Source organism: Bombina bombina, chromosome 1 (assembly GCF_027579735.1).
Source record: "Bombina bombina isolate aBomBom1 chromosome 1, aBomBom1.pri, whole genome shotgun sequence".
Lineage (NCBI taxonomy): Eukaryota > Metazoa > Chordata > Amphibia > Anura > Bombinatoridae > Bombina > Bombina bombina.
In genome coordinates, this window is record NC_069499.1 from 319,106,323 (window position 1) to 319,250,501 (window position 144,179).

The window sequence follows — 144,179 nt, forward strand, 5'->3', positions numbered from 1 at the left end:
TGGATGATGACCACCACAGAGCAGGAAGGGCAGGAGCAGGAGTGGCGGCAGCAGCAGGCAGCACAGTTACTGAACTAGGTAGGTAGGTAGGCAGGCCTGACAATACATAAACCTCAAAAATATACCTCCAGGGGAGGAGGAGGACAAGCACATGTCTAGAGCTCCTTGGACACAGTGGCCATCAGTTCCCTGAATATTTGGCATTGATGGATGATGATCACCACACAACAGGAAGGGCAGGAGTGGTTATAGAAGGGTAACCTAGCTTTGGAATGTTAATTTTGAGAAATGCCATTTGCTCATAAGTTGCAAAGACTTTTGTGAGTGCTGAGAATTCATTATATTACACGTTAATGAAAACACTTGCTCACTTTGCACAATGGTAGGGGGCAAGAGAGGAGCTCCTGAGATACTGTAACTAGAGAAGGCGCCACACACTCCACTTGTCATCCCAAAAGCTCAGAGGGTCTACTGTAGGGGGAAAAGGTTTACAAAGATAAGACTTTACCATGTTTGAGTCACTTGTACTACTACTGCTTCTTGAGGGGCCTTCAGTGGGTCCCACCAAGCATTCTACTGCATCTAATCAAAACACAGCTGCTCCACACTGCTCTGTTGTGCTACTGCAGCTGCTGGTAGAAGATAACAAAATTATAATAATTTGCCTCCTGCTGCTGCACTTCTCCTTCACAAAGCATGCCCTCCTTTTCTTCAACTGCAACCACTCTGTGAATAAGTTTGTTCATCCAAGTTGGCAGACTATCAGTTCTGACTTCCATTTTCCACTTAATTCTGGAATCACAGAAGGTGGCCAGCATCAGTTTCATGGCTATTCCTACACATGCAACCTTTTAGCTGTTCTTTCAGCCTCATGACAAGTGCTGCTACCTTATTGCTTAGTACTCCACCAGGAACCATTTCATGATTTTCCAGGAAGGAATCAAACTTGATCAATAGGTGAATGAACAAGAGTAGGACTTGACCAATACTGGAAGTGTTTTAGCTCAAGTTCTTGGTCACACCCCTAAAAGGCTTTAGGACTGCCAATCAATCATGGTTTACTTATCCCTGCCTAATGGACTCCCAATGCCAATGTATTGATCAAAAGCTCTTATATGGATAGCCCTCTGCTGCTCCAAGATATGTTACAGCATATCCAAAGTCAAGTTCCACCTAGTAGTTATATCTTGCTTATGACGGTGCTGGGGAAGCCCTGTCTGTTACTGCCTTTGGTGAAAATGAACCTTCTGTACTAATTAAATACACACAGAGCAGGGGGGGGGAAGGAGAATGAGTGGTTGTAGCAGCAGACAACAGAGTTACTGAACTAGGTAGGTAGGCCAGATAATAGATAAACCTCAAATATACACCTCTAGTGGAGGAGGAGGGCAAACACATGTCTAAAGCAATTTGGACACAACAGCCAGCAGTTCCATAGGTATTTAGCATTGACAGATGATGACCACCACAGAGCAGGGAGGGCAGGAGTGGTGCAGACAGAAGGCAGCAGAGTTACTAAACTAGGTAAATAGGCTTGACAGTACATAAACCTTAAAAATACACCTCCAGAAGAGGAGATGGGCACACATATGTCTAGAGACCATTTGAAACACTGAGGATTTGGCAATGATGGATGATGACACCACACATCAGGTAGATAAAGAGTTGCAGTGGAAAACATTGCAAAATCCATCAGTGTCAAGCAAAAAGGCAGGTTAACCTAGATTTGGAATGATACATTTGAGAAATGCCATTTGCTCATAAGACTATTTTAAACACTGAGGGTTCAGTATATTACAAGTTAATGAAACACCCGCTCACTTCGCACAGTGGTTGGGGGACAAGAAAGGAGCTCCCGAGCTGCTGTAGCCAGGGCAGGTGAAACACTTCTCTTTTCATCCAAAGAGTCTGCTGTGGGGGAAAAAGGAGGTTCACAAAGATAAGCCTTTACCATGTCTGATGCACTTGCACTAGTCCCTTGGGGGGGGGGGGGGGGCTTTGGTTGGTCCCACCAAAATGTCTACTGTCTCTAGCCAAACTGCAGCTGCTCCATTCAGCTGTGTTGTGGTTATGCTACTGCAGCAGCTGGTAGGACATGATAAAATAATATCTGCCTACTGCTGCTGCACTTTTCCTTTACATAGCATCCTCTCCTTTTGTTGGACCGCACACACCCTGCAATGCAATTTTCTCCTTAAAGTTGGCAGGCTATCAGCTGAGTACCATTTTTTCCTTAATTCTGAAATCACACAAGGTGGCCAACATCAGTTTAGGGTCTTTCTCCAGATGCTCCCGCATTGCCGGTTGTGATAAGGAAGTTTATTCTACTGTTTTGCTCCTGCTGCTTGCCATGCCTTCTTCTCTCAATAACACAGCTTTGTGGTGCATACAGAGAAGATAGTTCATCCCAGAGCTGGTGAGATGACTCAACACTCTATATTAACTTCTTTGCCACACGATTCATACTTAGAAAAGCAGTCATTTCTGATGCTAACAAAGTGGTACCACAGCTTTGAGCAACGTGAAGCAGTTGCTGCCTCTGCCTGGCCTTTTACCTCTGTTGAGGTTTCCTTGCCGGTGCTTTGAGATGTTGCACTGCTAATTCTCTTTGACCTTGCTGGATCTCTTTTTCCTCTCCTAGCCACAAATCCAATGCAGTCACGTTATAGTCTGTCCAAAAAATGCTATAAAAAAACACTAACCATAAGAGTGATGTCTTCAGAGTACTCATTTGCATGTCCACTCTTAATTTTGTTATCCTTAATAAAAGACCAGACTAGACCAAACCAGACAGACCAAATCACTACGTATTCTATACAGAGCCATTAGAAAGCAGCCATTCACTGCAAGGAAAGAGGGCAGTGATACAGACACTCCTTAATGCTGCAAGAAAACATGAATTGAAAACAAAATGCAGTAATGTGCACTTATTTCAAGAAAAATTCATTTCTGCAGCCAAAGGATTAAACTTTAATTAAAACTTTGTTTTACCCCCCCCCCCCCAATAAAGGCTTCAGGCCTACCTATCAGTCATAGGCTATGCCCTCACTGCATTATAATTAATGTGCAGCTTTACTTACTGCAATAAAATAGAAATGTTTATGCACACAGAGTTAAACTTTAAATAAAAGTTTTTTTAACCTCCCAAAAAAGGCAGCAGGCATACCTATCAGTCACAGGTTATGCCCCACAGCAATATAAAAACTAAACATGCCATTATACTAACTGCAATAAAATAGAAATGCTTCTGCACACAAAGGGTTAAACTTTTTATTTTTTTTTATTTGAGGAAGATAAAATGAAAATATAACACAATTGCTGCATAAAACAAATGGTAACATTACAAAATGTCATTGTGATATATAACATTGTAAGATATCCTGACTGCAATAGAGCACATATAACAGGGTAACATGGAATCAACCTCAGTTTTTATAACTCTAGGAAATAAATTAACCATCCATAAGTTTAAAAGAAAAAAAAATATGAAATATAATATAAAATGTAGGATGCAATATATGCTGTATAATATAATGTAATCTCCCCTAGTAATAAATAGAATCCCCAATAGAGCCATCAAACTACTATTTGAGCAGACCTGCTGGTCTGAGTAAGATAGATGGATTCCATATTATGGAGTTATGTGAAATATGAAGAAAAAAAAAGAAATACTAAGGGAGTAATGGGAAGTGTGGTATAGGCAAGAGAAACCACTCATTTAGTTCTCCTAAATCTAAGAGACTTATTATGGGGGGAGGAAGGGGAGGTGGTAGGTTAAATACGATGAATAAAATATATAGTGTGGGAGGCTTTTAAAGTATAGGGCAACAACTATATGTAAATAAGGCAAGCCTCAAACATAAAAATATATAGTATAATGGCCAGTGAACTATATGTGTAACGCTAATAGATATGACAAGCATATTCCATATGTTGGTATCTAAAATTGTACTGAGTACTATGTGAACACCAATTGAAAGCTAGGATTATACATAGACTGCAAACCTTCTCAAAACTCTTAATAAGACAAGTAGGATAGAGAATTAATAACTGTAGCTAGTAGCTACTGACTTAGTGAAGCTATACAACGTGGCGAAAGATGGCAAATTCACAACCCATTTTAGGCATATCAAGGTTTATAGAAACGTATAGGCACAGCACACACTGTAGATAAATATCAGGACTAATAGATTGGAGTCAGGTAAGAAGGTTCCAACAATACAATTGGGATATCATGTGTATCAGATCACCCATTCCTTAAGTGAACATTTAATACCTTTTGGGTTTAATTATTTGTTAACCAGACAAACATCAAGTGCAAGAGGTAGGGAAACCATAGATGAGAATGACTGTATGTATGGGTCCAGCCCAACTTAGTAACATAACATATATTACGCTGCACTGCACTACTACGCGTCACTCTGTATCAGTAGTAGCCATAACCACAGGTACCTCTATAATATAGGTGTCATAATAAGATCTGTGCTGCAGTGGAGCTAATTATACATGTCTTCTGTCTGCAATAGAGGTGTCACAGTTCTCTTACTAACATAGCTAAATCCAGTTGGCTAGGTATGGGCCCTATACCCAGCACATGATAATACAGTAGTAAGCCAACGACTAGTAGAGAAAAACATACAGCACACATTATAGGCTTAAGTAGAATAAAACACACAAAACATTATGGCACAAGCGGCTACTATATATACACCCTAGGGGCAGTGAAATGAATACAATCACAGTTGCAGCACAGCGGCCGCAAATGCGGCCTTGTGACAAATCCACATCTCAAGCTCCTATGCATCTCTGTCATCAGTATTACCCTGATATTAAAAAAACATCCTCAGTGCATGCAGTGTAAACATTTCTGTCATTGCCATAGTAACATATAAGCAGAAACAGCAGCATAATTATGAAATTAAAATGGGTAACAAAATACAGGGGATGTAGATAAAATGGAAGTCCATAGCAAATGAACAATAAGGTGCATTCTTTCTAAACCTCACTTATAACAGAAAAGCTGTATTATAAAATAAAAACAGTTGGGGATAAAGTAGAAGAATGATATGTGCTTTTGCTTTAAAACACGCTGTGGTATATACACAGTCGTATATTACATTATCTATGTGGGATAACACTTCATGAATGTTCAATATCTACCATTATGTAGTTATTTGTACTATAGGAGGTACTCTCCACATATTTGACAGGTTATGACTGAAATTTAATTTAGTGGAAGAAAGAGGTTAAGGTCTTTATAGATTAAAATTATGACAAATAACAAAAGCCATCTGACCAACACAGAGGACAGAATTAAACTCTAAACTGAACAGGCATATGCGGTAAACAATAATTAGGATTGTGCTACGGGGCATGTTAAATAGATACCAGGAGCATAAAAGGAGCCCTATGAAGTTCATCCCATAGTTACCCCACACCAGTCTCTAGTAAAGGGCAGCAGATTCCTGCCATGACGAATGTATCATCAGAGTCCCAGCGGAGTATAAGCAAGTTCCAGAAACAATAAGCGTTAGGTGATAGAGGTGTTGTTACCGACAAGCATTCTCCCCTCAATTGTGCCTCCTCTTGTTTTTCCCAATTAGAAAGATTTATGTCACATAGATCACCAATGTCCCAGCTAAGCAGCAAATGCTCCAAGCAGTGACGCGTACTCAGAAGTGAATACAGCACAGGAGTATCCTCACGTGGCGGCCATATTGCTTCTTCTTGTAGGGCTAGATTGTTGTCCAGAAGTCTGTCGTGGAGATAGCATGCAGCCGTATAGGCTACTGTAGTGTGCGGCTGGATCTCATCTCTATCCCAATCAGGTTCCAGCTGAATAGATAGCTGAGATTCTTTGGGGTCATTTGGATGAAGCGCCATTTGTAAGGTCATATCGAATGCAGCATGGTGTTCAGCCAGCATGCGGCACATCTCCGCTAAAATGATACCGGCACTTTCCATTTCACTGCACACTATAGTATGGTGTAGTGAAACAATGAAGCCGATCTCTATGGGCTTATGTTGTTTGATTGCTTCAGTATCTCACCAAGCTCCGGTCTGAAAGCCATTCTAAAGATACCAAAGTTTGCACGCTTGTGTTCCGCTGTACCCGATTGTCTAACAAGTTTTCATCTATTTAGCAGTTGTTGCATAGACTCAGGCATCCTCAATAGTAGAGTGTTTAGGTTCTTATAATTAGGTATTATGCTTTAGATTATGTATTTTTATAAACCATTACAGGAGCTCCTCAATTAAGCGACAGCTCCTGATCATGGCTGGCTCCGCCCTCCCCAAAGGGTTAAACTTTAATTAAAGCTTTCTTACCCACTCCTGAAAAGGCAGCAGGCCTACCTATCAATCACAGGCAATGACCCAAAGAAATAAAATAAAGTAAATGTGCAATTTCAATCTAACTGCAAGAAAATGTTTCTATACACAAAGGGTTAAGCTTTAATTAAAATGTTTCCCCAAAATAAAGGAAGGATTGTCTACCTTGCCCCCACTGAAATAATAATCATGCTGTTTAAAGGGTCATGAAACCCAAAATGTTTATTTTGTGATTTAAATAGAGCCTACAGTTTTAACGAAATTTCTAATTAACTTCTATTATATATTTTGCTTTATTCCTTTAGTATCCTTTGTTAAATGAGCAGCAACGCACTACTGGGAACTATCTGTACACATCAGTAAGCCAGTGATAGATGGTATATATGTGCAGCCACCAATAAGCAGCTAGCTCCCTTCTCCTGATCCTACCTAGGTATTGTTTTCAACAAAAGATATTAAGAGAACAAATAAAATTAGTTAATAGATGTAAACTGGAAAGTTGTTTGAAATTGTATGCTCTATCTGAAAAGTTAAATCATTTTTTGGGGTTTCATGCACCTTAACTAACAAAAAAAATTCTTAAAGGGACAGCATACACCAATTTTCATATAACTTCATGTAATATACACTACTTTAAAGAAGAATATACACAGATACTGATCTAAAAATCAAGTATAAAACCTTTTATAAACTTACATAGCAGCTCCATATTTAGCACTGTTAATGAGGTTAGCTGGAACACCCAGTGAAAGGGGCTGGGAGCAGACACTCCCCCTTCCCTGCATATAAAAAAGGCATATTAGACAAACAGCAGCTAGCAGGAGTCTTTAAACACATGTATACACTTGACACTTTGGGGCTTGGTTAGGAGTCTGAAAATCTGCACAATGTTATTAAAAAATAAGCCAAACTATACATTGTTACAAAAACACTCCCAGATGGGCTATATAAATGGAAATTATACAAAACATTTATGCAAAGACAAATCTAGTGTACAATGTCACTTTAACAAATTTGTTTTTTACATTAAGTTAATATTTTTCCCCAAATAAAGGCAGAATGCTTATTGCCTATCTATTAGTCACAGCTATGCAACAAATGCAATATATTAAATAATTGTGCAGTTCAAGCAACTTCAAAAAAATGATTCTGCACAATTTTTTTAAATTAAATTCAATTAAAACTTTTCCCCCCCAAACAGCAGGAGACCTGCCTACCAGTACCATCCATGCTCCCACTGCAATATTAAAGGGCCCCTTAATCAAAATTAAACTTTCATTATTCAGATAGAGCATGCCATTTTAAACAACTTTCCAATTTACTTCCATTAACAAAATGTGCAGTCTTTTTATATTTAAACTTTTTTAGTCACCAGCTCCTACTGAGCATGTGCAAGAATAAATGTGTATGCATTTGTGAATGGCTGATGGCTGTCACATGGTATCTGTATGCATTTGTGATTGGCTGATGGCTGTCACATGGTACAGGGGGAGTGGAAAAAGACATAACTTTTAAATTTGTCAGAAAAAAAATCTACTACTCATTTGAAGTTCAGACTAAGTGCTATTGCATTATCTTGTTATCTTGCATTTGTTGATTATGCAAATCTACTGTGTTGACTGGTCCTTTAAGCTACAACTCTTTAACACTTAAATAAAGAAAAAAATATGTATCCCTGGTCTCCACAGTGAAAAACAAAAAATGCAGTATGTGTGAAGTTACACTGCACTGCAAGAAAAAATCTCCTTCTGTACAATTTTACAAGAAAAAAACAGCACAGCAAGCTCACACAGGCACACTGCACTGCGCTGGATTCAAAATGACTACAAGTTGTCTGATGTTAAGTAAGACTCCCACCTACCTATGCTAGGTTAACAGTGGATTGTGGTTTTTAAAGTATTAATTCATTAATAACTTGATATTTTTGAAGTTTAAAGAGTAATGCACAATGAGGGCTTTTTAAAAACTAATATTATGCATATAAAAGAACACTAGTCTAGTTAAGGTATGTTAAAATATTTTTGGCTTAAGAAATGATCAGTTATAGCTGTGTATTTTAATATTAATGGCAACAATAACTACATCTGGTCTTTAATGAGACAGCGAACACATTGAGAGTGTAATATGTGTGTGTTTGTGTAGTATAGAAAAACCTTTGAAATATACCGTAATCATTTATGCCCCCCCCCCCCCCCCCCCCCCCCGATTTTCCTGAATTTTAATTCTGAAAAGTGTGGAATTAACACTGCTAAATTTCACTCAGTTGGTTGATAGCCACTGAATCGACCTATTTGTAACTATACTTAAATTTACTCTGGAGAAAATTAAACCTAGGTTACAACATGGCAACTCCCATTGCTTTATGGGAACTAAAACTTTACACTTATTTTTTCAATATTTAAGCAGCTAAAATAACTTTTGAAAATACATCTGCATATTATTCTCAGGATAATATTTCGTTTGAATATCTCATTCTATTTAAAATGTATTTAGTGCCCATTTAAGGTATGATTGCTCACTGTCTTGTAACAAATGTCTCACCAGTAATCAGTGACAAGCTTCACGAGCATAAATACAAAATAAAATAAATCCCTTTTGCAATAAAAACTAAAATACAATTAAAATTGAAGGATAAAACAAACAAAAAACTTTTGTGTTCCATTAATTTCATTTAATTTTAGCTTTCGTTCTCTCATTCTTTGTAGCCATCATGTGCAGCATCCATTTTATTTCATAATTTATAATAATGTTTATAAAGATAGATAAACAATAAACCAACATCAATAAAAGACATAGGGTAAAACAAGTTGTTCATTCAAATTCAGGTACATGCTTTTTAACTGTACCAGATGGGTCAAACAGCAGGAAAAACCTCGGGGACGTCCTTGTGTGAGCACTTTTTCAGCTTTTTTATATGGTTTATCAATTGCCCCATGCAGTTACATTATGTGCATCACAATATGTAATGATCTAATGTTCAGATACCTATTTAGAAAGATGGCATCTTGTAGCACACAGATTAAGTTCGGAAATCAGTCTGCTATTTCATTTAAAATGTGCTGTGTAGAACATGGCAGCTAATTTATTTATTTTACGGAAAATATGTAAGCATTCAGAATGGGATTACAAATTGCTTTAATTTTTAACTGTTTGCTAAATAAGCTTCTAGAATACAACACTTGTCTGTGCAAATTAAAAATACACGTTCTTGTAAGCTGAAGGTTGACATATTAAAAAAAAATGCAGGAATTTATACCCAAGACAAAATAGGCAGGTATGTTATCATTACATAAACCTTTCTATTCACAGAGATATAGGGCCCTTTATTAGTGATGTCGCAAACCTAAAATTTTCGGTTCGCGAACAGCGGACTCAAACTTCCGGTATTGTTCGCGAACCCGCGAACCGCGCGAACCGCCATTGAATTCAATAGGCAGGCGAACTTTAAAACCTACAAGGACTCTTTCTGGCCACAATAGTGATGGAAAAGTTGTTTCAAGGGTACTAACACCTGGACTGTCGCATGCTGGAGGGGGATCCCTGGCAAAACTCCCATGGAAAATTACATAGTTTATGCAGAGTCTGCTTTTAAGCCATAATGGGCCTAAATCAACTAACATTCCCAAAGTGGCTGTCTCAAAACATCCCGGACAAAAGATAGATTGATAGATAGGATAGATAGATATACATAGATTGATAGTTAGATAGAATCGATAGAAGAGAAATAGATAGATTTTTTAGATATATAATTACCCTAATAAAGTCTAATAATTAAACATGCGTTCTTGGACCCAACTAGCTTGTGTTAATTAGTACTTTTCTTAGCACTTTAATCCCTGTTCCCCCCCCCCCCCTATCGGGGGTTGTTCTATATGGCCTGCCTGATTACCCTGAAAAAATATAATAATAAGACATGCGGTCTGGTACCCATTTTAACTAGGTTGTGTTTTAAGTACTACCATTCTTAGCACTTTAATCTCTGTAACTCCCCCTATTTGGTGAGGTCTATACGGCCTGGATGATTACCCATACAAAATATAATAATAAGACATCTGCTCTTGGTCTGCGACCCATGGTAACTATGTTGTGTTAATTAGTAATGTCCTTCGCATTTTAATAGCTGTTACTCATACTCACCCTATCGGTGGAGGTCTATATGGCCTGCATGATTACCCTTACAAAATATAATAACCAAACATATGCTCTGGGACCCATGGTAAGTAGGTTGTGTTAATTAGTACTGTTCTTTGCAGTTTAATACCTGTTACAACAACAAATGGTGGCAGGTCTATCTGGCCTTCATGATTAGCTGCACCCAAACCCAAAAAAAAGCTGAGTGGTCTTAGACTAACGCCCATGGCTAACTCGGTTGTTTCAATTAGTACTATTCTTAGCACTTTCATCCCTGTTACGGGTGGTCTACATGGCCATCATGATTAGCCGAACAAAATACTGCAATCCAACCTTTGCTCAGTCTTCATAGGCCCTTCATTGGCTGTATTTTGATAGTACAGTTCTTATTATTTTTATAGCTGATACAACACTGAATGGTGGCAGCTCTATATGGCCTGCATGATTAGCCGCACCCAATACAAAAATAAATCCAAGCGGTCTTGGATTAACACCCATGGCTAACTCTGTTGTTTCAAGTAGTACTATTCTTAGCACTTTCATCTCATCATCCCTGTTACTTCCAGGACTCTCGGTGGTGGTCTACATGGCCATCATGATTAGCCTAACCAAATACTATAATCCAACCTTGGCTCAGTCTTCCTAAGGCCCTTCATTGGCTGTATTTTGGTAGTACTGTTCTTATTAGTTTAATAGCTGATACGACACCGAATGGTGGCAGCTCTATATGGCCTGCATGAATAGCCGCACCCAAAGCCAAAAAAAAGCCAAGCGGTTTTGCACTAACACCCATGGCTAACTCTGTTGTTTCAAGTTCTACTATTCTTAGCTCTTTCATCTCATCCCTGTTACTTCCAGGACTCTCAGTGGTGGTGGTCTACATGGCTATCATGATTACCCTCACCAAAAATATAACAACAATAAGTGCGTGCAGGGAACCATGGTAAGGTTACTTCCTTTCGCAAAATCGAGTATAACAGTTGCAGGCAGAGGTTCTGACCCTGCATTATGGCTGAACCTCTCCCTAAAAGAGGCATGCGTTACAGAGTCTGTGGGCATGTATGCAAAGAGCTGGCCTGCCTAAAAAGAGGAGCAAGTCTGTACAGGTTGTTCTCCTTCAGCCGTTTTATACGCTGTCCCACGGCCACAACCCTTAACAACCACAACAGAATGAAACACCACATATGCCATCCTTTTGAACAACAGAGTACAGGTATAGCATTGATTTTAGTTACACGGCGATATTTATTATGAACCGTGAAATTGAAAACAAAAACATGATTGGACACCAAGTACAGTACAGGTCGTTATCCTTCGGCCTTTTTAGAATAGTGTTCCGGACCCCCAACAAAAACAACAGCAGGAAAGAGGACATATGGCATCCTTTTGAACAATAGATGACAGGTAAGGCATAGATTTTACAAAGCCATAGATAATTTTTTGGCAACTGTGAAATAAAAAAAAACATTGATTGGACACCCAGAACACTTCTTTATCCTTCGGCCTTTTTATGAGAGGCTCACGGAGCCTCAACTGAAACAACAGCATGAAAGAGGACATATGGCATCCTTGTGAACAATTGATTAGAGTTAAGGCATTTATTTTATAATCCCAGAGATCATTTATATGACCCGGGAAATAGAAAAAAACATTGATTAGACACCCAGTACACTTATTTATCCTCAGGCCTTTTTAATAAGAGGGTCCCGGAGCCTCAACCGAAACAACAGCATGAAAGAGGAGATATGTCATCCTTTTGAATAATAGATTACAGGAAAGGCATTGATTTTAGAATCCCAGAGATCATTTATATGACCCGGGAAATAGAAAAAAACATTGATTAGACACCCAGTACACTCATTTATTCTTAGGCCTTTTTAATAAGAGGGTCCCGGAGCCTCAACTGAAACAACAGCATGAAAGAGGAGATATGTCATCCTTTTGAATAATAGATTACAGGAAAGGCATTGTTTTTAGAATCCCAGAGATTATTTATATGACCCGGGAAATAGAAAAAAACATTGATTAGACACTCAGTACACTTATTTTTCCTCTGGCCTTTTTAATAAGAGGGTCCCGGAGCCTCAACCGAAACAACAGCATGAAAGAGGAGATATGTCATCCTTTTGAATAATAGATTACAGGAAAGGCATTGATTTTAGAATCCCAGAGATAATTTATATGACCCGGGAAATAGAAAAAAACATTGATTAGACACCCAGTACACTTATTTTTCCTCAGGCCTTTTTAATAAGAGGGTCCCGGAGCCTCAACCGAAACAACAGCATGAAAGAGGAGATATGTCATCCTTTTGAATAATAGATTACAGGAAAGGCATTGATTTTAGAATCCCAGAGATCATTTATATGACCCGGGAAATAGAAAAAAACATTGATTAGACACCCAGTACACTCATTTATTCTTAGGCCTTTTTAATAAGAGGGTCCGGAGCCTCAACTGAAACAACAGCATGAAAGAGGAGATATGTCATCCTTTTGAATAATAGATTACAGGAAAGGCATTGTTTTTAGAATCCCAGAGATTATTTATATGACCCGGGAAATAGAAAAAAACATTGATTAGACACTCAGTAAACTTATTTTTCCTCTGGCCTTTTTAATAAGAGGGTCCCGGAGCCTCAACCGAAACAACAGCATGAAAGAGGAGATATGTCATCCTTTTGAATAATAGATTACAGGAAAGGCATTGATTTTAGAATCCCAGAGATCATTTATATGACCCGGGAAATAGAAAAAAACATTGATTAGACACCCAGTACACTTATTTTTCCTCAGGCCTTTTTAATAAGAGGGTCCCGGAGCCTCAACCGAAACAACAGCATGAAAGAGGAGATATGTCATCCTTTTAAATAATAGATTACAGGAAAGGCATTGATTTTAGAATCCCAGAGATCATTTATATGACCCGGGAAATAGAAAAAAACATTGATTAGACACTTAGTACACTTATTTATTCTTAGGCCTTTTTAATAAGAGGGTCCCGGAGCCTCAACCGAAACAACAGCATGAAAGAGGAGATATGTCATCCTTTTGAATAATAGATTACAGGAAAGGCATTGATTTTAGAATCCCAGAGATCATTTATATGACCCGTGAAATAGAAAAAAACATTGATTAGACACCCAGTACACTTATTTATCCTCAGGCCTTTTTAATAAGAGGGTCCCGGAGCCTCAACCGAAACAACAGCATGAAAGAGGAGATATGTCATCCTTTTGAATAATAGATTACAGGAAAGGCATTGATTTTAGAATCCCAGAGATCATTTATATGACCCGGGAAATAGAAAAAAACTTTGATTAGACACCCAGTAAACTCATTTATTCTTAGGCCTTTTTAATTAGAGGGTCCCGGAGCCTCAACCGAAACAACAGCATGAAAGAGGAGATATGTCATCCTTTTGAATAATAGATTACAGGAAAGGCATTGTTTTTAGAATCCCAGAGATTATTTATATGACCCAGGAAATAGAAAAAAACATTGATTAGACACTCAGTACACTTATTTTTCCTCAGGCCTTTTTAATAAGAGGGTCCCGGAGCCTCAACCGAAACAACAGCATGAAAGAGGAGATATGTCATCCTTTTGAATAATAGATTACAGGAAAGGCATTGATTTTAGAATCCCAGAGATCATTTATATGACCCGGGCAATAGAAAAAAAACATTGATTAGACACCCAGTCACTTATTTTTCCTCAGGCCTTTTTAATAAGAGGGTCCCGGAGCCTCAACCGAAACAACAGCATGAAAGAGGAGATATGTCATCCTTTTGAATAATAGATTACAGGAAAGGCATTGAATTTAGAATCCCAGAGATCATTTATATGACCCGTGAAATAGAAAAAAACATTGATTAGACACCCAGTACACTTATTTATCCTCAGGCCTTTTTAATAAGAGGGTCCCGGAGCCTCAACCGAAACAACAGCATGAAAGAGGAGATATGTCATCCTTTTGAATAATAGATTACAGGAAAGGCATTGTTTTTAGAATCCCAGAGATTATTTATATGACCCGGGAAATAGAAAAAAACATTGATTAGACACTCAGTACACTTATTTTTCCTCAGGCCTTTTTAATAAGAGGGTCCCGGAGCCTCAACCGAAACAACAGCATGAAAGAGGAGATATGTCATCCTTTTGAATAATAGATTACAGGAAAGGCATTGTTTTTAGAATCCCAGAGATTATTTATATGACCCGGGAAATAGAAAAAAACATTGATTAGACACTCAGTACATTTATTTTTCCTCAGGCCTTTTTAATAAGAGGGTCCTGGAGCCTCAACTGAAACAACAGCATGAAAGAGGAGATATGTCATCCTTTTGAATAATAGATTACAGGAAAGGCATTGTTTTTAGAATCCCAGAGATTATTTATATGACCCGGGAAATAGAAAAAAACATTGATTAGACACTTAGTACACTTATTTATTCTTAGGCCATTTATATGACCCGTGAAATACTGTGACAACAATTATGATTGGTGTAAATAGTTGGCAAGACAGCCTGGCACAAAAGGCTGGCAGGCAGGAGGTAAATGCAATTCAAGGACACTAGGAGACTGATTACTGACAGTCAAAACAGTGATGATTGACAATTTTTGCAATACTGTTAAAAGAAATATGATTGCTGGCAATAATTGGCTAGGTGGGCCGGGCACACAGCAGGCTGCAAGGCAGGAGGAAAGTGCTATTCACTGGCACCAGCAAACTGAGGATTCACAACAACTATTAACAAAAATTTAAATTTTTAATTACTAAGAATACTGTCACAACAAATATGATTGGTGTAAATATTTTTCAAGTAGGCCTGGCACACAGGCTTGGAAGGCAGTAGAAAAGTGCAATTCTAGGGCACGAGCAAACTGAGGATTAAGATCATCAACAATCAAGATTTTTTTAATTTTAATTAGTAACTATACTGTGACAAAAAATTAGGATTGGTGTAAATAGTTGGCAAGACGGCCTGGCACAAAAGGCTGGCAGGCAGGAGGTAGATGCAATTCAAGGACACTAGGAGACTGATTACTGACAGTCAAAACAGTGATGATTGACAATTTTTGCAATACTGTTAAAAGAAATATGATTGCTGGCAACAATTGGCTAGGTGGGCCTGGCTCACAGCAGGCTGCAAGGCAGCAGGAAAGTGCTATTCAATGGCACCAGCAAACTGAGGATTCTCAACAACTATTACCAACAATTTTAATTTTTAATTATTAAGAATACTGTCACAACAAATATGATTGGTGTAAATATTTTTCAAGTAGGCCTGGCACACAGGCTTGGAAGGCAGTAGAAAAGTGCAATTCTAGGGCACGAGCAAACTGAGGATTAAGATCAACAATAAAAAAAAAATTTAATTTTAATTACTATCTATACTGTCTGTGACAACAATTATGATTGGTGTAAATAGTTGGCTAGACGGCCTGGCACAAAAGGCTGGCAGTGGCAGGCAGGAGGTAAATGCAATTCAATGGCACTAGGAGACTGAATATTTGCAGTCCAAAAAATTATGATTTTTTTTTTAATTACTGTTACAAGAATTGTGATTGGTGCCACTAATTGGCTAGTTGGTCCTGGCACACAGGCTGGCAGATATGAGTCGTGGATGGTAGGTAGGGCAGCAATTTAACACAGTATGCTGTGTAAGTGACAAAAACACAGGCCTGATAGAAAATTAAGTTAGATTACACTAGAAAAATATTTTAAAATTTTAGATTTTTATATTAAAATTATGTTAAGAAGTGCAATGCACATATGACTCTATGAGTGGTCGCACTGGCTGGCTGCTACGTAGGGCAGCAATTAACAACAGTATGCTGTGTAAGTCAGATAGACAGTTAGACACAGGCCTGATAGAAAATACAATTAGATTACACTAGCATAATGATTTAAAGACTTTTTTTTGGAAATTTTAAGAAAAAGGTTAAGCACATACATATGAGTCGTGGCTGATAGCCTTGGAAGGGCAGCTATTAAAAACAGTAGGCTCTGTAAGTCGGATACACACACGCCTGATAGAAAATACTATTAGATTACACTAGAAAAATGATTGAAATTATTTTTTTGGGGGGGAAATTAAAAAAAGGTTAAACACATATGAGTCGTGGCTCATAGACTAGGGAGGGCAGCAAGTAAACACAGTAGGCTCTGTATGTCAGCAAAACACACAGGCCGGATAGAAAATTATATTAGATTACACTAGCAAACAAATTTAAACTTTTTTTTTTTTATATTAAAATTAAGGTGAAGAAGAATAGATATGAGTGCTGGGTGGCTGCCTGGCACAGACCAATTAACCAAAAGACTGAAAAAAAATGAGGTATATTAATGCTGAGTGAGCCTGACAGACACAGGCCTGATAGTAAATGTAATTAGATTACACTAGCAAAATATTTTTTTTATTTTTTTTTTAAATTTAAAATAATGTTATAATTGGATATTAACACTGATGATGCTGGCTGGCACAGAGCAATGAACCAGAGTATATGCTGTGTGACACTGGCCTGATAGAAAATGAAAAAAAATTACACTAGAAAAATAATTAAATTTTTTGGTTAGTTAAATTTAAACTAATGTTGTTAGGGAGATATCAGTGGTGGCATATGCTGTGAGCCTTAAACACACAGCTGAAAGCCAGGCAAATGCTAATAAAAAAAAAACGAAAAAAAAAAACAAAAAAAAACGGCACGAAATATAGCCCTAAAAAGGGCTTTTTGGGGTGCTGTGCTTGCAGCAGAGATGAGTGGAGTCCTTCTGGACTGTAAATACACTAGCCTAGCTATGTTTTTCCTATTAATGTCAGGAGCAAAAACACAACACGTCCTCTCATTAAGAAAGCAAGGTCGTTTTGAGTCTAAAATGGTGGATTCCGAGTAGCTGGGAGGGTCTGTGAGGGAGTGTCTGATGTTGATTGGCTCTAATGTGTCAGGCGGCTGTGACATAAAGGGTCAAAGTTTCCACAATGATGACACATAGGGGCGGATCGCCATATGTTCGCCCACAAACGCGAACGCGAACAAGCTATGTTCGCTGTGAACCGTTCGCGGGCGAACAGTTCGGGACATCACTACCCTTTATAGGGCCAAATTACAAGTATAGCAAAAACGTTTGCACACAAGCGACATTCAACGATCATTTGCTTTCACAGGTTAAAAGCTAGAATGATTAGCGTGACTTAACAGCTGAGGTTAACTATTCTGCGAAACAAAAAAGTGTCACAAAACATATAAAACATGCATTGCAAAGTACAGTTACAATCATAATAACAGCATTTAATAAAAAATATTGGATACAAATATTGCACACAAAAGTTATAAGGGCTCAAAGATATGAGGTCTAAGGTGTTAGAAAAAATAAATAAATAAATATATATATATATATGTATATGTATGTGTGGGTGTATATGTCTATATATGTATACATATGTATTTATATGTGTATATGTATTTACAGACATATATTCGCATATAAATACATGCACACATACAGTATATACACATATATATATATATATATATATATAGTAGGAAAATGATTCAAAGCACTCTCTGGACTTTTGATAATAAAGGCAAATTTAATTGTGATAGTGACGTTTCGGGACCAAACCTGTCCCTTCTTCTGACAGTCAAACAATGCAAAAACCAAACTTAAATAGGCCATTCAGACCCTCCCCTGTATTGCTACCAATCACAGGTAAGCGTGTGCAAAAGTGAAGACCACACCAAAATAAGGTGTGGAAAAGTGGTTGTGTACAATGTGTAATTATAAAGGTGTCAAAACTTATATAAAACTGAAATCTCATATTAGTGTGATAATCATATATGTTTCTAAGTGAGCTTTGATCAAAATAGTTAAGTTATAAGAGCAATTACTGCAATTTTTCAAAATACATATCAAGGATTCACCCCTCCTTTAGAGTGCACCAAATGGATACTACCACTATTCAAAGGAACCACCCCTATTCATTGATAGGTTCTAGTCCATAGTCATAACATTACTACATAATATAACTATCGTGGTCATCTAGCCACTGAACACAGCTATTTTCTATTGTTATAACTTCACAGCACCCCATATATGTGGTATTATTAAACCACAACACAAAAACGATTATACAGACCCTGCGATCAACTAACCATTAGATGCTATTGATATCGTCGCATTTGCTGACACACCCCTCCTGCTCTCATAGGTTACGCCTAAACAGCACCTCTCAATTTTCATATGTGTAAAAAAATAAAATAAAATAAGCGTTAGCAACCAGATCCTTATAAGATTAAATGTCAGAGACTTTGGGTACACATCTGTCTTGAGGTGTTTGCCACTCGGATGTTCTGATTATAACAGTATATATCGTGCGATCAGACCGCAACTGAGATCTGTTGTCATCTGTAAACACACCCCTCCTACTCTCATAGGTTAAGTCTAGACAACACCTCTAAAATTCCCTATGTATTGGAAAATAAAATTAGCGTTAACACCAGGATCCTGCTCTCATAGGTTAAGTCTAACCATCACCTCTCAATTTCCATATATGTTAGAAAATAAGTTAACGTAAGCAACAAAGTCCTTATTTGATTAAATGTCAGAAATTCTTTGGTGCGCATCTGCCTTGAGGTGTTTCACACTTGCATACTATAATTACAACAATGTAAGCCGTGCGATCAGATCGCAACTGTAATCAGCTGTCATCTGGAAACACACCCCCTCCTGCCCTAATAGGTCAGGAGTAAACCGTGCCTCTCCACTTTCATACCTACACAAAAAGCAACAACATGTATACATAGTTTAGTTGTTGACACCTTAATAGTGCATCTCCCATAGGCTTATAGCAGAATAGGTAGTGTGATCAGATCACCGCTGAAGGTAACAGTCATCCTGAAATCTGTCCCTCATGTTGTTATTGATCACAAATAACAACCGCTTCTCGCCCCAAGCGTAAGCTAGAAAGTAAATAGGCAAAAAACAAACCTATCTAAATCAACCCCTAGGGAATTACTTAAACCAAAATGCTACGTGTTAACAGTATATATGCTAAGATCCCACTGTCCAATCACAACCATACTGGAAGTCTCAGACGTGACGTCCTATATCGCTAATACCCTTCAGTATACATTTCATCAAAGCAGTCAAAAACGTGAAGGCACAGAGCCCTTGTTAATAATCAGGTAGGTGATGCCTCAGCATCACAGTAATCACTATTTCAGTATAAAGTAATATCAAACACAATAAGCAACAATCAAAACAACACAAAAAGGCATAACACCTAAGAGCTAATATAATACAGAATGTAAACATACGAAAAGTAGTTACAACCTCTACGTCTGCTATATAGATCCATTATCGAATGTATGTTCCCAGCATCGAAATAATTAAAAAGCAAATTAAATACCAAAACATATACATGAATAACAGAACCTCTATGAAGGCTATGAACAGGAGGGGTCAAAACGATAAAATTTAGGTGTATAGGGCCAAAAAGTTACCTAAAGACAAAAAATCCCAATTGGGCACTCAAGGGGTGTGAATCTTACCAATAGAGTTGATCAGGCTCTAATGAAAATAAGTGAACATATAACGGTGTATTACAAAACTCTATGTGATGCATAGTGAAATGTGAAAATAGTTAAAATCATATATTACACATACTAGACATAAAATTAAAATAAAAGCACTGGTATCTATTGTATGAAGACATAACTATAATGGGAAGGACCCATATGTACTGGGCCCCATATATAATACTAAATAAATGGAAAAGGCTAGGAGTAAAATACTGTTACATAAGAGGCAAAAGCATGACTAGGCCATCATATTCTTTCCTTTATATATAATGAATCAGGACTCTCATTTGATCATAATGTCCTTGAGTTAACCCAAGAAGGCTTGCCATCCGGATTGTATGTTGAGGCCTCTGGGCACCAATGTACCCAATTCATGGATCCAGCGAGCCTCCTTTTGGAGCAGAATCTTTGCTCTGTTGCCTCCCCGTCTTAATGGTGGCACGTGATCAATCAGGCGAAACCTGAGATCAGTGACTGAGTGGTTATTGTCAAGAAAATGTCGAGCAACAGGCTGTCCCGATTTTCCACTATCTAGTGCAGCTCTAATGCTTGAGCGGTGGTTAGCCATTCGAGTTCTGGCATCATCTGTCGATTTTCCAATGTAAAATTTCCCACATGGGCAGTTGAGGAGGTATATAATATGTGTGGTAGTACACGTTAGGAACCAGTTGATCTTATACTTCTTCTTTTTTTCGGGGTGTTGGAACACATTACCAGTGTGCATACTATTACATGTAACGCAGCTTAAACACTTAAAGCACCCCTTTTTCTTTTTGAGCCATGATTGTTTTTCACTCAGTGGGGAAATATCAGTTTTCATAAGACGGTCTCGTAGACTTCGCCCTCTTCTGTATGATAGTCTTGGTGCCTTCCAATGTTTAAACGGTAAGTTACTGTCTGTTTCAATAATCTTCCACTCATCTTTGATTGCTCTCATGATACGATACTGATCTGGTGAATACGTTGTGACAAATGTCATTTGTTTTTCAGCCACATTACTAGTGGTCTTAGCCTCCGTCTGGTTGGTCCGATCACAAGTGGCTAGTAATTCTTTCTTCTTATACCCTCATTGTGTGAATCTTTCTGTCAACTCAGTCAGCTGAGTGAGGCATAAATCATCATCTGTGTTGTTTCTCCTGACCCTCTGGTATTGGGCTTTGGGTATATTCCTGATCAGTGATGGTTGATGACAGCTTCTGGCATGTAATACCGTATTCCGATCTGTGCTTTTCCTGTAAAGTGTAGTGCCAAGTACGCCATTCTTCTTAAATACTCTTACGTCCAAATAATCAACAGTGTCTTTACTGGCCACATATTGGAACCTAACAGTACTCTCCATGGTATTCAGTGTATGTATCCATTGGTTCAAGGATTCTTCGTCACCTCTCCAAACGAGGAATAGATCGTCTATATACCTGCAATAAAAATTGATTGATGAATTTTCATAGACGCTCATCAGAGTGGTTTCATACTCCTCCATAAACAGATTCGCCAGTGATGGGGCCACATTCGACCCCATCGCTGTTCCAGCAATTTGTAGGTAAAAGATGTTGTTGAATTTAAAGTAGTTCTTCTCAAGGCACATAGAGAGGAGGTCAATCAGGACATATTCTGGTGGGCCAACATAAGGCATTCGTCTTAGTGCTTTTACTACCGCTGTTATTCCTGCAGAATGAGGAATGATCGTATAAAGACTTGAGACATCCATGGTGACAAGTAGATCAGTTTCCCTAATATCTTTCAAAGAGATAATTTTCTGTATAAATGTTGTTGAATCCTGGGTGAAAGATTTCATTCTTCTCACTAGGGGTTGTAAGAAGTGATCCACAAATATGGCCAAAGATTGTAGAAGTGACCCCCTTGCCGAAACAATCGGTCTCCCTGGGGGGTGTGTAGGATCTTTATGGATCTTGGGGAGTATATACATGATTGGTATAATAGGGAAGTCCTTACGTAAGAATCTTGCTTCGTGTTCTGTAATAGACCCCTCTTGTTTCCATATCGCAATTTTATTATCAATCTCACGTTTTAGAGCCAATGTCGGATCTTTATCAAGCATCTTGTATGTTGTTTGATCAGAGAGTTGGCGAATGACTTCGTCCTTATAATCCGTTGTGTTCATTATTACGACCGCCCCACCTTTATCAGCCGGGCGGATCATAATGGTAGAATCATCACCAAGGGTCTTCAAAGCCGCTCTCTCCTCCTTGGAAAGATTATCAAAATGTCTGGATGTACTCCTCGTCTCTTCCGTCAAATTCATAAGAAATTTTGTATAGGTGGTAATAGATGCGTTATTGGAGTTTGGATCAAAAGAACCCGCAGTTCTAAAATGCTGGTTGTCCTCACTTGTAGTGCCGAAAAGCTCCTTTAAGCGTAACTGTCTGCCGAATTTTTGAATATCCACCAGTGTATCAAATGTGTTCATCTTGGTATATGGCACAAAAGAGAGTCCTTTATTTAGTAGTGATAATTCTCCTGGGGTTAATCTTCTGGAGCTAATATTAACGACATTGTTTATTGTCTTCTCCGAGTGGATGGCCGGCGGGATATGCCCCCCCCTTCTCGTGTGCGGCCGGGGCCTCTTCCTAAAAAACGAGATGATGTCTGAGAGTATGGGGCTAGTGGGGGCCTAGTCGATATTTCTTCACGGGGATGTTCCCACTGTTGTTGTCCACGAGATCTGGTGGTAATGCCGGTAGAGATAGGTGTTTCAGTGTCGGTTCCACTTTCTAAATCAGCACTGTCACCCGAGCTTGTATCAACTGTATTAAGAGTTCTTTTAGTATGGCGTTTTTCCCGCCTGGGTCTAAACAGCTTTCTCTCCTCAGGTGCCAGCATCCAACGGTAGACACTCTTATGTGTATAATCTAAATTTACAGTTTGTAGTTTACGGTTTTTAAAGGCAATGAGTTCTTGCTTATAAAGTTTCACTTGTGTTGTGAGCTTATTCAGCCAATCGCAGGTATTATCAGTTCTTAATCTCACTGCTTGATCATTCTCAAATGTCCTTATTTCAACTCTTACTTCGGCTAGTAGTTTCCCAGCCTCCCGGATCACCAACAGCATCAGGTCGAATGAGCATTTATTAAGTATTTTGCTCCAGTTAATACAGAACTCTGTATTCGATCTACCGATTGTGGGCACATTCCTAATTCTGAAGCCTCTGGGTATCATTCTTTTTTTATGATACTCAGATAGATAGGTCCCATGCAAGTTAAGGTCTATCTCTCTCTGTTTAAGTTTGGCCCATGTGTTGTATAGTGACTGATTAGACTCCTCCACTTGTTGTTCTTCAATTGAGCCAAACCTGATGAGATCAGCGTCCTCATCTGTAAACATAAATATGTCTTCATCTTTCTCCCCTCCACTAGCACTCAGTGTGGCTGTAGTGTCCTCAGTCTGTGTTAATGCCTCATTCGCCTCCATTATGATCAATACAATAGATACAAAAAGAATAAGGGAAGCTGCTAAATAGGCTAAAACCAGCCTTAATGTGGGTGCATTATACCATGGGGTATATAATGTAGAAAAGTTCAGTATCTGCACTCTCACCAACTTTCCACAACTGCCAGGGTGCTCTCAGGAGTATATAGTAGGAAAATGATTCAAAGCACTCTCTGGACTTTTGATAATAAAGGCAAATTTAATTGTGATAGTGACGTTTCGGGACCAAACCTGTCCCTTCTTCTGACAGTCAAACAATGCAAAAACCAAACTTAAATAGGCCATTCAGACCCTCCCCTGTATTGCTACCAATCACAGGTAAGCGTGTGCAAAAGTGAAGACCACACCAAAATAAGGTGTGGAAAAGTGGTTGTGTACAATGTGTAATTATAAAGGTGTCAAAACTTATATAAAACTGAAATCTCATATTAGTGTGATAATCATATATGTTTCTAAGTGAGCTTTGATCAAAATAGTTAAGTTATAAGAGCAATTACTGCAATTTTTCAAAATACATATCAAGGATTCACCCCTCCTTTAGAGTGCACCAAATGGATACTACCACTATTCAAAGGAACCACCCCTATTCATTGATAGGTTCTAGTCCATAGTCATAACATTACTACATAATATAACTATCGTGGTCATCTAGCCACTGAACACAGCTATTTTCTATTGTTATAACTTCACAGCACCCCATATATGTGGTATTATTAAACCACAACACAAAAACGATTATACAGACCCTGCGATCAACTAACCATTAGATGCTATTGATATCGTCGCATTTGCTGACACACCCCTCCTGCTCTCATAGGTTACGCCTAAACAGCACCTCTCAATTTTCATATGTGTAAAAAAATAAAATAAAATAAGCGTTAGCAACCAGATCCTTATAAGATTAAATGTCAGAGACTTTGGGTACACATCTGTCTTGAGGTGTTTGCCACTCGGATGTTCTGATTATAACAGTATATATCGTGACCGTCTTATGAAAACTGATATTTCCCCACTGAGTGAAAAACAATCATGGCTCAAAAAGAAAAAGGGGTGCTTTAAGTGTTTAAGCTGCGTTACATGTAATAGTATGCACACTGGTAATGTGTTCCAACACCCCGAAAAAAAGAAGAAGTATAAGATCAACTGGTTCCTAACGTGTACTACCACACATATTATATACCTCCTCAACTGCCCATGTGGGAAATTTTACATTGGAAAATCGACAGATGATGCCAGAACTCGAATGGCTAACCACCGCTCAAGCATTAGAGCTGCACTAGATAGTGGAAAATCGGGACAGCCTGTTGCTCGACATTTTCTTGACAATAACCACTCAGTCACTGATCTCAGGTTTCGCCTGATTGATCACGTGCCACCATTAAGACGGGGAGGCAACAGAGCAAAGATTCTGCTCCAAAAGGAGGCTCGCTGGATCCATGAATTGGGTACATTGGTGCCCAGAGGCCTCAACATACAATCCGGATGGCAAGCCTTCTTGGGTTAACTCAAGGACATTATGATCAAATGAGAGTCCTGATTCATTATATATAAAGGAAAGAATATGATGGCCTAGTCATGCTTTTGCCTCTTATGTAACAGTATTTTACTCCTAGCCTTTTCCATTTATTTAGTATTATATATGGGGCCCAGTACATATGGGTCCTTCCCATTATAGTTATGTCTTCATACAATAGATACCAGTGCTTTTATTTTAATTTTATGTCTAGTATGTGTAATATATGATTTTAACTATTTTCACATTTCACTATGCATCACATAGAGTTTTGTAATACACCGTTATATGTTCACTTATTTTCATTAGAGCCTGATCAACTCTATTGGTAAGATTCACACCCCTTGAGTGCCCAATTGGGATTTTTTGTCTTTAGGTAACTTTTTGGCCCTATACACCTAAATTTTATCGTTTTGACCCCTCCTGTTCATAGCCTTCATAGAGGTTCTGTTATTCATGTATATGTTTTGGTATTTAATTTGCTTTTTAATTATTTCGATGCTGGGAACATACATTCGATAATGGATCTATATAGCAGACGTAGAGGTTGTAACTACTGTTCGTATGTTTACATTCTGTATTATATTAGCTCTTAGGTGTTATGCCTTTTTGTGTTGTTTTGATTGTTGCTTATTGTGTTTGATATTACTTTATACTGAAATAGTGATTACTGTGATGCTGAGGCATCACCTACCTGATTATTAACAAGGGCTCTGTGCCTTCACGTTTTTGACTGCTTTGATGAAATGTATACTGAAGGGTATTAGCGATATAGGACGTCACGTCTGAGACTTCCAGTATGGTTGTGATTGGACAGTGGGATCTTAGCATATATACTGTTAACACGTAGCATTTTGGTTTAAGTAATTCCCTAGGGGTTGATTTAGATAGGTTTGTTTTTTGCCTATTTACTTTCTAGCTTACGCTTGGGGCGAGAAGCGGTTGTTATTTGTGATCAATAACAACATGAGGGACAGATTTCAGGATGACTGTTACCTTCAGCGGTGATCTGATCACACTACCTATTCTGCTATAAGCCTATGGGAGATGCACTATTAAGGTGTCAACAACTAAACTATGTATACATGTTGTTGCTTTTTGTGTAGGTATGAAAGTGGAGAGGCACGGTTTACTCCTGACCTATTAGGGCAGGAGGGGGTGTGTTTCCAGATGACAGCTGATTACAGTTGCGATCTGATCGCACGGCTTACATTGTTGTAATTATAGTATGCAAGTGTGAAACACCTCAAGGCAGATGCGCACCAAAGAATTTCTGACATTTAATCAAATAAGGACTTTGTTGCTTACGTTAACTTATTTTCTAACATATATGGAAATTGAGAGGTGATGGTTAGACTTAACCTATGAGAGCAGGATCCTGGTGTTAACGCTAATTTTATTTTCCAATACATAGGGAATTTTAGAGGTGTTGTCTAGACTTAACCTATGAGAGTAGGAGGGGTGTGTTTACAGATGACAACAGATCTCAGTTGCGGTCTGATCGCACGATATATACTGTTATAATCAGAACATCCGAGTGGCAAACACCTCAAGACAGATGTGTACCCAAAGTCTCTGACATTTAATCTTATAAGGATCTGGTTGCTAACGCTTATTTTATTTTATTTTTTTACACATATGAAAATTGAGAGGTGCTGTTTAGGCGTAACCTATGAGAGCAGGAGGGGTGTGTCAGCAAATGCGACGATATCAATAGCATCTAATGGTTAGTTGATCGCAGGGTCTGTATAATCGTTTTTGTGTTGTGGTTTAATAATACCACATATATGGGGTGCTGTGAAGTTATAACAATAGAAAATAGCTGTGTTCAGTGGCTAGATGACCACGATAGTTATATTATGTAGTAATGTTATGACTATGGACTAGAACCTATCAATGAATAGGGGTGGTTCCTTTGAATAGTGGTAGTATCCATTTGGTGCACTCTAAAGGAGGGGTGAATCCTTGATATGTATTTTGAAAAATTGCAGTAATTGCTCTTATAACTTAACTATTTTGATCAAAGCTCACTTAGAAACATATATGATTATCACACTAATATGAGATTTCAGTTTTATATAAGTTTTGACACCTTTATAATTACACATTGTACACAACCACTTTTCCACACCTTATTTTGGTGTGGTCTTCACTTTTGCACACGCTTACCTGTGATTGGTAGCAATACAGGGGAGGGTCTGAATGGCCTATTTAAGTTTGGTTTTTGCATTGTTTGACTGTCAGAAGAAGGGACAGGTTTGGTCCCGAAACGTCACTATCACAATTAAATTTGCCTTTATTATCAAAAGTCCAGAGAGTGCTTTGAATCATTTTCCTACTATATACTCCTGAGAGCACCCTGGCAGTTGTGGAAAGTTGGTGAGAGTGCAGATACTGAACTTTTCTACATTATATATATATATATATATATATATATATATATATATATATATATATATATATATATATATATATATATATATATATATATATATATATATATATATATATATATATATAAGCATTGGAGCCTTTTGCAGTTAAGTAGATGAAAACATTTAAAAGCATATTTATGCAATATTCATATTTTTGCACATATGATAATATGCGATCAGGTTTGCGCATAATGGAATATGCGATAGGGTTAGCGCATTTGAGACATTTTTAACTTCGGATTTTGCACTTGATCAGAATGATTTAAAACCATCACCCTTGAGGTGGAGGAAAAGTTAAAGGGATAGTAAACACCAACAATCTTATTGTTTAACTCCTTAAGGACCGGGCATTTCAGACAAAAACTTCCCTAAAAGACCAGAGCATTTTTAACATTTTTGCCATCACTACATTTAAACAGAAATAGAGCCTTTTTTTATATTTACCTATCAAAACTATTTTTTTTTAGCAGACAACCCAAAGTATTGATCTAGGCCCACTTTGGTATATTTCATGCCACCATTTCACCGCCAAATGCGATCAAATAAAAAAATGTTAACTTTTTCAAAATTTTAGGTTTCTCACTGAAATTATTTACAAACAGCTTGTGCAATTATGGCACAAATAGTTGCAAATGCTTCTCTGGGATCCCCTTTGTTCAGAAATAGCAGGCATATATGCTTTGGCATTGCTTTTTGGTAATTAGAAGGCCTCTCAAATGCTGCTGCACACCACAATTATATTATGCCCAGCAGTGAAGGGGTTATTTAGGTAGCTAGAAGGGTTATTTTTAGCTTTGGTGTAGAGAATAGCCTCCCACCTGACACATCCCACAACCTGATCCCTCCCTGACCACCCTCAAACAGCTCTATTCCCTCCCTCACCTTACAATTGTCACCGCCATCTTAAGTACTAGCAGAAAGTCTGCAAGTATTAAAATAAAAGCCTTTTTTTTTTTAAATATATTTTTTTTAAATATATTTGCTGCAGTGTATGTTCCCCCTAACCCCCCAACTCCCACCTTAACCTCCCTGATTCCCCCCCCCCCCAAAAAAAAAAACTCTCTAACCCTTCAACCCTCTACCTATTTGCCACCATCTTGCTATTTTCAGCGAGATCGCGGCAGGGGTTAAAATATAGATAATCCCATTATTACCCATTCCCCAGTTTTGCATAACCAACACTGTTATATTAATATACTTTTTACCTCTGTAATTACCTTGTATCCAAGCTTCTGCTGACCGCCTCCTTATCTCAGATCTTTTGACAGACTTGCATTTCAGGCAATTAGTTCTGACTCACGTGCATGAGCACAATGCTATCTATATGAAGCACATGAACTACATTAACTAACGCCCTCTAGCTGTGAAAAACTGTAAATTGCATTCAGAAAAGAGGCGGCCTTCAAGGGCTTAGAAATTAGCATATAAACTTACCTAGGTTTATCTTTCAACTAAGAATAACAAGAGAACCAAGCAATTTTGAAAATAATAGTAAATTAGAAAGTTGTTTAAAATTACATGCCCTATCTAAATCATGAAAGTTTAATTTGGACTTTACTATCCCTTTAAGTAGCAGCAGTCTTAAGATCAAAGCTATTTAGCTAGTGTTTCAGGTCAGTTCATGCAAAAATGCTTGGGCTCCGAAGATGCGTCTACAACTTCCATAAATGGAGACCATAGACAATTATTTATTGCTAAATGGAGACATATGTGCTTATTGAAGTATGCCAGTATGTAGAATAACAGAAACATCTGCAAGGTAAAATAAAAACATGAAGATTTCTAAGGAAAACATATTTGTACATTTTTTATTCTCTTTCCCCCATTCAGTGTAACAGCAGAAGGCTAATCTTAACAATGGAATTATTCATATATCAATTTCTATTACAAACAATTCAACATTTATGTGAAAAGAACAAAGCCATTAGATTGTTTGTCCCTTACATTATGTTTTCCTTTTTAATCAATATATTCAGTGATTCACAAAATGCTGCATTGATGAAATTCATGCAAAAATGTGATTCCAAAACTTTATGAAAAACTATAGACTAGTGGAAAAGATTCTGAAAGAAACAATCCTATGCTACTTCAGGATACAGAACAGAACTATTTTTACATTCCAAACTATACTAAACATTCGGCCAGATTACGAGTTTTGCATTATGAGGGGTGCAGTGTTAACTTGCACGTTATTGTCACTGCTCACTTAGCTACAGGGCTGGTATTATAGGTCTTCAGAAACCCGGCGTTAAAAGACAAGAAGTGAGCGTAGAGGAAAATTGTGCTCCATACCGCACTCCAATACCAGCGCTGCTTAAGTCAGCGGTGAGCTGGTTGTACGTGCTCGTGCACGATTTCCCCATAGACATCAATGGGGAGAGCCGGCTGAGAAAAAGTCTAACACCTGCCAAAAAGCAGCGTAAAGCTCAGTAACGCAGCCCCATTGATTCCTATGGGGAAACACATTTTATGTTTACACCTAACACCCTAACATGAACCCCGAGTCTAAACATCCCTAATCTTACATTTATTAACCCCTAATCTGCCGCCCCCAAAATCGTCGACACCTGCATTATACTTATCAACCCCTAATCTGCCGCTCCGGACATTGCCGCCACCTACATTATACTTATGAACCCCTAATCTGCTGCCCCCAATGTCGCCGACACCTACATTATATTTATTAAGCCCTAATCTGCTGCCCACAATATCGCCGACACCTACATAATGTTAGTAACCCCTAATCTTCCACCCCCAACGTCGTCACCACTATAATAAACATAATAACCCCCCCAACAGTAAAACCCACCACCCACACAACCAACCCCCCAAATAAAAACCTAACTAAAGAAACCTAAGCTCCCCATTGCCCTGAAAAGAGCATTTGGATGGGCATTGCCCTTAAAAGGGCATTTAGCTCTATTGCGGTCCAAAGCCCTAACCTAAAAATAAAACCCACCAATACACCCTTGAAAAATCCTAATACTAACCCCCGAAGATCCAATTACTGGGAGAAGTCTTCATCCAAGCGGCAAGATGTCCTCAACGAAGCCGTCAGAAGTGGTCCTCCAGACGGGCAGAAGTGGTCCTCCAGATGGGCAGAAGTCTTCATCCAGAAGGCACCTTCTATCTTCATCCATCCAGCATGGAGCAGGTCCATCTTCAAGACATCTGGCACAGAGCATTCTCATCCAACGATGACTACACGACGAATGAAGGCACCTTTAAGTGACGTCATCCAAGATGGCGTCCCTTAGATTCCGATTGGCTGATAGAATTCTATCAGCCAATCGGAATTAAGGTAGAAAAAATTCTATTGGCTAATGCAATCAGCCAATAGGATTGAAATTCAATCCTATTCGCTGATCCAAGCAGCCAGTAGGATTGAGCTCGCATTCTATTGGCTGATTGGATCAGCCAATAGAATTGAAGTTCAATCCTATTGGCTGATTGCATCAGCCAATAGGATTTTTTCTGCCTTAATTCCGATTGGCTGATAGAATTCTATCAGCCAATCGGAATCTAAGGGACGCCATCTTGGATGAAATCACTTAAAGGTACCTTCATTCATCGTGTAGTCATCGTTGGAAGAGGTAAAAGCTGATTTCTTTGGGGCAATGCCCCGCAAAAGGCCCTTTTAAGGGCTATTGATAGTTTATTTTAGGCTAGTTTTTTTTTTATTTTGGGTGTTTTATTTTTTATTTTGATACGGGCTATTAGATTAGGTGTAATTAGTTTAAAGATCTTGTAATTTGTTTTTTATTTTCTGTAATTTAGCTAATTGTATTTAATTTAGGTAATTGTATTTAATTTAGGTAATTTATTTAATTGTAGTGTAAGGTTAGGTGTTAGTGTAACTTAGGTTAGGTTTTATTTTACAGCTAAATTTGTATTTATTTTAGCTAGGTAATAACTATTTAGTAACTATTCTACCTAGTTAAAGTAAATACAAACTTGCCTGTAAAATAAAAATAAACCCTAAGCTAGATACAATGTAACTATTAGTTATATTGTAGCTAGCTTAGGGTTTATTTTACAGGTAAGTATTTAGTTTTAAATAGGAATAATTTAGGTAATGATAGTAATTTTTCTTAAAATGTATTTTAATTATATTTAAGTTAGGGGTGTTAGGGTTAGACTTAGATTTAGGGGTTAATAAATGTAATATAGTGGCGGCGACGTTGGGAGCAGCAGTTTAGGGATTAATAATATTTAACTAGTGTTTGCGATGCAGGAGTGCGGCGGTTTAGGGGTTAATATGTGTATTCTAGTGGCGGCGATGTCCAGAGTGGCAGATTAGAGGTTAATAATTTTCTTTTAGTGTTTGCAATGCGGGAGGGCCTTGGTTTAGGGGTTAATAGGTAGTTTATGGGTGTTAGTGTACTTTTTAGCACTTTAGTTATGAGTTTTTTGCTACAGCGTTGTAGCGTAAAACTCATTACTACTGACTTCAAAATGCGGTACAAATCTTGACAGGGTAGGGTGTACCGCTAACTTTTTGGCCTCCCAGGAAAATCTCGTAATACTGGCGCTATGGAAGTCCCATAAAAAAAGACTAAACGAAATTTGCGTCAGTTGATTTGCGGTAAGGCCAAAAAAGTGTGCGGTGCCCCTAAATCTGCAAGACTCGTAATACCAGCGGGTGTAAAAAAGCAGCGTTAAGACCTGTTAACGCTTCTTTTTCACCTTACCGCAAAACTCGTAATCTAGCCGATTGTCATTTATACTACTAAAATATAATATTTGTATCCACTAGTGGCCTAAAAGACAAGCCAGAGTGAAGTAATCTTTTTTTTTTTTACCCTAATAAACATGGGCATCCCCAGGACTTCAGACTCCAGTGCAACAACATAGGCACTAAATAAGAAGTGTAGCCCTTTTACACTGTGATTTCACCCGATAATCCACACAAACAGACACTCTAAAAAATGTGTCTGTTTGTTTTGTTACAAATGCAAATGAGTTACAAAACTTTCATGAAACAAATACACCACAAAATTTAAAGGGACACTCAAGTCAAAATAAACTTTTAAGATTCAGATAGAGCATGCAGTTTTAAGACACTTTTCAATTTACTTCCATTAATAAAATTTGTACAGTTTTTTTATTTTCACACTTTCTGGGGAACAAGATCCTACTGAGCATGTGCACAAGCTCACATGGTATACGTATACTAGTCTGTGATTAGATGATGTCTGTCACATGATATAGGGGGCCTGAAAATAGGAGAATAAATAATTTTACAGAAAAAAATATAGTGCTTATATTAAATTAAGAGTAAGTGCTATTGTGTTGTCTTTTGATTATACACTTGTTTATTATGTAATTCTACTGCACTGACAAACTTTTGTATTTATTTGTTTCCTTTAAATGACCTTAGTGGTTAAAAATACCTCTAGCAGAAATCAGAAAATATATTGATTTACTAAATTAAATATTAAATATTGCAGGATACATCATATTTTTTATGTTTCTCAAGAAAATGCACTGTTTCATCAATCTGTATTTCAGGTGGTCTTTCTCTGTAAAATTTGCCTGGGCTTGGGCCTATGTCCAAGCTTAGGGTAAACAATGAAAGTTTTTTTGTGTGTGTTACTCTAAACAAAAACATGTTGTATTTAAACAGGGCACAAGATACCAAATGTGTTAAAAGGTTATAGTTTGTAGTCAGAAAAGTTGTACACAAATAATGCTAATTGTTACTAATCAGTTTACTTATTATGGTGTTTTGTTTTTTAAATGTCGATACTACTCTACTGAGTGGGACAGTTTACTTTAGGAATTGCCCCTGGTAGCCTATGAGGCCTGTTGTGTTTTTTTTTTCCCCTTCAAATAATCACCTAAATTACAAGTTGTGCGGTAAACCCGGTGCGTAAATAACGCAAAAAATTTAGCGCTACCGCACTTTCCATAGTGCTGCCATTACAAGTTACAGAAAACCCTATTTTTGTTGAGTGGTATGGTGCTTTAAGCTCCATACCGCACAAAAGCCAAGGCCTAACTTGACGTGCTCGTGTACGTTTCCCCCCATAATCATAATTGGAGAGAAAGTGTTAGAAAAAAAAATAACACCTGCGATTGCTGAATGGTGATCGATATATCGCAATCCCCATTGATGTCTATGGGGACAAGAAGGTTATGTAAAAACCTAACACCCTAACATAAACCCAAGTCTAGATACCCCTAATCCACCGCCCCCGACATCGCAGACACTAAATAAAGTGATTAACCCCTAAACCGCTGCCCCCGCATCGCTAACACCTAAATAAACATATTAACCCCTAAACCACCAGCCCCCCACATCACAACTACTATAATAAAGCTATTAACCCTAAACCGCTGGCCCCCCACATCACGACACACTAAATTAAACTATTAACCGCTAAACCTAATACCTCCCTAACTTTAAATTAAAGTTACAATATAACTATCTTAAAATAAATTAAAACTTACCTGTGAAATAAAAATAAAATAAAGTTAAACTATAAATAAACCTAATATAACTATTTTAAAAAAATAAATAAAAAAATTAAGTTACAAAATTAAAAAATCCTAACACTACGAAAAAAATAAAAAAACGTACTTTACAAAAAAACAAAACACTAAAATTACGAAAAATTTAAAAAAATCTAACGGCTAGATTTAGAGTTGGGCGGTAGCCGTCAAAACCAGCATTAGAGGCTCCTAACGCTGGTTTTGGGCTACCGCCGGTATTTAGAGTCAGTCATTTAAGGGTCTAACGCTCACTTTCCAGCCGCGACTTTTCCATACCGCAGATCCCCTTACGTCAATTGCGTATCCTATCTTTTCAATGGGATCTTTCTAACGCCGGTATTTAGAGTCTTGGTTGGAGTGAGAGTTAGAACTCTAACGACAAAACTCCAGCCGCAGAAAAAAGTCAGTAGTTAAGAGCTTTCTGGGCTAACGCTGGTTCATAAAGCTCTTAACTACTGTGCTCTAAAGTACACTAACACCCATAAACTACCTATGTACCTCTAAACCAAGGTCCCCCCACATCGCCGCCACTCTATTACATTTTTTAACCCCTAATCTGCCGACCGCCACCTACGTTATCCTTATGTACCCCTAATCTGCTGCCCCTAACAGCGCCGACCCCTATATTATATTTATTAACCTCTAATCTGCCCCCCACAACGTCGCCACCAGCTACCTACAATAATTAACCCCTAATCTGCCGAGCGGACCGCACCGCTACTATAATAAAGTTACTAACCCCTAATCCGCCTCACTCCCGCCTCAATAACCCTATAATAAATAGTATTAACCCCTAATCTGCCCTCCCTAACATCGCCGACACCTAACTTCAAGTATTAACCCCTAATCTGTCGATCGGAGCTCACCTCTACTCTAATAAATTTTTTAACCCCTAAAGCTAATTCTAACCCTAACCCTAACACCCCCCTAAGTTAAATATAATTTTATTCTAACGAAATAAATTAACTCTTATTAAATAAATTATTCCTATTTAAAGCTAAACACTTACCTGTAAAATGAATCCTAATATAGCTACAATATAAATTATAATTATATTGTAGCTATTTTAGGATTAATATTTATTTTACAGGTAACTTTGTAATTATTTTAACTAGGTACAATAGCTATTAAATAGTTAATAACTATTTAATAGTTACCTAGTTAAAATAATTACAAAATTACCTGTAAAATAAATCCTAACCTAAGTTACAATTAAACCTAACACTACACTATCAATAAATAAATTAAATAAACTATCTACAATTATCTACAATTAAACCTAACACTACACTATCAATAAATAAATTAAATACAATTCCTACAAATAAATACAATTAAATTAACTAACTAAAGTACAAAAAATAAAAAAGAACTAAGTTACAAAAAATAAAAAAATATTTACAAACATTAGAAAAAAATTACAACAATTTTAAACTAATTACACCTACTCTAAGCCCCCTAATAAAATAACAAAGCCCCACAAAATAAATAAATGCCCTACCCTATTCTAAATTAAAAAAGTTCAAAGCTCTTTTACCTTACCAGCCCTTAAAAGGACCTTTTGTGGGGCATGCCCCAAAGAATTCAGCTCTTTTGCCTGTAAAAAAAAACATACAATACCCCACCCCCAACATTACAACCCACCACCCACATACCCCTAATCTAACCCAAACCCCCCTTAAATAAACCTAACACTAAGCCCCTGAAGATCTTCCTACCTTATCTTCACCTCGCCGGGTATCACCGATCGGTCCTGGCTCCGAAATCTTCATCCAACCCAAGCGGGGGCTGGCGATCCATAATCCTGCGGCTGAAGAGGTCCAGAAGAGGCTCCAAAGTCTTCATCCTATTCGGGAAGAAGAGGCGATCCAGACCGGCAACCATCTTGATCCAAGCGGCATCTTCTATCTTCATCCGATGAGGAACGGCTCCATCGTGAAGACCTCCAGCGCGGATAAATCTTCTTCCTCCGACGTCCAACTGAAGAATGACGGTTCCTTTAAGGGACGTCATCCAAGATGGCGTCCTTCGAATTCTGATTGGCTGATAGGATTCTATCAGCCAATCGGAATTAAGGTAGGAAAATTCTGATTGGCTGATGGAATCAGCCAATCAGAATCAAGTTCAATCCGATTGGCTGATCCGATCAGACAATCAGATTGAGCTTGCATTCTATTGGCTGTTCCGATCAGCCAATAGAATGCAAGCTCAATCTGATTGGCTGTTGGACGTCGGAGGAAGAAGATTGATCCGTGCTGGAGGTCTTCACGATGGAGCCGTTCCTCATCGGATGAAGATAGAAGATGCCGCTTGGATCAAGATGGTTGCCGGTCTGGATCGCCTCTTCTTCCCGGATAGGATGAAGACTTTAGAGCCTCTTCTGGACCTCTTCAGCCGCAGGATTATGGATCGCCAGCCCCCGCTTGGGTTGGATGAAGATTTCGGAGCCAGGACCGATCGGTGATACCCGGCGAGGTGAAGATAAGGTAGGAAGATCTTCAGGGGCTTAGTGTTAGGTTTATTTAAGGGGGGTTTGGGTTAGATTAGGCGTATGTGGGTGGTGGGTTGTAATGTTGGGGGGGGTGGTATTGTATGTTTTTTTTTACAGGCAAAAGAGCTGAATTCTTTGGGGAATGCCCCACAAAAGGTCCTTTTAAGGGCTGGTAAGGTAAAAGAGCTTTGAACTTTTTTAATTTAGTATAGGGTAGGGCATTTTTTTATTTTGGGGGGCTTTGTTATTTTATTAGGGGCTTAGAGTAGGTGTAATTAGTTTAAAATTGTTGTAATATTTTTCTGATGTTTGTAAATATTTTTTTATTTTTTGTAACTTAGTTCTTTTTTATTTTTTGTACTTTAGTTAGTTTATTTCATTGTATTTATTTGTAGATATTGTATTTAATTAATTTATTGATAGTGTAGTGTTAGGTTTAATCGTAGGTAATTGTAGGTATTTTATTTAATTAATTTATTGATAGTGTAGTGTTAGGTTTAATTGTAACTTAGGTTAGGATTTATTTTACAGGTAATTTTGTAATTATTTTAACTATTTTAGCTATTAAATAGTTAACTATTTAATAGCTATGGTACCTGGTTAAAATAAATACAAAGTTACCTGTAAAATAAATATAAATCCTAAAATAGCTATAATATAATTATAATTTATATTGTAGCTATATTAGGGTTTATTTTACAGGTAAGTATTTAGCTTTAAATAGGAATAATTTATTTAATAAGAGTTAATTTATTTCGTTAGATTTAAATTATATTTAACTTAGGGGGGGTGTTAGTGTTAGGGTTAGACTTAGCTTTAGGGGTTAATCCATTTATTACAGTAGCGGCGAGATTCGGTAGGCAGATTAGGGGTTAATAATTGAAGTTAGGTGTCGGTGATGTTAGGGAGGGCAGATTAGGGGTTAATACTATTTATTATAGGGTTATTGAGGCGGGAGTGAGGCGGATTAGGGGTTAATAACTTTATTATAGTAGCGGTGCGGTCCGCTCGGCAGATTATGGGTTAATAAGTGTAGGCAGGTGGAGGCGATGTTGAGGGGGGCAGATTAGGGGTTAATAAATAAAATATAGGGGTCGGCGGTGTTAGGGGCAGCAGATTAGGGGTACATAGCTATAATGTAGGTGACGTGGTGTACGGAGCGGCAGATTAGGGGTTAATAATAATATGCAGGGGTCAGCGATAGCGGGGGCGGCAGAATAGGGGTTAATAAGTGTAAGGTTAGGGGTGTTTAGACTCGGGGTACATGTTAGAGTGTTAGGTGCAGACGTAGGAAGTGTTTCCCCATAGAAAACAATGGGGCTGCGTTAGGTGTTAGGTTTTTTTTCAGCTCAAATGGCCCCATTGTTTTCTATGGGGGAATCATGCACGAGCACGTTTTTGAAGCTGGCCGTGTCCGTAAGCACCGCTGGTATCTAGAGTTGCAGTGGCGTTAAATTATGCTCTACGCTCCCTTTTTGGAGCCTAACGCACTGAAAACCCAGCAAGTTCTGTTAACTCTAAATACCAGCGGTATTTAAAAGGTGTGTGGGAAAAAAAGCACGTGTAGCTAACGCACCCCTTTGGCCGCAGAACTCTAAATCTAGGCATAAGATTGCAAAAAATAATAAACAAAATTATCCAAAATAATAAAAATTAAACCTAATCTAATACCCCTATAAAAAACAAAAAAGCCACCCCAAAATAAATAAAAACACCCCTTAACCTAACAATAAACTAACAATAGCCCTTAAAAGGACCCTTTGTAGGGCATTGCCCTGAAGCAATCAGCTCTTTTATCTAAAAATATTAAAAAGTACCTCCTAACAGTAACAGCCCCCCCCCCCCAGTAAAGTTAGAATATTTTTATTTTTTTCAAAGTGATTTTTACATTTTGTAATTTAGGTTTTTATTTTTTATTTATTTAATTTTTAACATAGTAATGTTTGTTTAATTTATAGTTTAAGCTTTTTTTATTTCACAGGTAAGTTTATATTTATTTTAAGGTAGTTAGTATATTGTAACTTTAATTTAATGTTAAAGGGTATTAGGTTTAGGGGTTAATAGTTTAATTTAGTGTGTCGCGATGTAAGATGCTGGTGGTTTAGGGGTTAATAGTTTAGCATTTGCGATGTGGGGGCGGTTCGGTTTAGGGGTTAAAACTTTATTTTAGTGCTGGCTATGTGGGTGGGCGGCAGATTAGGGGTTAATAGGTTTATTATAGTATTTGTGATGCGGGGATGGCGGTTTAGGGGTTAATAGGTAGTTCATGAGTGTTAGTGTACTTTGTAACATTTTTGTTATGAGTTTTGTGAAACATTTTTGTTTTGCAAACTCCATAACTACTGGTCTCTGATCGCGGAATGGATCACGATGGTATAAGCTATAACGCCAGCATAATAGCTGGACCGCACAACCTGTAACAAAGGTGAAATGAAAATTCCACACTCAAAAGCCATTTTTTTAGTGTGAAATGAAGAGTTGCGGTACAGGCTAAAATGCTTGCGGTATAGTCATACCGCCGCAACTTGTAATACGGGAGACCTGCCATTCCGCACTCAAAGGCCAATTTTCAGCGGTATAGCCGTACCGCAAAACTTGTAATTTAGCCGAATGTTAGCGGTTTCTGCAGAAACTGGTACATATTTTTAAGTTGGTGCAGTTCAGTTTGGCCTTTATTTTAGGGCTCAGATGTTTGCTTAGTATAGACCTACATTTTGAGAGTAAAATAATTTAAGGTTTGTTTTTATTTCTTTTAAATGTATTGCAGTGCTTTGTTTTGTTTTTGATACTTTTAAAAAGTCATTGTTCTTGTGCTGAGTAGACCATCTTTTTCTGTGTGAGTTGTCCCAGTCAGGCAATGAGTCACTTTGGTTTCATTTTAAATTTGAACAATTTTGTTTGTTTTTTAAATAATTATGTTTGTCCCAGCTAAGGACCAGATTATGAGTGGACCGGTAATTATCGCTCACACTTGTGCGCAACCGATACTGAGCGTATTACAAGACGCAAAAGGCCAAAGTTACAATAATGTGATCGCGTTATCTTCTACTCCCATAAACGTCAATTTAAAGCGAAAAGTAGAAAAAAAAAACAATCCTCTACTTATGCGTAAACCTGATTGCGTTTAACCAAGTATGTCAACCAGACAGAAAATATTAATATTTCACATTCCAATGTGCTCCACATAGCGGAATATGTTCTATTTATTCATATATAAATATTTCTATATAGAGATATACCTCACTTTACAGAGCTTCACTTTACAGCGCTTCGCTAATACAGCGTTTTGCTAATACAGCGCTTTGCGGAGCTGAAGTTCAACATCCAATGATTTTAAAACAGTGCTGGCACGAAAAGTGACTGGCACCATCTTGCTATGCTTAGTTCACTCTGTTTACAGCATTACAGTGCAATCTGTGTATCAGTGTTGTCTGGCAAATTTTACTACAGTAATTGTCCATATTTTACAGGTACAGTTTAATTGAATACTGTGCTGTGCTAGTGTCAAACTAAACTTATTATTGCACCCCAATACAGTATCTCACAAAAGTGAGTACACCCCTCACATTTTTGTAAATATTTTATTATAACTTTTCATGTGACAACACTGAAGAAATGACACTTTGCTTTAATGTAAAGTAATGAGTGTACAGCCTAGATAAGAGTGTAGATTTGCTGTCCCCTCAAAATAGCTCAACACACAGCCATTAAGGTCTAATCTATTGGCAACAAAATTGAGTACACCCCTAAGTGGAAATGTCCAAATTTGGCCAAATTAGACATTTTTCCTCCCCGGTGTCATGTGACTCGTTAGTGTTACAAGGTCTCAGGTGTTAATGGGGAGCAGGTGTGTTACATTTGGTGTTGTCGCTCTCACACTCTCTCATACTGATTACTGGAAGTTCAACATGGCACCTCATGGCACCTCATGGCAAATAACTCTGACGAACTGAAAAAATTGTTGTTCTACATAAAGATGGCCTAGGCTATAAGTAGATTGCCAAGACCCTGAAACTAGCATGGTGGGCAAGACCATACAGCATTTTCACAGGACAGGTTTCACTCAGAACAGGCCTCGCCATGGTCAACCAAAGAAGATGAGTGCACGTGCTCAGCTTTATATCGAGAGGTTGTCTTTGGAAAATAGACGTATGAGTGCTGCCAGCATTACTGCAGAGATTGAAGGGGTGGGGGTCAGGCTGTCAGTGCTCAGACCATATGCGGCACACTGCATCAAATTAGACTGCATTGGTCTTCTAAAGATGATGCACAAGAAAGCCCACAGTTTGCTGAAGACAAGAAGGCTAAGGATATGGATTACTGGAACCATGTCCAGTGGTCCAATGAGACCAAGATGAACTTATTTGGTTCAGATGGTGTCAAGCATGTGTAGCAGTAACCAGGTGAGGAGTACAAAGATGAGTGAGGTATACCTGTATATGATTTTTTGGTAAAAAATATATCTAAACCAATCAGCAAGCACTACCCAGGTGCTGAACCAAAACATTGACCGGCTTCTAAGCTTACATTACTGCTTTTTCAAATAAAGATACCAATAGAACAAAGACACATTGATAATAGGAGTAAAATAGAAAGTTGCTTAAAATTGCATGCTCTATCTGAATCATGAAAGTTTAATTTTGACTAGGCTATCCCTCAGGTGGTCAGGTTCATTTTGACTTTACTGTTCCTTTAACCAGAGCTCTGTGATCATGATAACCCGACACGCGTTAATTTCAATTGTGCTCAAGCAAAAAAGTTTACTTTTAAATTGTAATATGCATGCTACTTCCGATGCACGCAAACACTCCGTGATACATCAGTTATCACTCGTGCATGGGTCCCATGTATTAAAACGCAAACAGCTTCTCAACTTGAGTATGTAATGCCCGTCCCTTCACTAATGGCAGGTGCTTCTTACATTGATAGAAGTAGACTCACATGTGCAAACCTGCCACGCAAGTGGTCCAGGGCAGCTTACGCTGCTTCGTACATGGAGCCGGCATAGCGAGGCGGATCCCAGGGCCTGCACTAATGGCAAATTAATGTAAATGTTCCCAGAATATTAAGTATCCAAGTTAGTTTAAAATTAAATGAATACCGAATAGCATTGCAGACAAATATTCAGAAAATTACATTTTCTGAATATTCGGTTCAAAAGTTTTGCCTAAACAAATATTTCACCCTTGCATGTCAATAAAATTATACTTCCAATACAATTCTTTCCCTCTTTTAAAACCCCTACGATGTGAATCAAATTATGTTATTCCCAACCATTAAAACACTAATTCAACTCAAGAAATCCGAATGTTCAACTAAACAATGTTCTTTAAGTCACTCAGCTACTTCATCTTTGTCACATTAATAGATGATGAGTTCCTATTTGGATCCTCTATTTTTGTAACTTAAGCATGACAGATTTTATATGTCGATGGCAGGCAGTTACTTTTCTACATTTATAGTATTATGGACAGAATATATTTTTTATAATTTTTTTTGTAGCTTCACTGGCAAAATACTGAGCTAATAACCCTGATTTTGTAATAAAAATATATATTTTTCACATATGTCATATATTTGAACATGTGGAAATGCAATTCAAAATCCTGAGAATATGAAACAACATGGCGATATATTTTATCAAGTTCATTACAAATGTGTTTGGAAAAAAAGGAAAGACTAGAACCTCAGTACCTAGCAATATCATTCAGATGTATTTTCTGAGTTTGATACATGACCTATAAGTTTTTAAAGTCCCCTCCCTATAAATTATATATATATTTTCTAGTCCTCAGGATTGATGTAAAATACATTCGAAGGAAAGGAGATTGAAGGTTAGGTGATTGAAGAACAATACCCACGCATAAACACTATGGCCTAGATTTGGAGTTCGGCGGTAGCCGTGAAAACCAGCGTTAGAGGCTCCTAACGCTGGTTTTAGGCTACCGCCGGTATTTGGAGTCAGTGATTAAAGGGTCTAACGCTCACTTTTCAGCCGCGACTTTTCCATACCGCAGATCCCCCTACGCCATTTGCGTATCCTATCTTTTCAATGGGATCTTTCTAACGCCGGTATTTAGAGTCGTTTCTGAAGTGAGCGTTAGAGCTCTAACGAAAAAATTCCAGCCGCCTGAAAATAGCAGGAGTTAAGAGCTTTCTGGCTAACGCCGGTTCATAAAGCTCTTAACTACTGTACCCTAAAGTACACTAACACCCATAAACTACCTATGTACCCCTAAACCGAGGTCCCCCCACATCGCCGCCACTCGATTAAAATTTTTAACCCCTAATCTGCCGACCGCCACCTACGTTATACTTATGTACCCCTAATCAGCTGCCCCTAACCCCGCCGACCCCTGTATTACATTTATTAACCCCTAACCTGCCCCCCACAACGTCGCCGCCAGCTACTTAAAATAATTAACCCCTAATCTTCCGACCGCAAAGCGCCGCCACCTACGTTATCCCTATGTACCCCTAATCTGCTGCCCCTAACACCGCCGACCCCTATATTATATTTATTAACCCCTAATCTGCCCCCCTCAACGTCGCCGACACCTGCCTACACTTATTAACCCCTAATCTGCCGAGCGGACCTGAGCGCTACTATAATAAAGTTATTAACCCCTAACCCGCCTCACTAACCCTATATTAAATAGTATTAACCCCTAATCTGCCCTCCCTAACATCGCCGACACCTACCTTCAATTATTAACCCCTAATCTGACGACCGGAGCTCACCGCTATTCTAATAAATGTATTAACCCCTAAAGCTAAGTCTAACCCTAACACTAACACCCCCATAACTTAAATATAATTTACATCTAACGAAATTAATTAACTCTTATTAAATAAATGATTCCTATTTAAAGCTAAATACTTACCTGTAAAATAAATCCTAATATAGCTACAATATAAATTATAATTACATTGTAGCTATTTTAGGATTAATATTTATTTTACAGGCAACTTGGTATTTATTTTAACTAGGTACAATAGCTATTAAATAGTTAAGAACTATTTAATAGCTACCTAGTTAAAATAATAACAAATTTACCTGTAAAATAAATCCTAACCTAAGATATAATTAAACCTAACACTACCCTATCAATAAAATAATTAAATAAACTACCTACAATTACCTACAATTAACCTAACACTACACTATCAATAAATTAATTAAACACAATTGCTACAAATAAATGCAATTAAATAAACTAGCTAAAGTACAAAAAATAAAAAAGAACTAAGTTACAAAAAATAAAAAAATATTTACAAACATAAGAAAAATATTACAACAATTTTAAACTAATTACACCTACTCTAAGCCCCCTAATAAAATAACAAAGCCCCCCAAAATAAAAAATTCCCTACCCTATTCTAAATTAAAAAAGTTACAAGCTCTTTTACCTTACCAGCCCTGAACAGGGCCCTTTGCGGGGCATGCCCCAAGAATTTCAGTTCTTTTGCCTGTAAAAGAATAAATACAATACCCCCCCCCCAACATTACAACCCACCACCCACATACCCCTAATCTAACCCAAACCCCCCTTAAATAAACCTAACACTAAGCCCCTGAAGATCTTCCTACCTTGTCTTCACCATCCAGGTATCACCGATCCGTCCTGGCTCCAACATATTCATCCAACCCAAGCGGGGGTTGGCGATCCATCATCCGGTGCTGAAGAGGTCCAGAAGAGGCTCCAAAGTCTTCCTCCTATCCGGCAAGAAGAGGACATCCGGACCGGCAAACATCTTCTCCAAGCGGCATCTTCGATCTTCTTCCATCCGGTGCGGAGCGGGTCCATCTTGAAGCAGGCGACGCGGATCCATCCTCTTCTTCCGTTGTCTCCCGACTAATGACGGTTCCTTTAAGGGACGTCATCCAAGATGGCGTCCCTCGAATTCCGATTGGCTGATAGGATTCTGTTCCGATCAGCCAATAGAATGCGAGCTCAATCTGATTGGCTGATTGGATCAGCCAATCGGATTGAACTTGATTCTGATTGGCTGATTCCATCAGCCAATCAGAAAATTCCTACCTTAATTCCGATTGGCTGATAGAATCCTATCAGCCAATTGGAATTCGAGGGACGCCATCTTGGATGACGTCCCTTAAAGGAACAGTCATTCGTCGTTCAGTCGTAGGACCGGATGGATGTTCCGCGCTGGAGGTCTTCAGGATCCTGCCGCTTCGCTCCGGATGGAAGACCATAGAAGATGCCGCCTGGATGATGACTTCAATCGGATGGAAGATCCTCTTCTGCCCCGCTTGGATGAAGACTTTGACCGGATCATGGACCTCTTCAGCCCCCCGCTTGGGCTTGGATCAGGACATCGGAGGAACTCTTCTGGACCGATCGGTGAACCTGGTATGGTGAAGATAAGGTAGGAAGATCTTCAGGGGCTTAGTGTTAGGTTTATTTAAGGGGAGTTTGGGTTAGATTAGGGGTATGTGGGTGGTGGGTTGTAATGTTGGGGGGCTTGGGTATTGTATTTTTTCTTTTACAGGCAAAAGAGCTGAAATTCTTGGGGCATGCCCCGCAAAGGGCCCTGTTCAGGGCTGGTAAGGTAAAAGAGCTTGTAACTTTTTTAATTTAGAATAGGGTAGGGAATTTTTTATTTTGGGGGGCTTTGTTATTTTATTAGGGGGCTTAGAGTAGGTGTAATTAGTTTAAAATTGTTGTAATATTTTTCTTATGTTTGTAAATATTTTTTTATTTTTTGTAACTTAGTTCTTTTTTATTTTTTGTACTTTAGCTAGTTTATTTAATTGTATTTATTTGTAGCAATTGTGTTTAATTAATTTATTGATAGTGTAGTGTTAGGTTAATTGTAGGTAATTGTAGGTAGTTTATTTAATTATTTTATTGATAGGGTAGTGTTAGGTTTAATTATATCTTAGGTTAGGATTTATTTTACAGGTAAATTTGTTATTATTTTAACTAGGTAACTATTAAATAGTTCTTAACTATTTAATAGCTATTGTACCTAGTTAAAATAAATACCAAGTTGCCTGTAAAATAAATATTAATCCTAAAATAGCTATAATATAATTTTAATTTATATTGTAGCTATATTAGGATTTATTTTACAGGTAAGTATTTAGCTTTAAATAGGAATAATTTATTTAATAAGAGTTAATTAATTTCGTTAGATTAAAATTATATTTAATTTAGGGGGTGTTAGTGTTAGGGTTAGACTTAGCTTTAGGGGTTAATACATTTATTAGAATAGCGGTGAGCTCCGGTCGGCAGATTAGGGGTTAATAATTGAAGTTAGGTGTCGGCGATGTTAGGGAGGGCAGATTAGGGGGTTAATACTATTTATGATAGGGTTAGTGAGGCGGGTTAGGGGTTAATAACTTTATTATAGTAGCGCTCAGGTCCGCTCGGCAGATTAGGGGTTAATAAGTGTAGGCAGGTGTCGGCGACGTTGTGGGGGGCAGATTAGGGGTTAATAAATATAATATAGGGGTCGGCGATGTTAGGGCAGCAGATTAGGGGTACATAGGGATAACGTAGGTTGCGGCGGTTTACGGAGCGGCAGATTAGGGGTTAAAAAAAATATGCAGGGGTCAGCGATAGCGGGGGCGGCAGATTAGGGGTTAATAAGTGTAAGGGTAGGGGTGTTTAGACTCGGGGTACATGTTAGGGTGTTAGGTGCAGACGTAGGAAGTGTTTCCCCATAGGAAACAATGGGGCTGCGTTAGGAGCTGAACGCTGCTTTTTTGCAGGTGTTAGGTTTTTTTTCAGCTCAAACAGCCCCATTGTTTCCTATGGGAGAATCGTGCACGAGCACGTTTTTGAGGCCGGCCGCGTCCGTAAGCAACTCTGGTATCGAGAGTTGCATTTGCGGTAAAAATGCTCTACGCTCCTTTTTTGGAGCCTAACGCAGCATTTGTTTAAACTCTCGATACCAGAGTTAAATTTATGGTGCGGCCAGAAAAAAGCCTGCGGAGCGTTAACAGCCCTTTTACCGCCAAACTCCAAATCTAGGCCTATGAAACCACTTCTCTTCCCCAGAGTATGCTGTTTTATTTTTACAAAATTTAAACAAAGAAATAAAAATCAAAAAAGCCCAAAAAGTCTGTCCATATTTCTTATAAAGTATAAGCTTAATTAATTCATGGGGTAGCCTGATGCTTATCCTAGGCAAACTATACCTATTGGCCTTTCTGAGTTTTTTTGATCATGTCATTAACTCATTTCCTATAAATGTATCTCTTGTATGGGGTAGCATTCAGTGATTAACATTGAAAGGCAGCTAGCATTATTGTAATATCAAATGTTCACATTTCTTAAAGGGACAGTCAAGTCCAAAAAAAAACTTTCATGATGCAAATAGGGCATGCAATTTTAAACAACTTTCCAATTAACTTTTATCACCAATTTTGCTTTGTTGTCTTAGTGTTCTTAGTTGAAAGCTAAACATAGGAGGTTCATATGCTAATTTCTTAGACCATGAAGGCCGCCTCTAATCTAAATGCATTTTGACAGTTTTTCACCACTAGAGGGTGTTAGTTTATGTGTTTTATATAGATAACATTGAGCTCATGCACGTGAATTTACAGAGGAGTGAGCACTGATTGGCTAAAATGCAAGTCTGTCAAAAGAACTGAAATAAGGGGGCAGTCTGCAGAGGCTTAGATACAAGGTAATTACAGAGGTAAACCATGTATTTTTTGGTTATTTAAAACTAAAACTGGAGGAATGGGTAATTAAAGGGACATAATACTCATATGCTAAATCACTTGAAACTGATGCAGTATAACTGTAGAAAGCTGATGGGAAAATATCACCTGAGCATCCCTATGTAAAAAAGGAAGATATTTTACCTCACAATTTCCTCAGCTCATCAGAGTAAGTTCTGTGTAAACAGTTATAATTCAGCTGCTGCCTAGCTGCAGGTAAAAAAAATAAATGAAGAAATGCAGCCAATCAGCATCAGCAGTGCTGAGGTCATGAACTCTTTTACTGTGATCTCATGAGATTTGACTTCCTTAAACTGAATAGGGAAATAACATGAGGATGCATGAAAGCTCACTCCCTTAGCTTTCCCGGGACAGACATACTGATTTGTTGCTTAGAAGTCCTTTACAATGGGATGTGGCTACTGAGGAACTTTTGAGGTAAAGTATCTTTCTTTTTTACATAGAGATGTTCAGGTGATATTTTCTAGTCAGCTTTTTACAGCTATGCTGCATCACTTTCGAGTGTTTCAACATTTGAGTATCATGGTCCTTTAAGGGATTGTCTAACTTTCAAAGCAACAGCAAATCTGACATTGACTGTACCTTTAAAGGGACAGTCTTGTCAAAATTAAACTTTTATGATTCATATAGGGCATGCAATTTTAAACAACTTTTCAATTTACTTTTATCATCAAATTTGCTTTGTTCCCTTGGTGGCATTTTTAAAAAGCTAAACATAGCTAGGCTCAAACTGATTTCTAAACCGTTGAAAAACGCCTCTTAGCTCAGAGCATTTTGAAAGTTTTTCACAGTTAGACAGTGCTAGTTCGTGTGTGCCATATAGATAACATTGTGCTCACTCCCCTGGATTTATTTAGGAGTCTGCACTGATTGGCTAACCTGCATGTCTGTCAAAAGCACTGAGATAAGGGGGCAGTCTGCAGAGGCTTAGATACAAGGTAATCACAGAGGTTAAACATATATTAATATAATTGTGTTGGTTACGCAAAACTAGGGATGGGGTAATAAAGGGATTCAGAATAGGTACACACTGTGCTGCGCTATACCACATACTCTTGTACTGCTATTTTAAGCTGTATCAATAAATTTAAGTTTTTATTAAACTGAGGAGCATATTGCAATCTTTTACCTATTCTGAATCTATCCAGTTGATTGCTCCCACTGTGGAGAACTGCTATCCAACCCTGTTGCTTTCATTTTACTCCTCCCCAAATGTTGACATCTCCTTGAGTGTGCCGAGGACAGAAGCGGCTACATGCGCTGCAGTTAGTAGGAGCAGCACAGCAGACTGTTGTCTGCATCCCGTGGAGCTTGTGGGACTGGGACCGCTCAAAGTCACACCAGTCCAGGACAGCAGCACTGAACAGGAGAGGATGCATGGAGAACGGTAAGCCAAAGCTGTATTGTCTGTATTTGACTTGGTAATTATTACGAAGTTTGGAAAAGGGGAGTTGAGTTTGTATGAAGCACGGGGCACACATATCGTTATCTTTATATGTAATAAAGGGATTATCCATCTTTTTAAACAATACAAATTCTGTCTGGTGTAGACTGTCCCTTTAAGTGAGCATTTTAAAAGTGAGGCTCTAAGATTAAGGTAAAAGAATTATACAAGAATTAAAACCAAAATTGTACAAGGATTGAATAAAGGACAAAAAATAGGAAAACCCTTCATATCTTCATATCTTTGTGTTCCTTTTTAATACCTCATCTCTTTAACAAACTATCACCTAGATTACAAGTTTTGCGCTATAGAGGGTGCGAAACAAACGCAGCAAAAGTTGTTTTATTTCACCCTCCATAGCGCTGCCATTACGAGTTTTACAAAAGCCACCTTGTGTGTGCGATATTGTGTGATGAGCTCCATACTGCACAAAATACAATCGCTGCTTTGACGTGCTCGTGCACGCTTTCCCCATAGACATCAATGGGGAGAAAGTGTTAGAAAAAAACCTAACACCTGCGATTGCTGAATGAAAAGCTCCATAACTCAAACCCATTGATGTCTATGGGGAAAAAAAAGTTATGTTTAAACCTAACACCCTAACATAAACCCCACGTCTAAACAACCCTAATCTGCTGCCCCCAACATTGCCGACACCTACATAGATTTATCAACCCCTAATCTGCCACTCCCAACATCGCCGCCACCAAAATAAATCTATTAACCCCTAATTTGCTGCTCCCAATATCGCCGCCACTATAGTAAAGTTATTAACCCCTATTCCCCCCACACCCCAACATCGCCCACACTATAATAAATATATTAACCCTTATTCCGCAGCTCCCCGGCATCGCCGCCATTAAATATAGTTATTAACCCCTATACCTTTGGCCTCCCACATCACTGTCACTAAATAAACCTATTAACCACTTAACCTCCAGCCCCCCACATCGCCAAAAACTAAATTAAACTATCAACCCCTAAACCTAACAACCCCCTAACTTTAAATTAAAATTACAGGATCCTTAGCTTAAAATAAATAAAAACTTAACTAAACCAATATTTAAACTATATATTAAACTAACATTACTATTAGCCTAAAATTAAAATAACTACAAATTGAATTAATTAAATTATTCATTAAAAAACCTAACCCTACTAAAAAAATTAAATCTATAATTACAAAAATTACTGAATACAAAATTACAAAAAATAAAAAATACTAAAGTACAAAAAATAACAAACACTAAATTGCGAAAAATACAAACGAAATTATCCAAAATAAAAACACCTAATCTAACAGCCCTATAAAAATAAAAAAGCCCCCCAAAATAAAAAACCCAAGCCTACAATAAACTACCAATAGCCCTTAAATGGCCTTTTGTAGGGCATTTCCCTAAAGAAATCAGCTCTTTTCCCTGAAAAAAATACAAAGACCCCCCAAACAATAAAATCCACCACCCAACCTACCCCCCAAAATAAAAAAACCTAATTCTAAAAAAAAACTAAGCTACCCATTGCCCTGAAAAGGGAATTTGTATGGGCATTGCCCTTAAAAGGCATTCAGATCTTTTTCATTGTCCTTAAAAGGGCATTTAGCTCTTTTATCAATGCTCAAAACTATAATCTTAAAAAAATCTACCCCAAAAAAGTTTAAAAAAACCTAACACTAACCCCCGACTATCCACTTACAGTTTCTGAATTCTGCACATCCAGGTGGCAAGAAGTCTTCATCCAGACGGCGAGGTCTTCATCCATCCAGGCGGCATCTTCTATCTTCATCCCAGCGGTGTGGAGAGGCTCCATCCTGAAGACATCCAGCGTGGAGCATCCTCTCCATATGGTCGCCGCTGTATACTGATTCTTCAATGCAAGGGAGCCTTTTCAAAATGTCATCCCTTGCATTCCTACTGGCTGATTTGATTTTGGAAATTCAAATCAGCCAACAGGATGAGAGCTACTGAAATCCTATTAAAGCAAACAGTGGACGAAGACCGCTCCAAACTCACAGACAGAAAATGATCCAGGTCACAGGGAAGTGTCGTCAGACACCACGGCAACTATGGTAACAGCAAAAGACCACAAAGGCAGTGTGCAATGCCGGTTCAAAAAACAGCGAACCAACTGCACAATGATACACAAAAGAGAACAAGTCCAACAGCACGGCAGTGGGATTAAAAAGAGAAATTTATTACAACAATTAAAATAAAGTACAAACATAGGACAAGAAGGGTCTGACTCATTTCATGCCCCCTACTGGCGCTTACTCATAGACTGCTGAAGTTACATAAAACATCCTCTTAAATAGCAATGTAAAATCAACAGCAAATTAACACTTAATGTCCCTTTTCAATTAATAACAATGAAAGAACATTAAAAGAAAGTGACATACAAATTTACTGTCCAGTTCATATAAATGATTTACAGATACAAGTGGGAGAGAAATATATATATGTATTAAAAAGATAGATACAATGATTAATGCGAATAATCAAGAGACACAATACTTATTTAACGCTACTCATAATACTGCTTGGTTGAAATAATTCTATGAAGTTTCATGTATGAACACATATGGCCAAAGTATATACACACCCCTTATTACAACACACATCCACAGTATAGATTGACAGTGAGGATACATACACAAGGGTCTTAAAAAACAGGATTCAAACAAAATAACTAATATCCCATTCTAAGTTTAAACCCAAAGAGAGTCTAGTTTGCAACTTATATATCCAATAAAGTTCTTTTTTGTCTAAAATGTTATACCTATTACCCCCTCTAGGTGGGGTTAATGCTAAATCAATAATCTTTACAGAAAAGTCACCAATTCTTGTAAAATGAAGCTGGTTAAAGTGTCTCGCAACCGCAGAGTCCTTGTTAAAGTTCTTTACAACATTGACCTGCTCTTTAATTCTCACATTTACTTCCTTAGTTGTCCTGCCAACATACTGTACATGGAAGATATTGCATTCCAGGAGGTAAATGGCAAAACGAGTCTTACAGTTAACATAAAACCAAATCTCATATTCATTATTATCAACTGTTAATTTGAACTGACTTGTCACTTCCATCATATCACATGTGAGACATGCTCTTACTCCACCTTTAAAATGTCATTTTTCTCCTAAGCCAATTATGGCCCCCTCTTGTTGTCCACTAGGGACAATACTTGGGGCCAATCTAGATGCTAGTGTCTGAGGTTTTTTTCAAAACAAATTTGCATTTTTTTATTTGGCTATGAAGAACATTATCAGCAGCAAGAGTGGGTAAATTCCTTTTCAAAATAGATACAATTTAGGGAAATTGAGTTGTATATTCAGTGGTAAATACTACACTATCTTTAAACGAAGCATCAGACATTTTGATCTTGCCACATTCCATTTTCATAGCACTCACTTTTTGTTTTAATTTCTTCCAACTTTCCCCTAACATACCCTCTGAAAGCCAACCTATCAGTCAATTGATTTGCTTGTTCAAGATAGGTATCATTGTCATTAGTATTGTGTTTTAGCCTGATGAACTGTCCCCTTGGTATGAGTTGAGGTGGATGGCACGAACTGGCGTGCAATATCATATTGCCTGCAGAAAGTTTCCTATAAGTTTGGGATACAATTTTCCCATTGTCCCATTGTCCACTTCACCCTCAAGGGTCACATCCAAAAAGTCAGTTTTTTTTGTGGTTATAACCACCTATAAACCTCAGATGCATTTCATTATTATTCAACAATTTGAGCAATAACTCAAAGGTACTGTCATCAAGGGACCCATCTACAATCAAGATGAGATCGTCGATGAATCTCTTATAAAATTTAATATTTTTGGTAAATTCACAATGCTCAATATTATAAATATACTGTAAATCCCAATAGTCAACATATAAATTAGCAAACGAGGGGGCATATTTCATTCCCATTGCTGTGCCACAACTTTGAAGGTAGCAGATCTCATTGAACATAAAAAAAATTGTGGGTTAGAAGAAATTCCAGTATTAAGCAAATGTAAACCTTAAAGGGCCATAATACCCAAATCTTTAAACACTTGAAATTGATGCATTATAGCTGTACAAAGCTGACTAGAAAATATCACCTGAACATCTCTATGTAAAAAAGAAAGATATTTTACCTCAAAAGTTCCTCAGTAGCCACATTCCATTGTAAAGGATTTATAAGCAGCATATTAGTATGTCTGTCCTGGGACAGCTAAGGGGATGAGCCTCCTGCACTCTCATATTATTTCCCTATTCAGGTTAAAGGAAGCTTACTATGAAATCTCATGAGAGTTAAGTCAAATCTCATGAGATCACAGTAAAAGAGTTCATGACCTCAGCACTGCTGATGCTGATTGGCTGCTGTTCATTTCTTCATTTATTTATTTTTTTACCTGCAGCTGGGCTGCAGCTGAGTATAAATTTTTACACAGAACTTACTCTGCTGAGCTGAGCAGATTGTGAGGTAAAATATCTTCCTTTTTTACATAGAGATGCTCAGGTGATATATTCCTGTCAGCTTTTTACAGTTATACTGCATCAGTTTCAAGTGATTTAGCATATGAGTATTATGTCCCTTTAACGTAATTTTCATACAGAGTAAATTTATCGAGAAAGTATCGAATGGCCCTCAATCCCTGGGCATGAGGAATAGATGTGTAAAGTGATGCAATATCAACAACTATCCATGAAAAACTTTTTTGCCAAGTGATGCTTTTTAAACTGTAAAGCAAATGTGCAGAGTCTCTCAGATAACTGTATAAGTTCCTCACCAAAGGCTGAAGAATGGAGTCCAGCCACTCCGATAGTGGCTCAAATAATGAGCCAATGCCAGATATAATTGGCCTACCAGGCGGCTGTACTAGACTCTTATGTACCTTCGGCAGGTAATGAAACAAAAGTACTATGGGGAACTCTGGTACAAGGTGCTGTATGTCATCATTTTTAAACACACCTAGGTATACACCTTCATCCAACAGGGAAAGTAATTGCCTTTTGAATATCATAGTGGGATTACATTTTAGAGGTCTGTAAGTCAAACTATGGCTTAATTGGTGTAGAGCCTCTCCAAAATAATCACTTTTGTTAAGAATGACAATATTTCTTCCTATGTCGGCGTTCCTTATAAAAATATCATGATCAGCCTGAAGAGACTCCAACTCCAATCTTTCCGATTTCTTGAGATTTTGTTTGCCTGATTTTTTTCGGGAGGCCAGCTCAAGAATATCTTTTCCCACACTTTTATGGAATCGATTAATAGCTTTGCCCCTAAATTGTATAGGGTAAAAATTAGAACCAACCTTTTTTGGACCTAATGGTTGGTAGTGCCCATATAGAGCATCATTGCCTTTATGTAAAAAAAACAAACTACTTAAGTCACAAGCATCCTGAAAAGAAACCTCATTACGAGCATTAACATAGTTCAACACAATATCATCATTGTCCATTTCTGAACCAGATTGTGAAGCAATAAACCTTTTAAGAGTCATTTTCCTGACGAACCTGTTAATATCTAGAACGGTATTAAATGGAGAAAAATCTCTAGTGGGTGCAAAACCCAAACCCCTACTTAGCAGGTTAATCTGCTCCTCACGTAAGGTATACACAGACAAATTATTAATATTCATGTCACTCATGCGTCGCTCTTGAAGACCCCTTTTCCTCTTCTTCTTGTTTTTTGCTCTTCTGACCCGCCTAAAGGGACTTGTGTTTCCTTTTTTGAGTCCTTCTTTGAGTCTTTTTTAGAATCTCTCTTTAAGCTCTTTTTTATTTCTTTTGAACGTACTGCCGGTTCCTCAATCTCTGTATCATCAGTCCATCCCACCTGTATGGTATGAGAAGACACAGAAGAGATAGAGGAAATAGAAGAAGAGGGAGAGGGAGTAGAGGAGTCAGCTGATTTAGCTGATTCTGGATCAGAGGATTCAGTGGATGTGAATACAACTTTCTTGGGGTTCTAATTTTTCAGTATTGGTTTCAGTGTTTTCTCATTATTATATTTCTTCTTATTTCCACCCCATTTATTTCCTCTGTTGTTATAAGACTTCCAGGTCTTCATCTGGAAAGATGGCCACTGGTTCACTCTGTTAGATTCATAATCCAAACAATCCCTATGAAATTTCTACCCTTTGCATTTTGCCAAGATGACATCAAGCTTGTCAATATGTTCCTTCATGGTGTTTTTCTGTTCAAGAAATTTCTCATAACTTTCAAACTTCTTAAGTTATTTATCAATCTCTTCCATATGTTCCTTTAGGCTCAAACTTTTGTGTTGTTTACAGCGTATCAAAATCTTTAGAAGTTTCACTGAGCACTCAGACAGAGCATCATTCTAATCTGTTATAATATTAGGGTCTTCAACCTTAAACGTAGGAAATTTGTTAAGCCTGAGACCTCTTGGAATTCTGTTTAATTCAACATAGTGTTTGAATGCCTCTATATCCCAGGTTAACCTTAGGTCAGCAACAAGCAATTTTTCCAATGCTTTAAACTGAGACTCCATACATGGACTGAAACCTTCTGATCTTTCCACTGCAAAAACATGCCTGAATAATTCTCTCCTTGCATCCGCAATTAACTGGATAGAGTAGTGTTGTCCATGTCCTGGTTTGTACCATACACATCAACAGATGTGACCACTGCTTGAAACTGCCAAAGTGTGCCGTTACCGTAAAAAATATATGTAAATGTATGTCTATATTTGTATCCACAATACAGCTAATGCCCCAATAAATAATATAAGCAAAACAGCAAATTCAGACACAATCATATGCTCAAACACCAGATATAATTGTATGCAGTCCACTACCCGAAACAAAAGTTTACAATGTTAAATTGCGCATAAACCTTCAATTTTAAGCGTATTCCAGGAAGGGTATTGCTGAACACAAACTCAAAGCTGGTTAGGAGTGAAGATAGTGTCTTTTCATATAAGTGGCAAGATTAACGTAAGCCTTTTGAAATGAATACCTTTCACAGTCAATCGATTGTTTAATATATCCTAAGCGAGTAAGAAAAGGCTACTTACTGAACACCATAATTTGATGTTGTAAGTCCCTCACCGCTTCTCCAGCACATTTTCCAAGGGTTGCTGTGATCCAATCCATGGGTGAGACAGGCCAAATGGCAGTTCCCGGTAAAGCAAACAGTGGACGAAGGCCACTCCAAAGTCACAGACAGCAAATGATCTGGGTCAAAGGCCAGTGACGTCAGACGCAACGGCAACTATGGTAACAGCAAAAGACCACAAAGGCATTGTGCAATGCCGGTTCAAAAAACTGTGAACCAACTGCACAATGATACACAAAAGAGAACAAGTCCAGCAGCATGGCAGTGGGATAAAAAAGAGAAATGTATTACAACAATTAAGATAAAGTACAAACCTAGGACAAGAAGGTCTGATGCATTTCACGCCCCCTAGTGGCGCTTACTCAAAGACTGCTGAAGTAACATACAACATCCTCTTAAATAGCAATGTAAAATCAACAGCAAATTAACCCTTCATGTCCCTTTTCAATTAATAACAATGAAAGAACATTAAAAGGAAGTGACACACAAATCTATAGTCCAGAAAGATAATAGTGAAGAAACACAGAAACCAATACTGGAAAATAAGAACCCCAAGAAAGTTGTATTCATGTCCACTGAAGCAGAGTCCTCTGATCCAGAATCAGCTACATCATCTGGCTCCTCTACTCCCTCTCCCTCTTCTTCTTTTTCCTCTATCTCTTCTGTGTCTTTTCATTCCATACAGGTGGGGTTGACTGATTATACAGAGAGTGAGGGACCGGCAGTACGTCCAAAAGAAGTCAAGAAGTGCTTGAATAGAGATTCTAAAAAAGACTCAAAGAAGGACTCAAAAAAGAAAACACAAGTCCCTTTAGGCGGGTCAGAAGAGAAAAAAACAAGAAGAAGAGGAAAAGGGGTCTCCAAGAACGACACATGAGTGACATGAATATTATTAATTTGTCTGGGTATACCTTAAGTGAGGACCAGACTAACCTGCTAAGTAGGGGTTTGGGTTTTGCACCCACTAGAGATTTTTCTCCATTTAATACCCTTCTAAATATTAACAGGTTCATCAGGAAACTGACTATTAAAAGGTTTTTTGCTTTACAATCTGGTTCAGAAATGGACAATGATGGTACTGTGTTGGACTATGTTAATGCTCGTAATGAGGTTTCATTTCAGGATGCTTGTGACTTAAGTAGTTTGGTTTCTTTACAGGAAGGCAATTATGCTCTATATGGGCACTACGAACCATTAGGTCCAAAAAAGGTTGGTTCTAATTTTTACCCTATACAATTTCGGGGCACATCCAGAAAAGTGTGGAAAAAGATATTCTTGAGATGGCTTCCTGAAAAAAATCAAGCAAACAAAATCTCAAGAAATCGGAAAGATTGGCGTTGGAGTCTCTTCAGGCTAATCATGATATTGATATAAGGAGCTCCGACAAGGGAGGAAATATTGTCATTCTTAACAAAAGTGATTACTTTAGAGAGGCTCTACACCAATTAAGCGATAGTTTGACCTACAGACCTCTAAATGGTAATCCAACTATGATATTCAAAAGGCAATTACTTTCCCTGTTGGATGAAGGTGTATACCTAGGTGTGTTTAAAAATGATGACATACAGAACCTTGTACCAGAGTTCCCCATAGTACCTTTGTTTCATTACCTGCCGAAGGCACATAAGAGTCTAGTTCAGCCGCCCGGTAGGCCAATTATTTCTGGCATTGGCTCATTATTTGAGCCACTATCGGAGTGGCTGAACTCCATTCTTCAGCATTTGGTGAGGAACTTAAACAGTTATTTGAGAGACTCTGCACATTAGCTTGAATATTTAAAAAACATCACTTGGCAAAAAGGTTTTTCATGAATAGTTGTTGATATTGCATCACATTACACATCTATTCCTCATGCCCATGATTTGAGGGCCATTCGATACTTTCTCGATAAATTTACTTTGTATGAAAATGACGTTAAGGTTTACATATGCTCAATACTTGAATTTCTTCTAACTCACAATTTTTTTATGTTCAATGAGATCTGCTACCTTTAATGTTGTTGCACGGCAATGGGGGCAAAATATGCCCCATTGTTTCCTAATTTATATGTTGGCTATTGGGAATTATAGTATATTTATAATATTGAGCATTGTGAATTTAAAAAAAATATAAAATTTTATGAGATTCATCGACCATCTCATCTTGATTGTAGATGGGTCCCTTGATGACAGTACCTTTGAGTCATTTCTCACATTCTTGAATAATAATGAAATGTGTCTGAGGTTTATAGGTGGTTACGACCACAAAAAAACTGACTTTTTGGATGTGACCCTTGAGGGTGAAGTGGACAATAGGAGAATTTTATCCCAGACTTTTAGGAAACCTTCTGCAGGCAATACGATATTGCACTCCAGTTCGTGCCATCCACCTTACCTCATACGGGCCATATTATAGGGGACAATTCATCAGGCTAAAATGTAATACTAATGACAATGATACCTATCTTGAACAAGCGAATCAATTAGCTGATAGGTTGGCTTTGAGAGGGTATGATAGGGGAAAGTTGGAAGAAATGAAATGTGACATGATCAAAATGTCTGATGCTTCGTTTAAAGATAGTGTAGTATTTACCACTGAATATACAACTCAGTTCCCCCAAAATGTATCTATTTTGAAAAGGAATTTACCCATTTTTGCTGCTGATAATGTTATTCATAGCCAAATTAAAACATGCTAATTTGTTTTGAAAAAAACCTCAGACACTAGCATCTAAATTGGCCCCAAGTATGGTCCCTAGTGGGACATCAAGAGGGGGTCCATTGGCTTAGGAGAAAAGAACATTTTAAATGTGGAGTAAGAACATGTCTCACATGTGATATGATGGAAGTGACAAGCCAGTTTAAATCAACAGCTGATAATAATAAATATGAGATTTGGTTTTATGCTGCTAACTGTAAGACTCGTTTTACCATTTACCTCCTGGAATGCAATATCTGCCATGTACAGTATGTTGAAAGGACAACTAGGGAGGTAAATGTGAGAATTAGAAAACATGTCAATGATGTAAAGAACTTTAACAAGGACTCTGCGGTTGCGAGACACTTTAACCAGCTTCATTTTACAAGTATTGGTGACTTTTCTGTAAAGATTATTGATTTAGCAATAACCCCACCTAGAGGGGGTAATAGGTATAACATTTTAGACAAAAAAATAACTTTCTTGGATATATAAATTACAAACTAGAATGGGATATTAGTTTTTTTTTTTATCCTGAATTTGAAGACCCTTGTGTATGTTTCCTCACTGTCAATCTATACTGTGGATGTGTGTTGTAATAAGGGGTGTGTATATCCATTGGCCATATGTGTTCATACATGAAACTTCATAGGGTTATTTCAACCAAGCAGTATTATAAGTATCGTGTCTCTTGATTATTCGCATTAATCGTATCTATCTTTTCAGTACATATATATATATATTTCTCTCCCACTTGTATCTGTAAATCATTTATATGAACTGGAAAGTAGATTTGTGTGTCACTTTCTTTTAATGTTTTTGAAAATGAACATTAAGGGTTAATTTGCTGTTGCTTTTACATTGCTATTTAAGAGGGTGCGTGAAACGCATCAGACCTTCTTGTCCTAGGTTTGTACTTTATTTTAATTGTTGTAATAAATTTCTCTTTTTAATCCCACTGCCGTGCTACTGGACTTATTCTCTTTATTGAAATCATATTGGTTGTTCAAATCAGCCAATAGGATGAGAGCTACTGAAATCCTATTGGCTTATTAAATCAGCCAATAGAATTTCTGTAGCTCTCATCCTATTGGCTGATTCAAACAGCCAATAGGATTTTAGTAGCTCTCATCCTATTGGCTGATTTGAATTTCCAAAATCAAATCAGCCAATAGTTAAGCAAGGGACGCCATTTTGATAAGGCTCCCTTGCATTGAAGAATTAGTATACGGCGGCAACCGTATGAAGAGGATGCTCCGCACCGGATGTCTTCAGGATGGAACCGCTCTGTGCCACTAGGATGAAGATAGAAGATGACGTCTGGATGAAAATAGAAAACACCGCTTGGATTGATGAAGTCTTCTAGTCACCTGGATGTCTGGACTTCAGAAACTGCAAGTGGATCGTCGGGGGTTAGTGTTAGGTTTTTTAAACTTTTTGGGGTGTTTTTTTTTTTAGATTAGGGTTTTGGGCATTCTTAATAGAGCTAAATGCCCTTTTAAGTGCAATGAAAAAGAGCTGAGTGCACTATTAAGGGCAATGCCCATACAAATGCCCTTTTTTAGAGTAAGGGTTTTTTATTTTGGGTGGGTTGGTTGGGTGGTGGGTTTTACTGTTGGGGGGGTCTTTGTATTTATTTTAGGAAAAAGAGCTGATATATTTAGAGCAATGCCCTACAAAAGGCTCTTTTATGGGTTATTGGTAGTTTATTGTAGGCTAGGGTTTTTTATTTTGTGGGGGCTTTTTTATTTTTATAGGGTTATTAGATTAGGTGTAATTGTTGTTATTTTGGATCATTTCATTTGTTATTTTTCATAATTTAGTGTTTGTTATTTTTTGTACTTTAGTTTTTGTTTATTTTTTTTATATTGTAGATTTAATTTTTTTAGTAGGGTTCGGTTTTTTAATGAGTAATTTAATTAATTTGTAGTTATTTAATTTTAGTCTAATAGTAATGTTAGTTAAATTTATAGTTTAAATTTAGTTTTTTTAATTTCCAAGGTAAGTTTTTATTTATTTTAAGATAGGGATCTTGTAATTTTATTTTTTAATTTAAAAAAAAATATTTTTAATTTTTAAAAAATGATTTTTAATTTTTTTTTGGCGATGTGGGGGGCTGGCCGTTTAGGGGTTAATAGGTTTATTTATTGGTAGTGATGTGTGAGGCCAGAGGTTTAGGGGTTAATATCTTTATTATAGTGTGGGGGATGTTGGGGTGTGGGGGAATAGGGGTTAATAACTTTAGTATAGTGGCGATGATGTCGGGGAGCAGAGGAATAGGGGTTAATAAATTTTATTAGTGGCGGCGATGTCGGGAGCGGCAGATTAGGGATAAATAACTTTACTATAGTGTTTGCAATGTGGGAGGGCCTCAGTTTAGGGGTTAATAGGTAGTTTATGGGTGTTAGTGTACTTTGTAACACTTTAGTTATAAGTTTTGTGTAACAGTTTTGTTGTGTAAAACTCATAACTACTGCTCTCAGATGGTGAAACGGATCGTGTCGGTATAAGGTGTAACGCAAGCTTTTTAGCCTCACCGCAAAACTTGTAATGGCAGCGCTATGGAAACGTCATTTTTTTGAGTGCAGGACTGTCATTGCGTTACAGGCTAAAAGGCTTGCGATATAGCTATACAGACAAGACTCGTAATGGCTGGGTTGCTGTTTTAATGCGGAAATGGGCATTTTTTCAGCATTAAAAAATGAATGCAAAACTCATAATCTAGGTGTATGTGCACTTTTAATCTCTTTTACCCTTACCTCACTTTTGTTTTCTTGTTTTCAAGAACTTCAAATGTTCCAAAACTCTCCTCCCTGCACCTCATCCCAAAGCACTCTCAATACTCCAAATCTGCATCTCATCTTATAGCTCTCTCTATCTTGCTCATACTATCTTGCTGGTGATATCTCTCTTAATCCTGGTCCCCACAACTTCCTAGCCTTGCCCACTCACATGTGTCTTCCCATAGACCCAAAAATAAAAACCCTGGAAACCTTTCTCAAATACCTCCTTCTCTTGTGCACTCTGGAACTCTTGCTCTGTTTGCAACACGCTCACTTCTATCCATGACCTACTGCCAGGGGCGTGCAGTGAGGTCAATGGCTGGGGAGGCACTGACTAGTATTAAAGACAGATAAACATATGAATCAGATAGAGGTAGCTTAAATTCACCATTTGATTGGCAGGTTGCACAAATTGGTAAGTGTTAAAATGTAGGTAGCTAATTGACAGCTTTTTAGGCTAGTTTATTGGGTGCATAATTACAAGAATTTATGCTCTGTATACACTAACAATATACAACAAAGTACAGCATATGTACTCTTAAAGAGACAGTTTACCCAAACATGTTATCCCCTTTAATTTGTTCCCAATGATCCATTGTACCTGCTGGAGTGTATTAAATTGTTAAAAGTATCTCCTTTACCCTTATTTTTGCATTTGAAATAGCGGATTTAGCCTGTGGTATCCCCACCTATACTGAAAGTTTCTATACTTAAAGGGACATGAAACCCAAAAATTTTCTTTAATAATTCAGATAGAGAATACAATTTGAAACAACTTTCTAATTTACTTTTATTATCTAATTTGTTTCATTCTCTTGGTATCATTTGTTAAAGGAGCAGCAATGCACTACTGGTTTCTAACTGAACAAATGGGTGAGCCAATGACAATCAGTATATATATGCATCCACCAATCGGCAGCTAGAACCTAGGTTCTTTGCTGCTCCTGAGCTTTCCTAGATAAACCTTTCTGCAAAGGAAACAAGAGAAGGAAGCAAATTAAATAATAGAAGTAAATTGGAAAGTTGTTTAAAATTGTATTCACTATCTGAATCATGAAAGGATTTTTTTTGTTTTTTTGTACCTTTAAGTCCAGTCTATTGAAATGCAATGTAAGCACACCTAGCAGAAGCAATTACATGTCCAATGGGGTGTAGAAGAGATAACTAATAAAATGATAATTTTCCATTGTTTACCTGTGCAGGTAGTGTGGAAACAAGCAGCCCTCTGGGGCACAATAGAACAGGAAAAATTGAGTGCTTACAGTTAACAATGTGTCATTAGCCTTAATTAGCACAGTGTCTACTTGCAAACAATATATATATACTGTATATTAGTGTTTACTCAACAAAGCAGGCTGAAACCTCTAGGACTAAGAAAAGCAGAAATATGCTGTCTGGAAACTGTAGCACTGTTTGTAATAAGATATAAAAAAAAATCCCAGCATCTCTTCACCTGAAATGTGTGGACAAACATCCTAGTCCATGTAAATTCCTTAACAGGGCTAGGCGTGAGACATATAAGTAAGTATAATGTGCAATTCATGCCCATTGTATGCTGGGCCTAGATATTCTCAAGTCTGGCTTTGAATGGCATTTAGTAATAAATAAAAAAGCTTGTAATATATGAAATATATTTTTTTGTAAATGAATGAAGATGAACCTAGGATTGTTGAACTGTAAATGGAATAAGGAAAAGCACAGAAGTAGAGAATGAAAGGGTTAGAAGCTCCTAAATATGGTGTAAGAGGATTTGTCAAGACAACATTTAGTTTTCTGCATGCATGGGCTCCTCACAGGTGAGTTGATAACATTAAACATACCCTTGGACATATACTGGAATTGATTAGTATAGATAATGAGTTTAGATGGCACACATTAATATACAGTATCATATGATACATATACAGATTTATTGTTATATAAACACAAAGGGATCTTTTTTTGTATACTAGAAGACAGTTTATCTTGTATGCACACTAAAACTATTAGATGATAATAACGGTTATCTTACTACAAAGGGTTAATTTACGTTTATTGGTATGTGCAATTCTGTAGATATTAGACTTCATATCATATAATCATATTTATATTTAAAGACACACAATGAGATGGATATTAATGATTGACTACACACTCCACTTAGTTAAATTTCTTTTCACTCACACACTATCGGCTAGATTACGAGTTTTGCGTTAGGCTTAAAAAGCAGCGTTGGCCGGTCCTAACGCTGCTTTTTAACGCCCGCTGGTATTACGAGTCTTGAAGGAACAGGCTCACTGCTCACTTTTTTGGCCAGACTTGGAAATACCGCAAATCCACTTACGTAAATTGCGTATCCTCTTTTTTCAATGGGACTTGCATAGTGCCGGTATTACAAGTCTGCCAAAAAGTGAGCGGTAGACCCTCTCCTGTCAAGACTGGTAACGCATTCTAAAGTCAGTAGTTAAGAGTTTTACACTACAACGCCGTAGCATAAAACTCTTAACTAAAGTGCTAAAAAGTACACTAACACCGATAAACTACATATTAACCCCTAAACCGAGGCCCTCCCGCATCACAAACACTTAAAAAAAAATTTAACCCCTAATCTGCTGAATCGGACATCGCCGCCACTATAATAAATATATTAACCCCTAAACCACCGCACTCCTGCCTCCCAAACATTAATTAAATATTATTTACCCCTAATCTGTCGTCCCTATCATCACCGGCACCTACCTACATTTATTAACCCCTAATCTGCAGCCCCCAATGTCGCCGCCAGTATACTAAAGTTATTAACCCCTAAATCTAAGTCTAACCCTAACCCCCCTAACTTAAATATAATTAAAAGAAATCTAAATAAAAATGACTATCATTAAATAAATTATTCCTATTTAAAACTAAATACTTACCTATAAAATAAACCCTAAGCTAGCTACAATATAACTAATAGTTACATTGTATCTATCTTAGGGTTTATTTTTATTTTACAGGCAAGTATTTATTTTAACTAGGTAGAATAGTAATTAATTAGTTATTAACTATTTAATAACTACCTAGCTAAAATAAATACAAATTGACTAAAAAAAACCTTACCTAAGTTACACTAACAACTAACACTACACTGTAATTAAATGAATTCCCTAAATTAAATACAATTAAATACAATTAAATTAAACTAGCTAAAGTACAAAAAACAAACAAACACTAAATTACAGAAAATAATAAACAAATTATAAGATTTTTAAACTAATTACACCTAATCTAATCCCACTAACAAAATAACCCCCCCCCAAAAATAAAAAAAGCCCTACCCTACACTAAATTACAAATAGCCCTTAAAAGAGCCTTTTGCAGGGCATTGCCCCAAAGTAATCAGCTCTTTTATCTGTAAAAAAATTACAAATCCCCCCAACATTAAAACCGATCACCCACACAACCAACTCTAAAACCCACCCAATACCCCATTAAAAAAACACTAACCCCTTGAAGATCACCTTACCGGGAGAAGTCTTCATCCAACCGGGCCGAAGTCCTCAACAAAGCCAGGAGAAGTCTTCATCCAAGCCAGGCGAAGTGGTTCTCCAGACGGGCAGAAGTCTTCATCCAGACGGCATCTTCTATCTTCATCCATCCGGCGCGGAGCAGGTCCATCTTCAAGACATCCGACGTGGAGCATCCTATTCATCCGACGGCTAACACTGAATGAAGGTTGCTTTAAATGACGTCATCCAAGATGGTGTCCCTTTAATTCCGATTGGCTGATAGAATTCTATCAGTCAATCGGAATTAAGGTAGACAAAATCCTATTGGCTGATGCAATCAGCCAATAGGATTGAAGTTCAATCCTATTGGCTGATTACGGCTTTCTGAGCCAAAACATGTCAGCAGTCAGTCCCTAGAGTGGAGTCCATTCCACTCACATCACCACTGGAGATCCAAGTTTTGTATCCCTTACTGTGATGAAAGTTTTTACTCTGCAAATAAAGATTTCAACAAGTTATCACTGTTTGCTGGTGCACCTCATTTTTAACTTTGGCTGGATTTTGTGAAATGGAGGTTGCACAGTATTAACACAGAGATCGTTCCCTGCATAGCTATACCCCTCCTCCTCTTACCGAAGAGTCTGCAGTCCCCGCCGAGAGGAAGGACTGGGAACCGGAAGTGGGAGATACATAGTGACATCACACGCCAACAGAGAGGAGTCACGAGATTGTACAGCCAACCGGAGCAGTCGATATCGGTGACAAGAGCAGGACTGGTCACATATGCTTAAGGAAATCACGTTAAAGGTCAGTAGATTGTACATAGGCCTCTGAGGGTTTGGCAGTGTTACCATTATGCATTTGGCATTTGGAGGTAAGAGAAGTGAGGAGGGTAGTTCCATGGGCTTTTTAAGTTGGACATTGTTGCACTGTGCCATATTATTTGTTATGGGTTATTGTCTATTAGAGGATATAAGTGCCGACACATAATCAGCCAATTAGAATGCCAGCTCAATCCTATTGACTGATTGCATCAGCCAATAGGATTTTTTCTACCTTAATTCCAATTGGCTGATTGAATTCTATCAGCCAATGGGAATTGAAGGGACGCCATCTTGGATGACGTCAATTAAAGGAACCTTCATTCAGTGTTAGCCGTCAGATGAAGAGGATGCTCTGCGTCGGATGTCTTGAAGATGGACCCGCTCTGTGCTGGATGGATGAAGATAAAAGATGCCGTCTCGATGAAGACTTCTGCCTGTCTGGAGGACCACTTTGCCTGGCTTGGATGAAACTTCTCCCGGCTTTGTTGAGGACTTCGGCCCGGTTGGATGAAGACTTTTCCCGGTGAGGTGATCTTCAAGGGGTTAGTGTTAAGTTTTTTTAAGGGAGTATTGGGTGGGTTTTAGAGTAGGGTTGGTTGTGTGGGTGGTGGGTTTTAATGTTGGGGGTAATTTGTAAATTTTTTTACAGGTAAAAGAGCTGATTACTTTGGGGCAATGCCCCGCAAAAGGCCCTTTTAAGGGCTATTTGTAATTTAGTGTAGGGTAGGACTTTTTAATTTTGGGGGGGCTTTTTTATTTTGTTAGGGGGATTAGATTAGGTGTAATTAGTTTAAAAAATCTTGTAATTTGTTTATTATTTTCTGTAATTTAGTGGGGTTTTTTTGTACTTTAGCTAATTTCATTTAATTGTATTTAATTGTATTTCATTTAGGGAATTAATTTAATTATAGTGTAGTGTTAGGTGTTAGTGTAACTTAGGTTAGGTTTTATTTTACAGGTCAATTTGTATTTATTTTAGCTAGGTAGTTATTAAATAGTTAATAACTATTTAATAACTATTCTACCTAGTTAAAATAAATACAAACTTGCCTGTAAAATAAAAATAAACCCTAAGATAGATACAATGTAACTATTAGTTATATTGTAGCTAGCTTAGGGTTTATTTTATAGGTAAGTATTTAGTTTTAAATAGGAATAATTTAGTTAATGATAGTCATTTTTATTAATTAATTTTATTAATTCATTTTTATTAATTTATTAATTTTATTTAGATTTCTTTAAATTATATTTAAGTTAAGGGGGGTTAGGGTTAGACTTAGATTTAGGGGTTAATAACTTTAGTATAGTGGCGGCGACTTTGGGGCGGCAGATTATGGGTTAATAAATGTAGTTAGGTGGCAGCGATGTTAGGGCCGGCAGATTAGGGGTTAATAATATTTAAGTAATGTTTGTGAGGCGGGAGTGCGGCGGTTTAGGGGTTAATATGTTTATTATAGTGGCAGCGACGTTGGGGGCGACAGATTAGGGGTTAATAAGCGTAGGTAGGTGGCGGTGACATTGGGGGCGGCAGAGTAGGGGTTAATAAATATAATGTAGGGATCGGCGATGTTAGGGGCAGCAGATTTGGGGTTCATAAGTATAATGTAGGTGTCAGCGATGTCAGGGGCGGCAGATTAGGGGTTAATAAGTGTAAGATTAGGGGTGTTTAGACTCTGGGTTCATGTTAGGGTGTTAGGTGTAGATTTAAAATTTATTTCCCTATAGGAATCAATGGGGCTGCGTTAAGGAGTTTTATGCTGCTTTTTTGCAGGTGTTTGACTTTTTTTCAGCCGGCTCTCCCCATTGATTCCTATGAGGAAATCGTGCACGAGCACGTTACACCAGCTCACTGCTGACTTAAGCAGCGCTGGTATTGGAGTACAGTAATGAGCAAAATTTTGCTCAACGCTCACTTCTTGTCTTTTAACAACTGGTTTGTAAAAACTTGTAATACCAGCGCTGCAGGTAAGTGAGCGGTGAGGGAAAACTGCTAGTTAGCACCGCATAGCCTCTAACGCAAAACTCGTAATATGGGCCTATGTCTTTAACTAATACATTATGCACACACATTTATCAAGACAGCAATCTGGTTCAGAGGTCGTTTTTTATATCATAGATTGTCAAATAAAGAATTGAGGGTCTGATTGTGAGTCTCACACACTATGCAATTATTGCTAACATTAATGCTTGGTAGAGGTCCTAACAGCTTAACACTTGTTATTGTAGTGTTTTCTTTGACCCCATTGGTCTGTAGCAGTGATCTTTAGTGAAATTATCACAAATACGAATAGATTCCTAGGGATTGGTTACCTATTAAAACGGTCTGCCCAATCATAAACAACTGTTAAAATGAGATCTTGTCCATGATTGGTCAATATGACCTGCTTAGAGAGTGTATTCTGTGAGGATTGACTACTAGCCATTAACTATAGAAGTATAGCAGGAAGTGTAATGTTTGTTTTTTTTTGTTTGTTTTTATGTAGAAATACATACATTTGATTAATGAATCCGGTATTATGGACATCACTAAGGAAAAAAACAAATCCTTTATAAATAGGATGGAACTTTAAAATGGAGTTAAAATCATAACAAACAATTATAGTACATGAAAAGGAAGGGAGCCCAAAACGGATTTGGACTTAATAAAATTAATAACATCAAGTGATGACTGTTTAAAATGAGACACTTTTATTGAAATACAGAACACTCAGTTAATATATGACATCAAACTGATAGGTACATTTTAATGAAAACAACAATATAGAAATAATGGGGAATGTAGAATAGATGTGTTAACAGAGAAATTCATTATGGTGGAGATGGATATGGTTGCAACTTAAAGTTTAACTAACTAACAGAATGATGATGATGTATTTGAATATTCTAAACACAATGCTTTATGTATAAGAATAATATGTTTGGTTTGTTTGGATTAATGCATAACATGTGTCTTATGGACACGCCCATTGTGGGTGATGTTCTTTAATCAATTGTGCATTGGTAGCATAAAGGTTTAAATAGCAGGATAGAGGTAAGGTGTACACATGCCCTTCAGTGACGAGAAACACGTTGCATTAGAGGTGATTACCCCCTTGACCACCTCTTGTTGTTATTATATTCTTTTAATATTTAAGTTTTTTATTTCAATTATTGTTTTTAGTTTTTTTTTTTAGAATCAAAGATTTTTATTGAGGCAATACGAGAAAAAGAAAGAACATATACAGAATATACTTTTTGCATTACTTTGGTAAATTTTGCATACAAGACATTGTTTATCCATTGAACAATGAAACCTTTTCATATAAAAGAATAAAGAAATCTTAATTCAGATATCATACATGTATCTCACCAAAAGAACGTAATAAAAATGAAGGGCATTGTATGCGAATACAAAATCAAATACATATAATCAAGCATTACCTCTTTTTTCTTTTTGTTTCTTATATAAACGCATAACCAAGTGATAGAATTTAAACAGCCTGAAAATCTTATACTTCTTATAGGATGGTATATTAATTATAAAATGGATGTATTAATTATCTGGAAATGGACAAATTATAGGGTGTCACAACAAGTTGCTCCTACTAAATGCACGTTATTAGAGGGCAAGTTGCCTCATTTTCTTTGTGGACAGAAGCATAAGAGCAACTTATAACAGTACAATATCAATAGCGGGTAAAAATAATAAAATATCAATAGCGGGTAAATACCGCTTGTTTGTCCACCTAAAATAAGGGTGGACGGTAGCTAGATATATGGAAGATGCGGAGGGGCGGAGCTATGTGAAAAGACGACGGGGAAGATGTGATGGGATCTCTAATATAGTTACTGAGGGATTAGGTATAGGTCAGAGAATCAACATAGCACAAATGCTGTTGGGTATTTGGATAAATATGCAATCAAGGTGTTATTACTATATATGTTAGCTAATGTCTGGAGAAATCATGGATTACACTACTGAGGGAGATCTATAACGTATGTTAGTATAGAGAGTATGGGATGAGGTGAGCATCATACTGGCGTCTAAGTGGATAGTAATTGCAAAATATCTGTACTCTGTTACTCGTTTTATAAATGCACATAAATACATATAGACAAGCCAATAGAAAGGGTTGTTTACAGTGGGTGAACGCAATTCCCAGGTATGGGCCCTATACCTAAAGGAAGATATATAAAGATAGTAGTAAAACAATCCCTAGTAATAAGCTGAACATTCACAATAGGCTATCGTCTACTGCAATCATGGCATGGAAATGACACATTTATGCTCGAACAGGAAATTAGTCCAGAGAACCTACTACATTAAGGAGAACTTATGGTAATGAATGTCCAATAAACATAAAAAGGGAGGCCAGGGTTAACAGGGGATTAGACTGCCCACAGAAACATATATCCATCAGGCCATGTTAGAGTCAGTAGGTATTACATGAGAGACTAGACCCATGGAGCATCTATTAACCTTTATGAACCAGAGGGAGAGAAAGCATTATATAAGGAAAAGAGGGCTAAATATAATAGGTAGCTAGTGCATAGGTTCTGAAACATACCCCCAGTCCCAGATCAAACATAGATCCCCATGTCATAACATATCACAAACATAAAACTCATGTGAAATACAGTGAAGTAACAGTTATATTTTTAGAATAAATATTAAAAACCGTGACATGAGATATATTATTAGACGTTAGTTAAAAAAAAAAAGGAAAAAACGTAGCACAAACATTTTCAGCATTTCCTTAATGGAGTAAATCAAAGTGATTTGCCTGATCTCCGCACCACAAAATACACATTGGTTATCCTCCTCATTTGTACTCATACAGTGTGCAAACCAAAGCTAAAGTGAGATCACCATTTAAGGTGACAAAGGCAATTGTATGTGGGGAGGTGTTGTTAAGGGAAGGGCTATAACTGTGGTCAGAGGGGTAGGCATTCTGGAGCTAAAAACTTATGCATCAAAGCTACTGACTGCATATACCTTTAGTGCTGGGCAACATGTGCCCAACACTTTATCTACAAATAGCTCAATAAAAGTACCTATGACAATAAGGAAACAGCAGAAAGAGCTCTCATAGGGGTCTAAGATAAGCAGCTTAATACTTGTGGGTAATGCATTTGAATACAACTGATTAATACAAAATAGTGCTCCACATCCCACTAAACCCAGATGTAAGATTTGAATGCAACAGTCCTGTGGTTTAAGGGGAAGCATAAATAAGCCTATATAACCGACCATGGGAGAAAAGGAGAATTAGGGATAGGTTATAGCAATCTGATTAAAGTTAAGACAACTACGTGTGGAGGATAGTAGCAGGTCCCGACAAGGGTAGTCCCCAAACCCAGCATGGTAAATTATTGATCAGTATCAGCCCTAGGGACTTGGGTTAAAGTGTCCACCTGCACTCTCCTGCAGGAATGTTTCTTTAGCCGATACCCCTTCTGAATAGTTGATCTGTCCCGGAGGGACCATGAAGAGAGGATCTCCGCTGTGCAGACCGAGTGAAGAGGCCGGTGACAGGATTAGTGAATGGGCCCAACCACTGTACAGGTGCATTTAGGCTGTTGGCAATTAGGTTAGTGAATGGGTCCAACCTCTGTACAGCTGAGTTTAAGCAATCAGTAAGAGGGTTAGTGCACGATCTCGGACAGACAAAAGCCACGTGTCTCACAATGCGTCTCAAGACATATCTTGTATCAAGATGACTGGATCCTCCATTTTCACGCTGTTCAGCCACGGTCTGGATCGCCGGGCTCCCTGTCTCCATGTGAGCAATCCTGCCTGTCCGGTGACTGACTGTTACAGACCCTGGCTCTGAAGGGAAGGTATCAGTAGGGGGAATATTCTGCTTTGTGATAGTATCCCCTCCATCCTTAATCTGGATATCTGATGAGTCATCCATTAGAGAGGGATCTTCGATACCTCCCCTTCTGATTAGCGTAGTGAGGCTGTTAAATTGACGGGTCATTTTTTGGTCGATGTCGGCAAGGAGAGCATACATTAAAGTGGTAAAGTCTTCCATTGTGAAATAGACCACTATAATGTCACTGCGAGCACTTCCCTCATTACTATATTGCAATCTCTGCGTAAAGTAGGCTTTTAACAGCCCGGGGAATCTGATCTGAAGGTTAGGCCACAGGTGCCATGAGTTACAGGGCGCACTCCGTCAAAAGACTTTTCTCCTTTCCCTCCTAATGACAATCAGGGATATGTGTTCATCTTAAAGCTCCCTTTTTTTAAATATTTTAGATAATTTCCAGGTCTTAAAATAATCTCTTATTCAATTTGCATGGAGAGCTACAGACCTGCACGTCTGTTCCTGTTGCTGGCTAGCTCCGCCCCCCCGTTTTTAGTTTTTTAATAAAAATGTTTTTCGCTGTAACACAAGTATAGTGGTTTCTACCTTACCTCTCATTGCCCACTATTGGGCTGTTTTGGTTTGGCGCCCCTCTCTTTCTTCTATTTTACAGTTTATCCAGAATAGTGAAGAGGAGTGCAGCCATCATTCACACTGAGGACATACTTGATTGTTTGCATTTTTGCACTATCACAGTGACTTCCAACATGGGACTTTGATATAATTGTATGGTAATAAGTACAAGTGCCATTTATTGAATGAGCTGTGTAGGTTTTTTTTTTTTTTAAGTTGTACAGTTTATATATAGTGTATGCCCCCTCTCTTATTTTTGATATTTCTGTTGAGGGAAAGATTTTTTGGGTGTGAGCTAGATTCCATTATTTTAGAGAGTAAGGGGCCGTATTATCAAGCTCCGAATGAAGCTTGATGGCCCTGTTTCCACGTGAGCCTTCAGGCTTGCCGGAAACAGTAGTTATGAAGCAGCGGTCTAAAGACCACTGCTCCATAACTTGTCCACCTGCTCTGAGGCTGCGGACATCAATCCACCTGATCCTATATGATCGGACTGATTGACACCCCTGCTAGCGGCCAATTGGCCACGAATCTGCAGGGGGTGGCATTACACAAGCAGTTCACAAGAACTGCTTGTGCAATGATAAATGCCAACAGTGTATGCTGTAAGCATTTATCAATGTAAGGCAGACATGATATGCTACATTGTATTATGTCCATCGGCACTTTAATAAATCGTCCCAAAGTATTATTTCTCTATAAAGCAGAACAAAGTTGTTTTAAAATTTTTATTGTATGTTTTTTTTCAGATTTCCTAAAAAGGATATTTCTCACACTCCAATAGATCTATATACTTGTATTGTTTATTTTTATGCCATACACACAGCTCCCCTCTATTCCTTTTTGATTGACACTGCACATTGTCCAGTGTCGATCAAATAGTAATACAAGGGAAATGCTTACCAAATGTACATACAAGTACACTTTTTTCAGTTTGTACCGGCAGGGAAGTTTATACACAAGGTGGTGAGCTGGAAGCAGAACGATTTATAATAGCATGCCTATTCAAAGAGTAAACAACAAATACTATAACCACTGCTAGTGCGGACTGCTCGTTTTGTTGTTGTTTAACAAATACTATGTCACTGTGTAAATACCACAACATGGATGGGCTTTCTGATTCTGAGCTGGGGAGGGGGTGGGAATGATGGGGAGTGGGACAGAGAGGGACAGTTTTATAAAAGCCTAGCAAAGCACATTGTCCTACCTCTCAAGGTTTAAATCCCATTATGCACAGTTGCACAAGTGCCTCAAGTAGACCACTCAACCACTTCCCTCTTTGTCTTCAAAAGAGGGAACACTGTGTTAGGAGAGCTTAGTGTGAGTGTGGGCAGGACAACATGCAGTGCAACTCCTGGTAGGCTCAGGACGGCTGTTGATGACTGCCTGACACATTGAAACAGAGTGGCTCCTCCCACCATGAGGCCACGTGAGAGCTGCCTAAATTTGCTAAAATTTGATTGGATAAAGGGGTTAGGTGTGTGACAACACAGCATAAGGGGGCCAGTAGGCCCTGCATATGTTGTGTAATGAGAGAGACAGACCTGCCCACTGACTCTCTCCATAATGTTTTTTTTTTTTTTTTAATATTTAAAAAAAAAAAATCTCTGAAAAGGCAGCCTCCACTGACTGCACATCTCTGCCTACTCCCTCAACCTTCTGGCTCTTACAAAAACCTTGTTCTCTCATTCAGACACAGCCTACCCTGCTGCATAGTCCCATGGGGGTCTCCACTTTAGCCAGACCCCTAGGTCTGGTAACTGACAAAGGGGTGGAGTAGGGTTTTTTACTTTCCTCTGGAATCTTTCACCAAATACAACCTATTTTCTTCCTTTTAAAACCCACATGCTTAGATTACTTTCTTCCCTTTCTATTTGTGTTGAAGTCATATATCAACCCCTGGCTCCTCCACTAAATCTTTAGATCATCTTGCTGTCTGGCTACCTTTTCCTCTCCTCAGATACCCCTATCCTCATTATTGTAGATTTCAACCTCTCTGTTGACAATCCCATTTCCCCCATGGCAGAAAGAACTTCTCCAGCTAACTTACTCTTTTTCGGTTTGTCACAATGGACTGACTTTCCCACTCACAATGACTGTCATTCCCTTGATTTGATTTTCCACTGTAGATGGTCTCTCTCAAGCCTATCAAATTCCCTCTTTCCTCTTTCTGACCATAATCTCCATACTTCTCATAGCATTCCCTAAGACTCCCTTTATCTAATCCTCACACCAAACTCCACAGAAGCATTAAGTCACTAGATCAGCAGCATCTATCAAACACTCTCAAACCTCTGCTCTAATCCATCTCCTCCTTTTCCTTTCCTTATCAAATTATCCATAACTACAAAACCACTCTTACATTGGTCCTTGACAATTTGGCACCTCCTACCATAACTAGGAAGACACATATATTTTCAGCCTTTGCATATTACTCTGATATGCCACCTACAGAGATGTCCCCACACTGCTGAGTGACATTGGAGAAAATCTTGGTGTTCAGCTGACATTTTCCACTACAAGTTCATATTGACCTCCTATTATTCTGCCCTTAACCTCTCTAAGAAAGTCTACTTCTCTACTCCTATCTCTACTTTTTCTCTAAACCAAATTGTCTGTTCTCCACATTCAATACCCTTGTCTGCCCACCCCCACCTCCTATTAGAACCTCTCCCTCTGCTCAAGATTTTGCCAGATACTTCAACAACACAATTGATCAGAAACAAAATCATCTTTCAACATACTTCTTGTCTACAACCCCCTTTAACAGCTCAAAATCATTCCAAATCAATCTGTCTGCAACATTTGATACTGTTGGCCACCCTATTTTTCTATAAACCCTCCATTCCTTTGGCATTTGTGACAAATCCCTCTTGTGGTTCTCCTCCTACCTGTCTAACCATACCTTTAGTTTAGACTCTGGTGCATCCTCTGCCTCTCTATATCTTTCTTTTCATAAGGGTCTGTCCTTGGCCCCTTCTATTCTCAATCTATACGTCATCATGAGGTTCCTAAATAACGTTTCATGGGTTTCAATATCAGATGTACAGTATGCTGAAGACACCTAAATCCACCATTCTGCACAAGACCTTCCTTTCTAACTTGTGTCACTAAATCTCTTTCTCATTTCTCATCTTGGATATCCTCCCATTACCTAGCTAAAATCCAAAACTAAACTCTTTATTTCCCTCCCTTCTTCCAAAATACCCACCGTTTTTATAACTGTTGATAATAGCACCATTACCCCAACCTCACATGTCACATGTCTTGGGGTCACACTTGACTCTTTGGCCCACTCCTGCCATTTCAACCTTAAATATGTCTCCAAAATTCCCTTACTTCCTGACTCATTTGAGATCTTAATCCACTCATCATTTCCCGCCTTGACCATTGCTACTCCATCCTCTCTGGTCTCCCTAGTTGACTTCTATCTCCTTTATAATCCATAATGAATACCTCTGTCAGGCTGATCTCCCTTAAACATTGCTGTTCTTCTGCTGCACCTCTATGTCAATCACTTCACTGGCTTCCTATTGTCTCCAGAATTAAACACAAACTCTGACATTCAAGGTCCTCAACTGCACTGCTCCTCCTATATCTCAGACCTTGTCTCCAAATACTCTCCTTCTCATCATCTCCGCTCTTCTCATGACCTCCTCCTCTCCTCCTCTCTTGTTACCTCCTCACATTCCCGTCTACAGGATTTCTCCAGACTGGTCCGTACTTTGTGGAACTCTCTGCCTCACTCCACTAGTTTTGTTATCCCCTTGAACCCCATGTAAGCCTACGAACCCAGCTGTTAATAGATCACCTTCATGAGAGCTGAATTACAACAGTGCAACTCTTGGAAGGGCGCTCTACTCACTTGTTTACTATAAATGTTACCTTCCATATAATACCTCTGTTTATAGCACTTTAGAAACTGTTGGTGCTTTACAAATAACTAATAATAATAATAATTCTTGATATCCCCCACATTGGTTTGTCTTTACCATCTCTAATGGCAGATTATTCCATGAATAAAACACCTTTTCTTTGAAGAATCGTATACCCTTCATTTTGAGCTCATGTAAGTACCTTGTTTCAGTACATGCATAGTAGAATGGAAGAACTTTGAAAAACTTTTTTTCAAAAACTTTTATCAAATGATCATGAGATATTGAGGGCTATATTACGAGTTGTGTGTTAAATGTTGCACACAAGTGATAAGGTGTTTATCCTGGCTCTTTGCATGCGTCAGAAGTAGCACTCGTATTACAAGTTTAAAGTAAACACATATTGGAGTCCTTTGCAGTCAAGTTGCTGAAAAAAAAATTGTAGAAAAAAAGTAGCCTTAGAGCCTTTGTTAACTTTTTTTCAAACCTATTTAATTTCAAAAAAGTATATTTGCCTTTCATATATGCTTCATACAGTTCAAAATATATTCTGATTACAAAGGAACAAGTTATTGTTTTATCTGGATTCTCTTTAAAAAAGGAACAGTTTTACCTTATGAATTGACTAAGAATACACACAACTGCCTTATGTCACTAAAACATCAAAAAGGCAGGTTTAATCAATTGAAAATTGAAACTACGTAATGTGCATATTTATTGCCTGTTTAAATACAATACAATTACAATTGGAAGTACTGTATATGGCAAGCAAAGTAATAGCTTCATTCATGCTTGAGCTTGAATAAAACTGTACATATATAAGAGCCATTAGCTATGGTCTCTGTTCCAATCCTCCCATTATTCAGAGCTGATAAATATTTTATTATCTTGAGAAAAACTACTGATTATATAATGCAATACACTAATCTAAATGCTACACAAAAAATCAAACCCCATTAGTGTGCTTCTGATCTACTAAATAAATGCAACATCTGGATTTTCTACATTCAATACATATAAACTGAGTTTTTATGCTCTTTTGGTATTAAATTCAGAGGTATTTAGAAATATGCCAGTTGCAATATGTCATATCAACAAATAATTATCATTTCAAAACTATATAAAACAATTAACATAAATGATGATGAAAGAGGGAGTAAAGATAATAGAAGAAAGTAATACAGTACAGTTTAAGGATACAGACAAGGAGATAATGGGGATATTGGAAGAAGGAGATGTAGGGCAGGACAAAATTTAATAGTAAAGAACCTTTTCATGATAAATAAGAAAACTTGTTGGTGTTTCCAACATAAGTCTCTATGTAAAAGCCAATTTGTACAATATATGGCTCACAGTTCATATCTGAAAGAGGCGGTCCTGATCATAATTTGCTTTGGTGTAGTTAGAGGACCTTAGTAATATTTATAAACTCACTAGGAGAAATTAACTTCACTTGTGTTCTATCTTTTAATAGGGAGAATCCTGCTGCAACCAAAGAAGAATATTCAAGAATAGAGAATGATGCACTGACTACAAAAGTTTATTTTGACACAGAGAACATTGAAATGACAATAAAAACAAAACCATTAACTAGAGAATTGAAATTCAGAATACAGTGTTTCAAGTTGCATGAGCTAGTCTAAATATCTGTTATCTCTCTCTAACAGGCCCAGGTTGAGTAAAGAACATACAGGGCTCTTGCCCGTTTGGTCAGGTCCATTTGCAGGCTGGGACTGGATGCATTAGCCCAACCCAGTCCACTGCATTATTATTTGTGCATGATGCAGGGCCAGACCTGCCCTGCTTTTTACTGCTTTGCTGTGTCTGTGAGCCAGGTCCAGTCCTGCCACCACCCCGTTTTTGTGAGATAGTTCAGGACTGGGCCCATCCCCCAGCATTATATCAAAATTATCCTCCTCACAATAGCCGGCTCTTTAGACTGCTAAGTTACTCCCTGCAGAAATGTCTCCTCTGATGAATTTTCATTTATTATGCATATATTATTGATGCTAAATCAATTGATTTTGAAATATTACTGATCTTGGGGTCTGTATGTGTTTTGTCACATGTTGTCTTCCTGTTGCCTGTGCTTGGACTCTGCATGCATCATGTCTGGCCCCTCTGTGTGCCCCCTGTAAAAAAATGCTCACAGTTTATGGAATGAATGTGAATTTTCCTTTATGGTAATGAGGTTTCCAAGATTGCTACCACAGTGTTGTTGTACTTTAAACCCTGCCACCATATTTGTACAAAAAAGCTGCACAAGTGTATATTATGTAGAGTAGACTAACAAAGGTGGAAGAACAACAATCGCAAAGAGGAAACTCCTTTTGATGATGACTGTTGATGTCTGTAGGTGCCTGCTTCTGTGTAATTGTGGATATATGGAATGATTTGTGGGTGCATGTGGGTGCCTGTTGATATCTGTGTGTGTTATTTCTCTCTAATAGTGCAAGTTACATAAGATACTTGTTCAGGCACTTGAGTGACTGTGACTACACAGGCTGATGAGCATTAAGCAATTATTATATTTTTTAAATGTGAATTTCAATAGCTTCTTTTTACATTTCACATTTTTTACTATTTACTGTAAAACAATTTACAAAAAATAGTGACAGAAGAGTGTAATAAACTGTAAATTGAATGAGTACATTATACCCTATTCTTAAGGTATGCTTAAATAATAAAAAGGGGGGAGGAGTGGATGGATCATCCTTAAAATAACTGGGCCTATTGTTGGCCCTGCTCTCTAATACAATGTGGAGTTTTCTCTACTTGTTTGAATGTATGCTTTCTAATCCATACACTGAAAAGAACTGAAGTACTTTCTCTCCTTATTAACATCAGGCACTGGATAGGATTGAATTGATGTGATTTTGATTAAATATGTACTTTTTATTTTATATTAAAATCAGAGCTTACAATCTAAACTAAATTCACTTTTCAATGTATAATAGTGTTTAAAAATTATTATTAATATTTTTCAATATTTTAAATGTAATATTTCAATAACTTATTTTGAAGTTAGCTATTCTTCATGTGCACTAGCCCATCCGCATTAGACCAAAATTACGAAACCCGAAGCACGTTATGCATATTTTACATTCCTATGTTCTTCACGTAAAAAATAATGTACTTTTTATTATTAAATATATATTTCTATATATCTGGTAATGTTAATGTAAAATAGATATCTATACATATATATCTATATGAATACATATATAGGTATATATAGATAGAAATATGTATTTACAATAAAAAGTACATTATCCTATAAGTGAAGAACATTTGAATGTTAAATATGTACAGTACATACACTGTAAAAAACTAAATACTTACATACATATGAACACACACACACACAAATATATATATAGTATATCTTATATAAACTATAACAATAGTAATAAATGTATAAAACAGTGAATAAATATAAATAATTCTAACTTTATAAAAAAAAAAATGTCCAAATTTATGAAAAAGCTGCTAAATCTATATTATCATTGAGCCTGTCAGTCTCCAAATCCAGCAGGTCTACTAACCAATAATTATTATTTTGAACCCATTTAAACTATATTGTTGAATTAAGAAACTAAAAAGTGATGTTAAAGTTAAAGTAGACTAAAAGTCATGATATATTTACAAAATAAAGCAGCGTGAGCATACCATCAGGTATCAGGTACGTATGCTTGGTCTCTGGAACAAGGTGAGCATACACAGTTATCAGGTAAGTATGCTTGGCTTTCAGGAATCAGGAGAGCATATGCAATGCAGATACAAGGTAAGTCTGCTTGGTCTCTGGAATAAGGTGAAACTCCAAGAACAAGTAAGTAAGGCAATAAATCAGCCCTGAGGGATGGTCTGAGTGAACTTTTATAGGAATTTCCACACCTGAGTCCTCCAGGTGAGAGTTCCAGTAATTAGGACATGTCCCCTTTAAATTTGAGGCCGCGTGTGGCAAGAGGAAGTTGCAGCAGCAGGAGCTTGGGCCTGGTGTTCGTCCATGTGGGACACCAAGGCAATGGAGGAAGACTCCGGCATTCCTCTTGGACCGGGAGCAGTGTTACCACTGTAAGAACAGTGACCCCTCCTTAGGTATAATCTCTAGGGATCACTGAAAACTGGATGCTTCTTTTAAAATCTCTGATACGTGCAGTAGCATGCACTTTAGATGCCGGTACCGATCTTCTCGTATCAGGACCATATCCAATTGATGAGGTATTCCAGTCTTCCTTTCCAAAGTCTTGCAATTAAAATGTCTTCAACTTTATATTCTTCTAACCCATCTACAATTAGAGGCCCTGAAATAGGTGGCTTATGAGATGGAAGGGGTATGGCACATCAGGTTTGAGAAGGGAGACATGAAAAACCGGATTAATACAATAAGATGTTGGCAACAGAAGACAAATTACAACTGGAGATATTATTTTCTCGATAGTGAAAGGTCCAATGAAGTGAGGACATCATTTCTTGGAAGGAAGAGTACGTGGAAGATGAGCAGTGGACAAATATACTTTGTCTCCAACTTGAGTAGGAGTATGACATATTTTCTTGTCAGCATAATGTGTATATTGTTGTTGGGCCTCCATTAACTATTTTTAATCAAACAGAAAGTATTGTGAGACTCCTGTAGGCTTTCATCAGCAGCAGGGATTGAACTTTGAAGATGCAAGCCAGGTAACATAGTCGAATGATACTCATAGATATACAGAAAGGGAGGCATTGATGTAGATCTATGAACTTGATTATTATAAGCAAATTTAGACAAAACAGAGTATTGGGGTTAGTCATCTTCTAAAGTGGTAGTGTTACATCTGAGGTATTGCTCAATTGTTTGATTTGTGTGCTCAGTTTGGCCATCCATTTGGGGATGGAAAGCGGTACATAAGGCCTGTTGGATGTGCAGTCCATTGCAAAAAGCTGTACAAAAATTGGATGTGAATTGGGGACCTCTATCAGACATCATGGTCTCTTAAGTCATGCAGCTGGGACATCTCTCGCAGGAAGATGTAAGCTGTGTAATCAGTATCAGCTACAGCCTTGGTGGCAACAAAATGGGCCATTTTAGAAAAGCAATCTACTACCACTAAAAAAGAAGTATAATCTTGACCAGGAGGTAAATTTACTATAAAGTCCATGGCTATTTCAGACCATGGCCTGTTTGGGATAAGTGGTTGTAACAAACATGAAGGGGGTTGCCAAGAGTCTTTGTTGACTAAACACACAGGACAAGACCGTGCATAAGATTTAATATCTTTTTGCATGCCAGGCCACCAAAATTGTCTACTAATTAACTCTTGAATCTTATGGATTCCCCCATGTCCGACCAGAGGTGTGTCATGGAAATAATAAAGTATCTGGAATCCGGAACTCCAAATGCTGGATATTCTCTGTGGAACAAGAGGCATTCTGTGAGATTTAAGTATTTTGATGGATAGTGCCCCATAAGAAAACTTTATTAACTTGGAAATTTCCAAGTTGTAGAACAGTGGTAGGTTCAAATTCTTCTTTCACATTTTCCCCTATACAGGATAAGCCATCCAAACATTCTTTGCTCCAGGTCGCTATGTGATGAAGAAGTGAAAGTTGCTGAAGAAGATTGCTCACCGGTCCTGTCTGGCTTTGAGTCTGCGAGCTGAGCTTAGGTACTATAGGTTCATGTGATCAGTGAAAACAGTAATGGGATGATCAGCCCCTTCGCCCCTTCAAGCAAATGTCTCCACTCCTCAAAGGCTGTTTTTATTGCAAGTAGTTTTCTATCCCCCACATCATATTTTCTTTCTGCTGGGGAAAGAACTCGAGACAAAAAAGCTACAGGGTGGAGGTAATCCTTGTCATCTGCTCTTTGGGATAATACTGCTCCAATGGCAGTCTTGGAAGCATTGCCTCCAAGGTAGAAAGTTTTCCTTGGTTCAGATAAAATAAGGATGGGTGAGGAGGTGAAAAGTTGTTTTAGGTTATCAAAGGATTTTTGTGCTGTATTAGACCATGGACATGTTGATGTCTTCTTGGTGAGTGATGTTATAGGCTGGATAAAATTAGAAAAGTCCCTTATTATTTTTCTGTAAACATTTGCAAACCCACAAAGCATTGAATAGCTTTCTTATTGTCTGGATTAGGCCTGTTTATTATAGCTTAAATTTTCTTAGGAATCCAAATGAATTTGTCAAGGTGCTAGGATGAAGCTTAGGAATTCTACTTAATAAGTGTTGAAAAAAACATTTTTTCCAGTTTATCATATAAACAATTAGCTTGTAAGCAAGAAAGCACAGTCCTCACAGGATCATAGTGTTGTTGTTTAGAAGAGGAGTAATTGAGTATGTCATCCAAGTAAGCTACTACATAAATGTCCAGGATATCACAAAAAAAATAGTTTACAAATCTGAAAGGTAGCAGGAGATTGAACAGAACATAGTGCCTCACAATGTACACATAGGGGCCTATCTATCAAGCTCCGAATGGAGCTTGATGCCCCGTGTTTCTGGCGAGCCTGCAGGCTCGCCAGAAACAACAGTTATGAAGCAGCGGTCACAATGACCGCTGCTTCATAACCCTGTCCGCCTGCTCTGAGCAGGCGGACAGACATCGCCGGAATTCAACCCGAATGAGTACGATCGGGTTGATTGACACCTCCCTGCTGGCAGCCCATTTGCCGCGAGTCTGCAGGGGGCGGCGTTGCACCAGCAGCTCTTGGCATCCTTGGGCCTGGTGTTCATCCTTGTGGGACCCTGAGGCGGGGAAGGAAGACTGAGGCATTCCTCCAGTCTATATATGTATATACAGGTAAATATATATATATATATATATATATATATATATATATATATATATACAGAGAGAAGTGCACTCACAGGAACGAACAACTGTCCCAATACCATTGTTAACCTGTCCTATGGCGATTTACCACCTGGGTGCAACTTTTTAGCCCAGTAATGCTTTTCACGGAGTAGATCTTTCCTGTAGTATATCAGTCTGATCCTGCCTATTACGGTCAGTCCAGTGCCGAAATACCAGGCAATTCTTCTCTGAACAAGGAACACAGCAACCCAAGATGATCATTTCGGCCTTCATTGGGCCTCGTCAGTGAGGTGTATCCATATTCCTCTAAGCACACTGAGCAAGGAGTCCACGTCTGATTGCCCCTTTTTCCCATAGGTAGACTAAATACATACAGAGAGAAGTGCACTCACAGGAACGAACAACTGGCTCAATACCATTGTTAGCCTGTTCTATGGCGATTTACCACCTGGGTGCAACTTTTTAGCCCAGTGATGCTTTTCACAGGGTAGAACTTTCCTGTAGTATATCAGTCTGATCCCGCCTATTATGGTCAGTCCAGCGCCGAAATATCAGGCAATTCTTCTCTGAACAAGGAACACAGCAACCCCAGACAATAGTTTCAGCCTTTATTGTGCCTCGTCAGTGAGGTGTAGCCATATTCCTCTAAGCACACTGAGCAAGGAGTCCACGTCTGGTTGCCCCTTTTTCCTACAGGGAGACTAAATACATACAGAGAAAAGTACACTCACGAGGCCCAATGAAGGCTGAAACGATTGTCTGGGGTTGCTGTGTTCCTTGTTCAGAAGGAATTGCCTGGTATTTTGGCGCTGGACTGACCATAATAGGCGGGATCAGACTGATATACTACAAGAAAGTTCTTCTCTGTGTAAAGCATTACTGGGCTAAAAGAAGCTGCACCCAGGTGGTAAATCGCCATAGAACAGGCTAACAATAGTATTGAGTTGGTTGTTCGTTCCTGTGAGTGTGCTTTTCTCTGTGTGTATTTAGTCTCCCTATGGGAAAAAGGGGAAACCAGACGTGGACTCCTTGCTCAGTGTGCTTAGAGGAATATGGCTACACCTCACTGACGAGGCCCAATGAAGGCCGAAAAGATTGCTTGGGGTTGCTGTGTTCCTTGTTCAGAGAGGAATTGCCTGGTATTTCAGCGCTGGACAGTATATATACATATATATATATATATATATATATATATATATACACACATACACGTGTTGCTCGTGAAGGCTGCCATGTTTACAATAATGATATAAATGTAATAAATAATTTAATAATTATTTCACAAGTGAGGGAGCTTATAATAAACATTTGAATGCGCAAAGGGATCTGCTGCACAATAATGGAGTACATATATATCATTAATATGTGAGACGTTTCTATTTGCATGCAATATTTCTAATACTTAAAATGTATTAGGAATATTGCATGCAAATAGAAGCGTCTAACATATGAATTATATTTGAGTGCTTGATTATTGTGCAGCAGATCCCTTTGCACATGCGAAAGTTTTTTCTAAGCTCCCTCATTTGTGACGTCTCCTAGCGCCACGTCATCGCTGGAGCAGAAGTGCCCGGCACTGGCTCTGAGCGCTTGCCAAACACGGCCTAAGTGATGTAGATTGGTTGTGCTACATCTGTAAACAATATTGCACAAATTTCAGGATGGGATTTTTTGTTTAAATAGTGAGTTGTTTGTAAAAGAAAGATCAGCCTGAGGAAACAACGTTGCTGTATTTTATCTTTTTATTCTTTTAATAAAAGACTCATTAGAATGTTAATACTAACTATCTTTGAATACATTTTCTTTCTATCCTCCATTTTGGAAGTCCATTACCTAAAAAAAAAACTTGTTCAAAAGAGAAAACAGTTAGCTTGGAGGCTGCCAACATTCCTAGTCTGCATGATTAGCAATATTTAAGTGCAGTTTGCTGGGAGGCTGCTTATTTACCCAGACCATGATACCTGCACTAAAAGTAATTTACACTTGTGAATTTATTTACTAGATCTGATTGTTGTTTGGTTAATGCACCATTGCAGTGTCCTTTCTAGTTTGCATGGTTTTTCAGATGATTGGTGGCTAACCCTATGCCGATTAGAGAGGAGCTATATCTGACACTTTAAAGAAAAATCTTTTTGAAATATTGGATCTTTGGCACTATCTATTTTCTTTTACTGAACGTTATTATATACCTTACATGGGGCCTCTATCCTTATTGTTTACTATTGGTAATCTAAATAGACTGTCAGAGTCAGGAAAAAAAGCATAGGTCAGAACCAAAAGATTTGTGAGGAGAAACTTTAGAGATTAAAGAACAAAACTACAAAGCCAAGGCCAGGAAACAAACCACAGATTGATAAAAAAAAAAGAGAAGGTGAACTGCAAAAGGAAAAGGGACATTTTGGAGCAGGGTATCAGTAAAGCACTGAAACAGAAACTAACTATAGAAATGTGTTATGATGCAAAAGAATCGTCATTGCTAAGCACTGGGTACATGCTCTCTAGGGAAGGATTATCCTGAAATAGTAAACAGGTGTGGAAAGGATGCATTATTATCAACACCAATGCTGAGATATCGCCACAATGCTTTTTTAAGTTTGATACATTGGTATAGAACATGGCCACAACAGTGCTACCTGAAGCATCCACTTCCATAAAATCCCAAATACTCATTGATTGGAGAAGATATTTTAATTAAAAGAACAGTGAAGTCAAATCAAACCAAATTTGCTTTATTCTCTCAGTATCCTTTGTTGAAAAGCATATCTAGGTATGCTAGGGAGCAGCAGAACACTACCCCATACATTGCTTCTCCTAAATCTACTCTTTACCAATTGACACCAAAGAAGAGAAAGAGAAAAAAAGCAAATTTGATAATAAAATTTGGAAATTTGTTTACAATTGCACATTCTGGCCTCTAGTTATGTCCGACAGTGCGGATCAGGTCTGACAGACCTCGCTGAATACAGCGAGCAATACGCTCGCCGTATTCAGCATTGCACCAGCAACTCACAAGAGCTGCTAGTGCAACGCCGCCCCCTGCAGACTCGTGGCCAATAGGCCGCCAGCAGGGGGGGTGTCAACCAACCCGATCGTACTCGATCGGGTTGTATTTCCGGAGATGTCTGTCCGCCTGCTCAGAGCAGGCGGACAGGTAATGGAGCAGCGGTCTTTGTGACCGCTGCTTCATAACTGCTGTTTCTGGCGAGTCTGAAGACTCGCCAGAAACAGGGGCCGTCAAGCTCCATCAGGAGCTTGATAACTAGAGGCCTCTATCTGAATCAAGAAAGTTGCATTTTAGCTTTTCTGTCCCTTTAAGTACATTGTTATATTTTGTCTATTGGTTTAATCTAACCCTAGATTCTCTCATTTCTTTTTTTTTCTATTGTATTTCTGCCCATAACCATAACATCATTCTAGTTTGACATAGCTGCTCAAATGAATTATTCTCTACCTTTGCTCTTGCAAATTGCATGCATTTCAATACTTAATATTGTATTATTACTGTACAAAAATGCTGCACATTTGTAACATCAAGTGCTGAGAATCCTCTTGGCCAAGTAACAATTTATTTTCAAATAGATTATTTCTGATTTGAGTTTGAATGAAGGGAACATGTGCACTGATTTAGAATCTTGTGCTATTTTAATAGCATTACTATTCATGCTGACAGTTGCATGATTTCTATCGTTAGCTCAAAGAAAGAACGTAATGGAATTTATTATTATCATGCATTGAAAAAATTGTTTGCATCTCAATGGGTTAAGCTATTTTTCATTTCCTTTGAGATGAAATATAATGAACATCATTGTACTCCTCATCTCATGTCTTTGTCTAGAATTTTACAGAAATATGACAAAAAAATGATATCGAGAGCAAGACATCAGAAAAATAAAATTGTAATAGAGAAAGTTTTTTTAAGTTTAAGTTTGCAAGTTGGTTTTCTTTATTTTTTCTATTTTCCTAAACCATGTTTAATGTATTTGCTTAAAAATGATTGCATTAGAACAAATACAATTTACTTGTTTCAATGTGAGCTAAAAGATAAGCATCTACTATGAAAATTTTGAAAAACAATCTTTCTCCTACTATCATTTAAAATTTGTATTTGATTTTGCTTCCTTTCATAATTTCTGCTGTCCTGAGACTTAAGTAATAGATTGTTTTGTAAGGGTCCCACTTACTTAAAGTGACAGTCTAGTCAAAAGTAAACTTTCATGATTCAGATAGGGCATGAGATTTTAAACAACTTTCCAATTAATCTTTATCATCAAATGTGCTTTGTTCTTTTGGTTTTCTTTGTTGAAAACTAAACCTAGGTAGGCTCATGTGCTAATTTCTAAACAATTGAGAGCACTTCTTATTTCAGAGCAATTTGACAGTTTTTCACAACTAGACAGCGCTAGTTAATGTTTTTCATATAGATAACATTGTGCTCCTTCCCGTGGAGTTATCTATGAGTCAGCACTGATTGGCTAAAATTTAAAAGAAGGAGATAAGGGGGCAGTCTGCAGAGGCTTAGATACAAGGTAATCACAGAGGTAAAAATGTATATTAATATAACCATGTTGGTTATGTAAAACTGGGGAATAAATATTATCTTTCTTGTTTTACCCTGAACCTGTTTCACCTGATATTACATATTTCATTGATTTGACCTTGAAATTGCCTGATGTTTTCATTTTCTTTGTTTACTTGCCACTGGTGTCTTCCTTCAAAATAATGTAATAGTAAAAGTGAGGCAACCCCCTGGTGATTTTTACAGCCTTGTTGATCTCACTCTGCAGATATCTCCCCTGGCCCAGTTACTAAGTGGTGGTCTATCACATCTGTAAAAACAAATTAACAAGTTTGAGTAGACTGTTCCTGTTTTCTGTGAATCATTCTATTCTTAATGTATTTCAGACTGCAAAGATTTTCTGTTGAAATCCTAGTTGAATACTATATTTCTGAGTTTCAAGGCTGTTTTGTTCATACTAAATTAAGTTGCATTTTTGGGGCTGTGCAAATATTTAAAAAGATTAGTTGTCTCAAGTCAAATTGCCTGTCATTCTCAAAGGCTTTTCATATTGACAGTTGTTTTCAGAAGAAGCAAAAAGAGAAGTCGGTATAGATCATTTTAAGGTGATCTGATTGCCCTATGTTACAGTAATCTTAGCCCTTTGAAAAGAACCATCTTGCAAGCATGTAACTGAAATGAGCCTATGATGTTAAAGGGATATAAAGCCCACATATTTTTTTCTATCACGATTCAGAGAGAGCATACAATTTTAAACAACTTTCCAATTTACTTCTTTTATTTATTTTGATTTATTGTCTTGGTATCTCTTGCACACCTAAGTAAGCTAAGGAACAGCAATGCACTACTGGGTGCTAGCTGCTAAATGGTGGATGCACATATATGACTCCTGTTATTGGCTGACCTGATCTGTTCAGCTAGCTTTCAATAGTGCATTCTGCTCATTTAACAAAGAATACCAAGATAATAAAATAAACTTGATAGTAGACATAATGTAAGGGACCTTACCGGGAGCTCCCGTCCTGCCTTCCTGTCTTGGCTGCAGCTTCCCCTAGGCGCCTGCGGCCGCACACATCCAAGTTTAAAGGGGTAATGTCCTAATTGCTGAAACTCCTCCTAGAGGACTCAGGTGTGGGAGTTCCTATAAAATCTCAATCTGGCCTGAGTTATTGCCTTCCTACCTTACTATTGAAAGCCAAAGCATTCTCTTACCTGATACCTGTGTATGCTCATCTTGTTCCAGATACTAAAGCATACTTACCTTGTACCTGCATATGCTTACCTTGTTCCAGAGACCAAGCATACCTACCTTGTACCTGCTTATGCTCACCTTGTTCCAGCGACCAAGCATACTTACCTTGTATCTGTGTATGCTCACATTGTTACAGAGACCAAGCATACTTACCTGATACCTGCGTATGCTCACATTGTTCCAGATAACAAGCATACTAACCTTGCTCCAGAGTATGCTCACCTGGTTCCTGAAAGCAAAGCAGACATGCCTGATACCTGTGTATGCTCATCTTGTTCCTGAAGCTGTACCTATCTGATATCCCATGACAGTCTCATCAACAGTACCCACTAGGTATCCTGTGCTTGCTGAGAAACCTGTGTCTATTATACAAGTGACAGTCTTCCTCAAATCAGCTGTGTCTACTGTACCTACTTTGTACCCTGTGATAACAAAAGTACCCCCTGTGTATCCTGTGCCTGCTGAGAATCCTGTGCCTCTGTCCCTTTTACCAACTGTGCCTGCTCTACCTACCAGGTATTCTGTGATAGCCTCACCCTTTACTGCACAATCCAAGCACCTGTGTTCCTTGGACTGCAACCTACTTAAGTATTCTGAACTTTGTATTGGACCTTTGTGTTCTGCAAAATGCCTATGATCAAACTTTCTGGTTCTGTGATCTTCAATTTAAACTACTAACTGTTCTTTTGCTTATCTGTTCTTGCATTCTGCGTTCCACACACACTACCCCCCTCATCCATAATTTGCAAAGTTGTTTAAAATTGAACTCTGTATCTGAATACCATATCTCTATATTATTTTCTATTGAAATGAGACAACACTTCCTTTTTGACCTCTTCACATACTATGATGAGCCTCGTTGGGCCTATTCATAAGGTGAGTTGCCCTCTCAGTCCCATGTTCTGCATATGGTTCTCACCCTTCTGAATACACATAGAGGCCTATTTATCAAGCTCCAGATGGAGTTTGAGGGCCTGTGTTTCTGGCAAGTCTTCAGACTCGACAGAAACACAAGTTATGGTCTAAAGACCGCTGCTGAATAACCCTGTCCGCCTGCTCTGATGAGGCGGACAGGAAACGCCACAATTCAACCCGATCGGGTATGATCGGGTTGATTGACACCTCCCTACTGGAGGCCCATTGGCCGTGAGTCTGTAGGGGGCGGTGTTCCACCAGCAGCTCTTGTCAGCTGCTGTTGCAATGGTGAATACAGAGAGCGTATTGCTCTCCGCATTCAGCGATGTCTGTCGGACCTGATCCGCACTGTCGGATCAGGTCCGACAGACATTTGATAAATAGGCCTCATAATGAAGTTACATTGGTGCTACTGGTACTCTTGTTAACTAAGATTTTGTCAGTATTGTTCTTTTAGATAATTTATAAAAAAAAAAAAAAAAAAGATTTTAGTTTCAGTTCTAAATGAAAAACTGGCATACAGGTCTAATATCATCAGCAAATATTTATCTTAATATTTTTGAGGGCATAGCTTATCTGATCATAATTTTTGGTCATAATAATTTCAATTATCTTTCATCTTGTTAAAGGGATATAAAAGTCAAAATTGAACTGTGCATGGGTGCATTATAATTTTAAATAGAAGCTTTGTTGCAATATACTTCCATTACCAAAAATGCTTCTATTAAAAGTTATTACTGTTTTAAGCAGCATACTCACATATACTTTAACTGCCTGTATTCAAGCATCACACCTTCTCAGAGAGTAAGTATTGACTTATATAATAAAGATTTAGTTCCATAGGTGCAATACACACCACCCAGCTCTTTGAATACTGGTGCACAAGCCCTTACAGGATATGTGAGTATGCAGTTAAAAACAGTGATAACTTCTATTAGAAGCAATTTTGCTAATGGAAGTATAAGGCAAAGATGTTTATATTTAAAGTTGAAATGCATCCATGTACATTTCAATTCTAACCTTTCCATCCCTTTAAGATAGATAATTCTTATCTAGTTCAATGGGCTGTTTTTTTCCTTTTTGTATGTCTGGATTTTGTTTTTAATTTGTATTAATATTTTAAAAAACACAGATATAAAAAAAATGTGTAAGTGTATTTTTTTCTAAGCACTATAGTCAAAAGAAGAAAGGGTTATCCTCATATCAATTTGTGACTTTGGGTATAGTAAGATAACTGTTTTTAAATATATTTTTTATTAAGGATATGAAAAGAATACAATTTATACAGTAGAAGATGCAGAATTAGAGTGCCACTTCCAAAGTGTATGGGGCATATTTATCAAAGGGCGAGCGGACATTATATGATGTAGCGTATCATGTCCGCTGCACATTGATAAATGCCGACAGCATACAATGTCGGCATTTATAATTGCACAAGCAGTTCACCAGAACTGCTTGTGCAATACCGCCCCCTGCAGATTCGCGGCCAATAGGCCGCTAGCAGGGGGTGTCAATCAACCCGATCATATTCGATTGGGTTGACTTCTGTCCGCCGCCTCAGAGCAGGCAGACAAGTTATGGAGGAGCGGTCTTTAGTCCGTTGCTTCATAACTTCTGTTTCCGGCGAGCCATTTGGAGCTTGATAATTCGGCCCCTATATGTCAAACATACAATCTAGGCAATAGTATATGAATATGTGATAGATAAAATGGATAGATTTTAAATGTAGTGCTGGATTTTTATATCTGTATCCCTGCATATTATTCTTTATAGTAGTGTATATTACATGCAGTTAAATGCAAATTGGTGTATACTGTTTAATGTTCAACAATTGATCCCAGACTCTTATAAGGGCTTGCTTTCTACAGTGTACAGTGAATCAGCATTAGTTACATTTCATAAGTTAAAGGGACATGAAACCCAAAAATGTTCTTTCATGATTCAGATAGAGAATACAATTTTAAACAACTATCCAATTTACTTCTATATTTAATTTGCTTCCTTCTCTTGTTATCCTTTGCTGAATGGTTTATCTTGGCAAGCTCAGAAGCAGCAAATAACCTAGGTTCTAGCTGCTGATTGGTGGATGCATATATATCAATTGTCATTGGCTCACCCATGTGTTCAATTAGAAACCAGTAGTGCACTGCTACTCCTTCAACAAATGATTCCAAGACAATGAAACAAACTAGATAATAGAAGTAAATTAGAAAGTTGTTTAAAATCATATTCTCTATTTGAAGCATGAAAGAAAAAATGTTGGGTTTCATGTCCCTTTAACTGAATTCAGAAACAACATGTTCGTGGTAAAAACATAACATCCATAAAATAGCAAATTAATTAAAAGTCTTACATATTACATAATGATTGATTGCTATTTTAGACAAACAGCAACAATATTAAAGTAATCTTGAGCTAGGTCCTTAAAGAAAATAATTCAAAATGGGGGGAAACCCTTATTAAAATGACCAGGAATTCTCTCCTTCTCTCAGTCCACCCAAATAGAGCAATATCATTTAGTAACTGGAATGAATAGTATAATTCATTCCAATAATTCAAAATATCTTTAATTTGATCTCATCGTAGAGAGTGCCAGTTTAGCCCTAATCTGGCAATTGCTATTTTGGCTGCAAGAAAAAGGTAAAGAAAAAATTGGAATGGTTTCTGGAGGTCAAGAAGTCCACAGTGTAGAAGTGCAACTAATGATGTTAATGTGAAACCTATTTAGTAACTGGAAGCATGATTGCCAAAACTGAGCTAAGTGAGGACTTGTCCACCATATAATCAAGAATTCACCCCTGTCAGTTGAGCCTTTCCATCAAAATAACTTAAATAAAAAAATAACGACAACTTTATAATAGACTGCATACAATTTAATGCAAAGTATAGCTTTCTTTGTGGTCAGAATAGTTTTCAGCCACTCAAGTAGAGTAATGTTAAAGGGACATTATAAACTAGATTTTTCTTTGCATAAATGTTTTTTAGATGATTCATTTATATAGCCCATCTGGGTGTGTTTTTGTAAAAATGTATAGTTTTGCTTATTTTTTAATAACATAGTGCTGATTTTTCAGAATCCTAACAAGCCCCAAAGTTTTAGATGTATATTGATGTATACACACTTCAAACTGCTTCTGTTTGTATATGGGCCTTTTTATATGCAGGAGAGGGGGGAGGTTCTGCTATTAGCCCTTACAGTGTTAAATTGGGAGCTTCTACGTAAGTTTTTTAAAGATTTTACACTGGATTTTTATATCTGTATCCCTGCATATTATTCTTTATAGTAGTGTATATTACATGCAGTTAAATGCAAATTGGTGTATACTGTTTAATGTTCAACAATTGATCCCAGACTCTTATAAGGGCTTGCTTTCTACAGTGTACAGCTTCCTCTATGAAAGAGTTATGTACCAACAAATGTTTGTATAGTTTACCTCAATGTAACCATTTCCACTCCCACATAGTTTTTGATCTTGAGGCACTAGGGGTGAACTGTTAAGCAAGCTCTTAAGTTTAATATATTCAAATCTAAAGATTTATGAAGTGTGGCATCCAAAAAAACACTTAATTGTTCATTACGGCCCTGGGATAGAAGGTCTTAAACTGTGCAAACGCCCATCTTGGTCCGGAACCTGGGGTGAGAATCTGAAAGACCTGCTAAGAAACCAGTGATGGAATGTAATGGAGAAGGATGTAGACAAATAGAAATGTAGTGCCTGATATTATCTCAAGACTTAAGACATTCCATAGCAATGGTATTATGTATACCCAACCTTCTCTGACAATGGGGAAGGATCCAAATTAAATCAGCAAGTGAAATACTCTTTGGCAAGGATGCTTGTTACTTCCATCTACTCAGCTGATTCACAACTCCCCACTGGGAAATATGAGTGAGTTAGTCATCTTTGTAATATATTGTCATACTAGGAGAGGCAACCCCCCCCCAAAAAAAAAATTATGTGTAAATAGTAAAGTCTTGTAAGAAAACCGTTAAGTGCCTAACCCTCCAAATATACCTGGCTCTAAAATTATGTTATTTTAAAATTTGTTGTGGAATGCAGTGGATAAGTTCATTTTGGTAAAAAGCTCATTTTCAAAGTGAGTCTTTCCAAGAAACAGAATCAAAATCCCATTTCTGAAGTCGCCGAAGGACATTTAAAAGTAGAAGATAACTATCACAAATTTCTTTGGTTTTGTCATGTGCAAGATAAATAACTAAATGCTTAAATAATGCAATGGTCCATTTAAATTGGATCTCACCTTTGAGTTGTTCCCTATCTGATCTAGGAAGCCCCCATGTATATACTTCTGTTTTCTCATAGTACAATCTATAGAAGGAAAGTTCTCCAAATGCAGTTTCTTGAACAAATGGGGGGAGAGTATGATCACGCTGGGATGTATCATTTGTGATATTGTCTGTGAACAGAGCTATAATTTTGTAGTCCCTAAATGCCATTAATGGAAGGGTTTCCTCTAATACTCGCTGCTAAAGGTTCAATCACCAATACGAACAGCAAAAGTGTCAGAGAACACCCCTGCCTTAGTTATGGTGAAGAAATGAGGACAAAACCCCAGGCCTAGAACTTTTAGCAGAAGGGAAATAATATAGCACCCTAATGCACCCTAATACCTCTCACAAAGTCATTAGGAAATCCAAAGGCACCTAACACCTCACACATAAAATCCAATTTGACCCAGACAATTGCCTTCCCTATATCTAAGAAGATTACTGAGAAAGTTTTAAGTAACTTTGGAGCTTCTAAGAGGATATTTAAGAGCCTACTGGTATTGTCTGGGCCTTGCCAATTTAATGTGAACCCTACCTGACTGAGATGCAGAATTGTGGGAAGTAGGTATGCTAACCAATAAGCTAAAAGTTTGGCATACATGTTCACATCAATACTTATTAGTGATATAGTCCTGTAGTTCCAACAAAGTGATGGATCCTTCCCTAACTTTGGGATTGTTACTATTGATGCTTATAAAACGTCTTTGAGAAAGGAGTCAGTCTCAAAGGCTGCACTATAAACACATGTCAATTATAGTTGAAGCTCCACTCTAAAAGTTTGAAAAAATAGAGCAGACTAACCATCTAGGCTTGGATATTTATTTAATTTCAAAGTTTTAAGAACTAACTCAAGTTCGTCACTATTCAGTGGAGTGAGAAGGATGGTCAGATGCTCAGAGGTGAGTCTAAGTAGGTTCAAGGAAAGCAGATATTGCTAAATCACTGATATTGGAGCTGGTTTATATGACACTTTTATATTCTAAATAGATTATAAAGAGATCTATATTAATCAGCAAAACTTTGCCCTATTAGTTTTGTGATATACAACCGACTATCTCTATTTTGTAGTAAACATCCTATCTTTTGCCTATCAGCAATGTAACTTATTAGCCAAAATAGGGCAAGGTTAGAAGTAGTGTGCTAACTAAATTTTTTGCAAACTGTGGTCAAAATAACATTTTAACATTGCCAAGTAAGTGTGGTTATTACAAGTTGAAAGTAAAAAGTTAGCGCGAGAATGAAAGTCTGATGCACATTAACTTCAGGACTTTAGATATTACAACCATGATATAAACTTCTACGGGGCGCACTATTAATAAAAAAACTAACAGTTATCTCTTGCACGCTAACTTGACACCATGTTAGACCAAATGTGCTAAACCCGAAGGAAGTTATGAGTACTTTAAATTCCATTGTTCGTCACATAGAAGAACATTTTCTTTTTATTTAAATATAAATATATATATATATATATATATATATATATATATATATATTTATACCTATATATCTTTTTTTTATTTAGAAAAATATTAAATACAAAATCAGAAAATGAAAACAAAAAAAAGAATTAACAATCTTATACATAAATAAATGATTCTTTTACATAGCATACAAAATGTAAAGTAGAAAACTGAGTGTACCTCTATATGTTCTAACACAATAGTCTTCCGTGCAGGTTAATCACAAAGTTTAAAAAAAAAAAGAAAAAGGAGTATACCTCTAGTTTGAATCATTACTTACACAGCCCCAACTTCTCAATTTGCAACTTCCATTTTTGTGCTCTTCTCTGTGTAATGTAATCAAATTGAATAAGTCTAAATTGAGACTCTCTGAGATTGGCTGAGCCTGTTAGACCCTGTATGACCCCAAAACTCTTCTCAATTTTGGCCTCCAAACTTAAAAGAGGAGAAATTTGTTATAATAATTGTTATTATATTCTTTAATTATATTCTCCTCTGATATACTGTGTAAAATACTATATACACGTGATATTAGGCCCTTTCTAATTTTAAGGCAATCCAATAATGGATGGCTATGACCTAAATCAGGTATGATCTTAATCAAAATTATATGGTCTAGTGGTTAAAAAATTAATCAAATGTTTAAGTAATGTAATTGTTTTACTTATCCTAGTTTGGAATACCCCACCTTGAACCCCAGGTATAAATCTCCGATTCCCTAATAATGGTAAGTATTTTGAGATGGTGAAACTCCCTCCTTTTGCCTTCATCAATTTCCTTCAAGCTACAAGTATATCTTTTAACAACGGGTGACTAAAAATTTCTACACCTAATTTATTTGATGCATGGAGAATAAAGGCCAATAAAATGGAGCACTTGTTGATTCATCCATATTACAGTTTGTGAAGTTATCTGTTTGTGCCAGCCAATCCAGGGGACATCTTAACAATATTGCTTGATTGTATAATTTAATACCAGTTAAGGCCAAACCCCCCCTCCCCCATTTACACCTGATAAATAAAGTTTATCTAACCTGATCCTTGCTTTTTTCCCTCTCCAGAGGACAATCTCTATTTTGTTGTAAACATCCTATCTTTTGTCTATCAGCAATGTAACTTATTAGCCAACATAGGGCAAGGTTAGAAGTAGTGTGCTAACTAACATTTTTTGCAAACCGTGGTCAAAATAAAATTTTAACGTTGCCAAGTAAGTGTGCATATTACAAGTTGAAAGTAAAAAGTTAGCGCGAGAATGAAAGTCTGATGCACATTAACTTCAGGACTATACATATCACAACCATTATATGAACTTCTATGGGGCGCACTATTCATAAAAAACTAACAGTCATTTGTAGCACGCTAACCTGACACCATGTTAGACCAAATGCGCTAAACCCGAAATAAGTTTTGAATACTTTAAATTCCAGTGTTCTTCACATAGAAGAAAATGTTCTTTTCATTTAAATATATATATATATATATATATATATATATATGCATTTGTAAATATATTGTTCTAATAAATCTGATTCTTTTAATACACTTATATGTACCTCATCCAATTACTGCCCCCAAACAATCTTACCGGCCCCTGAGTCTATAAGTGGATTGATTTCCATATCCCAGTCTGAAGACACAGAGACTGTACAGCTACAGCCAAAGAGCAAAGGGACTTCAATGGGAAGCTGAAAAGGAGAGCAGAAGGAGAGATCAACTATAACCAGTGTCTTATCTATACCTCATATTGGTTGAGGTTGAATCACTTGAGTGGTTTAATTTTATTCGCATTGTTTATTGTACTAATATAAACAGGCTTCACTAGGGGTGCTTTTCTTGTGCGCTTCTCCACACTTTGTTTTTCCAGAAATCCACCAGGGAGAATCCGCTTGTCCAAGAGGATACTCTCAATTACCAGACGAAGCAGCAGAGAACTTATAGGCACTTGGGAACTGTTACAAGAGTGGTCAATAACTGACTTTGTTGTCAACAGCCTACAAACTCTAACTATTTATCATGCTGGACTAGGTCTTTATCCTAGTGATACGAGTTTTTGTGTTATTTTTATAATTACAGCTAAATATGCTATACGTAAATTGTGTATATGCTTATATAATAATATCCTAACGGAGTACACGGTATCCAGGTACATTACCTATTATCTAGATATACATTCCTAAGCGCAGATATACTTCCTTTTTTCTATATATTTATACATATATATCTATATGAATATATACACAAGCAGATATATATATATATATATATATATATATATATATATATATATATATATTTAGGCATATCTATATACATTGGAGTCTGTTCCACTCAAAGACCTTGTCATATACCACAGCTGGTTTTATCCCTTTTAAAACATTTTTCTAAATATTAAGCCTATATATTTTTTAGTAAAAAGTGTATTTATGTGTGTAATACTTAATGTAATTTGTATTCTTAAACATATATTTCTATATATATATATATGATAATGTTAATGTAAAATAGCAATATCTCTATATCTATAGAATATATACACAGTTAAAGGTATATATAGATACATATAATAATAAGTATTTCCAATTAAAAGAACATATTCCTGTACTTGAAGAAAATTGGAATGTGAAATATGTACAGTGTATATAAGGTAAAACACATTAACGCATAAATATATTTGTATACACATATATACATATATGTATATTCTGTACGTGTATGCAGCAGTTTGTAATTAGCATGATTTCCAGATGTACTGTATATATATAATCCATATGTATTTAATTAACAGCATGTCTATGATTAAGGCAGTATACTGCTGAAACGCGTTAGACACTTTTTCCATGCTTTGATCTTATTGCACTTGTTTTTAGTGTTTTATTCTCCCCAATAAAGATTTGATATTTTTGATACTACCACCTTGAGACTCAACGTTTTTTCCTTTGCTGTACATATATACATATGTATACATGCATACTCATATTGAGACATGTATATATATATGTATATACAGTACACAATATAGTCCTTTGTAGCCAAACACCTTGTCAAATACCATATGCATTTTAACATAACTTTTTTTTAAAACATATTAATATTTTTATCAGATAGTGTTTATATGATTGTAGTTATAATTTTAAATATATTTACATTGTGTCTAGTGCAACATTTTTTTAAACAAACCACTCTCTACGCAAGGTTTTCAGTCACGCTGACCAAACAAGCGTAAAATGCAATTATGCTCTTGTGATCACATTTACTTACAACTTTTAATATGTGCAGTGTTTCTGATAAACACAATATAACTTGTGCACAACAGTTAGCGTGCCACTCGTTATCTAGCCCATATTAAGGAAATATAAAAATAAAATATAAAGACAGTAACTATCTTGTCAATCTAAATATTAAAAATGACAGATATTACAAATATATCATGGAATTATCAACCAAACGTATTGTGCTGAAAAATTAACTAATTAGATACAAAAAGATTGTAACAATAACAATAGTGCACTAAATATTATAAGCTCACAATACACAAAGGTAATTGCCACACTAAGAAGCCAGGTGTAGTTTTAACAAGACTCTGGACAAAAGTTAGAGCTGAATCCATCACTCTGGAATCTCTTCTGATCGACGAGGTGATATCTGCTAGAGGTGTAGATTCAGCAGTTTAATTCACTCCCGAATGCTGAAGTTTGAGACTGCTTTTGTTATTTATCTCTCTTTGGAGAAAAATATCCTCTCGTGCAAGTGAAACTCACTAAGATCTGTATTTGCACAGATCTTAGTGTGTTTCACTTGCTTAAGATGATATTTAACTCTGAAAAGAGCCGTATACCAAAAGCAGCCTCTGACCTTTCGGCAGAGTGAACAAAACTGCTGAATGCATATCTCTAATATCTGCCTCTTTACTTTCCTAGCTCTTTGAGATAGTGGTTGCAATTCAGGAGCCAGAGGTAGTGTAGGAAAAAAAAAGTGGTGGAGGTTCTGGCATGAAAAGCCCCCACTCCTTTAAGAAAGTTAATCCTTGTGAAATTAGAGAATTTGAAGCTCAATGAGTTCTTTCAAAAGGATGATCCTTAATTTCTGTTTGGCCCAAACGTTTGTCATTCTTTCATTATAGTCTAGGTCATAACAATATCAATATCAAGTGAGTAATAAATTACATTTAAGATTGCAGCGTATAGTAGTCAAAAGAAAGCAGAGTTATGCATTGTGCCCCCCCCCCCCCCTCATCAGGGCAATTACCACTAGGGGCAACTATTAAAGCTTCAGTTAAATCTCAGCACTTGCATATTACATATGTCAGTAAGGACACTCGTGGTGGTGGTGCTGCTCCACAATCCAAGCACAGTCCTCCAGAGACTGGTGGCAAATAATTGGATTTCACTATTAGCCAATTACAGGGTTTGAAGGATATACTGTACAGTAGTTAAATAATATGACTGAAATGTGAACCAAATTAGACAGGCTGCCTTGTGTAGTGGGCAAATGTGAAAATTAAAGTATTAATATATGTTGTACTATTCACTCCCCAATAACTCTGTCCACAAGAGGCTGATTCTCTAGAATATTCTGTTGCTAACTAAAACCACCACACAGGGCAAAATAATGCAAATAAGGCACAGGTGCCCCAAGGCACAGCTCCAAATATCTGGTTCCTACAGCTTTTTGCAGATCCATATAACAAGATGGTGGTGTCCCACCACTACTGAAGAACAGACGGGAAAACACCAATATCCCCTGACAGGGAAAGATCTAGGGAGCACTCCTGACTAGCTCAGAGACCAGCACAGAGGATGTCCGTTACACCAATAGACCTTGGTAAGTCACTGCCACCTCTCTCTGCACAATGATATAGGACAGTTATCATTACTGCAGGGGCTTCACTGTGTAGGTGTCATCCGGGTAGCTTGAAGACAGAGCAGAAGGACCCACACTATTTTTTTATACAAATTTGTACTGAAGTAAGGAAACTCTCCTATTTTAATACAATATACTATGAAGCTCCTACTCAGCACATCCAATATCTTTGAATGTTAACTACGCCCCCATGCTTTTTTGTTGTTGTTGTTGTTCAAATTTTATAGTATCAACAGACCTGGTTACAATATTAGATAAAGGGATTATGATCTTATAATGTAGGTAGGGTTGCCACCTCAGCCATGTTTTCCTGGACATCTATGAGTTAAACATCCTGCAGGGTGTGCAGGAAGGAACATGTATTGTGTTTCTGCACAGAACTATTCATATACACGATACATATTCATCCCTGCACACCCTGTATCCTGTGTAACTAATACGTGTCCAGGGAAACATGGCTGAGGTGGCAACACTAAATGTAGGGTAACAAGTTAAGGAATAAGAAGAAAAAAACAACAAATGATGTAATGATGAAATAAAATAATAATGTATGAATGTTGACCAGGGTAGAGACCTTTAAAATATCCATCACTTGAGCATCACAAATAGAAAAGACAACAGTTAAACTGCAATTACCTAATGCAACCTTATAATAACAATTTGTGTTACATTTATTTACCAATAGTTTTTTTCTGTATTTATTCAATTTAGTTTAACATGTCAAGTGCATATTCCCCAAAACAGCTTTACATAATATTACTTGAACTTAAAATGCCCATATATCAGCAATTTAATCAGTGTAGATGATGGATAAACAGAGAACAAAATCATTATATTCACATGTGCTGTAATTAGAGCTATGTGAATAATTCACAGAGATACGAATTGAGCTAATTGTAGCTTTTAGCTATCATAGGTTGATTAGAAACTTAATTGAACTTCATTTAAAATGAAAATGTTCAGTTTGAATGGCTTTTTTTTCCAATAGTCTTGGAAATGTTCTTTTTCCTAAAAACATTCATAAACTGTTACCATTTGTAATGCTTTTAAAAGGGGGGTCTTGAAAGTTTAGGATGTCAGCAGAATCAAATAATTATCAAACTTTGTTTATATACAGGAACAAGGAGAATAAATCTCCAGTCTTTTTAATAGCAAACACTTTATTTTAAGATATATTTTGGGGAAAAGGTGACCCCTTCTTCAGACAAACAGAAGAATTGTATAATCATACATTATATACCTAAGCCATCAATAATACTTTGGAAAACCCAATGCATATGTTATCATAGTAACCCATTTGCTTAACACATCAGTTTGTTCTGTTTGGAAAACCTACTAAACCAGTGTAAGCATTAAAAGTGAAAAAAACTGAAACCCCAAACAAAAATAAAATAAAATACAAATTCACATTTAAAGGGATATAAAACCCAAAACTTTTCTTTCATGATTCAGATAGAGCATGAATGTTAAACAACTTTCTAATTTACTTCTATTCTATCATTTTTTTTTCGTTCTCTTGGTATCTGTTGTTGAGAAGTATGGACATATGCTTAGGAGTCAGCTTATTTCTAGAGCACTATATGGCAGGAGTTTTGCAATAATTTGATCAATTTGCAAGAGCAATAGATAGCAGCCCTTTTTACTGGCATGAAGTGCTCCGGGAGCATACTCAGGTATCTGTTCAACACAAAATGGTAATGAAGACATTTGATAAAAGAAGTAAACTGATTTTTTTTTTTTTTAATTAAATGCTCTGTCTGAATCACAAAAGAAAAAAATTGGGTTTCATATCCATTTAAGAGCTTCAAACCCAGTATACCAATATATGAGATGACCATTTTTTTTTTAGAAATATATATTTATGACCACTTTTTAAAAAAATATATATATATTTATGTATAAAGAATCCAAAATATATATAAATTAAAAAGTATTCAAGTGTTTTATACATTGGTTTTATCTATGATCCCTAGGTATCTAGAGGGAGTGCATGATGATGATCCCCCTATGGTTGTCAGAAATATATGTAAATATTAGCTAATAGATTACAAATGGCGAGCTGTTGCAAGCTAGTGATAAGGGGTTTAGTGCAGCTCTTTGCATGCATAGGGAGTAGTTTGCACATTACAAGTTGAAAGTAAACATGGTCAAGCGCCATTAAATTTCATGTGCGTCAGGATAGCATGACCTCAGAGCGCTGGTCAACAATACTCTCAAAAAAAATTTGCACATAACACATCAAAATTACATTTAAAAGTACAGTTACACTCATAATAAACCTGTCTGATAAAAAATATTTCTAAAAAAATTGCAATAAAAAGTTATAAGGGCTCAAAGATATGAGGTCTCAAATGTTAGAAAAAAAAAAGAGCCGCAAAGGGCTTTGACATAGAGATACATACATATGCATGCTAAAGATGTATATGTATGTATGAATAGATATATATTTTGCCAAAAACATCATTCATATATATATATATATTTATTCATGAATAAATATAACATATTCTTTTACGTAAAGATCATTGGAGTGTATTCATATATTTTATGTCTGGTTAGCGCACTTGAGATATGTGATTGAATTAGTGCAACTTGTTGGGTGTTAGTTTTCTTTTTCTACTTTCCGCGCTCCATTTAAGTCTATAAGTGAATAGCTTGCGATTTTTGAAGTTCGTCTTTTAAGTGCGAGAGCAACATTTTTTTTTACATTCACACACTACCCGATGCACACAAAAAGCTTACTTTTATCATAGTTAATGCATGAGCGGGAGCAATAAACAGTGATTCACTCGTAACCTAGCCCTTAGTAGACATGTTTTTATTTCACATTGGCTGTGTATCTATTTTACTTCCATATGTAGTCCTTTGAAATGCTTGAGGAACCTCTATAAACCTGAAAAGAAATATTTAAAAAATTATCAGGTAGATTACGAGTTGTGCGTTCGTGTTTCAATGCTGAAAAATGGTTATTTCAGCGTTAAAACATCAACGCAGTCATAACGTCTTGTTGGTATAGCTGTACCACAAGCCTTTTAGCCTGTAATGCAAATTCAGTCCCGCACTCGAAAAAATTACGTTTTTTAATGGAATTCCCATAGCGCTGTCATTACGAGTTGTGTGGTGAGGCTAAAAAGCTTGCGTTACACCATATAATGACAAGTTATGTACCGCCATCTGAGAGCAGTTGTTATGAGTTTTACGCAACAAAACTGTTACATAAAACTCATAACTAAACTGTTACAAAGTACACTAAATAACCATAAACTACATATTAACCCATAAACCGAGGCCCTCCTGTATTATAAACACTATTTTAAACTTAGTAACCCCTAATTTGCTGCTCCCGACATCGCCGCCACTAATAAAATCTATTAACCCCTATTCTGCTGCTCCCCAACATCGTCGCCACTATACTTAAGTTATTAACCCCTATTCCCCCACACCCCAACATTGCCCACACTATAATAAATATATTAACCCCTATTCCGCGACTCCTCGACATCGCTGCCACTAAATAAAGTTATTAACCCCTAAACCTCTGGCCTCCCACATCACTACCACTAAATAAACCTATTAACCCCTAAACTGCCAGCCCCCCACATCGCAACAAACTAAATTAAACTATTAACCCCTAAACCTAACCCTAACCCTAACACCCCCTAACTTTAACATAATTAAAATAGAGCTAAATTAAAGTTACAATTATTAACTAAATAATACATATTTAAAACTAAATACATACTTACCTGTGAAATAAAACCTAAGCTAGCTACAACATAACGAATAGTTATATTGTAGTTTCCTTAGGTTTTATTTTTATTTCACAGGTAAGTTTGTATTTATTTTAACTAGGTAGACTAGATAGTAAATAGTTATTAACTATTTAGTAACTACCTAGTTAAAAAAATGCAAACTTACCTGTGAAATAAAACTTAAGCTGCCTTACACTAAAACCTACCATTACAAAAAATAAAAAAACAGTAAAATTACAAAAAATGAAAAAACATACCATTACAAAAAATAACAAACGAAATTATCCAAAACAATAAAAATGATTACTATTCTAATACCCTGTTTAAAAAAACAAAAAACAAACCCTAATCTATAATAAACTACCAAGGGCCCTTAAAAGGGCCTTTTGTAGGCCACTAAAATGGTCTTTTGTAGGGCATTGCCCTAAAGAAATCAGCTCTTGTTCTACAAAAGAAAAACATACACCTCCTAACAGTATATAACCACCACCCCCCAAACCTACAAAATAAAAATAAAGTAAAACCTAATCTACCCATTGCCCTGAAAAGGGCATTTTTATGGGCATTGCCCTTAAAAGGGCATTCCGTTCTTTTGCTGCCCATTAAAAATAAAAAATGGCTATCCTAAAAAAAAAACACACCCCAAAACGAAAAAAAAAACATTACACAAAATAACCATTGAATTATCCAAAATAACAATTATTCCTATTTTAATACCCATTTTTTAAAAAAACACCCCAAAATAAAAGAAACCTAATCTATAATAAACTACCATTAGCCTGAAAAGGGCATTTGTATGGGCATTGTCCTTAAAAGGGCATTCAGCTCTTTTTCTTGCCCCTAAAGAGGGGTTAGTGTTAGGTTTTTTTCATTTTTAATAATCTTTTATTGAGATTTTTAGCATAACAATACATAGAGCCTATCCATTCACAACAAAAAGAAAAAAGAACATGTGGGTTTCAAACAAACCTTCACAAGTAGTAGGTACAGAGTAGGTATTTTGGTAAACAATAAATGTTAATTACAAAGAAAAGTATACTTAAGAACACTTGAAGTGAACACGTAGATAAGAAATCTCCATATTTTATTATTTCTATTATATATGTGCTCCATATTTCACGAGAGGTCACTTTTGAACCCTAAGCAGGCACATATGTCAGTGAGGAGAGCTAAGAGAATATATATAGCAATGATATAGGTATATATTATATAATTAACAGCTTGCATAGGTGACTAATTAGCCAGCCTCATATAGGACATTTGATATAGGTCAAACTGGTAAGTGATGTTAGTAAATTCAAAGACCCTATAGTGTCTAATAACACCAAGGAGTTATAAGTTTTCCAGCGGGTAAGCACCGCTACAAGGTGAACTGATTGACCAGGCTTGTAGTAAACTTTAAAATGATAGTGTAAGTTGTAGGCTGTCTACACAGGTTGCAACCCAAATGCCAAAACTATCAAACAGAGGATACAAATATTTATATAAAGCTGGCGGCTAATGTATGGAAATCCAACATGATATCATAAAGTGTACTTGAAAAGGGGAGCTATGAAGGCCATCCTGACTTGTGTACTCGGGCTTGTGTAATGAGAATAGCTAGATTAGGTATGAACTAAATGCAGTAAATGATGAGATGTGTCTAAGAGCAAACATATACTGTATGTCGCCTTAATTTGTAAAGCAAAAGAAAAGAAAAAACATTCCCTCTATATGACACACAGCAACACATATTATAAACAAATTTCAGATAAATACTATTATTAGCTTATGCAAAAACCACATATCTGTGTTATTCCCCATAAAGTATATTATAATATGAATTAGGGTTTAAGTAACAGTTGTAAGGTGTTCTATAGATAAGGTATATAATAAGTAGGTCATCATTTCAATACTATTTCTCCCCTATACCGTTTAAAGGCTCCAAGTTATATATGACAAAGCAAGTTACACAGGAGAAAATTTAAATGCAGCTTATAAAAAAAAAAAAAAAAAAGAGTCAGGTCAGCACTAAAACATATGTCCTTGAGGAGTTTTAAAGTCTGGTAGCTTCCAATAAAAGTGTCCCAGGGCTACCCAGCTAAGGCCATGTCAGCTTAACCTACCCCAGCTCTCTGAGCAGTTCGAATCAGCTCCAGCTGGATAGGTTTCCAGGCCTGTCTGAGGTTTTGGGACGCCTTGAGAGCTTCCATGATGAATGTATCACCGGGGTATTTACCGCAAACAAACTGGCAGTCGGCAGCGGGACGAGCAGCTGTATACATGGTCGATACGTCGGATCTCCAGGCAAGTATAACTCTATCACAAGCCTTCCGTCATGCTGGGACCCATCTTCCTCTGTGTCTTACGGGATTTTGCCATCCATTACCCGGCAATAGTGCAGCCCCATAATGTGATGAGCTTCTGACATTTCGCTCCGAGGATCCGGCTGCATCCCTCTCGGCTGAGCCAGATCTTTAGGGTAGGTGATCCTTTGTGCTATTTGGGTCCACCTGGTCTCTGATGTGGACTATTTCAGCATGTATGGCTCTCGACTCCATTAGAGAAAGACTGGTATCTGCCTGAGTGATCTTTCCTTCCTCTTCAGTGATTGCGTAGCAGACGTCTTTACTGCATGGATCTCTAAACGTCATTATGATACTACCATAGCCGCTGTGCATTTTTCTTTCAAGCTCCTGTAGCAGGACCTGCAGTTGTAGATGGAATTCCTCCATTGTCAATAGGAGTAATATTGAATTATATATGTGGTTACAACCCGTACAGATAATTCTGCTGTGCCCGGCAAGCCTGGGGGAGGTAGCAAGAAATTTATGTATAGGCCGCCACCTAAATTTCCGGCTTGTTCAATTTGAAGCTCAGGTGTGAGTGATTTTTCCCCACGTTATCATCACAATCCAGTCAGATGTAGGCTGTAGAGTGATCCTTAACATTTAGAAGTTAAGATGTACATTAGTATAGTAAATATCTGGAAAATTAAAATACTTAGGTCCGGAGCTTCTTGAATATGCGGTTTGCCATGATCGCTGCTTAGACACGCCCTGTGTCAGATTTTTTAAAGGTTTTTTGGGGTGTTTTTTTTTTAGATTAGGGTTTAGGCATTTCTTAAAAGAGCTGAATGCCCTTTTAGGGGGCAAGAAAAAAAGCTAAATGCCCATACAAATGCCCCTTTTAAGGCAATGGGTAGATTAGTTTTTTTTAGATAGTTTTTTTTTATTTTGTGGGTTTAGGGGGGTCGTGGTTAGTTATAGTGAGTCTTTGTATTTTTGTTTAGAAAAAGAGCTGATTTCTTTAGGGCAATGCCCTACAAAAGGCCCTTTTAAGGGCTATTGGTAGTTTATTATAGATTAGGTTTCTTTTATTTTGGGGTGTTTTTTTTTTAATTGGGTATTGGAATAGGAATGATTGTTATTATTTTGTATAATTCGTTTGTTATTTTGTGTAATGTTTTTTTTTTCATTTTGGGGTGTTTTTTTTTAAAAAAAATAGCCATTTTTTATTTTTAATGGGCAGCAAAAGAGCTGAATGCCCTTTTAAGTGCAATGCCTATACAAATGTCCTTTTCAGAGCAATGGGTAGATTAGGTTTAACTTTTTTTTATTTTGTGGGTTTGGGGGGTGGGGGTTGTATACTGTTAGGAGTGTATGTTTTTCTTTTATATAAAAAGAGCTGATTTCTTTAGGGCAATGTCCTACGAAAGGCACGTTTAAGGGCCCTTGGCAGTTTATTATAGATTAGGTTTTTTTATTTTGGGGTGTTTTTTTTTTAAACAGGGTATTAGAATAGGAATACGTTTTATTGTTTTGGATAATTTCGTTTGCTATTTTTTGTAATTGTAGTTTTTTATTTTTTGTAATTTTAGTGTTTTTATTTTTTGTAATGGTAGGTTTTAGTGTAAGGCAGCTAAGGTTTTATTTCACAGGTAAGTTTGTATTTAATTTAACTAGATAGTTACTAAATAGTTAATAACTATTTACTAACTAGTCTACCTAGTTAAAATAAATACAAACTTAACTGTGAAATAAAAAAAAACCTAAGCTATCTACAATATAACTATTAGTTATATTATAGCTGGCTTAGGGTTTATTTCACAGGTAAGTATGTATTTAGTTTTAAATAGGTATTATTTAGTTAATAATTGTAACTTTAATTTAGATCTATTTTAATTATGTTAAAGTTAGGGGGTGTTAGGGTTAGGTTTAGGGTTAGGTTTAGGGGTTAATAGTTTAATTCAGGGCCGGTGCTAGGATTTTTGGCCACTCAGGCGAGGATACCTTTTGCCCCCCCCCCCGATTACATACCATCCCATTGCTAAATAAAGGGATATGAAACCCACATTTTTATATCATGATTCAGATGGAGCATGACATTTTAAGCAACTTTCTAATTAACTCCTATTATCAATTTTTCAATCTTGGTATCTGTATTTGAAAAGCAGGAAAGTAAGTCTACAAACAATACTACTACTATGAAGCATAGATCTAAATTATTGCTCCTTCCCTTTTAGCAGAGTGTGAATTATCAGCTTTCACCCTTGGTGGCATGCAGTGGCTGTTCTAATGCTCAGAGGGTCCTGGTGCAAAAATATTTTTTAGCGCCCCCCCAACACATTCTGTGTTTACATAAAAGCATATCACCAACCTTGGGATATGCATTGAAAATATGGTTTACAGCAAAAATATCTCAATATATATCAGCCAAGTGAATGATACACTGGGAAATCATAAAGGGTTTTTAAAAATACATTTTCCTCTAAAGCAGAGCATATCTGAGCTTTTGCTATTCTGTTGTTTATACTTGAAAGAGCCTAATGTGCATGGTAAGAACATGTCTCTAAATCCTTCTGAGGAATATTTTCACAATGTAGATTGGGTGGCTATGCAATGTGTTGCGCTGTCTGGGAATCACGTAGTTACAGGGAGAAAAGAATGCCAAACCAGACATCTAATAGTATGTAAAGTATATCTTTTTGTTGTTGTTGGTGTTTTAGCAGTGCTGAAGGATCGGGGGCTAAACTAAAGTTGAGTTCCAAAATAGCAGCTGTTAAGCAAGTAGCCTGCAAACTGTGTGCTGTTTTCAGTCAAGCAAGACATAAGAAAATCCATCCCTTCAAAGTTAAAGTGATCACAAATCATAACCACCGGCACCCGGACATGTTTATTACAGCAGTTTGCTCTCACACTGTTGCCCTCTTGGCAGTACCAGATGTGTGGGTATTAGGTTTGTGATTTGCGATCACTTTAACTTTTATTTTTTGTTCTCCTTTTACCTGACTCTTGCCCAGTCCTTTTCAACTGTTTGAGCTGCTGAACTTCAAGTGACAGCCAGTACATGCTCCAAAACAAACAGACAATTAACAAAAATCTACTGCTCATTCTAGTCTAATAGCTATACCTCCACACTATATATCTTTTTACAGCAGAACGCTCTCACAGCTCTATCAGGTATTGCCAATATGTGCAGAAAGAGGAGCCGTATGAGAGTGTGGTGCTGTCTGCAATACATTTTAGGCTACACAGCTATGTGAATTTCCAAAAAAATTAGCACACTGTGACTTGCTTCTTACCTTGCAAGCAGCTAAAAACACATGGCAGGTGCTAGCTATTTAGTCTTATAACCGGCTAACATAAGGGACTTCAAAACCCTTAAACTGAGGTATCCGGTGCACCCGGGAAAATAGAGGACTACCTGTAGGAAAGTTAGCAGAATTAAAGAGCACATTTTATTTTACTGTGATCCCAGCCTTATAATAAAGCTTGAGAAGTTAACTGTTCTGGAAACCCGCTTTGGTGAGTTTACTCACACTTGTTACATGACCGCATACCCAGCAGCACTGCATGTTATTTTCAGCACTGCGTGGTAATCTTGTCCCATGTCTGCCTTTAACTCACACAACCTGATGTTATGTAGACCGGTGTTCTGTCGAGAACTCCAATACATCAAAAACTCCAATTTGACGTCACTTCTGGTATTTCCATACATTTGATTGGTCCGTGTCCAGTGAGTGACAGGATTCCCAACCAATCAGATAGGCCCTTTAATTCATTATCTATTTTGCCTCCGCATGTGGGGTTCAAGGGGGGCACAAGGTTTACTTGGGGTGTATGCCAAAGGGTCTGTGGTGGCCCCCCAGACAGAGGCAAAACAGATATTAATATAAAAGAGCCACTGGAAGTGACGTCAGATTGGAGTTTTTGATGAATTGGAGTTCTCGACAGAACACCGGTCGCTTACAGAGCACTATGGGAGCTGTAGTACAATTGCTCCCTTTCACTGACTGCAAGAGGACACCATGACTACAACTTCCATAACCTCATCCCCTTGCACTCTCATCTGGCGCTGTGCTGCTTCATGCCCCCCAGGCAGTGCTGCTGCAGTAGTTTCACCCCAAAGTTAATAATAGCATTACCTCTCACTCCAGCACCACACACTTCCAGCAGCAGCACACAGTGAAAACATTTTTCACTCACGCTGCTTTGCTAATGCCGGCAGCCAGGCAGATCCAGCGGCTGCCTAGATTGCCTTTCACAAGCGCCGGCCCTGGTTTAATTTAGGTTGTTTCGATGTGGTGGGCTGGCGGTTTAGGGGTTAATAGGTTTATTTAGTGGTAGTGATGTGGGAGACCAGAGGCTTAGGGGTTATTAGCTTTATTTAGTGGCGTGATGTCAGGGAGTGGCAGAATAGGGGTTAATATCTTTATTATAGTGTGGGCAATGTTAGGGTGTGGGGGAATAGGGTTAATAACGTTAGTATAGTGGCGGCGATATCAGGAGAGGCAGATTAGGGGTTAAAAGATTTATTTTAGTGACGGCTATGTTGGGAGCAGCAGATTAGGGGTTAATAAGTTTATGTAGGTGTCAGCGATGTCGGGGGCAGCAGATTAGGGGTGTTTAGACGTGGGGTTTATGTTAGGGTGTTAGGTTTAAACGTAACATTTTTTTCCCCATAGACATCAATGGGGCTGCGTTACGGAGCTTTTCATTCCGCGATCGCAGGTGTTAGGCTTTTTTTTTGCCAGCTCTCCCCATTGATGTCTATGGGGAAATCGTGCACAAGCACGTCAAAGCACCGCTTGATTTCGGTGCGATATGTTGCTCAACGCCACCATATTGCCCGCACAAGCCTGCTTTTTTTAAACTTCTAATAGCAGCGCTATAGGGAGGTTCCAACCTTCAGGTGTTAGGTTTTTTTCTAACACTTTCTCCCCATTGATGTCTATGGGGAAAGCGTGCACGAGCACATCAAAGTAGCGCTTGTATTTTGTGCCGTATGGATCTCAATGCAACCATATCGCACACACAAGCCGGCTTTTCAAAAACTCGTAATGGCAGCGCAATGGAGGGTGAAATAACGCAACTTTTGGTGCGTTCGTTAACTAGCCTCTATAGCGCAAAACATGTAATCTAGGCATATGTTTCTAATTAATTGCAATGCCATTGAAAATAAATAAAAGCCGAAAAGTAGCAGAGTTAAATTCAAATTTTTGGAGGGCCATCTTCAATTACAAGATTACGTAATGAACACTAATTTATTAAACTTTGAACGTAATCTCTAATCTACCTTACTTATTCTTTTTTGTTTGCCATTGTTCTTACCCAACATTTCTGTGAAATATATTTCTCATATTAAACCGGAATCTATTACCTGTAATCTGTGTCACAGACCATAGGTCCCAATAGCTACAGTATATTGCTGAGGTACAAAGTTCCCAGGCGACATGCATAAGTGTTTGTAAAATATTTTCTATATTGCAAAAACCCTAAAGTATTTTTCAATTTAAAGGGACAGTATAATCTAAATTCTCAGTTGTTCTCTCTAAATATTGGGCTCTGTTTAGATAGAGATAACATAATGAAGCATGTGTGTGTATAGAAAGTGATAAAATAAGAATATCTGAGTTCCCAGCAAGCCAGACAATTTTGATGAGTTGTGGTTTCAAAAAACAAAACCAGCTATTTCAAATACAAAAATAACCCCAAATAAGGAACTTCACATACAGTACATGTTACACTCGGCAGCTGGTATAACAATTTGATGGAAACATATAAAGGTAAAAACTATTTTACAATACACCGTCCCTTTAATTTAACAACTGAGCTGCTCTCTGATATGATAGATTACAGAAAAATGTCTGCATTATTAACTAGATTACTTTCTATTTGTAAATTTAGTAACTAATAGTAACAGATGGACATAACAAACTCATGTATTAGCAGAACTCTGAATGGCAGAACCTTACACTATATAAATTAAAGTTACAACCAAACACAAATGTTAACATCAAAGTAACTTAACAAACAATTGCAAAATGTGGAGATCCCTTAAAGAATATAGGACTCCATTGCAATCCATAATATGCAAGCTCACTTGATTTGTTTTTTCTTGGCTATTCAAAGAGGCCTACTTATCAAGCCGTCAACTTACTTGCCTAACATCGCGGCAGCGGACCTGAATACGCTCTCCATATTTAACAAAAAAGCTATCAAAAAGCTGCGCACCAAGTATGGGGCGATGAGCAGCGGACTATTGTTAACTAACAGTCATCGATATTGCTGCTATTCGGCTTTTTCCTAGCTTTATTTATATACTGTTACTAAACACCACCACTATACTAAAATGTTTAACCCCTGTCCTGCCGCTCCCCGACCCGGCCGCAATTAAATAAAGTTATTAACCCCTATCCCACTGCTCCCCGAAACTGCAACAACTCTAATAAACGAATTAACCCCTATTCCGCCGCTCCCGGACCCCACCGCTACTAACTAAATGTATTAACCCCTAAACCTCTGGCCTCTAACTGTTAGACTAAAATTACATTAAACTATATTAAACTAATAATTAATCTACTCTAACTATTAGACTAAAATTACATTAAACTATATTAAATTAATAATTAATCTACCCTAACTATTAGACTAAAATTACATTAAACTATATTAAACTATTAATTAATCTACCCTAACTATTATACCAAAATTATATACATATATATATTACATTAAACTACAAATTAAATTAAATAGATTATATAGTTAAAAACCTAACCCTACTCAAATAATTTAAATCTACTATTAAAAATTACAAAGTTACTAAAAACATTGGTAAAAGCTCAATCCTATTGGCTGATTGCAACAGCCAATAGGATTTTTTCAACCTTAATTCCGATTGGCTGATCAGATTTTCTACAACTAATACTTTCAGATAGATATCCTGAATTCTGGAGACAATCTCTCTCCTAGGTATGGGTGATAGGGGGGAGAGGGGGGCTGTGGAGGTTTGGGAAAGGTTAAGTTTCCTTCCTTACCCCCCCTTTTTTTTTTTGTGTGTGATAATATGAGATAGGATCTTCTTTCCTATTATTGATACTGGAAATTGTATTGAATATTGATGTTATTTTCTCACTGTATGATGCATTTTCTGCTGAACATAACAAGGTTCTCTTTGATGATATATTGTATTTCTTTCTGTTTATGTATGATTTTTTTTCTCTCTCTTTTTTGGTTGTTGTCTATTGAAGAAAATATAATAAAAAGATGATTCAAGCTAGAGTAGAGGAAAGGTGATACAAGCTAAGATAAGGGCTCAGTAGTAGAATGGGCTTTAGTATTATTTTTTGTCTTTTTTGATGCAGAGCTGCGTCTCCATGAGAGTTATAATATGATATGGAGCTGTGCCTCCACAATCTATGCTCACATATGTGTTGATTATTTTATTTATTTATTTCCTTTTATTCTTTATTTTGTTCGATTAGTTTTTGTCCTTTCTATGTATTTTTGGAAAAACTAATAAATAAATATTTAAAAAAAAAAAAATTCCGATTGGCTGATAGAATTCTATTATTTAAAGGTACATTCATTGTTGAAGACGTCGAATAAAGAGGATACTCCGTGTCGGATGTCTTGAAGATGGAGCCGTTCCACTCCGGATGGATGAAGATAGAAGATGCTGTCTGGATGAAGACTTCTGCCTGGTTGGATGAAGACATCGGCCCACTTGGATGAAGACTTCTGCCGGCTTCGATGAGGACTTCTGCCGCTTCGTTGAGGATGGATGTCGGCTCTTCAGAAACTGTAAGTGGATTTTCAGGGGATAGTGTTAAGCTTTTTTAAGGGTTTATTGGGTGGGTTTTAATTTTAGATTAGGGTTTGGGCTTTTGCCCTTTTAAGGGCAATGCCCATACAAATGCCCTTTTTCAGGGCAATGGGGAGCTAAGGTTTTTTATATTAGGTTTTTATTTGGGGGATTTGGTTGTGTGGGTGGTGGGTTTTACTGTTGGGGGCTTGTATATTTTTACAGGTAAAAGAGCTGATTTCTTTGGGGCAATGCCCCGCAAAAGGCCCTTTTCAGGGCCATTGGTGGTTTAATGTAGGCTAGGGTTTTTTTTATTTTGGGGGGCTTTTATATTTTCATAGGGCTCTTAGATTAGGTGTAATTAGTTTAAATATTTGATAATTTATTTTTTTATTTTGTGTAGCTTAGTGTTTTTTGTTTTTTTGTAACTTAGTGTTTGTTATTTTTTGTAACTTAGTTGTTAGTTTTTTGTAACTTAGTCAATTTTAATAGTAAATTTAAATTATTTGAGTAGGGTTAGGTGTTTAAATATGTAATATGTAATATAGTTAATTTGATTTGTAGTTTATTGTAATTTTAGTATAACAGTTAGGGTAGGTTAATTATTAGTTTAATATAGTTTAATGTAATTTTAGTATAACAGTTTTTGTAGGTTAATTATTAGTTTAATATAGTTTAATTTAAATCTAAAGGTAAGTTTTAATTTATTATAAGATAGGGATGAGTTAATAATTAATATAAAGTTAGCGGTTTGTTAGGTTTAGGGGTTAATAGGTTAATTTAGTTTATGGCGATGTTGGGGGCTGGAGGTTTAGGGGTTAATAGGCTTAGTAAGTGGTAGTGATGTGGGAGGCCAGGGGTTTAGGGGTTAATACATTTATTTAGTTGTGGTGGGCTCCGGGAGTGGCGGGAAAGGGATTAATAACATTATGTAGGTGGCGGCGGGGTCCGGGAGCGGCGGAATAGGGGTTAATAACTTTATGTAGGTGGCAGCAGTGTTGGGGCGGCAGATTAGGGGTTAATAAGTATAATGTAGGTGGCGGCGATGTCGGGGCAGCAGATTGGGGTTAATAAGTATAATGTAGGTGGCGGCAAATTAGGGGTGTTTAGACTTGGGGTACATGTTAGGGTGTTAGGTGTAAACATGTTGGGGGCTGGAGGTTTAGGGGTTAATAGGCTTAGTAAGTGGTAGTGATGTGGGAGGCCAGGGGTTTAGGGGTTAATACATTTATTTAGTTGTGGTGGGCTCCGGGAGTGGCGGGAAAGGGATTAATAACATTATGTAGGTGGCGGCGGGGTCCGGGAGCGGCGGAATAGGGGTTAATAACTTTATGTAGGTGGCAGCAGTGTTGGGGCGGCATATTAGGGGTTAATAAGTATAATGTAGGTGGCGGCGATGTCGGGGCAGCAGATTGGGGTTAATAAGTATAATGTAGGTGGCGGCAAATTAGGGGTGTTTAGACTTGGGGTACATGTTAGGGTGTTAGGTGTAAACATTACTTTTATTCTCCCATAGGAATCAATGGGGTATCGGGCAGCAGCAAACATGAGCTTTCGCTGCTTTCAGACTCCCATTGATTCCTATGGCATCCGCCTCCAGGGCGGCGGAATAAAAAGCAGGTACGCTGGGCCAGAATAGTGGCAAACGTACCTGATAGATATTTGTTAACTAGCAAATGTAGTCAGATAGTGCCGAATTTGCATGCGGAACATCTACAATGACGTAAGCGGACTGAGACCGGCGGATCGTATGTTACATCACAAAATTTAAAATTTTGCTGGTCTGTAGGCTTTGATTAATAAGGGAAATCAGGGTCTCCACAATTACGCTGCGGAATTCCAGCGTATTTGTGGTTGACGGCTTGATAAATAGGCCTTTATCTGCTTTTTGAATGGTAAATTTGCCTACATATTTAAATGCAATTACAGGAAAATACACATAGATGAGTACTGCAGGATACAAATATGCAAAAGATTTTCTGTAAAAACAAAAGCAAAATGAATGTTAATTAATTCAATATTTACAATGACCTCATAATCTGTTTAAATTCTGCTCTTTTTTCACTTAACCAAAATAATCAACTCTTGTGCAATTAACAACTTCATATCATTTTGAGAATTTTATAGCTTACATTTTTAAGCATTCAAAGGATTGATTGCAACATAAATTAACATTCTACTCACCATATTTTAGTATTATTTTTTAAAGTTTAGACAGGATTTGAGCTATCATTTATTTTTTTAAGCCCCCCCAAAAATAGTGTCTTTATAAACATGTGAACTGAGCATGTGCAAACATTTAAAGGGATAGAAACACTATTTATACAAGTTAAAAATAAATATAATTTTTAAAGCTAAGCAGATCTCACACTGTTTCAATAGTATGCCTTGCATGTATAAAAAAGGTTGTTGTTTTTATATCAGTTATAAAAAACTAAAATGTAATAGATTTTAAAATGCCCTTTTACATGCAATATAGATTTTTTTTTCCCTGTTATCTTTTAAAACTTGATTAAAGATGCCAAAATAGGAACTCAATAACTCTAGACTGTTTCATTTGAAAAGTAAAAAATATCCAAACAATAATTTGACTTTATTTAATCAGTCCTAGGCTGATGGTATGTACACTTAGGGAGCACTCACATTCCTTATCGGCTATATAAGTATAGAGCAAAGAGATTGTGACAGAGATACGCTGTTTAAAATATAACCTTTATTAAGATGATTAAAAAATGTAAAACATACACACTTAAAAACACAAATTAGTTAAAGCTGGTAAGTAAAATGTGTTAATTGTCAGTAAGCTTAACTAGGGGGATTGTGAAAAATACACAAATCAATACAGACCTAGGCTGTGGATTTTAAACCATGACCTGTAAATATATGTGGTTCTAAACAAGTCTGCTCGTTAGTGAAATACACAGGAGTGCAATAAGTATGTTGCTAAATGGAGGTAGAATATCTCATAACCCAGAACAGCAGAGTTGTTCTGGGTTATGCTCCATAACCCTGTCCGCCTGCTCTGAGCAGGAGGAAAGGAATCGCCGGAAATCAACCCGATCGAATATGATCCCTGCTGGCGGCCGATTGGCCGCGAGTCAGCAGGGGCGGCGTTGCACCAGCAGCTCTTGTGAGCTGCTGGTGCAATGTTAAATGCGGAGAGCGTATTGCTCTCCGCATTTAGCGAGGTCTTGTGGACCTGATCCGCACTATCGGATCAGGTCCGCAAGACCTTTGATAAATAGGGGCCATAGACATTAATCATATTTCAAGTGCTCTTCTGCAGTTGTTGCTTTTGTAATTACTATTTTTTTCTCTTTACAAGTGCTTCTTGCTTCACATGCCAGATATTTTGCATTATGGCACCTCATATAATAATAGCTGTTAATGACATGAACAGCAACTAATAAATCTGTAACAAGATCTGGTCTTCATAGAGCGGCCCTTCTGCAACCTTAAAGGGACACTGAACACAAATTATTTCTATTGTGATTCAGATAGAGCATGTAATTTTAAGCAACTTTCTAATTTACTCCTATTATCAATTTTTATTATTTCTCTTGCTATCTTTATTTGAAAGAAAGCAACTAAACTTTTTTATTAGTTCAGAACTCTGGACAGCACTTTTTCATTTGTGGATTAATTTATCCACCAATCAGCAAGAACAACCCAGGTTGTTCACCAAAAATGGGCCGGCATCTAAACTTAGATTGTTAAATAAAGATACCAAGAGAATGAATCAAATTTGATAATAGGAGTAAATTAGAAAGTTGCTTAAAATGTTATGCTCTATCGGAATCACAAAAGAAAAAATTTGGGTTCAGTGCCCCTTTAAAGGGAAAGTAAATACCTAGTAATGACAACTGCAATTATTTTTCAAAACCAAACTCCAGCCAACATTTACCTTTTTTGGAAGAGACAATCTGGGCTTTAGCCCACAGCCAACAAGGCTAGTCATGGCCCAAAAGGTAGTATAAAGTACATTGTTTTGCAAATATTATGTGATAAAGCCAGCAGGATGATTATCCAGTTCTGAATATTAGACTCTGCTCGGTTTTCAAAACTAAATTACATGAAAGGAGGAAAAAAAAATAATGAAAATATATTACAAATGTGTTTCATTCCACATAACTAAACATTTTAAATACAAATTTCACAATATTTACTGCCCCTTTAATTGCTGATATATGATATGTTTACATAAACAACTTCCGTTGGCTCATAAAAAAACAATATTTACTGCTATGGCTCCTCAACACTTCTCTAGAGTTTTATTATCAATACTGTACTTGCAATTTATGTACCAAAATGTAACCTTATTGTACCATCTTCACAAAGTGACTTTTACAGTTGGCAAAAAAAAAAAAGCTTTTAATCTGATGTCATTACAATATGGTCGGCAACATTAGCAATGACACTTCATGTATAGTGCACAAAGGACAGATGTTAAATGTAAGAGAACCATTAAGCAGTCTGAATGAACTTAAGATCTGCATTAAATGAAGTGTCTTATAAACCACAGCTGTTGAAAATTGCTTAGCGCTTCCATGGGAGAGTTTAAACCTTCTCCAAGGGACTTTATTTCTACAGTGTTTGAATTGAATAGATGGTTTCCTTGACTCTTGTGCAGATGTCCCATCCTTGAATATGGCTTATGGATGTTTTATTCCTAGACTATTCATTTTTGCATTAATTTACTAATTTGCGTAACAATAACACATTATAATGCAAATGAAGCATACACCAAATATTTATTTACTCTTTTTTTTAGATACACTGTAAGTCAAAATCACTTGGGATTTACCAAGTTTGCACATTTGTGTAATTGTACAACAATAAAGTAAAAGCTTGACTGACCCCAAGATTAACACAATATACATAAACTATTTCTTTCTTCTGTATACCACAGATAATAGTCTCTAAAGCCAGGGAATCTTGCTGTTATTTTTTCCATTATATCCAACACAAACAGTCAGTTTTAAGTAACTCATTCCTTAATGTCAGAGTTATTGATCCCCTGAAAAAGCCAAGAAGTGTTGTCGATATTTTCTGTCTAAAGTGTTAATGTATTGTGCTTTCCTTCCAGATGTACAGGAAAATGTAGCAAATTCACAAACATTGAATTTAGTATTAAGCCCTTTTTCTAGTCTTTTCTAGTCTTCAAAAATTGTGCCAAATGAATTTTCTTTGTCGATTATGAACTTTTGAGGAAAAAACAACAATGAATCATTTCACTAAAGTACTAAATATTATAGTTGAATGAGAGCACAGGGACACATCAGTGCAGGGTTTAAATACTTAATCTTATTGCTTTATTCTAAAGAATATCCTATCACAATGGTATAGGGCTAAGATTATTAAAGCCTGCTCTCAACAAACAAGCACACATGCTACAATCCTTTTTATAGCAATACCAGAGGGATTTAGTGGATTTTGGTCTTTTTCTTACTTTAAAATAAAGACACATTATAGATATAAGAATCATATGTATTTATTTTTCCTATTATGAGATGATTATCTGCCACTTTATATCAAGGTAACTTTTTTGGTTAAAACTTATATTAACTGGTTCTTAACATTTAATTAGAATTCTCTTGCTATGTGTTTCACATGTCTACTTAGAATTGTGAAAGTCAAACCTATTCCCTTGATATCTCTTTTACCCTTAAAGGGACAGTCTAGTATAAATTAAACTTTCATTATTCAGATAGGACTTGTAATTTTAATCAACTTTCCAATTTACTTTTATCATCAAATTTGCTTTTTTCTCTTGGTATTCTTAGTTTAAACTAAACATAGGAAGGCTCATATGCTAATTTCTAAGCCTTTGATGGCTGCCTCTTATTACATACTTTTTAAATCTCTTTTCAACACAAAGAGACAGAAAGTACACGTGGGCCATATAGATAACACTGTGTTCAGGCACAGAAAGTTATTTAAGATCTAGCACAATACAATGCTAAATGCAAGACAATAGATAATAAACAGTCACAGTCATGTGATCAGGGGGCTAGAAGAAGGTTCTTAGATACAAGTTAATCACAGAGGTATAAAGTATATTAATATAACAGTGTTGGTTATGCAAAACTGGGGAATGGGTAATAAAGGGATTATCTATCTTTTAAAACAATAACAATTCTATGGTAGACTGTACCTTTAACACTTTTATGGAAGTTTTCAATGGATTTTTGGATTTTTCATTCTAGTCCTTGGAACTGGTGGAATTTTTCATTTTTCTTTTTTTTTCCTTCGCTGTTTGCACAGCCTTTTTTCAAAATTTCTGCACATGCCCAGTTCACATGTTATAAAGATCACATGCTAATTATCAAGCATAGGGCTCCTTTCCATTGAGTCGTAATTAGGTTTGTACAAGGTCGTAAGCCGATAAATATGCTGTTGGGTGCAATTTCATTTATCGACTGCTTCTGATTATGGCTGCAGAAAACATGTTCATATCCCATAGAAAGCCAGTAAGTCACCAAAGCCACCAAGTTTTCAATGAAAGCGCAAACCGCTTATACACTGTCTGAGGCTGTCAATGCATTGAAAAAATTACACCCAGCTTAACTAGGTGTCAAAGAGGAAAAATGAGCTTTTTGTATCCTATTTCCTATTGAAATTGTAAGACTTGCAAATAATTAAATTCAATTTAGAAACAAATTGTAATATGAAATATGTCTTGTTGTCCTATGAATATTTACAAAAATCAAACTAGACCTATGCCTAGGGCAGCAATACATAATGCATATATTAATAAAGTGCAAAATAGAATTATGCCAAAAAATAGTACTTGCTTATAATAACAAAAAAGATGTATTATAAATCAGTGTATCTTTATTTCTGTTTTTCTTTAGAGATGATCACAGATAAGGAATACAGATGTTAAACGTACATTTTATAGTGTAAGGTCAGGTTACCATAACAACTAACTTGATTTTCAATAAATCGGACATCAGCTTTAATACAACGTTAACTTACACCTACTCGAAAAGAGTGACTGCACACAAAGCACAACATATTTAACCTAGTACTAAAATGGAGCTCAATGAAAGTGAGCCCTTAATTGTGTCTGTGTGTAGTAAAGACTTAAAAATAAAGTTAAAATCACACTTTTAATTATGAACTAAATATTCATTTATAATTTCAATGATAGACATAATTATAATATTTATCAAAATAATATGACATTATTAATCACATACAATATTCATTAATTTTATTAGATATGTAAAAACCCTTCCTAAAAACAGATTAGGAAGTATTAATCAGAATTAAATTAATTATCTGTCATGTTTTACTTTTGCTTTGAATTAGAATTATTTGTTTTCATGAAAATCCTTGAAAAGCCTCTAATTAGACTATGTCATATATATTTAATTAGTTTTTTTTATGTGTATAACTAGATTTAGCTTTTTATCATTTGCTAATATAAATGATTAATTTCAAATTGAAGTAAATAAAAAATGAATGTTCTGCTATACAATGTGGTCATTTATGATGAACATATAGTACTGTACCAAACTTTTAGGCAGTTGGAAAACATTTTTAAAAATTAGAATGCTTTAAAAAAAAAAAAAATGTCAATATATTTTTTTTTTTTATGAATTAACAAAATGCAAAGTGACTTAACAGAAGAAACATATAAATGAAATCCATATTTGGTGTGACCACCCTTCGCATTCAAAACAGCATAATTTCTTCTCGGTACACGTGCAAAATCAGCGATTTTGTAGACATATAGGCCTCGCTTCCATTGAGTCGTTAAAAATGGAGCCGTAAGCTACCGAAGCGGCCGACAGCTAAAAGTAATTTACGGCTGCATTTTAGTACCAGGTTTCCATTGAAAAGATTAGCGTGTTGCGCGCAGTCGCTCTTTTCGTGTAGCTGTAAGTTAACGTTGTGTTAACGCTTCCATCTGACGTCGGATTTCTTGAAAATCAATTAGTTGCTAAGGTAACCCGACCTTACGCTATAGAATTTACGTTTAACGTCCGTGCTTATTACCTGTGATCGCCTCTCAAGAAAAATAAAAAAACACTTATCCATATTTTTAATATTCAAATACTATTTTCTAATATAATTATATTTAACACTTCATAAATATAAGTAATATTTATTGCTGCCCTAGGCATAGGTCTAGTTTGCATTCTGTAGATATGTTCTTGCATATATTATTATATTTAAATATATACTGATATTTCTATTAGAATATAAGTTCAACTATTTCTATACATGAGACAACAATAAATATTACTTATAACAATTTATTTCTACATTAAAACACTTGCATTATTTGCAAGTTTTATAATTTCAATAGAAAATAGGTCTCAAAAAGCACAATTTTCCTCTTTTACACCTAGTTGAGCTGGGGGTAATATATCTCAATGTATCGACAGCCTCCGACAATGTATTAACGGTTAGCGCTTTCAATGGAAACCTGGTATAATTTATCGATTAACGGCTTCTATTACTTTCTATGGGACGCAAAAATCTTTTCGGCAGCCGAAGTCCGGCAGCCGATATTGAGGTATAACGCGCCATTGGAAACAGTCGTTAAACGCTATTGCTTTCGACAGCATATTTAACGGTTTGCGAGTGCACGCAAACTGAATTACGACTCAATGGAAGCGAGGCCTTAGTCGGGTACATGATTAAACAGTTCTACCAAAGAGGTATTATCAATAAAATATGTAGGTTGAAACATGATCATCTATTGAAATAGCTCACCAATAATCACCGACTCAGGCCTCGCTTCCATTGAGTCGTAATTCAGTTTGCGTGCACTCGCAAACCGATAAATATGCTGTCGGAAGCAATATCGTTTATCGACTGTTTCCAATGGCGCGTTATACCTCGATATCGGCAGCCGGACTTCGGCTGCCGAAAAGATCTTCGCGTCCCATAGAAAGTAATAGAAGCCGTTAATCGATAAATTATACCAGGTTTCCAATGAAAGCGCTAACCGTTAATACATTGTCGGAGGCTGTCGATACATTGAGATATATTACCCCCAGCTCAACTAGGTGTAAAAGAGGAAAATTGTGCTTTTTGAGATCTATTTTCTATTGAAATTATAAAACTTGCAAATAATGCAAGTGTTTTAATGTAGAAATAAATTGTTATAAGTAATATTTAATGTTGTCTCATGTATAGAAATAGTTGAACTTATATTCTAATAGAAATATCAGTATATATTTAAATATAATAATATATGCAAGAACATATCTACAGAATGCAAACTAGACCTATGCCTAGGGCAGCAAGGAATATTACTTATATTTATGAAGTGTTAAATATAATTATATTAGAAAATAGTATTTGATTATTAAAAATATGGATAAGTGTTTTTTTATTTATCTTGAGAGGCGATCACAGGTAAGAAGCACGGACGTTAAACGTAAATTCTATAGCGTAAGGTCGGGTTACCTTAGCAACTAATTGATTTTCAAGAAATCCGACGTCAGATGGAAGCGTTAACACAACGTTAACTTACAGCTACACGAAAAGAGCGACTGCGCGCAACACGCTAATCTTTTCAATGGAAACCTGGTACTAAAATGCAGCCGTAAATTACTTTTAGCTGTCGGCCGCTTCGGTAGCTTACGGCTCCATTTTTAACGACTCAATGGAAGCGAGGCCATAGATGGTCCAAATAAACAAGTGTGGCTGTCTAGGCTGCCACAGATAGTCCTCAAATGTGTACCATGATCAGCTCTTCTTCATAGGTATCACTCATTAATTGATACAGAAACATTTGTGTAGGAGGAATAAAACTGGGAGATAAACAGGCAAACTCTGCTAACAAGGTGAGGTTGCTAAAGAAAGTTAAATTTCAAAAGTTATACACCATGGCAAGACTGAGCACAGGAACAAGACACAATACTGTATCAGCAAGGTCTCTCCAAGGCAGAAATATTAAGGCAGACAGGGGGTTCTAGATGCGCTGTCTAAGCTCTTCTGGATAAACACAAAAAAAAACAATAAATGTTAAGGACCATAGACGCAGTGGTCTTCCAGGAAAAACAGGGACAATTAGTGCAGCAGATGAAAGGCACATTAAAGGGACAGTCAAGTATAAATTAAACTTTCATTATTCAGATAGGACTTTTCATTTTAATTGACTTTCCAATTTACTTTTATCATCAAATTTGCTTTTTTCTCTTTGTATTCTTAGTTTAAACTAAGCATAGGTAGGCTCATATGCTAATTTCTAAGCCTTTGAGGGCTGCCTCTTATCACATGCTTTTTAAATCTCTTTTCAACACAAAGAGACAGAAAGTACACGTGGGCTATATAGATAACACTGTGTTCAGGCACAGAAAGTTATTTAAGATCTAGCACAATACAATGCTAAATTTAAGACAATAGATAATAAACAGTCACAGTCATGTGATCAGGGGGCTGGAAGAAGGTTCCTAGATACAAGGTAATCACAAAGGTAAAAAGTACATTAATATAACTGTGTTGGTTATGCAAAACTGGGAATGAGTAATAAAGGGATTATCTATCTTTTAAAACAATAACAATGCTATGGTTGACTGTCCCTTTAAGCTTACTTCACTTTTCAATCAGAAGATGTTGAGCAGTGCCATTAGCTCAAAATTGGCAGAAAAGTGTGGGACCCTGGTACACCCATATGCTGTCTGGAGAAGTCTCATCAGAAGAGATTTTCATAGAAGACTTGCGGTCAAAAGCCATACCTTTAATGTGAAAACAAGAGCAAGCGACTCAATTATGCACAAAACACAGGAATTGAGGTGCAGAAAAATGGCAGTAGTTCCTCTGGACCAATACGTCAAAATTTTAAGTACTTATCTGTAGCAGAAGGCAGATTATTCATCAAAGGGCTGGAGAGGGGTACAAGAATTTGTATCTGCAGGCAACAGTGAAGCATGGTGGAAGTTCCTTGACAGTTTGGGGCTACATTGCTGCAAATTGAGTTGGAGATTTAGTCAGAAATTATGGTCTCTTTAATGCTGAGAAGTACAGGCAGATAATTACTCATCATGCAATACAGTCAGGGAGACATCTGGTTAGCTCAACATTTATTCTGCAGTATGACAGTGACCCCAAACATACAGCTAAAGTCATCTTCAGCGTAAAGAAGAACAATGAGTCCTGGAGCCCTGATTTCAATATCATCGAGTCTGCCTGGAATTACATGAAGAGGCAGAAGCAACTGTGGCTATCTAAATCTAATGAAGAACTGTGGTTACTATTTCAAGTTGTTTGGAAGAACCTGTTTACTTAAACAAGTGTGTGCAATTGCAAAGAGAAGAAATGGTACTGTTTTGAAGGCAAATGGTGGTCCCAAAAAATAAAGATTTGATTTAGGATTTTCTTCTGTTAACTCTGTCTTAGCATTTTGTTAATTGATAAAAAATAAACTAACATTTCTGAAAAAAATTTAACCGCTTAATGACCAATGACGTATGTCCTACAAAAAATAGTTGTTAACGACCATCAGTGTTTTCAAGCTGTGGAAGCGATCCTGATCGCTTCCAGACGATTTCATATTATTGCAGTGATGCCTCGATATGGAGGCATTTTTTAGCCATCCGAAGTAGAGAGAGCCACTCTGTGGCCCTCTCTGCATTGGCCATCAATGGTCGTGATCGTGGGAGAGGGAGGGGGTAAATGATTATGAAAAAGGGATCTGGGAGGGGGTAGAGAATAGAGGGTGGGAGCAGCTACATTACAGAAAAATATTTACATTTATATATATATATATATATATATATATATATATATATATATATATATATATATATATATATATATATATATATATAAAAAAAGGGCACATTTATTCAAAGTGGGTACTGGCAGACAGCTGCCACTACCCAAAATGGCAGCAAATAGTGAGCAGGGGGAGGGTTAGAAAGCTGTTTGGGGGGATCAGGGAGGTTGGGTGGTAAGGGGGGATCCTACACTGCAGAAAATATATAATTAAAAAAAATTATTTTTATGCTGCAGACTTTCTGCCAGTAATAAAGATGCCGGTGACAATAGTGAGGTGGGGGAGGGAAGAAAACTGTTTTAGAGTAGTCAGCGAAGGATAAAGGGGTAGGATGTGTCAGATGGGAGGCTTATCTCTACATTAAAACTAAAATTAACCCTTCAAGCTACCTAATTAACCCTGTAACAGCTTGGCATAATAAAAGTGTGGTGCACAGCGGCATTTAGGGGCCTTCTAATTATCAAAAAGCAATACCAAAGTCATATATGTCTGCTATTTCTGTACAAAGGTGATCATGGCATTCATGCCATAATTGCACAAGCTGTTTGTAAATAATTTCAGTTAGAAACCTATAGTTTGTGAAAAAGTTAACAATTTCTTTTATTTGATCACATTTGGCAGTGAAATGGTGGCATAAAATATAACAAAATGTGCCTAGTTCAATTCTTTGGGTTATCTTCTACACCACACTAATGCTATAATTAACTCTACAAGCTACCTAATTAACCCCTTCACTGCTGGGCATATAGTAATACAAATGTGGTGCGCATCCTTCTAATTACCAAAAAGTAATGCCAAAGCCATAAATGTCTGCTATTTCTGAACAAAGGCAATCCCAGTTAAGCATTTACAACCATTTTTCCCTTTTTCACAAAAAAGTTTGTGAAAAAGTGAACAATTTTTTTTAATTTGATCACATTTGGCGGTGAAATGGTGGCATGAAATATAACAAAATGGGCCTAGATCAATAATTTTTGTTGTCCACTATACTATACTAAAGCTAAAATGAACCCTACAAGCTCCCTACATGCTCCCTAATTAACCCCTTCACTGCTGGGCATAATACACTTGTGGTGCGCAGTGGCATTTAGCAGCCTTCTAATTACCAAAAAGCAACGCCAAACCCATATAAGTCTGCTATTTCTGAACAATAGGGATCCCAGAGAAGCATTTACAACCATTTGTGCCATCATTGTACAACCTGTTTGTAAATAATTTCAGTGAGAAACCTAAAGTTTGTAAAAAAGTTAATGTTTTTTTTTATTTGATCGCATTTGGCGGTGAAATGGTGGCATGAAGTATACCAAAATGGGCCTAGATCAATACTTTGGGTTGTCTACTATGCTAATGCTAAAATTAAGGAGCTACCTAATTAACTCCTTCACTGCTGGGCATAATACAAGTGTGGTGTAATGACAAAGCCCTAAATGTCTGCTTCTTCTGAACAAAGGGGATCCCAGAGAAGCATTTACAACCATTTGTGCCGTAATTGCACAAGTTGTTTGCAAATAATTTCAGTGAGCAACCTAAAGTTTGTGAAAAAGTTAGTAAAAAGAATGTACGATTTTATTTGATCGCATTTGGTGGTGAAATGGTGGCATGAAATATACCAAAATTGGTTTAGATCTATACTTTGGGTTGTCTACTAAAAAAAATATATACATGCAAAAGCCTATTCAGGGATTACTGACAGATATCAGTATTAAAATGTAACATGCATATTTTGAAAAAAAAAAATGGTTTGGAAATAGCAAAGTGCTACTTGTACTTATTGCCCTATAACTTGCAAACAAAGCAAAGAACATGTAAACATTGGATATTTATAAACTCAGGATAAAATTTAGAAACTATTTAGCATGGGTGTTTTTTGGTGGTTGTAGATGTGTTACAGATTTTGGGGGTCAAAGTTTTTTTCGAATATTTTATAATTTTTTTTATAGTAAATTATAAGATATGATAAAAATAATGGTATCTTTAAAAATTCCATTTAATGGCGAGAAAAATGGTATATAATATGTGTGGGTGCAGTGAATTAGTAAGAGTAAAATTACAGCTAAACACAAACACAGCAGAAATGTAAAAATAGTCCTGGTCCCAAATGGACAGAAAATGGAAAAGTGCTGTTGTCCTTAACCCTTTGAGTGCTAAGCACTTTCCCACCTGGGTGCTAAGCTGATTTAAGGGTTTTTTAAATTTTTATTTTTTGAATTATTTATTTTTTAACGTTTGTATTTTTTTTTTTTCCAGTTCCCCAATACTTACACCATTGGAAAGGTTAGGCGATTACCTTTCCAACGGTGACTCTTGGCAGTCTGTAGCTGCTTAGATGCTTGAGATACAGACTTCTAAGTAGCATGCCCCCTTTACCTATATTTTGTATTGTAAATTGTTAATAAATTTGTGCGGTGACATCATCACGTCATTGCGCGAGACGTCACCACGCAAAACATGAAGCTCCAGCAATGTCTGTCACTTTGCAGGCCCGATCGCCGGGGTAGGAGCGGGTTGGAGCCCCCAGATCTCCCTCAAGTTGAGAAAGTGCTATCGACAGCTCTGAGCCGTCGTTAGCACCAGAGTGGGAAACTCTGTGACGGCTCAGAGCTGTCGTTACCACTCAAGGGGTTAAAGCATTTTTACTTTACATCATTTTTTTCACACCTGTCTAAATCTTCACAGTACTGTAAATGACTAGAAACTAGGGCCTTACAGTTTGCTTCAAGAGGTAACATTTGTATTCTTCTTTATCTATAATACACGAATATAGCTAAATGCTGGCTACATATTTACTCTTCTGCTACACTTATGTGCTACTTGCTTGTTGCATGTGTCACTACCACAGGTTAAAGGGGCAGTAAAGTGAAAGTGAAAATTTGCAAAGTGAAAACTTTCTATTATCTAATTTGCTTCATTCATTGGTATCCTGTGTTAAAAAACATACCTTCTCAGAAGGAGCAATACACTGCTGGGGGTTAGCTGCTGATTGGTTGCTGCACATATATGCCTGATGTGTTTAGCTAACTTCATGTAGTGTATTGCAGCTGCTTCAACACAAGATACAAAGACACGGAAGCAAAATAAACTGGAAAGTGGTTTGCTCTCTCTGAATCACAAAAGAAATCTTTTGGGTTTCATGTTCCTTTAAGCAATGTAGCACTGCCCACAATACTTTTTGTGGATAGTTATCGGAGCTGCAGGTAATGTAGCAAAATGATCTACCCAAAAAAGCTAATGTTCATGATCATAAAAGGAATTCATTGTCTTCGTTATCTTTATCCCAAACACCAATATAACCACAATAAAGTCTTCTTGCAAGTACTCAAGCAAGATATATTAAAACCTAATCATTGCTGACTGTAGCCCCTCAAGTGATATTTGGAACACTTAACAATTACAAAACAAATTAATCTTAAAATGAAAAATGATATGGAACAGAAGGGGCAGGATGTTAACAAATGTAAATTATATGGAGCAGAAGAGGCATAGTGAAGCCAATGTACAAACCAAACATGAATCATGATTGTGCTGCATAAATGCAATATTAGATGAAGGATTATTATTTTAAATATATATATATTCTAGTTAGTTTTTTGGAAGCAATTTACAAAGTAGTTTACTGGATCGATAAGTATTTCTTGTCTAGATATTTCAGCAAGATCAATACACCTGCTGAACAGGAAATCTAATAATATTTCAGCGACTGTAACAATGAAAAGGTTTTACTCACACATTCCAAAAATGACAAGAAATAGCAAATGCCAACAAATTCAAAATGTTTAAGACAGGATTTGTTCAACTTAGAATTAATTATAATAAAACATAACTTTTCCTGACATACTCTTTGGTTTTTATTGGCCTTGGAAAAGTCAGCTCCTAATAAGCTTTTATTTAACTGTGAATGAGATAAAAAGTTGATATAAATCAGAAAACATGTTAGAATGCATCAATGAACAGAAACAGGTGATACATTAGGGATGAAACACAGCATGTTGTAAATCCACTGTGGGAGGTGTCTGTGTCATGTAGACTTCAGTTCAGATACAAATAATAGTTACATTTTATTTCTATTAAGGTATATTGTTTAGTTAAAGAGACATAAAGGTCTGTACTTACGCAGGCATAAAATGCACGCTATGGGCGACATTTTTTAAAGCTGTGAGATACAGCTTTTTTTTAGCTTAGTTATAGGGTCAGGAAAGCAACAATATTTCTTTCATTATTTGGATAGAACATACAATTTTAAACAAATTTATAATTTACGTCTATTATCAAATTTGCTTAATTGTTTTGTTATCCTTTGCTGAAGGAACAGCATTACGCTACACTCAGCTAGCTAAATACATCTAGTTATCCAATCACAATAGACAAATGTGTGAAGGACCTATCAACAGCTAGCTTCCATTAGTGTAGGATACGTGCGTATTCATTTTAAACAAGGGATATCAAGAGATTGAAGCACGTTTGAAAATAGAAGTGAATTTCAAAGTGTCTTAAAATGACTTGCTCTATCTTAAAGTGAATGTAAATTTTGATGAACCAGTGCCCGGTTTTTAAAAATCCTAATAAAACAAGGGCACTTTCATTCATTAAACTTTACATTTCACTGTTTTTTTTTAAAATACTTATCTTTTCTTCATGAAAGCCGCTCCATCGCTTCCCCCGCTGCTTGCAAGCCTCTTCCTACGTCAGAAATGACGATTCCGGTCTTCCTCCAATCACGGTGTTGCTTTAGGCAATGATTCTCTCGGGGGGAAGTCGTGATTGGAGGATGTTGGAATTGTCATTGCTGACGTATGAAGAGGCTTGCAACGAGCTGGAGAAGCACTGGAGAGGCTTTCAAAAAGAAAAAGTAAGTATTTTAACAAAACCAGTGAAATGTAAAGTTTGATTTGATGAATGAAAGTGCCCCTGTTTTTAATAGGATTTTAAATAACCGGGCACTCATTCTGCAAACTTTACATTCACTTTAATCATAGAAGTTTAATTCAGATTTTCCTATCCCTTTAAGAAGTCGCTGTAGAGAGCCTTTTTCGCCCAGTGATTCTTAAATGTCGACCTATGTATAGGAAATTAAGAAATGCATTGCAGAAAATCTGCATAGAAAATCAATGTATCAAAAGCAATTATACTGTATTTTTTTTCCCAATAACTTTCAGCTAGATTACAAGTTATCGGCTAGATTTAGAGTTTTGTCGGTAACGACCCGCGTAGCTAACGCCGGCTTTTTTCTGGCCACACCATAAAAATAACTCTGGTATTGAGAGTTCACAGAATGGCTGCGTTAGGCTCCAAAAAAGGAGTGTACAGCATATTTAACGCAGCTTCAACTCTCGATACCAGAGTTGCTTACGCAAGCGGCCAGCCTCAATAACGTGCTCGTGCACGATTCCCCCATAGAAAACAATGGGGCTATTTGAGCTGAAAAAAAACCTAACACCTGCAAAAAAGCTGCGTTCAGCTCCTAACGCAGCCCCATTGTTTGCTAAGCGGAAACACTTCCTACGTCTGCACCTAACACCCTAACATGTACCCTGAGTCTAAACACCCCTAACCTTACACTTATTAACCCCTAATCTGCCGCCCTGCTATTGCTGACCCCTGCATATTATTATTAACCCCTAATCTGCCGCTCCGTAAACCGCCGCTACTTACATTATCCCTATGTACCCCTAATCCGCTGCCCTAACATCGCCGACCCCTATATTATATTTATTAACCCCTAATCTGCCCCCACAACGTCGCCTCCACCTGCCTACACTTATTAACCCCTAATCTGCCGAGCAGACCTGAGCGCTACTATAAAAAAGTTATTAACCCCTAATCCGCCTCACTAACCCTATAATAAATGGTATTAACCCCTAATCTGCCCTCCCTAACATCGCCGACACCTAACTTCAATTATTAACCCCTAATCTGCCGACTGGAGCTCACCGCTATTCTAATAAATGTATTAACCCCTAAAGCTAAGTCTAACCCTAACACTAACACCCCCCTAAGTTAAATATAAATTTAATCTAACGAAATTAATTAACTCTTATTAAATAAATTATTCCTATTTAAAGCTAAATACTTACCTGTAAAATAAATCCTAATATAGCTACAATATAAATTATAATTATATTATAGCTATTTTAGGATTAATATTTATTTTACAGGTAACTTTGTATTTATTTTAACCAGGTACAATAGCTATTAAATAGTTAAGAACTATTTAATAGCTAAAATAGTTAAAATAATTACAAAATTACCTGTAAAATAAATCCTAACCTAAGTTACAATTAAACCTAACACTACACTATCAATAAATTAATTAAATAAAATACCTATAATTTTCTACAATTAAACCTAACACTACACTATCAATAAATAAATTAAATACAATACCTACAAATAACTACAATGAAATAAACTATCTAAAGTACAAAAAATAAAAAAGAACTAAGTTACAAAAAATAAAAAAATATTTACAAACATAAGAAAAATATTACAACAATTTTAAACTAATTACACCTACTTTAAGCCCCCTAATAAAATAACAAAGACCCCCAAAATAAAAAAATCCCCTACCCTATTCTAAATTACTAAAGTTCAAAGCTCTTTTACCTTATCAGCCGTGAACAGGGCCCTTTGCGGGGCATGCCCCAAGAAGTTCAGCTCTTTTGCATGTAAAAAAAAAACATACAATACCCCCCCCCAACATTACAACCCACCACCCACATACCCCTAATCTAACCAAAACCCCCGTTAAATAAACCTAACCACTAAGCCCCTGAAGATCTTCCTACCTTATCTTCACAATACCAGGTTCACCGATCGATCCAGAAGAGCTCCCCGATGTCCTGATCCAAGCCCAAGCGGGGGGCTGAAGAGGTCCATGATCCGGCTGAAGTCTTCATCCAAGCGGGGCAGAAGAGGTCTTCCATCCGATTGAAGTCTTCATCCAAGTGGGATCTTCTATGGTCATCCATCCGGAGCGGAGCGGCAGGATCCTGAAGACCTCCAACGCGGAACATCCATCCTGGCCGACGACTGAACGACGAATGACGGTTCCTTTAAATGACGTCATCCAAGATGGCGTCCCTCGAATTCCGATTGGCTGATAGGATTCTATCAGCCAATCGGAATTAAGGTAGGAATATTCTGATTGGCTGATTCCATCAGCCAATCAGAATCAAGTTCAATCCGATTGGCTGATTGGCTGTCTATGGGGAAAAAAAGTAAAATTTAAACCTAACACCCTAACATAAACCCCGAGTCTAAACACCCCTAATGTGCCGCCCCCAACATTGCCACCACCTACATAAATAAAGCTATTAACCCATAATCTGCCGCTCCAACATCGCCACCACTATACTAAAGTTATTATCCCCCTATTCCCCTGCACGCCAACATCGCCCACACTATAATAAATCTATTAATCCCTATTCCGCTGCTCCCCGACATCGCCGCCACTAAAAAAAGTTATTATCCCCTAAACCTCTGGCCTCCCACATCACTGCCATTAAATAAACCTATTAACCCCTAAACTGCCAGCCCCCACATTGCAACAACCTAAATTAAACTATATATTAACCCCTAAACCTAACCTTAACGTAACCCTAACTGTAACCCTAAACCGAACCCTAACGCTATAGTTTTTTTTAAAAAAAACAAAAGACCTATATGACTGATGTCCTTTTCAGGGCTAGGGTTTTTTGCAACAGTTTTTCTTTAGTATATTTGTTTTTTTATAAACTTTACAAAATAGCTATATATTTTTTTTTTTTTTTACTTTGCTAAGCAGCTATATTACTGATAGCCTTTTGATGGCAATTTTTATTGAAGGTGTTTTTAAAGATAGTTTTTTTCCTGAGGAGTGGGGGGTTACTTTGATTTTAGCATAGGGTTTTTTGTTGTTGCAAAAGAGCTGTGATTACTTCAACTAGGGTACTGCCGGACAAATGCCCTTTTCAGTAGTTTTTAGTTTTAGTATAGGATTTTTTTAGGGGGGCATTTATTTTTAAGGGGACTTAAGATTTTGCATACGTCTTGTACTGGTTGTGTTTTTTTATTTTTTGTGTATTTTTTTTGTAATGCTAGTGTTTTTTATACTTTGCAATTTATGAGGTCTCAGGTTAGGGGTCTTGGGTGGGTAAGCTGTTAGATGGTTAAGAAGTGTAGGGTTATTGCGGTGGGGGCTGTGGTAGATTAGGGGTAATAGGTTAGGGGGGTTATTGCAGTGATGGCTTTGTCAGTTTAGGGGTTAATATTGTAGCGGTTAATAGCAATGGGGGTATGGCAGATTAGGGGTTAATAGTGTAGTGGGTATTTTGTGGTAGGGATGTGGTGGTTTAGGGGTTAATATGGTATGGGTTAATAGTTATGGGGGTTATGCCAAATTAGGGGCTAATAGTGTAGTGGCATTAGGTTGCATTGGGGGTGAGGCCGTGTATGGGGTTAATAGCTCAGAGGTGCATTATATGTATATACAATGTTTGATTTATATGCATTTTCTTATATAATGCATACTATTTTAAGTATTGTAGTGATTTTATACCATTTTTTTGTTTATTTTTTGTTGCATATTCTTTTTTTTCAAATATTTTTTTTAATTTTTTATTATTTAAATGTTATAAAAGTCTGTAGATGCAACGTTAAATGTTTAAATACCTGCATTTGTTTGACTTAGCAATGTTAAACATTATGCAGTTATGTAAAACTATATAGTCACCGCTACTGTCTTTTATAACATATTTATATAACGAAAAATAAATGTAATTGTTAAAAAAATAAAGGTCACGCAAAAAAAAAGCGGTTTAAAGTCACTACAATACTTAAAATGCATAGTACTGCATATGTAGGATACATATAAATGATTCATTTATTCATTGTATATACATGTATTGACAAAGCTAATATAGGTTTAATAGGAAGATTTTTTTTTCTTTATTAGTAAGGTAGATCGCAGACATGATGTGGATGTAGGCATTTGGTGGGAGTTAGCCAGGAATTCCATGGGAGTTACCTGCATTTAACTTATTATTATTATTATTATTATTATTACCATCAGGTATTTGTAGAGTGCCAACAGGTTCCGCAGTGCTATGAAAATAGGTAGTATATAGAAAACAATTACAGGGATCAAATGGGTAAAGGGTCCTGCCGAGAGTTGCACTTTTTTAGTCGGCTCTTATGAAGGTAAACTACAAACAGCTGGGCTGATAGGCTTACATGCTATGGAGTTTAAGGGGATAGCAGTGGAGATAGGAAGATTAGTGTAGGTTCTATGCACCCCTGAATAGTAGAGTCTTCAGGGAGCACTTGAAGCTTTTAAACTAGGGGAGAGTCTTGTGGAGCAAGGCAGAGAGTTCCATAAGATGGGAGCCAGTCTGAAGAAATCTTGTAAACGGGAATGTGAGGAGGTAACAAGAGAGGAGGAGAGTAGGATAACATGAGCGGAGCAAAGGGGATGGGAGGGACAGTATCTGGAGACAAGGTCTGAGGTGTAGGGGGAGCAATGCAGTTGAGGGCTTTGTGTGTCAGAGTGAGAATTTTGTGTTTAATCCTGGAGGCAAGAGGAAGCCAGTTAAGGGATTGGCAGAGAGGTGCGGCAGATGAAGAGTGACGTGTAAGGAAGATGAGCCTGGCAGAGGCATTCATTATGGATTGTAACAGAGATTTGCGGCAGCTAGGGAGACCAGAGAGGATGTAGTTGCAGTAGTCGAAGCGGGAAAGGATGAGAGAGTGGATTACAATCTTAGTTGTGTCTTCTGTAAGGCAATGTCTAATTTTAGCAATTTTTTTAAGGTGGAAGCGGCAGACTTTAGCCAAGGACTGAATGTGAGGAGTGAAATAAAGATCTAAGTCAAGTGTGACCCAAAGACATTGGGCATATGAGGTTGGGGTAATGATGGAGTTATCAACAGTTATAGATAGTGGGAGTGGAGATTTTTGAAGAAGGGTGGAAAATAAGGAGCTCAGTTTTGGAGAGATTTAGCTTGAGGTAGTAAGAGGACATCCAAGATGAGATATGAGAGAGACAGTTAGTGACACGGGTTAGCAAGGAAGGATATAGCTCTGGTGGAGAGGTGTAGATTTGGGTATTGTCGGCATACAAATGATAATGAAACCAATGGGACTTTATTAAGGAACCTAATGAGGATGTGTAGATTGAGAAGAGAGGGAGACCGAGGACAGAGCCTTGCTGTACCCCAACAGAAAGAGGTAAAGGGGCAGAGGATTTTACATGTGAAACATCACCAGTAGTGTGAAATATCTAAAGCTCTTCCCTGAAGGTTAGGTACAGGTTTTAAACCATATTTGTTTTGTCACCTTTTCAGTGGCAAGACTCCCAAGTGTGAGGCATGTAGTGTAGGTACAGTTAGATTAAGGTTAAACAGGAATTTGTCATGCCGCTCCTTGCGCCGCTTTGGCTGTTGTCAGGGATGCGGTGGTTGCTGTGAGCATGCGGCGATGACGTCATTGCCGCACATCTATTCCCCTCTTAAGCCAGATCCTTTGAACTCCTCCTTGGCATGAATCAGCGCCTATGTAAGTAACTGCATAATTTATATTCACTGCCCAAGTATAGCTGTTACTGTTTGTGCTCCTAGGTGCTTTATTTCTTGAATTGCTGGATTGCCTTATTGCTGAACTCTGCCTATCTGTAACAAACAGGGTGTGTGTGAACACTTCAGCTACTGAAAATGGTTTAAGCATATATATTGCTATCATCTGACTGTCAATTTAAGAGTTAAAACTTTAGTTGTAGCATGGTACTCTTCCCAGAGTCTATATACAAATAGATAAACTTGTGTGAGATTATGCTTGCACTTTTATTAGGGAGCTGTTAGGGTAAGGTTTTAGGCAATGCAGTTATACTTTAAAATAGTAAAAACTTTAATTCTTACCATTGTCTTTATGATCTGTGTATCTTTTATCTTCCAAAAGTTGAGTAGAGAGACAGGTTAACAAGCCTGCATATTTCCAAACTGTTTCTATGTTTACTGCTGAGAAAGATAGAAGGTTACTCTGCTGATTGGATGCTGGAACTGTCAGACAAGGTTAGGCTTCACTGGTTGGTGTAGCTGGAGCTGTACTGGTCCTTGCTGTATCCAATAGGAAGTGTAGAAAAATGGAATGGAAGTTTGAAAGTAGGATAAATGTTTTAAAGTTCCTTGTCTAGCTGTACAAAGAACTAATGCAAAATGAAAACTGTAAAAACTGAATTGTTAAGCTGCAGAGGTTCAATGTAGAAGTAGTAAATCCAGAAGAGAGTTGTTTCACTAGAGAGTAGTAACTCAGGTCTAGCAGTTAGTATGATTGATCAAGCAATGAAACCTGATCTTGGATACAAAAAGTAGTGTGCTGATTGCAAAGGGAGGCCGATCCAAACTAATTTAAGGTGGAATAAAAAAGTTCAGCACATATTACAGATACCCCCCCACAAAGAAGCAATTCAGGGGCTCCTTATACTGGGCTTTCCTAGATATATTTTATTAAAAGCCTTGAGTAGGTTAGGAGCATGTATATTATCAGCTGGTTCCCATGAGTAATCTTCAGAATGATATCCCTTGAATCGAACTAAGTATTTTAGTTTGTGATAATGTATTCTGGAATCCAAGATCTTCTCAATTTCATATTCTAAGTCACCATTCACATGTATTAGAGGGGGAGGTACTTAAGTACGTTCAGGAAAAGTGTTAGGCTTGAACGGTTTTAGTAAAGATACATGTGTAACGGGATGGATCCTGTAAGCAGGGGGCAATTCATGTTTTACTGCATTGTTGTTTATTAAATTAGTTATAGGGAAAAGACCAACAAATTGTTTTCCAAGTTTATATGTAGGGCATTGGAGTTTAAAGAATTTGGTGGAAAGCCAAACCTTATCACCTACTTTATAAGGTGGAGGATCACTGTGTCTGAGATCATAATATTTTTTCTGCCTGTCTTGAGCCGAATTGATGTTAGTTTTAATGATCTGCATACCATTGTTGATCTTGGATGAATAATCCTGTAGTTGAGCAAGTGTGGAGTCACTTGGAAAGGTTGGTAAAGAATTTGGTTGATAGGCATAGTTAGCTAAAAGGGTGTTTGCTTTGTAGTTGAACTTCTAGAGTTATTATATGCAAACTCTGCTAAAGGTAGTTATGAATACCAGTAGTATTATGAATTTTTATTAACTGATCAACCACCACCAGTATTGTATTGTAGTTTTCAGATATTGAGGCCGATTTACCAAATGTCTGTCGGACCTGATCCGACAGTGCGGATCAGGTCCGACAGACATCGCTAATACGGAGAGCAATACGTTCTCCATATTCTGCATTGCACCAGCAGCTCACAAGAGTTGAATTGTGGCGATTTCTGTCCGCCTCATCAGAGCAGGCAGACAGGGTTATGGAGCAGCTGTCTGAAGACTCGCCAGAAACACAGGCCCTCAAGCTCCATCCGGAGCTTGAAAAATGGGCCTCTATGTCTTGACTGAGTAAGAGGAATTTTTCAGGGGGTATAATAGAAGTACTGGCAGTATTTTCTTTTAGTAATTCTTCTTTCCGTGAGAATGAATCTGACTTACCATTCTGCTTTTCTTGTCTATAAGTTATAATGACATTAAATCTGTCAATTAGCGAGCTCCACCAAAGCTGTCTGTCTGAAAGAGTTTAGGTGTTCTGTAGATATGTGAGATTTGTATGGTCAGAATACACTAGTATGGGTTGTTCAGTGCCCTCTAAAAGATGTCTCCAGTGCTCCAATGAAGCTTTTAATGCTAGCAGTTCTTTCTCACCAATTGGGTAATTTTGTTCTGTGGGTGTTAAGGATTGTGAATAATAGGCGACTGGATGAAGAGGTTCTGTTGGTTTTATCCTTTGAGACAATAATGCACTCAGACTGGTGTCAGAGGCATCTATCTCTAAAATGTACTGTAAGGATGGTTCGGGGTAGTGGAGTATTGGTGTTGTTGTAAATCTTAACTTTAAAGTTTTAAAAGCGTTCTGACATTCATCTGTCCAACAAAATGGTTTGTTTAAACTTGTCAGTTGGGTGAGAAGGATGCGGTGGTTACTGTGAGCGTGCAGCAATGATGTCATTGACGCACATCTATTCCCCTCTCAAGCCGGATCCTTTGAACTCCTCCTTGGTGCGAATCGGCACCTATGTGCATAACTTACATTCACTGCCCAAGTATAGGTGTTACTGTATGTGCTCCTAGGTGCTTTATTTCTTGAATTGCTGGATTGCCTTATTATTGCTAAACTCTGCCTATCTGACTACTCTGTCTGTTTAACCCTTGAATTGCTAGATTGCCTTATCATTGCTGAACTCTGCCTGTCTGACTACTCTGCCTGTTTAACCCTTGAATTGCTGGATTGCCTTATTATTGCTGAACTCTGCCTGTCTGACTACTCTACCTTGTTTTGTTGCTGACCTCTGCATGTTCCTGACCATTCTATTGGTTTACCCCTGAACCTCTATTCTGCTGGATTGCCTTTCTGTTGCCAAACTCTACCTGTCCCTGACCATTCTCTGCCATGAAGGACTACCCTGGCTACCGTGAGTACTGCTTACCTCACTTTTTACACTCACTTTGTTCTGGGATATTTTCTTATCCTTCCACTTGACAATGAGATAAGAAGACTACTGGCCAAGTTTGGTCTGGTAGGGAAAATCCCAAGAGCATTACAGAATTATTTAAAGTGTTTGTACACAGAAACCACTTTTAGTTTCAGTGGTCTCACTGTTTTTACTTTGTAGGAACACTTCAAATACAACCTCCCCTCTGAGATTGCAGATGAGTGGCGATGTGGGCAGACTTTTCCTGAAGCCATGATCCCTATTATTTCCTATGGAAGACACATCGCCACTCGTCGGCAAAGCAAGGTTGAGCCCACTTTTTTAGAACCCAAAACAGGCAGTTTCTTGTCAGTCTGTCAATGTTTTGAATATCAGTGCTTCTATCTATCCATCTGTATATCTATCTATCTATCTATCATCTATGTGTCTGTCTGTCTATCTATGATATTGCATTTTTTAAATTAAATTTGCAATACAAGTGTTAAGTTTGTAAAAAGCATCAATAATCTCTTCTATGTGTTTTTGCTTTTCTATATGACCTTTTCTAAATGTTCCTGATTGTTTATTTTCTTCTTAACTTTACTTACTAAGGGCTAAATTACGAGTGGCACACTAACTGTTGCACACAAACAATATGTGGTATATCATGGCTCTTTGCACATATCTGAAGCATCACGCATATTATGAGTTGAAAGTAAATGTGTTTGCTTTGGCAAAATTGAATTTAACATGCATTGGGTGAGCGTGACATCAGAGCTCTGGTTAACTGTTACCTGAAATAAAAAGTAGCACAAAACAAATTAAAAATAGATCTAACAGTACAATTACACTCATATTAACACTGTATAATAAAAAAAACTATTAAAACATGTATTAAAAAGTTATAAGCGGACTGCAAAGGGCTTTAACATAGATACACATACATACACATTTCAAAATATATATTTCTGTCTATATGTACTGTGTCCTACACTAATATTGGCACCCTTGGTAAATATGAGCAAATAGGGCTCAGGGCTGTGAATAATTGCTTTATTGATTAACCTTTTTATCTTTTGTTCAAAAAATACAAAAAAAAAATCTGCTCTCATTAATATCAAACAATTGCAAAAACATCACAGGTTTATTAAAAAAAAAAAAATCTTTGTTAAATATATGTGCAGCACAATTATTGGCATCCTTTTAGTCAATAATTTGTGCACCCTCTCTTTGCCAAGATAACAGCTCTAAATCTTCTCCTATAATGCCTGTTGAGGTTGCAGAATACATGGCAAGGGATCTGATACTATTCCTCCATACAGAATCTCTCCAGATCCTTAAAATTTCAAGGTTGAAGCTGGTGGACTCACTTCTTCAGTTCACCCCACTGGTTTAATATGGGGTTCAAGTCAGGGGACTGGGATGGCCATGGCAGAACCTTGATTTTGTGGTCAGTAAACCATTGTTGTGTTGATTTTGATGTATGTTTTGAATCATTGCCCTGCTGGAAGAAGCAGTCAGGTCTTTATTTAATATCTGTTGATATTTGATAAAGTCCATTATACCATGTATCCTAAAAAATGCCCAGGGCCTCTGGCAGAAAAACAGCCCCAAAACATTAAAGAGCCACCACCATATTTAACCATGGGCATTAGGTACTTTTTCATATGACTACCTTTCTGTGTGTGCCAAAAGCTCTATTTTTGTTTCATCCTACCATAGAACCCCATCCTATTTGAAGTTCTAGTAGTGTCTGGCAAACTGAAGATGCTTCAGATTTTTTTGGGATTAGAGTAGAGGCTTTTTCTTAAAACCCTTCCAAACAACTTGTAGTGATGTAAGTGATGTCAGATTCTAGTTTTGGAGATTTTCTGACCCTAAAACTCAACTAACCTGCAATTTTCCAGCTGTGTTCCTTGGAGGTATTTTGGCAACTCAAACCATCCTCTTCACAGTGCGTTGACACAATATAGACACACATCCTCTTCCAAGTTGATTCATAATATTTCCACTTGACTGGAACTTCTTAATTATTGCCCTGATGGTGGAAATGGGCATTTTCAATGCTATTGTTATTTTTTTTATAACCACCTCCCATTTTGTAAAGCTCAACAACCTTTTTCCACACATCACAGCTATATTTCTTGGTCTTACACATTGTGATGAATGACTAAGGGAATTAGGCCTATGTGTTAACTCATATTTATACCCCTGTGAAACATGAAGTCATAGTTGAACAACTTACTGTTCCTAGTCAACAAGGGTTACTATTTTTTTTTTTAAATATTAATGAGAATATATTTCAGATATATTTATCACATATGAATTTATAGGGATGCCAATAATTGAACCACACATAAATGTAACATACAGTATACACACACATATATATATATAATAAACCTGTGTTGTGTTTGCAATTGTTTGAAATTCATGAGAGCTGAATATTTTTGTGTATTTTTCAACAAAAAATCAAAAGATTAATAGTATATATATATATATATTTGTTTAAGAATAAATAGAACATATTCTGCTTTGTGAAGAAAATTGGAATGTAAAATATTCATATTTCATGTCCGGTTAGTGCACTTGGTTAAACACAAGCAGGGGTTTTCCACTTTTCACGCTCCATTAAAATCTAAAGGGGAATACGGTAATGCAGTCGCGATATTCAAAGTTCCACTTTTTTGCCTGTTTAGCTAGTGCTTGTGTGAATTTTTTTTACTTTCAACTCATAATACGAGCACAACCCGATGCACGCAAAAAGCCTCCATCTAGCAAAGTTAACGCGCGAGCAGGAGCACTAAATAACACTCCACTCATAATCTAGCCCTAAATATTTTATGATACGGACTCTATATTTAAAAATAACTCCCACCCATAATTTATCTGATACTTTCAAAATCTAACATGTATTTTTAGACAATCATATACATAGGGATTTCTCCGTTCTCTAACTTTAATTATCAGAACTACTTCCTATTTTTATCATTAACCAAATACAGTACATTACTTTCATTTTTCCCCCTTTTATAACATGATTGCTTCTTTTATCTTAAGGGACATGAAATACAAAATCTTTCTTTCATGATTCAGCTAGAGCATAAAATGTTAAACAATTTTCTAATTTAATTTTATTATCAAATTTGCTTAATTCTTTGGTTTTCTTTATTGTGGTGATTTTTCCTTGGTACAATAAATGGTAAATTAAACTATAGCTTGAAAATAAAAAATTGTCATGAATGTCCAAGACTCAGAGCAAAATAATAAATGCATTCATATTAAATATCATTCTAGAAGAGTCAGCAAATTAAATAGTGTAAATGTTGATTGGATTCACTCCCACATGGATGAATAAAGTATAGATTGAATGAGATAAGTAGCGGTCTAAAGTAGGGTCCGTTTCTATGGGGAGGACAGAGGTGTAAAACCACCTCAATCATTCATATTGCACCCCTGTTGTGTTGTGTAGGAGGGATAAAATAGCTCCTCATAACTACTGTATTTCCCTGCCTAGCTACATTCGTTTTTTTACAATAAAACACTACTTGATCACCAAACTCCACCTGCCCCACCTCCACCCATACTCACTTTGGCCATTGAACACCTACACCGATATGCTTATGACTTAGTCATGGTTAGCATGTTCCCTCACCATAAATCCCTTGTTGGAATCATGACTGGTACAACATATCCTTAGAACTATGCCTGTCAAGCTAAGATGCTTAGTAAATGGAGCAGTGCTATTACACATGCTGTGAACTGGGTGGAGAGCTAAACTTAATGAAACAATAATATTTTTATTTTTGTTATAATTTATATTTTATTATAAATATTTTATCATATATTTTTTCTGCAAAAACATTCTGCAGCACAGTGCAAATATATGCTTTAATAAGAAATGACCATTTTTAAAGGGACATTATTTTTTTTTTTTTTTTTGTTTCAGGTTATATTAAAATGTTTTAATTATTTTTTTTAAATAAAGTTAGTGATAATATACAATATGTATTTCCTGTTAACCTCAAAATCAATTTAAACAGCTTTCACTTTTTTTCTTTTTAACAAAGAATAACGTGCACAACAAGGGGTAGATTTATCATAGTGCGAGCTGACATGATAAGATGTAGCGTATTATGTCCGCTGCACATCGATAAATGCAGACAGCATACACTGTCGGCATTTATCATTGCACCAGCAGTTCTTGTGAACTGCTGGTGCAATGCTGCCCCCTGCAGATTCATTACCAATTGGCCGCTAGCAGGGAGTGTCAATCAACCCGATCGTATTCGATTAGGTTGTTTTTTTGTCTGCGGCCTCAGATCAGGCTGACAAGTTATGGAGCAGCGGTCTTTAGACCGCTGCTTCATAACTTCTGTTTCGGGCAAGCCTGAAGGCTTGCGTGGAAACAGGGGCATCAAGCTTCATATGGAGCTTGATAAATAGCGTATCATGTCCGACAGACATCGCTGAATTTTTCATTGCACAAGCAGTTCACCAGAACTGCTTGTGCAATGTCACCCCCTGCAGATTCGCTAGCAGGTAGTCTCAATCAGCCTGATCGCATAGGATTGGGCGGATTTAAGACCGCAGCCTCAGAGGCTGCAGACAAGTTATGGAGAAGCAGTCTTTCAGCCCTTGTTAAATCTACCCCTAAACATATTTTAATAGCTGCACAGAAAAGAGAAACTGACTAATGGATCCAAAATTAGTTTGAGAGATATAATTATTATTAAATGAATAAGTATATAAAAAGAATAACAAAATAAATATACTTATGTCAAATTTGTCTACTAGCTTCTCTGAAAAGTAAAATTTTAGATAAGGGGTAAATTGAATTGGTTGCTAGGGAGTATTAAACATAGATTGATGATCATGTTAACCAGTAAAAACTTGCTAATGCTACAAAATGTTTATTATCCATAACTTTGTTCATCTTTATGAGCAACTCATAGCAAAACTAGATACTATAGACATGTAAATGCAATTAAGATCATATTATTTACTACATGCATTATCTGAATTCTTCTATATGAGATATTTGGGTCCAATCAAACTACGTGTTTTTATTTTTATAGGTAAATAGATTGTATCCTTTATTACAAATGGACACCCATGTATTTTTCCTGCACTTAGCTATTATTTTATTATCTGCATACTACATAATCTGATTCAATTTACAATAAATTGAATCCTCTTGATACTTAACATATTTCATATTGGAATTCTGTTTACTGATGGCTGACAGTAATCACCTGGAACCTATCAAGAGATCAATAAATAAAGTTTCTACTTTAA